This window comes from Pseudopodoces humilis, chromosome 26, assembly GCF_049639895.1.
Source record: "Pseudopodoces humilis isolate 2021_Gansu_Grassland_sample_001 chromosome 26, ASM4963989v1, whole genome shotgun sequence".
Lineage (NCBI taxonomy): Eukaryota > Metazoa > Chordata > Aves > Passeriformes > Paridae > Pseudopodoces > Pseudopodoces humilis.
In genome coordinates this window covers 6,132,687-6,275,606 of record NC_142225.1, presented here as the reverse complement: position 1 = coordinate 6,275,606, position 142,920 = coordinate 6,132,687, and the positions used below count along the sequence as shown (strand labels likewise).

The following is a 142,920-nucleotide window of genomic DNA, read 5'->3' as shown; positions in this document are numbered from 1 at the left end:
TTCAGTATGGAATTCAGCATGGAATTCAATATGGAATTCAGTATGGAATTCAGCATGGAATTCAGCATGGAATTCAGCATGGAATTCAGCATGGAATTCAATATGGAATTCAGTATGGAATTCAGCATGGAATTCAATATGGAATTCAGTATGGAATTCAGCATGGAATTCAGCATGGAATTCAATATGGAATTCAGTATGGAATTCAGCATGGAATTCAGTATGGAATTCAATATGGAATTCAGCATGGAATTCAGTATGGAATTCAGCATGGAATTCAGTATCGAATTCAGCATGGAATTCAGCATGGAATTCAGCATGGAATTCAGTATGGAATTCAGCATGGAATTCAGTATGGAATTCAGCATGGAATTCAGCATGGAATTCAATATGGAATTCAGCATGGAATTCAGCATGGAATTCAGTATGGAATTCAGTATGGAATTCAATATGGAATTCAATATGGAATTCAGCACGGAATTCAGCATGGAATTCAGCATGGAATTCAGTATGGAATTCAATATGGAATTCAATATGGAATTCAGCACGGAATTCAGCATGGAATTCAGCATGGAATTCAGTATGGAATTCAGCATGGAATTCAGTATGGAATTCAGCATGGAATTCAGCATGGAATTCAGCATGGAATTCAGCATGGAATTCAATATGGAATTCAACATGGAATTCAGCATGGAATTCAATATGGAATTCAGCATGGAATTCAGTATGGAATTCAATATGGAATTCAATATGGAATTCAGCATGGAATTCAGCATGGAATTCAGCATGGAATTCAATATGGAATTCAATATGGAATTCAGCATGGAATTCAGTATGGAATTCAGCATGGAATTCAGCATGGAATTCAGCATGGAATTCAGCATGGAATTCAGTATGGAATTCAGTATGGAATTCAGCATGGAATTCAGCATGGAATTCAGCATGGAATTCAGCATGGAATTCAATATGGAATTCAATATGGAATTCAGCATGGAATTCAGTATGGAATTCAATATGGAATTCAATATGGAATTCAATATGGAATTCAGCACGGAATTCAGCATGGAATTCAGCATGGAATTCAGCATGGGATTCAATATGGAATTCAGTATGGAATTCAATATGGAATTCAATATGGAATTCAGCATGGAATTCAGTATGGAATTCAATATGGAATTCAATATGGAATTCAATATGGAATTCAGCACGGAATTCAGCATGGAATTCAGTATGGAATTCAGTATGGAATTCAGCATGGAATTCAGCATGGAATTCAGTATGGAATTCAGCATGGAATTCAGCATGGAATTCAGTATGGAATTCAGTATGGAATTCAGCATGGAATTCAGCATGGAATTCAATATGGAATTCAGTATGGAATTCAATATGGAATTCAATATGGAATTCAGCATGCAATTCAGCATGGAATTCAGCATGGGATTCAGCATGGAATTCAGTATGGAATTCAATATGGAATTCAATATGGAATTCAGTATGGAATTCAATATGGAATTCAGCATGGGATTCAGGATGTTCTTACCAAGCCCCTGGCAGGTCACACACCAGAGGAGGAGGCAGATCCCTGTCACAGTGCTTGGGAAACTGCAGCAGGGACTGCTTCCAGGGTTCCTTCAGAATGAACAGAAACTGGGCCTGAGTCAGGTGTGCCAGGCAGTCTGCTGGGATCTCTGCACACCACAGTTATTGATTTACGGATTTCTTTGCAGTGTGGAAGTCAGCAAGTCTAAAAATCCTTCCTCCTGATGTTTGATAGCCAGCACCAGTTAACACTTAAAATTCTCATTTCATTTTTAAAAACTGGTTCCTTTACATATGGCAGTGACAACGACAGTGCCATTTGTCATATCATTGACCCTTTCACTTGACTCATTTATAATTTAATTGTCAGTTCAATTTGATCAAATATGTCTGAATTGCATTTGCATTAAAAATAACACATCCTTTTCCTTTTATTCCCTGTATTGTGGCAGGTATTGCTTGAAAATTCAATTGGTGCCAGCCAAAAGCTGCTATTTAATTAATAAGAAAATAGCTAATAAGGGAAGAAACCTTGGACCTGGATGAAAATCCCTGATAAAAATGGATCTCGGTAAGGACCATGAAATTCAGCCATTCTCATTTTTATTTTTGCTGGGTTGAGAGCTGGAGCTTCATGAGGAGGGTGGTAAAGGCACAGCCACTGCCATGGGATGGGATCCACATTCCCCAATCTCCAAGTGATGCACACATATATAATACAGATATATGAGTGAGGAACAGGACTTTTCCCTGATTAATATATTGTCATTAATTCTCAGAAGAATCCTCGCTTAGGAACTTTATTAAATCCCATTAAGACTAATGAATTGTTGTTGTTTCCTAATTATATAGTTGTTTCTAGTTTAATGAACTGTATATGAATTGACATATAGAACAGAGATTTTACTTTCAGGATGGAAATACATTAAACAAGAGATATATATTCTTTCTAATGGCATCAGTTGTCAATTACCATCTCTTTTAATGAATCTGTTGGAAAATCCTGTCCTTTCCAATACAGATTTTTCTTGTTTTGTTAGCTAAAGTGGCAACAAAAGGCCCAGAATTAAATGTGTTCCTATGTTTTACATATAGCTGATATTTTTCCTCCTAATAATTCAATTTCTCAGTGCAAAACAAGATCTCCAGTTCTCTGCAAGCAGCTGAATGCTTCTGACTGGAGCAATAGCAGGAAGGAAAAGCAGAACAGAGCAGGATGGGAGCCCCATGGGAGGTTTGATCTTAGGATAAATCAGGGATGCTTCTGCAGCTGAAAACCCCCTTGGAAGGAGACACCTGAGCTGCCAGATCCACCTGGGAGCAAATCCTCCTCAGGACAGGGTGGGTGAGCCCCAGTGTGACACCAGCAGCTGCTTTGTCCTGTCCCTGTCCCTGTCCTGTCCCTGTCCCTGTCCCTGTCCCTGTCCCTGTCCTGTCCTGTCCCTGTCCCTGTCCTGTCCTGTCCCTGTCCCTGTCCCTGTCCCTGTCCCTGTCCTGTCCTGTCCCTGTCCCTGTCCCTGTCCCTGTCCCTGTCCTGTCCTGTCCCTGTCCCTGTCCCTGTCCTGTCCTGTCCTGTCCTGTCCCTGTCCCTGTCCCTGTCCTGTCCTGTCCTGTCCCTGTCCCTGTCCCTGTCCTGTCCCTGTCCTGTCCCTGTCCTGTCCCTGTCCCTGTCCCTGTCCTGTCCCTGTCCTGTCCTGTCCCTGTCCCTGTCCCTGTCCTGTCCCTGTCCCTGTCCCTGTCCTGTCCCTGTCCCTGTCCCTGTCCCTGTCCCTGTCCTGTCCCTGTCCTGTCCCTGTCCCTGTCCCTGTCCCTGTCCCTGTCCCTGTCCCTGTCCTGTCCCTGTCCTGTCCTGTCCCTGTCCTGTTCCTGTCCCTGTCCCTGTCCCTGTCCTGTCCTGTCCTGTCCCTGTCCTGTCCCTGTCCCTGTCCCTGTCCCTGTCCCTGTCCTGTCCTGTCCTGTCCCTGTCCTGTCCTGTCCTGTCCTGTCCCTGTCCTGTCCCTGTCCCTGTCCCTGTCCCTGTCCCTGTCCCTGTCCCTGTCCCTGTCCCTGTCCCTGTCCTGGCAGACCACAGCCACCCACGGGTCCAGGAGCGCTGACTGTGCCCTCCTCACTCAAACCTCACTAGAACCACTCTTGCAGGAGGATTTGCAGTGCAGCAGCCGTGCAGGTGACAGCTCACCTGTGGTGTCCCAGGTCCCTCCTCAGCCCCAGCTCCCACCTGAGCTCACACGGAACCTCCACCAGCTCAGGAGTGTCCCTGCAGGGCCCAGCTTGGTGCCAGGGCTGGAATAAAGGACAGAAGGGTCAGAAATCCTGCCCTTGCCCATCTGTTCCCCATGAACTGACCCAGCAGTTCAGCAGCTGCACAGTCACACCTACAGCTGATTTAATCCAAAGAAATAAACCCAGTTTCTCTGCCAGCATCTCCTAAACTTTTCCTGAGCATATTTTGTAGAGCAAAATAGATACAGTCCTAAAATAGGAGCTGCTTGAAAAGTAAGAACTGCTACTGCTTAAAAAAGTCATCATCCTGAATGCTAATACATATAATCTTCAACAGACTGCAGCCACACCACAGATTAATTTCAGTACAGAGATTATGTTAATACACAGCAAAGAAGTTGTGATATTGAGTTAGATCAAAGATTTTTCATTTCAGTCAGTGTCTCTGGCACCAGGCAGCAATGCCTGTTTCAAAGTAAAGTCAAAGGCCTCTATAAAGCACTGAGCTGAACAGAAATTATTACAGGGAAAGGCAGAAAGTTTAGACCAGAGTGTTGCTTGATCTTGACCTGACATTAGTTGTTTAAGTAATGGGTGTCTTATGAGGAATGACAAACTTGTGGAGAACTCCTGGAAAGTCCCAGGAAATGCATTTTGCAGGGAAGGGGATCTGAAGGTGTTGGCAGGGGGTGATGTACTTCCCTGCCTTTGGAAAAATCCTCATCCCCTCCCCTGAGGCTGCAAACCAGACTTTAAAAACAGACATCCAACACCTCAGACTGGCAGCTGAGTGCTTGGAGCTGCCACAACGTAAACCCTGAGTACTTCCTAGCTGGAGGAGGGTAATGGCATTAGTAAAGCAGAGGGATGGAGCTGCAGTAGCTGCAGCAGAGACAGGGCTGCACACAGCTCCAGGCAGATGGAAAAGCAGTTTGAGAAGGGTTTGAGGAGCAGCTCTGTCCTCCTGTTCCACTTTGGAAAGCTCTGAATCACACAGGCACAGATGCCTCCTTCCCCCAGGAAGTGCTGGGGGAACCCTGGACTCGATCTCAAAGAGTTTCCCAAGCTGAACAATTCAGGGATCTCCACCCCCAGCTGAAGTGAGGCACAGGACAGCAGCCAGAGCCTGCTCATCAGCCCCAGGAGCTGAAGGGTCCCGGAGCTGCAGCAGCGCTGGCACCTGCCTGGGACACGGAGCAGGGCTGGGATCACTCGGGAGGGACCATACGGAGCTTTTCATCAGTAGAACAGAGCAGGAGCTTGTGTGATTCATCAGCCCCTCTCTGGAAAGCTTGCAGAGTACAGAAAGAGCACAAAAACAGCTCCAGCAGCAACGAAACACCGTGCCTTTGCACATTAGCTTTGCAGGGCAGTCATAATCATCTCCATTTATTTCATTTAATCTTTTAAGTGCACAAATGTGAAATGGTTCTGTAAGTACTGAGAGGATAAATGAGGTTAAAACATTCATGGGCCGTGGAATCAAGTGAGGCTTACGCTGGTGTTTTGTACATTCAGCCCTCTGTCATTCTTGCTGGAACCATCACTGAGCAATCAGATATAACATTTCAGACCTTGGTGGCAGAGCTTCTGTGTAAAATGTCTCTGCTTTAAGAGAAATCCTACCCTTCATTATAAAAGAGCTGCACAGCAAAGATAAAATGGAATAAACACCCCTCACTTTAGGACAATTGCACTGGAATTAGGAGGAAACTGCAGGGTTTTTTGAAGAGAGACTGATTTTAGCAGAAGCCTGGGAAAGCAGGTGGGCTCTGGGCTGCTGGATGCTGCAGCTCTTGTGGAGCAGGGATGTGCACACAGAACAGCTCAGGGAGCTGAAAGGGAAGAGGGGCTGGGGCAGGGCTGGGGTCAGCAGGAGCAGAGGGACCCAGGCTCCAGCTCCTCTTCCTCAGCCACAGCTGCTGCCAGACCTCCACAAGTCTTTAAGCTCAGATACTTTAATTCATTCCATTTGCCAACTTAATGGAAATTCCAAGTATGAAAACTAGGAATAATTTAACACTAGGAAAGGAAAAGATGAAACAAAAGCCTGGAAGTCTTGGAAGTCTCTTTGAAGGCAAAGGAAATGTCACAACTCTCTTTTAACAGCATCTTTGTTTTGCAGGCAAATTACAAGTCCAGGTTCAGAAGTGTTTTTGTTCTGCCATTCTGCTGTGACAGCGTCTGCTGGCAGCCTCTAATTCATTCAGGAAAATCCACAACAGCAGTGAAGAGGAGGAAATGACAACAGCTTTGTGCAGCTCCTCTTCCCTCTCTGCCAGGCAGCAGCAAACGCTGACTTTCAGTGGAAAGGGGTTTTAGGAGTTTTTAAGCCCTTCCTGACACTCCTCAGGCTCCTGTCTGTGCTCTGGATTTTTAACTCCAGATGATCTACAGCCAAATCACCCAAAGTCCCTGCTCCACCTCCCTGCTCCTTCCACCTGACCAGCTCCTGGGCCTTACCAGACCAGATATAAAAGGCAAATAAGATGCACAATAATTAACACAGATGATCTGGGCTGCTCCTGTAGCCAAGATTAATTCAATACATTTTCAGAGCCCTTGGGGATACAGATTCAGGGAGTCTGATCTATGGTTATTATTCTTTTAAAGGAAAATAGATTTACCTAATTTACAATCAGTTCTGATGGTGGGAGGAGGAATTTAATTCTTTTCTTCTTTTGATAAATATACTGCAACTTTTCTATAATCCCTATTAATCTGATCTCCTAGGGAAAATTTTGCTGATCCATCATCTCTTGGCAGTCTTAATTCCCTTGGTGCCTGCAGGCAGGAGAAATGGATTTCCTCAGACTAACCCCCAGTGCCTGTGAACAGTGAAATCTCTCTGGGAGCTGTGCCCGTGTCCAGGGAAGGGAATGGGGCTGTGCAGGGGCCGTGGGGAGGCTCTGCAGCCCTTCCCAAAGCAGCTCCATGGGAAAGCTGCGATCCTGCAGACACAGACACATCCAGCACCGCCGTCCCGACCCACAGCGACACAACAGCTGCTCACACAGAAATGCAGGACTAATTATATATGATTGAGGATTTGAAACTGCTATTTTTAGGTTTGCCTTAAAAAGATGTGATGAATCAAAGGTTTGTGCTCAGCATTTTGAGCTGGAAGAGGAGCGGGCTGCAGCCAAAAACCATCCCAAGAGCAAAAGCTCCGGCTGTCCTGTCAGGACAGGCTGGAGGAGGTGAACATCAGGGCTCTTTTCATGGTCAGGTTTGCTCGGCTCGTCCTGCGGGAGATCAAGCGGGGCATTGGCACAGCCGAGCCGAGCATCGCAGGGCCCCGAGCATCGCAGGGCCCCGAGCATCGCAGGGCCCCGAGCATCGCAGGGCCCCGAGCATCCTCCGCAGGGCCCCGAGCATCGCAGGGCCCCGAGCATCGCAGGGCCCCGAGCATCGCAGGGCCCCGAGCATCGCAGGGCCCCGAGCATCCTCCGCAGGGTCCGAGCATCCTCCGCAGGGCAGGGATCCCTCGGGAGCAGCAGCTCCGGTCCCGCCCTGATGTCACCGGCAGAGAATCACAGGAAAATCCTGACACAATCCGTTCTCGCCTGCTGCATTAAACAGTAAATGGAGCCCGTGGAGATGTTTGAGAGGGGCCATAAATAGAGGGAGGGCGAAGGAGTGGCGAGAGCCCGGCAGGCTGGATGCCCTCTCCAGGAAATTCTGTGTTTAAAGAGCAATATGGGGACATAAAAGGAAGATGGACTCAGCCCTGGTGGCTGCCAAGAGAGCCGTAAATGCCCAGAGCACACATATTTGTTCAAGTGATGGGATCGCTCCCAGCGCCAGCCCCCGAGCCGGGGGAGCTGCTCTGTGCCCGGAGAGCTGCTCTGTGCCAGGGGCTGTGCCCGGGCTGGGGCTGCAGGAACTGCAGGGGCTGCAGGGGCTGCAGGGGCTGCAGAGGGTGCAGGAGCTGCAGGAGCTGCAGGGGCTGCAGGGGATACAGGGGATGCAGGGGATGCAGGAGCTGAAGGGGATGCAGGGGCTGCAGGGGCTGCAGGGGATACAGGGGCTGCAGGGGATACAGGGGATGCAGGGGCTGCAGGGGCTGCAGAGGGTGCAGGAGCTGCAGGAGCTGCAGGGGCTGCAGGAGCTGCAGGGGCTGCAGAGGGTGCAGGAGCTGCAGGAGCTGCAGGGGCTGCAGGGGATGCAGGGGATGCAGGAGCTGCAGGGGCTGCAGGAGCTGAAGGGGCTGCAGGGGCTGCAGGGGATACAGGGGATGCAGGGGATACAGGAGCTGAAGGGGCTGCAGGGGCTGCAGGAGCTGCAGGGGCTGCAGGAGCTGCAGGGGCTGCAGGAGCTGAAGGGGCTGCAGGAGCTGCAGGAACAGCAGGAGGTGCAAGACACGGCTCCGGGGGCTGGGAGGAGCCCCCAGGGCACAGCCGGGGGTCCCGGGGCAGCAGCAGCCTGTGCTCCCCACATCACCCAGCGCTGGGAAGGCAAAGGGAGCTCTGCTCTTCCTGCTGGATACCCGGGAGCTGCTCCGGAGCCCAGGGAAGAGCGAGCCACGTGCAGGCAGAAGAAAAGCTGTTTTTCACACTTATTGCCCTTGAATTGGCAGAGGGAGACATCATGTTTTATATTAACTTCATAATAATTACAGTTATTACTGAATTCATGTATACCAAAGAGGTTGCAGCTCCCTAGGAAAGCTCATAATATTATTAAGAGAGATGCCAGTCCATTGGCAGTATCGTGTAACAAGCTAATTCCAACATTTTGATATTAGACAGCACACCTCCAAAAATGCATGGATTTGTGCCTGGTCTCTGGGATCAATGGCAGTGACACATCTGGCACGCAAAGAACTGTCCTTTGTAAAGAAATGCTTTATAAAGCACAAGTAGCACAGCCCAAGAACAGCAATAAGTGCTGCCTTTAAAGTTTAAAGCGGTGAAAATAAATCTAAAGATTTTTAATACAGGGCAGTGCTGTGAGAAATGGAGGAATTGCAGCTAGCTGTGGAAAACCAATGGAAAGGAAGATTTTGTCTGTAAGAGAAATTAAGGAATTCACCCAGCCTCTTCCTTTCCACACGATTAATTGCAGAGATTTAATTTCTCTGGGCATGTGTTCACATCGGCAAACAAACTTTTCCATCAGATTAGAAGAGGTGACCCATCCCCAGAGCAGCTGTTGCTGTTGCTTAAAGTTCTGCAGAGTGGCTAAAGGAGTCAGAAAAGGTCAACTTTGCACCAGAAGGCTGCAAAGGGGGACAGCAGCTGCTGGCAGCATCCAGGGAAATCCTGGCACAAGGAAAATGCATTTGTCCTGGAGATGTCAGAGATTGGGGCAGCTCCATCCCATCCCATCAATCCCATCCCATCCCATCAATCCCATCCCATCCCATCCCATCCCATCCCATCCCATCCCATCCCATCCCATCCCATCCCATCCCATCCCATCCCATCAATCCCATCCCATCCCAGGATAACAGAGCAGGGTTTCAGTCTCGTGTGGTGTCCAGGTGACACAAACTCAGCCTGGGCCAGTAACCTCACATTGATTTTTACTGTAAATCTAATACTTGAAGTCTGCCATCAAATGAATTGTTGCACACAAAACCCAACCCATGTCCAATGTCAGGAGGAAGATCAGACAGCAGCCTGATTCCAGGACTGTTGCAATTTCCTCCGTGATGTCAGGCCATAGCAACACACACATCTTTCACAAAAATTAAATTGCTATTAAACTTTCTGCCCATCTTTGTAAATTAACCTCTCTTTCATCTCAGCTTTTGATTTAGCAGGAACTAATTTTTGGAGCACTTTCCAGACTTCTTCCATTAGGCATTTGGGCTGTGGTCAATAAGGCTGAGTTAATTACCTGCCTAAACCAGATCATGCTGCTGTGCAAACTGGGGCCTCATCTCTGCTGCAGGTGCTGCATTCCTTTCCTCTTAAAGGTAAATCCAAAGCCCCAGGACAGCCCCTCTCAAGCTCCAGCCACAATTTGTTGTACATTTTTCCAGTGAAGAGCTTGGGAAGCTGGTACCCAGGGCCTGGGAGAGCAGCTGGGAACGTTGGATTTGCCTGAGCTGGAGAACCTTTGCATCCCTGGCCTGGGGGGTACCACAGGCTGTGCTCAGCACTTGTCCCCACCCTGCAGCTCCAGCCCCAAACCAGCAGCCCAGCCTGTATCACCAAGGGTGGAAAAACAACACCCAAACTCTTTCTTTCCTTTTTAAGGTGTTTTTCACGTGCAGGTCCTGGCCCACAGTCAGACAAGGCTGTGTCCAAGCCAGGTGAACCCTCATTTATCCAATGCCAACAAAGCCCTAATTGAGAGATCAATTGGGAACCTGCCTCTTCATGCACCATTTGGAGAGCTGACAAAGGCACCTGTAGGGGCTGGAAAATAAGTTCTGCCTCATTACAAAAGAAATTGCATCTAAATGAAAAGCAACATATAATAAAAGCTCTAAAGCGGCTGTGAGCGCTGCCAAGCAGACAGGGAATGCAGCAGCACACAGCGTGCCTGGGACAGGGGTCACCCCTAATTATTCAGCAACTGAAGGAGCTGAACTCATTTCCCCAAAGGCTTAAACGTTTTTTATGATGATCTGTAAATTCTAGGGCAGAGAATTAGCTGTCCAGACCTTAAGAATTGCTTCTCTTTGATAGATTAGAACCTAAAGAATCACATGTATAGCAATGCATGGCCACATTTTTCCACTGATACTGGGAAAAGTCAGGATACCCTTCAAACATTCTCCTCCCCTTCTGTTTGGCTGTGGCTGTTTCTAAAATTTTAATGGCCTGAACTGCAAAATATTTAATAAATCTGGGAAAGGCTGTGTTAGCACATCTTCAGCTTTATCTTGTTTAGCTGAAAAATGTGCACTTATAATTACTTACATAATTACTCATGTATTACTCGGAGGTTGGACTTGGAGGCAATTTCCAGCATTAATGGAAATCTATTCTTCCACAAGTGAATTTGATCCCATCTACTTTGTGTGTGATTCAGGTTTTTCTAATTATTATTTGCTATTATTTTTTTTGTTTTAAAGCATCTCCCCCAGCTGTGTGCACACAGGAGCAAGTCCAGCTCCAAGGAGACCTGGATTTCTCCAGTGCATTTGCTGGGGAGCTTTGGGTTTGGGACCGGTGCTGAGAAGAAAAGCTCTTCCCTCTTGCCGCAGTCTTTCATAAACCTGAGGGAATAGAGCCAACCCTGTGCCACTTTCTGGGCTGCAAAATGAAATCAGGATAATAAAAGACATCCTGGAAATAGACAATAATGGTAAAATGATATTTTGACACGGAGGCCATATATGTTTGATGGGAAAAAATGAACAAAGTAGATGATGGAGGAGGTGCTGGAAGAAATAGTCTCCATCAGCTGCTGAGGCTCCTGTTCAGCAGATCCCAGACAAACGTGATGGATTTCACGGAATAAATCCCTGGCTGTCTTGGTTTATCTCCACACTTCTCCACTTTCTCTCCTTTAGGGTTACATAATCCCTTTTTCCCTTTCCCCCTTTGGAGAGCCGTTTCCACGGGTCCCTCCGGTGTGAAGTGCCAGCGCTGGGCTGGGCACGGAGCAGGAGCTGGCCCTGGCAGCTGGGCTGGCTTCCCTGGCTGTGTGGGAGCACAGAGCTCCCTGCCCATCCCTGGGGACCCTGGTGACAGCAGCACCCTCGGGCTGTGACCACAGGGCACCCCAGGGCTGGGTACAGCCCCATCCTGCCCTGCCCAGCCCATCCCAGGGCACAGCCAGCCCATCCTGGGGAGCTGTTCCCTGCCCATCCTGGGGAGCTGTTCCCTGCCATCCTGGGGAGCTTTTCCCTGCCATCCTGGGGATTTTTTCCCTGCCATCCTGGGGAGCTGTTCCCTGCCCATCCTGGGGAGCTGTTCCCTGCCCATCCTGGGGAGCTGTTCCCTGCCCATCCTGGGGAGCTGTTCCCTGCCCATCCTGAGGAGCTTTTCCCTGCCCATCCTGGGGAGCTTTTCCCTGCCCAGCCTGGGGATTTTTTCCCTGCCCATCCTGGGGAGCTGTTCCCTGCCCAGCCTGGGGATTTTTTCCCTGCCCATCCTGGGGAGCTGTTCCCTGCCCAGCCTGGGGATTTTTTCCCTGCCATCCTGGGGAGCTGTTCCCTGCCCATCCTGGGGAGCTGTTCCCTGCCCATCCTGGGGAGCTGTTCCCTGCCCATCCTGGGGAGCTTTTCCCTGCCCAGCCTGGGGATTTTTTCCCTGCCCATCCTGAGGAGCTGTTCCCTGCCATCCTGGGGAGCTGTTCCCTGCCCAGCCATCCCTGGGGATGAGCAGGAGCTCTGCTGGCGTTGGCAGCCTCCAGCCCTCTGCAGAACAACACCTCAATGCAAGATTAATGAACAGAGGGGAACATCGTCAGCGATTAAAAATAAAAGGTACAAGATGCTACTGGCGCAGGCAGGAGCCCCAGCAGCTGCATCGGGATCTATATTGTTTAATAATGCACATTAAATTATTTCAGACTTTTTTAAAAGCTGACTCTGCTCTGTGTGGCACCAATGTAAATCTATTGCCAATGCGGGATAATCCTCCAACACTTTTAAAATGTTTTTTTATCCTTCCCACACATTTCTCTGTAGCCCCGACACACTCAGCACAGCACCCCAAATCCTGCTGCTCACTTCTGTTGTTGGATCACTTGGGAAAAGCTTGGAAAAGCGAGCACCAGACAAGCCCAGAGACAGAAGATTGCCCTGAGGCCAGCAGGGCACCCACAGGGCTCGTGTCTGCAATCAGGGGGCACAAACACCCTGCTCTGGGCCAAAACTCTCATGGCCTAAGCCAAAAGAAGGGGGAAACACTTTGAATAGACCTGGAAAATGTTGTGTTTTCTTTCCAAACTGAAGTCACCTAATATTGGTTTATAATTTTTGTGTTTTGTTGATTTTTACCCTTAGCAAAATACTGGTTGTTTTTTCAGGGTTTAGTATTAGTTTCAAAGTAAATCCTATTAATATTTAAAATGAAAAGCTATTTCAGACCTTAAAATGTAGATGTTGCATTTAATAAACATCAGTGGTAAATGTTTTGATTTTCTGAAGAATGTTTTATGTACTGAAACCCTTTGACAAATGTGACATGAATTTACAAGCGCTTGCAACTGATTCAAACCTGCATTTTTTCACCAAATAAAACATTCAGCTGTAATGTTTTTCCCAACTCTAATGTTTGTCCTGTGCCTAGGGGTGAATTTCGCTCAGTGTGAATAACAATGCGGCACAGACAAGATCAATAAATCTCATATTTCATTTGCTTCAGTGTCGTGTTGTGGCTGGGCTGGGCACAGCTGTGGCATCAGCACCCAGCGCTGCCAGCGTGCCTGAAACGCCACTGGCACAGGAGAAACGCCTTTTATCCATGGATGGAGGCTGCAGCCAGGGTCTGCAGGGAGCCAGGGTCTGCAGGGAGCCAGGGTCTGCAGGGAGCCAGGGTCTGCAGGGAGCCAGGGTCTGCAGGGAGCCAGGGTCTGCAGGGAGCCAAATTCTGCAGGGAGCCAAATTCTGCAGAGACCCAAATTCTGCAGGGACCCAAATTCTGCAGGGACCCAAATTCTGCAGAGACCCAGAGTGTGCAGGGAGCCAGAGGAGGGGTGGGGGCTCACCGGGGACTGGGGACAGGGCTGGGCCAGCACTGCCCTTCCCTCCAGCTGAGCCAGGCAGGCGGGCAGAGCTGTGCCCTGCTCATCCTTCATCCTCAGGGAGAGCCCAGGCAGCTCCCCAGGGTGGGACACCCAGCTGGGGACAGCTGGGACAGGGATAGGGACAGGGACAGGGACAGGGACAGGACAGGGACAGGGACAGGGACAGGACAGGGACAGGGACAGGACAGGGACAGGGACAGGGACAGGACAGGGACAGGGACAGGGACAGGGACAGGGACAGGGACAGGACAGGGACAGGGACAGGGACAGGGACAGGGACAGGGACAGGGACAGGGACAGGGACAGGACAGGGACAGGACAGGGACAGGACAGGGACAGGGACAGGGACAGGGACAGGGACAGGGACAGGACAGGGACAGGGACAGGGACAGGGACAGGACAGGGACAGGGACAGGGACAGGGACAGGGACAGGGACAGGGACAGGGACAGGACAGGGACAGGGACAGGGACAGGGACAGGACAGGGACAGGGACAGGGACAGGGACAGGGACAGGGACAGGGACAGGGACAGGACAGGGACAGGGACAGGGACAGGGACAGGGACAGGGACAGGGACAGGACAGGGACAGGGACAGGACAGGACAGGGACAGGGACAGGGACAGGGACAGGGACAGGGGCAGGACAGGACAGGGACAGGGGCAGGGACAGGGACAGGACAGGGACAGGACAGGACAGGGACAGGACAGGGACAGGGACAGGGACAGGGACAGGGACAGGGACAGGGACAGGGACAGGGACAGGGACAGGGACAGGGACAGGGCAGGACAGGACAGGACAGGACAGGACAGGGACAGAACCCAGCTGCCCCCATGCCATGTGCTGGGGCTGGCACAGGCACCAGGGCACTGCAGATCCCCTCCTGCCCAGTGCAAGAGCTGCCCCAGGGGCACAGAATCATTGAGGCTGGAAATGATCTCCAAGATCCTCCCCCAGCCTTTGGCCAGCACCCACTAATGAAGTGTCACATCAAGCCTGTTTTTTACATCTTGCACCTCACTCCTCTGCTGCCTTGCTGCCCCGTGCCCTCGGACCCAGCACAATCCCAGCACTTTTATTTGTCTTAATGTGAAGCAGGAAGGGATTTCATAAATCGGTGGATTTGGCATGTCTCATTTGGAGAACACTGCAGAACAAACAGATGTGAAGGGGGAGCTGCCCAGAGGTTACAGCAATAACAATTACAGGGTCAGAAAGTGATTTCTGTCCGTGCCTTGTGGTGCCTGAGCCCAGCAGGGAGATGCTGGTGGCACCAGGGGACGCAGTCCCAGCACTGTGACTGCAGTGGGAACAGGTTCACAGAACTGTGCAATCAGAAAGGTTGGAAAAGACCCACAAAATCATCAGCCCCAGCCTTTGACTGAATCCCACCGTGCCAAATAAAGCATCAGCATCGCCCTGAGGAAAAGGGAGATGCCAAACACCAACTTTTGCTTCACCACAGAAAGGTTTTAGGATGATAAAATGCTGTTAGAGAATTCCGAGGAACTCGTAAGACTTTGGCCACGTTACAAAAGCGTTTGGGTGATGAGCTCCTGAAAGGAGACATTAATCCACTGGAGTGAGATAATTGTGGGTTCACTCTGGTACGTGCTCCTTCTGCATCTGATGACTAATTATCAGCATCTAATAGGAGAATGTTATCTTTAAATCATGGAAAGGGTGAATGCTTTTACGTGATGCTGAAGACTGCCCACATGCAAAGGCTGAACATTTCTTTTATTGCCATGTTTATCTGTTTTTATCTGTGTTGAGTAGAAAATACTCTGCTTTAAAAATACATTGTGGCTTCTTTTATTTCCTAAATAGATTTATAATTATCTCCAAATTGAACACACTCAGCTTCTGTCCAAGTAATTGCCAGGCACTGTCCTTCACAGGAAGTGCAGCCCTTGGCAGATTTTCACTGGGCTCTTTGGATGCAGGAAATGAGGGGGAATGAGATAAATCAGTGCAGCTCTGGGGTGAGGGCACACACATGGGCAGGCACTCACAGAACTGGCTCGGGTGTTTCTGCCTCAGACCTGACCCCAGGAAAATCTAGGACTGCTCTGGACAAGGCTGGAGCAAGGGCTGGAGACAAACTTCAGCTCCTCAGGGTGCACCTGCACTGGCTTTTCTCTCCCACGTCACTGAAAGCTCCACAAGATCCTGATCCCGCAGAAACTCTTTCCCTGAGGTGTTGCTATGCCAAGAATAATTACAAAACCTCTCTCACTTTGCTGAATACCCTTTTATACTTCTAATAATGTCCTTGTACAGCAGAAGTTACCTCCTAAAAACCCTTTTCCGAAAAGACACTCAATATTAGTCAGACACACAAAGAAGTAGAAGAAAGAACAGAAAGTTATTTGGTCTCACCATAAAATTCTGAGCATTTGAGTCTTTCTGTAATTTTGGGTCAGGGCTGTGTCTCCCATCCCATCCCATCCCATCCCATCCCATCCCATCCCATCCCATCCCATCCCATCCCATCCCATCCCATCCCATCCCATCAATCCCATCCCATCAATCCCATCCCATGGATCCCATCCCATCCCATCCCATCCCATCCCACCCCACCCCATCCCATCCCATCCCATCCCATCCCATCCCATCGCATCCCATCGCATCCCATCCCATCCCATCCCATCCCATCCCATCCCATCCCATCCCATCCCATCCCATCCCATCCCATCCCATCCCATCCCATCATTCCCATCATTCCCATCAATCCCATCCCATCCCATCCCATCCCATCCCATCCCATCCCATCCCATCCCATCCCACCCCATCCCATCCCATCCCATCAATCCCATCCCATCCCATCAATCCCATCCCATCCCATCCCATCCCATCCCATCCCATCCCATCCCATCCCATCCCATCCCATCCCATCCCATCCCATCCCATCCCATCAATCCCATCCCATCGGGAGCAGCCTCTGGCACACCAAGCCTGAACCTCTGCTGAGAATGAACAAAATTCAAAGCCAGACCAGCTCACTCTCCATCCTCTGCCCGTGCCAACCTTCCCACCCAGCTCATTCAGAGCTCAGTCTGCACTTCACCCCAGCAGCCATCCCACTATCCCAAAAATTCCTCCTTCTGAGAGCTGCAACTGATGCAAGCCTCCTCTGCAGCCTGTGGGCACCTCCAGAGCAGCAGGAAAAGGACAAAGCCAAAGATTTGGGATCCTGCTGTGCTCACCATCCCAGAGAGCCCGGGGGTGTGGTGGGGACAGGCAGATGCCAGAGCTGGCAGGGTAAATCTGTGTCTGCAGTGGGGAATTTCCTGAGCCTCCAGCAGGATCCTGCCCTTGAAGCTTCCCACACAGGTCAGCCTGGATGGGAAATGCTCCATTCACAACAACAAAGGGGCAGGAAAAGTGAAGTTCTGGGGGGAGAAAAGCCAGAATTGCTCCCAGGTAATTCTGGCCCTTGTTGGGAAGGGAAGAGCTTCCTGGGAGAGATCCCTCCTTCACATGATCACATCAGTGTCACAGCCCAGCTTCAGCTGATCTCCCTGTGCTTTTCTGAACTTTCCCCAAATTATATAGATATAGATATAGATATAGATATAGATATAGATATAGATATAGATATAGATTAGATATAGATATAGATATAGATATAGATATAGATATAGATATAGATATAGATATAGATATAGATATAGATTAGATATAGATATAGATATAGATATAGATATAGATATAGATATAGATATAGATATAGATTAGATATAGATATAGATATAGATATAGATATAGATATAGATATAGATATAGATATAGATATAGATATAGATATAGATATAGATATAGATTAGATATAGATATAGATATAGATATAGATATAGATATAGATATAGATATAGATATAGATATAGATATAGATATAGATATAGATATAGATATAGATATAGATATAGATATAGATATAGATATAGATATAGATATAGATGTAGATATAGATATAGATATAGATATAGATATAGATATAGATATAGATATAGATATAGATATAGATATAGATATAGATATAGATATAGATATAGATATAGATATATAGATGTAGATATAGATATAGATATAGATATAGATATAGATGTAGATATAGATATAGATATAGATATAGATGTAGATATAGATGTAGATATAGATGTAGATGTAGATATAGATATAGATATAGATATAGATATAGATATAGATATAGATATAGATATAGATATAGATGTAGATATAGATGTAGATGTAGATATAGATATAGATATATAGATATAGATATATTGTGATCTGAGGTTTAATCCTTCAGTGCAAATGGCTCACAGCCAGCTGTTCCCATGCCAAGTTTAGGAATAATTTGTGTAATTTTCATAACTTGTGAGAATGTTGTTATCTTGTCCTCAAAAGAAATAAAGCAAAATAACTACAAGGTAGAACAAAATAATATAAGCAGGCTTTAATTCTGCAAAAGGTAGGGAATTAAAGCTCCTCTGTTTAAATAGCACTCAGTGCTGTTAAATGGAACACACTGCCAAAGGAAAGGTTTTCTGAGAACACAGAAGAAAAGAATCACATCTAAAACAAATGTGTTTGTTTCAGGGCTGTTGCAGAGCCCCAGTGCTCCAGTGGCACCCTTCAGCAGTGACATTTCTGGAGCCAGCAGTCGGCCAGCAGAGATGGCAACAGCCAATTTGTGGTTTGGTGGAGTTTACACTTGTTTACTGCCATGGAAGTAGAGCAGACACTGATCTAAGAAATTGGGAGGGAAATTGAGCCAAGTGTGTCCTTGTCAAGAAAATGGTTTGACTCTGGTCTTTGTGCCTCTGTTGTGGGCAGGCTGGCAGTGCTGAGACTGAGCTGGGAATGTGGAGGATCAGCAGCTCCTGCAGCACAGCCTCGCTCCAGCGTTAATTTAAAGCTCACACTGGACATCTAAGTGCCTTTTATCACAGAATATTTTAAAAGGAACAACATTTTCTGACATAAATGTCTCTGCTAATGACAAAGACCAGAAGTAGCTTGTGGCCAAAGAATAAATGTTTTTCTAAAGCTTAGCAACAGCTCACGCTCTGAATGTCATCATCCTCTGGGAAGCCTGTTGCTGTATTCTCAGGATCAGGTGAAATTATCCCGAGCCCTGTTTGCAGGTTTTGTGGCTGGGCATCTTATCCTGAGCCCTGTTTGCAGGTTTTGTGGCTGTGCATCTTATCCTGAGCCCTGTTTGCAGGTTTTGTGGCTGTGCATCTTATCCTGTCTGAAGGTCAGATGAGAATCCTCCACCCCTACTTTTGTTCCTGAAGAGAAGCAATGAGTGGAGGTGAGGAAGTGGTTATTACTTACTCCTAATAGCACATTTTGTTACTGTAGCACTTGTGAAAACTCGTGGAATTTAAGTTGGTGCAGAGAAAAAGGCTCTGTGCCTGTGGGCAGGGCTGTCAGCAGCACTGATCAGTCCCGGAGCCAGATTCTCTTCTCTTCTGCTCTGATATTCCCTGCAAGAACTGCTAATGCCACATCTGGATTTCCATGGAATTGGGCTCCGGAGGGGAGATCTGCACCAAGCCTCACCCTTGCAAGGCTCTGTGTTCACGAAACAATTGTTGGAAGTGTTGGAAGTGTGATCCCAGCCCCTGGAGCAGCCAGGGGCTCAGAGAAGCGATGCACACTCTGCTTTACGCAACATTCCAGCACTAATTACAGCCTAAAGTCCTGCTTATTGCCTGATTTCATTTTGTTGCTCAGAATTATAAATGTTTTTCCTGCCAGCAGAGTTTTCAGAGCTGTTCTCCTGCAGGGTCCCTCAGGACGAACCAAGGGAAAGGTCTCAAGGGCATGCAAGGATCGGGCCTCCCCTGCTCTGTGAACCACCAGCAACTGGAAATGAACATTTGTGATGTGTCTACTCCCTCTGGATTAATTAGTAAATAATCATGACCCCTCTCTTCTCCTCGGTGGGGCTGCCATGCCAAGGGAGGGCTGTGGCTGGTTCCACCCAGCTGCCAAGGAGCCCAGGGCACAGAACCTGCTGGGCAGCAGCCGGTCTGAGTGCCCTGTGCCACCTTCCATCCCCAGCTGGGTGTCAAATGCACTCTGGAATAGAGACTGGGATCCCAGAGAGCCAGCCCTGGCTCAGCCCAGCACTCAGTGCCTGCTCAGCCCATGTGCATTAGCAGCCCCTCGACTGCCTGGGCCTTCAGGATGCTCCTTTTAGACTCGGGCTGGAGGATTTCTGAGCGCCCCAAGAGCCAGCACCTGGCAGGGCTGAGTGCTCAGAGCCAGCTCTGCCACTGCACAGCCCTGTCCTGCATCCTCTGCCATGGGCTGAGTGCTCAGAGCCAGCTCTGCCACTGCACAGCTCTGTCCCATGTCCCCTGCCATGGGCTGAGTGCTCAGGGTCAGTTCTGCCCCTGCACAGCCCTGTCCTGCATCCCCTGCCATGGGCTGAGTGCTCAGAGCCAGCTCTGTCCCGTGTCCCCTGCCATGGGCTGAGTGCTCAGAGCCAGCTCTGTCCCGTGTCCCCTGCCATGGGCTGAGTGCTCAGGGTCAGTTCTGTCCCGTGTCCTCTGCCATGGGCTGAGTGCCCCCAGCCTCTCACCCCAAACCAGCCTCAGGAAGGACTCCTGGAAATCAGCAATCACAGGAACTCAGCGAGCCGATTTCCCCCTGCCTTGGCCTGCATGTTTGAGTGCTTTAGATGATTTATCTGCTCAGAGGATTATTTTTGAGCCTCCCTTTGCCAAAACACGTAAGCCTTATCAAATGGAAATCAGAATCTATTCTTCAGATCAGCAGCCTGGATCACAGCTCAGGTGGAAAGCAGGTCACACAAAATCAGACCTTTCATGAATATTTATCTTGCTTTTCGTTAAGCTTTACACCTGAGGGTCTGATCCTGGGCCCACTGAGTGCCTGCACAGAGTGCTGCTTGTTTCCAGCCCCTAACACAGCCAGGAAATAAGGTACAGGATTATTTGGATCTATAGTATATGGATAATAGATAAGAAATTAATTTCTTTCATTCTGCTGCCATCTGCAATAGCAATAAAGGAATTGTCAGATCCAAATTCCTGATTACCTGTGTCGTTCCCCCAGGGTGATTTAATCCTCTTTCTCAGCTTCCTCATGTAGATGAAGGTTGTAACCCAACCAAATTCGTTGCCTTTGCAACAAATAAACTGTGGGGAAAGGTTCTTCAACACTTTGAAAACTGAGAAAATGAGGAATTTAATCTGTCTCCATTTCTGCCATCAATAGAAATTAAGAGTTGCTTCTCTCGGTCTGAGAAACTGAACAATGTCTGCAAACTCAGGAGATCTCCAAACAAAAAGTGGCATAAATTGAGCCATTCCATCAAGAGCAAAGCCATCATTTGGATGGAACCCCATTCAAACGTTATTACATGGACTCATTGCTGGCCATTTCAGCATTTGCTGTATTCCTATTGTGTTGTCCTGCTCTACCATCCCAGCCTGTGCTGGGTTTTGCACGTTCTTCCTTGTACACAGGGTTGGGAAATGCATTATCTGAGCACTCAGCTACAACAATAAAGGTTTTCTCATCTAATTGAAAAAAGGAGCTGGTGTATCTCCTTCCTTGGTGAGCAATATGAGTTTTCATTACAGAGGATTTCCTGGTCAGAAACATGAGCACAGTGATTTGGACAAATCCCATTCTTTTGATCTGCCAGCTTCTCCCCTAACACAAACCCAGCATTACCAATCATTTGGGCCTGAAGTTTGCTATGAGCAAAGCCAGTTGTATTTAACAAGATGTGCCAATATGTCCTGATTAACCTCCTGTCTCCCTGCAATAAAGGTAACATCATTCAACACCGGAAAATCTTGCATTTTGGGTGATGTGACACATTTTCCTAACAAGCCTGCCAGTTGTGTCTTTTTACATGAAGAGCAAGAGCACCTCCTGCTCAGATAGATGTTTGCATAAATATCCCTTTTGAGCTCCTTGAGAGGCTTAGATGAGAGATTTTCCATTCATGAAGAGCTTCCTTTAGCTCTGGACTATCCAAAAATACTGACTGAATTTACTTTCAAGCTATCAGCTACTGCTGCTGCTGTGAGCAAGTTTAAATTAATGCATTAACAAAAGCTTCCTTTCTCTCTCAAAGGTCTGTACTGAGGATTAAGATCTGAATTCCAGGTTAGCCCTTAATGACACACAGATGCACCTTCCCTTTAGCTGGGAGACTACATCCTGCTGGAGCAAGGCAGAAATAATGATCTTACTAGATTCAATATTAAGAAAAATCAGATTAAGTTTGAATTCTAGTTATAGAATTTGTCTGCAGGTAAAGTTATTTTTAATCTGTTCCAAGATAAAGGAATAAATTTATTTCTGCCTATTAGAATTCTCATATATAGAGAGGAGTTTGGTATGACAAATTGGTTTGGGGCTAAATCCACCTCTTGGGGGTTTTTTCCTCAGCAATGAGTGGGGACCATCCACTCCTGACTGGCAGGAAATACTGGGAAAAGCCTGTCCATGTCTGGAGGTCCAGGCTCACCTGGTGGATGAACATGGACAATCTCACTCCCAAATTTCTTCTCCCTTCCCCCATATATAATAGCAATAAAAAGGAATGATGATAGTACAGGACTCATTCTCCAGACAATAGCTAGGCAGGCTGTGTATTGCTTTATAGCTGTTGACTTGATTTAAAATGCACCCTTAAAAATGAAAGAACAGCTCCTTAAATTTGCAGTAAATGTATGGTTCCCCTGACCTGATTTACTGCTTATGAGCCACCAAAAAACTGCAATTCCAATTTATCGTGTTGTTTACTGTGGCAGCAAAACCCTCAGTGTCACTCGAGCTCTGGTGATCATTCCAAAGCTGATAATTTAACATTGATCATTTATCTGGCCTTGGTTGGGGTTGGTGTTGCTGTTCTTTAGCTGGGCTCTGCCCTTGCAGCATTGCTCTGGTGGTGATGGGTTAACCACGAGTGTGAGATCAAAGCAGGGCTCTTGCCTTGTGCTCTGCTCACTTTGGAGCTTTTAGCCCGGGTTGGCTCATAATTCCAAGAATTCCCAAGTGGCTGGAAGCAGATCCTGCACCAGGAACTTGCTGCAGAGCTTTGGATCAAGAGCAATGTGGAAATCCTGCCCGGCTGTCAGACATGGAAAGGGGCCTGGGCCGTGGAGTGCTCTGGGAAGGGACAGGGACAGAGGACAATCAGTCACAGCCCTCATTTGGTGCCACTCCTGCCCTTTGAGGGTCTTTTCCCTCCACTGTCCTGTGTCACCCTTTCCTTTTTCATTGCCATCAGCTGAGCAGCAAACATTGGAGCTGCTGGGTGAGTCCCAGTGCTGCTGGACCCCATCCACGGCTCTTCCCTCTCTCCTTTAGGAAGGAGTAGAAAATGCAGCTGCCCATGAGCTTTATTTGGGGCTGGAAAATCTCCAAGGGGAAAAGACAGAGCACAGTGTAAATCAGAGATGGCCTCAAAGCCAAGCCCTTGGTTTCCAAAGCCCACGGGCAGGGCAAGGCTGCAGAGCAAAGCTGGGGTGGGGACTGTCCATGGGAATCAGCACCTTGGGATGAGGGACGGCTCTGGGAACCTCACAGGGACCCCTGGACATCCTGCTCTACTCCCCAGTGATCCCAAATACATCCCCCAGCCCTTCACGTCTCCCTCTCTGCCTCAAAAGGGGCCTGACAGTGACTCGTTTCCCTTGGAGGGTTTTTGAAGCCAAGGTCCCCTTAAAAACTCCTGAGGGATGCTGAGAGAATCTGGGATATAATTGCTCACACATCTCTATCAAATATTCCCAGTGTTGGTCCAAGAAAATTAAAGCAGAACCTTATTATGAGAGGCCATTTCTTAGGGACACTTCCACGATTCAATATTCTGGTTTTCCTTATAAGGAAGCCAAAATAACCCAAAAGTTGTTCAAAGTTTTACTAAAAGGTATTATTGAGGCAGTAGAACTGAAGGACTTTTCCTAGAAGAGAGAAAGGAAAAGGCAGAATGAGAGAGCAAAAGGGAAAGAGGGAAGGAAGAGAGAGTTAAAGAGAAAAGAGAGAGAAAGAAACAGAGAAAATACATAGATAAAAAAAACAAGACAGAAGAAGGAATATTTTCGCTTCAGACTATCTGCAGCAAGCTTGCTTTTGACTTTCATACTCTATTTAAAAATACAAAATTGGGAGCATTGAAAAAGAGCTCCCAAATTAGCTTTTTAATAGAGATGGGAAGTTAAAAGGGGCCGAGTCATGGGGGAAAAGCGATTCAGAATCACAGCCAGGGCAGCCCCGGCAGAGAGTGAGGCCAGAGCACGCCCCAGAGAGAGAGGAGTCAGGAAGTTTTATGAAGTGGTGACACTGTAAATCACAGAAAAATCTCTTATACCAGCAAAAGCCAAATGACATTTCTGGTTCTGCTTTCTTCTGAGCATCTGCAGAGGGAAAGAGCAAGTGGAGATATAGGGAGGGTTTAAAAGTGGGAAGCAGTTCTAAGGACATCTAATAAAGATGGATTCAGGATGCTTTGATATGTTCAAATTCTTACAGCCACTGCAAGTTTCTCACCAAAGTTTTAGGATTCACTTTGCACACAACTGTTCAGTCCAGCATACAACTCTTAATATTCAAAATCTAAAGATTATGTTACACTCTGGGAACCTGTTAGCTCCTCTGCAGACACTGTAATGCAGATTACAAATGTTATTGGGGGAGGCTGGCTTTGGGGAGGGCTACTCAGGGCCTGACATTCAGAGATTAGTGTTGTTTTTTAATAAATGCATTGAATTGTAGGAAATTAGACCCTGAATTGGATGGATCTGCTTGAGGTTCAGTTGTACCTTAAGACAAATTTCACCACTGATCGTGTGGTTAAGCATTGGAACAGGCTGCCCAGGGAAGTGGTGGAGTCACCACCCCTGGAAGTGTTCCAAAAATGAGTAGATGTGGCACTTTGTGATATGATTTAGAAGGCGTGGTGGGATTTGGTCACAGGCTGGACTTCATGATCTTGGAGTTCTTTTCCAACCTCAATAATTCTGTGATAGGGTCCTGGTTTCAGAGTTTCCAGAACCAGATCGTTGATTTGTTGAAATGTTGAGGATTTGGAGATCTTTCCCTATTTTTATTAGTTTGGGTTTTTTTTCTCTCTAAGAAGGTCTTGGATTTAGAGCTCTGGAAAAACGACCCCTGGTCACTGCTGGCTGTACCAAGTCCCTGTTTCCCTTATTTAAGGTACCAGAGGCACCTCAAACCCCCCAACACACAGCCCATGCTCCCAGTGATGCATCTGAAGAAGCATCTCCTGCCCCTGACAGTGCAACCCCTGCAGCCCCTGGACCCCTCCTTACACCCCCCTCTTCCCCAGCTCCCCAGGGAGTCGGATCTGGGCCCCCATTGCGGGGGTGCCGTGGCCACCAGCCACCCCCAGCCTGTGCTGCCCTGCCCATCGCTCCATCCATGGATTCCATCCATCCATCCATCCATCCATCATCCATCCATCATCCATCATCCATCCATCCATCCTCCATCCTCCATCCTCCATCCTCCATCCTCCATCCATCATCCATCCATCATCCATCCATCATCCATCCATCATCCATCCATCCATCCATCATCCATCCATCATCCATCCATCCATCATCCATGGATTCCATCCATCCATCCATCCATCCATCATCCATCCATCCATCCATCATCCTCCATCCATCCATCCATCATCCATCCATCATCCATCCATCCATCATCCATCCATCCATCCATCATCCATCATCCATCCATCATCCATCCATCATCCATCCATCCATCCATCATCCATCCATCCATCCATCATCCATCATCCATCCATCATCCATCCATCATCCATCCATCCATCCATCCATCCATCCATCCATCCATCCATCCATCCATCCATCCATCCATCCATCCATCCATCCATCCATCATCCATCCATCCATCCATCCATCATCCATCCATCCATCCATCCATTCATCATCCATCCATCATCCATCCATCCATCCATCCATCCATCATCCATCCATCATCCATCATCCATCCATCCATCCATCCATCCATCCATCCATCCATCATCCATCCATCATCCATCCATCATCCATCCATCCATCCATCCATCCATCCATCCATCCATCCATCCATCCATCCATCCATCCATCCATCATCCATCCATCATCCATCCATCCATCCATCCATCCATCATCCATCCATCCATCCATCCATCATCCATCCATCATCCATCCATCCATCCATCCATCCATCCATCCATCATCCATCCATCCATCATCCATCCATCCATCCATCATCCATCCATCCATCCATCATCCATCCATCCATCCATCCATCCATCCATCCATCCATCCATCCATCCATCATCCATCCATCATCCATCCATCCATCCATCCATCCATCCATCCATCCATCCATCCATCCATCCATCCATCCATCATCCATCCATCCATCCATCCATCCATCCATCCATCCATCCATCCATCCATCCATCCATCCATCCATCCATCCATCATCCATCCATCCATCATCCATCCATCATCCATCCATCATCCATCCATCCATCATCCATCCATCCATCCATCCATCCATCCATCCATCCATCCATCCATCCATCCATCATCCATCCATCCATCCATCCATCCATCCCGGGGGTCCCACACCCCCTGCCCTGCCCAGCGCTCCATGCCGAGCTCCGCGCCCGGCGCCGCTCGCTCCGGGTGACACCTGCCGGCGGCTCTGCGGGCGGGCGGCGGGCGGGGATGCGCCCGTGGGCGGGGCCCCCCCGCCCCCCCCCGCCCCGCGCCGCCGCCCCTCCGCGCCGCGCTGTCCCCGGCCCCGCCGGTCGCCGCCGCTCGCCAGCCCCGTGCCCATCGCCGCTCTCCGCCGCTCCCCATCGCTCCCCATCGCTCCCCATCGCTCTCCGCCGCCGCCCCGCGCCCGCGCACTCGGCGCAGCCCCGCGCTCCGCTCCCGGCAGCCGCATGGCCGCGGAGGCACCGGGCGGGCGGCCGCGGCCGGGAGCGCCCTGCGGAGGTGAGGGGGTCCGCGGGGAGGGCGGGGGGCGGAAAGGGAGCGGCCCCGGGGGGTGCGGGGGACGCCGGCCCCGGGAGGTGCGGGGGACACCGGCCCCAAAGCTTCACCTGCGGGCGGGGCGGGGGCAGCGGGTGCCCCCGGCCGCTCCCACTCATGCTGCCCTCCCGCCCCTGGCCGCTACCGGCTCCGCACATCCCTGATAGCCCGGAACAGCCCTGCCAGCCCCGCACAGCCCGTTCCAGCCCCGCACCGGCCCCGCACAGCCCTGATAGCCCGGAACAGCCCTGCCAGCCCCGCACCGGCCCCGCACAGCCCTGATAGCCCGGAACAGCCCTGCCAGCCCCGCACAGCCCGTTCCAGCCCCGCACCGGCCCCGCACAGCCCTGATAGCCCGGAACAGCCCGTTCCAGCCCCGCACCGGCCCCGCACAGCCCTGATAGCCCGGAACAGCCCTGCCAGCCCCGCACAGCCCGTTCCAGCCCCGCACCGGCCCCGCACAGCCCTGCCAGCCCCTCGCTGCCGGCGGTAAGCTCGGGGCTGAGCCGCCCAGGAGCCGAGGCGATGGCGAGGCAGGCGAGCCCCGCTCGCCCGTGTGCGTTCTGCTCTGACTTTATGGAAAGCATCAACTATCGCTGCGGCGCGTCAGTCAGAGCCGGGAGCTGCCCGGCAGAGCAGGGCAAGGCTGGCTCGCTCTGATTTGGGCTTATGGTTATTTACTTAATGGAAACTCGACAGCAAACAGATAAATGAGAGAGGCTGCCGGGTCTCTGAGCGTGCCGAGTCCAACTTCTGACCGTGGATGAAAGAGGGATGCTGAGGTGGTGTGGAGACAGGACTGGTAAGAGCTGCCAAGGAGCAGGGCAAGCCAGAACAGCAGGACGAGGGGCAAAGGGAAAGGTGGTGGGAAGGAAGAGAGGAGAAGAAGATAGGGGAAAGATCGGTTTAAATCCGAACGATTTCTTTTTATTCCTGAATGTAGCCTCCCGCCCTGGCCAAGGTGTTGGGTGTAGGTTTGTGATGCTGGAGGAATCGCTCGTTTTCTTGCCCAGAATGAATCCCTCCTGCCTTGTCCCCGCCTGACCGGGAGCCAGCAGGGACACGCGGGGAGCTCCGGGATAGAGCCGTGAAGTTCATCCCATACTTTCCCCCCTTCATCTCCCCCTTGGCACATTAGCATGCAGGGTAGGCTCTGGTGTGTATTTAACGACTCCATTTGCCGGCGCTGTCAGCTCACACCGCCCTTCTCCAGCCGCCTCCCCGGAGCAGCCGGCTCCAGCCCCGGCCGCGGCCGCCCCGGGGATCTCCGGGGCCCGGGGCCGCTCCCAGCGGGGCTGGGCAGCGAGGGCAGAGCGGCGAGCGGGGCTGGAACGGGAGGGGGCAGCGCCAAGCGAGCTCAGCGAGAGACGCGGAGAGAGCCTCCGTCTCGGCAGCAATGAGCGAGAAGCTGTTTAGTCATCTCTCTATATATACTTTCACAATGATGATCGCATTTACTGATTGCTTCTGACTGCAATTTAGAGAGGGAGGCAAGAGGCAGGCAGCACAGTTCACCTTTTATCCTGAGGAGTGACTGCTCCCCCTTCCTTCCCGTTCCCCAGATTTAGCCCTGCTTTGGGCGCCGGGTGTCTTTCCTCTCCAGGTAAGGCAGCGCTGCGAGCCGGCAAGATGGGGCTCTCCGGGCTCGCTGGGAGGGAGGGAGGGGAGAACTTTGCATGCATTTATCCTACGCCTGTTGCTTTTGCTCCTAAATCTCCCCAACAGACGGAGGGAGTGAGTGTTTTGCAGAAAGTTTTATTTTCTGGTGTTGCTGCGGAGGGGAAGGAAATGTGTGACTGACAGAAGACACCGAGGCTTTGGCTGACATATTTTGCTTTAAAGCAAAGGTCCCTTTGCTGCCTGAGCCTGGCCCAACAAGGACAGGAGAGGGAAGAAGGAATGATCTCCAGGCTCCTCACTCCCATTAGCAGTGTCTTCTCAAGAAACTCGCAGTATGTTTATCGGTCCGATTTCAGAACAGCCCTGTCTGATTCTAGAAAGGGACACACTGAGACTTTTGGTTTGTCTCTGCTCTCTTGAGATGATGAAGGGACATTGATCAGTGTGGTATTGCCGTGGGAGCTGAAGTGGTAAGAATCCATCCTTTATTTCTGGACTGTCTAGGTGAACAGTCCTTACTGTTCTCTACCAAGTTTTCCTCCTGAGCTTTCCTGAGCCAGCCTTGGCTCTCAGGGTTTTGCTCCAAACCGGGTGAGACCTGGGTGCCCCCGGAGCGGCTGCGGCGGAGCCAGCGCTGGTCGGGAGGGACCCCGAGGAGCCCTGGGAGGGGACAGGGGGCTCGTGCTCAGCCTTTTCTATCAAATTTCCTTGACTGTTTCATTGTCCCCATAGTTATCTAAAGAAAACAGATTCTTTTCTCTACAGATACTTTTTTAAATCAGGAAGAAAATGATTCTATTTTGTGTACCAGGTCTTCTAAATGTCATCAGCAGGGTGCCGGTCTGCTGTGAACCAGTTCCTTTTAAATTACACGCAGAAATGATGGTAATTAAAATTAGAAATATGGGTATAGCTAAATATATGCTTGTTAGAATTAGAGTGTGTCTGTTTTCTATGAGAGCTCCAGAGACTGTCAACAGTACATTAGATTTTGAGTCCAGCCAATTGCTTTCCAGCCTAAACAGACTGGTTAGCAGTCACCAAAATCCAAGCAGGCAGAAGAGGAGGATTCTTTCTACATTCTGGAATTCTGCATTCTAGATAAATGAGTTACTTCATCTTTTTTTGACTCAGCTTAGGTTGTGCAGGTCAGAATTATAAATCCAGTCCTCTCTCTCTCTCTCCCAATTTTCTTTCACTTCCTTCAGGGAGTAGTAGAGTTCCAAGGACTCATGGACAAGAAAAAGCAAAACCTCTGCAACAGGGAATTTCACTTCTCTTCTCACTCTGGGTCCTTCAGATAATTTACAGCTGAAAAAGCCTCCTCTTCTGTGTATTTTGAGGATCAAATGGGACAGATTCAATGTAACTCTGAGAATGAAGCTGGCTGTGCTCTGTTGTTCTAACCAGCTGCATCTCTTGGACCCAGAGAAATGGGAACTAAATTTCCACACAAGAATTCCCCTTTCTTTCTCTTTTGCTTTAATCTCCTGTCCCTTTCATAGCTGAGATATTTATAGTTTCCCCACATATACTGCCAGCATGAAAGGACCCATTTTATCTTTTAAAAATTGATTTAAAAATGTGTAAGTCACTTATGAGTTACCAGTGCTTTATTGGAACAATTATATGTGAAGTATTTATAGTGCCTCAGCAGCTAATGTAGGTAACCTGGAATCTACAACCAAAGTTATCAAAGTACAGAAGAGGTTTCTAACGTGCTTCCCCTGAGAAATCAGGGGAGATGAGGATCCAATGAGCTGAAACTGGTCAGGTCACCTGTCAGTCCTGGCAGAAGGACTCTGGTGATGGTGCTAAGGGAAATTAAAACCCAGGGAAGACAGTTTGCCAGCAGGGAAAGCAGGAACAAGATGCCTTTTCTTGGTTTCTCAATTATTTGCCTGTACATATTTGGTGACTAACGGATGAAACGGTTCTTATTTTGCTGCCTCCTGTTCTTAAGTGTTTCATGGGAGTTAAAAGATCCACCACTGGTGGTAGAAGGCTGCAGTGTGAGCCCACGGAGCCCCTGGAGATGCCCTTTCAGCTGAGGGCTGGGGGAACTGCTCAAAGTCACGCAGAGAGAGTTTCTGGTCCCCAGGGCGGCCGGGCCGGCGCGATCCGCGCAGGAAATTCCTCCTTGGGGGGGAGAGAAAAAGTGCTGCTTTAACACTGAACGATTCTTCAGGGGGAAACACTGTGGGATGTTTGCTCCAGTGCCATGTAGATAAGCAAAGTGTCTCCTTGGGATAAGCATCGCTCTGGGTTATTACATGTTCCGTAATTGCCAAGGCTCTTCAGCAGCAGTTAGACACTCGCACGAGGGATTTCAATTGTACTTTAGACAGTAAAATTGCACAGGAAGATGCTCCACATTAAGGTGATGAATGTTAATTTGCCCCAAAGAGGAAGAGCATTTCTCTGAGCACTTCAGGCATTTTCACCACGGACTGATTCCATCATTTTTTATTCAGTGTTTTGATGGCCCATTGGAATCAATAATGCTGCAGCCTTACCGGCTGGAATGGCAGCTTTCATATAAGTTCAAAACTTGAGAGTAAAACTGCCTACAAAGATACAATTAGGCTTTGAGGCAGTGGAATCAATGGAATTGATAAATTGGCTTTTGATAGGGCTCCTAATGCACCTTGTATGACCTTTCTTCAGATAATTTCATGGTAGAATTAGAAAAGCAGTAGGGAAGTGAAAGTAAAAACAAGTTAAAACAAAAGTTAAAGACTGTAAGAACTCTGACCAAAGATCAAAAAGATAAATTCATGGCTAGATCAGAATGCAAAAACTACTCAAACTTCAAGAGAATGTTGGCCTCTGGTGGCTGAGGATCTGGACAACTTGGGATATTCCTCACTAAAAATCCAAGCGTACAGTGAACATGTTTTGTTTCAACCTAGGAGTCCTTCAGTTCTTCAGCTGAAGGATTCTTCCCCTGCAAGCCAGGAAAAAGCAAAGCAACTTCCTGCTGGGAAGAAATTCTCCAGCTTTGGAGCCTTCCTTCATTCCAGTGTTCTTGGTATTTGTTAGCTTAATCCATCAGCCTTCACACCTGGGATTGAAGCTTACGGGTGCTCAGGTATTCTGAACAATGTTTCCCCAAAATCAGAATTTTCCTCTGGTCCAGTGGAGGCTGCAGTGTTTGCCAAGAGGAAACTCCACCTCTCAATGAAGGAGAGCAGCAGAAAACTGCTGCTGAGGCCAGGCCTTGAATTAAAGATGGAAGATAGCTGGTGAAAACCAGAGAAATATTTCCATTTCTTTCAACTAAAGATGTTCTTAGCGCAAGATTCAGAACATACTGAACTTGTTTAGGACTGGAAATGCAGCTAAGCCCAGTCATGGGTTTTGGTGGTGTACGATTCCACTGCAGGCTGATTTCACTGGAGTTCCCAGCTCTTTCTTGACAGCTGTAGTTAAACTGATGAGCACAGGAGGCTTACACCTGGGGAATTATGGATTAGTCTTGTTTGTGAGGAAGCAAATATAAATTACTGTGTTTATGCTACTTTTAAAATGCTTTTAATGAGGAATCATTTGCTATTCAAAATTTCAATCTATAATAATGCCATAACCCCGCTGAGCTGATTATCATATGCCTTGTTCAACATCATTCTTCACCTGGGAGGTGAGGGTGAGGCAGTGGTGTGAAACTCTCGTGTCTGTGCTCATCCTGGGCTCTTCCAGCCAGCGGGGCAGGCCCCGTGTGACTGTGTGCTGTGTTCTCTTCTGTGTTCTAGATGGAACTGCTCTGACTCCCAGCAGGTCCCAGGAGCATCCCAAGCCTCATCTCCAGTAACACGGCCCGGGCTCACCATGGCAGCAGGAGTGGCAGCGTGGTTGCCCTTCGCCAGGGCGGCTGCCATAGGATGGATGCCGGTGGCCAACTGTCCCATGCCACTGGCTCCAACGGAGAAGAACAAGAGGCAGGATGAGCTGATCATCCTCAATGTGAGTGGCAGGCGTTTCCAGACCTGGAGGACTACACTGGAGAGGTACCCGGACACTCTCCTGGGCAGCACGGAGAAGGAGTTCTTCTTCAATGAAGACACCAAGGAGTATTTCTTTGACCGGGACCCCGAGGTCTTCAGGTGCATCCTCAATTTTTATAGAACTGGCAAGCTGCACTACCCCAGGTACGAGTGCATCTCTGCCTACGACGAAGAGCTCGCCTTCTACGGGATCCTTCCCGAGATCATCGGGGACTGCTGCTACGAAGAGTACAAGGACAGGAAGCGGGAGAACGCGGAGCGGCTGATGGATGACAATGACTCGGAGAACAACCAGGAGGGCTCCATGCCCTCGCTGAGCTTCCGGCAGACCATGTGGCGAGCCTTCGAGAACCCCCACACCAGCACCTTAGCCTTAGTCTTTTACTACGTCACCGGGTTCTTTATCGCCGTCTCTGTGATCACCAACGTGGTGGAGACCGTGCCCTGCGGCACCGTGCCGGGTAACAAGGAGCTGCCCTGCGGGGAGCGCTACGCCGTGGCTTTCTTTTGCCTGGACACGGCGTGCGTGATGATCTTCACCGTCGAGTACCTGCTGAGACTCTTCGCGGCGCCCAGCCGCTACCGCTTCATCCGCAGCGTGATGAGCATCATCGACGTGGTGGCCATCATGCCCTACTACATCGGCCTGGTGATGACCAACAACGAGGACGTCAGCGGAGCCTTTGTCACGCTAAGGGTTTTTAGGGTTTTCAGGATTTTCAAGTTCTCCCGCCATTCCCAAGGCCTGAGGATCTTGGGCTACACTTTGAAGAGCTGTGCCTCCGAGCTTGGCTTTCTCCTCTTTTCCCTCACTATGGCAATCATCATCTTTGCAACTGTGATGTTTTATGCAGAGAAAGGGTCCTCGGCAAGCAAATTCACCAGTATTCCTGCTTCCTTTTGGTACACTATTGTAACCATGACAACACTGGGGTGAGTATTACTTTTCCTTTTCCTGAGCAGCAGGCAAGCATGTACTGGGAGCTTGACTTCAGCTTCTCCTCAGCGTTTTCCTGGGTGCATGTTCGAGAAGGGGCTGGAAGTGTTGAGGGCTTGATTATTCTTTGCCTTACAACTTGTGCAATTTGTGTGCAGTTGTATAAACCAGAAAAAGCACTTACACCCACTTGACAAATGCTCGGCACCACGGTAAATGAGTGCAGGGGGAGCAGAGTGGTGGAGTAGCAGGTTGTGATTCATTCCTGCAGGAGGGAAAAGCTGACCCGACTGCAAGGGGCTGGGAGAGAGAGCTCTGTTCTCTCTGACATTGCCCCAGCCGTGCGTTCACACAAAGCTGCTGATGTATCTGTTGTGTCTCGTTGCAATGTCACTCGTTGTTTCTCCCCTTGGCTTGCCAGCAACTACAGATTTGCTGAATTCAAGTGGATGTTGTGGGTCACTGTACTGGAATGCTCAGTGATGGCCAGGACATGATCTGGTTTTTACTTAATCCAGCCGGATTGGGGTTTCTCGTCTGTGTTTAGCTGTGAGTCTGAGAACCGGCCGTGCTGTGGTGGTTTCAGTAGAATTTCAAACGTTCCCATGGACAGGTACAAAGATAATGAAATCAAAGCAAGGGGAATGTAGCCTGGAGGGCACTTTTCCCCCTTGGATTTCATTTCTGTCTCACAGATATTGCAACTAAGATTACAGATTTGTGCTTCTGCTGCTCTGAACTAAAACCTCTGCGAGCAGAATGGCCAAACCCTCACCCTGACAAGGTTATGTAGAGGAAAGTGGGCATTGCAGGCTGCTGCTTCAGGCACACATAAAGCCAGGAGCGAGTGCAATCTCCTCTTCCCACACATCAGAACAGTACAGGAAGTTTAGAGTTACTTTGCAAAGAGTTTTCTCACTGGAGATTTCACCCAGTTTAATATTCAGATGTAGACAATTCTCCTCCTTGTAACACAGTGACCACTTTTTCTCTAAACTGCTTCTGATTTTAAACACTTCTCTGTGCCTATTATACAGGAACAGGCTCACAGTATCACTTTTTAATTATTAAAATCATAATTCAGCTGTCAGAAAGGCGCCGAATCTGGGAACATGACAACCGAAAGCCTGAATTTCTTAAGTGCAAATGTAGAACCTGTTAGTCATAGTCACCTACAGATCTCCTATTCTTCCTTTTTAATAGCTAAGCAAAGTTTGCAAGTTTATGGAAAAAGCTGTTCCTTACTCTGGGAAAGGCAGCGCTTGGAAATCAAAGCTGGGCTTTGCATCCCAGCACTGCCCCACGCTGTGGCTCAGCTTTCCATATTCTGACTGGTCCAAACTGGTCAGTTCCCCGCTCCTGACCCCACCACTGTATCTGATCAGCTTCAGAGGGACCCCTGCCTTGGGTGGCTCCTTCCCGTGTCTCTGCACAAGGGGAGATGTGTGAAAATCCAGTTCTATTTTCAGATCCCCGTTTAATACTGGTCCCATCCAGCCCTGCACGGACACAGCCTGCACCCGTCCATGCCTGTGCTGCCACATCTCTGACAGGAGCCTCGCGGCCAGGGGCCATCCTGGGTGGGTTGGGAAGGGCTCCAGTACGTGCAGAATGTGCAGGAGAGCAGCTGGGGCTCTGTTCCTGCCTCAGTTTGGGTCCCTTTCCCTCCCTTCCTGAGCACAGGGACAAACCCAGCGCTCCCAAGGACCTCAGAGTGTTCCCAACTTGTAATCACAGAAATCATAGAGGAACAAGTGCTGGGAAGGAGTTGACATGGATTTAAGAAATCAGACATTTAAACATGGCTTTGTCAGGGTTCATTGGGAAGGGACCTATAAAATGCTGTCAGTCTTAAAACTGAGACTCCTGGTATTACTGGTTTGGGTTGTTTGACTGATTTTTGGGTTGTTTCCACCTTCCTGACTCCCCCTGTGTGGGGTGGGGGTTAACCTCCTGGAGGAGTTCACCATCCAGGGCTAACCCTCCTGTCCCCTTCATCTCCCCAAAAATCCTTCCAGTTCTGACAAACTGGCACTTTCAGACAATATTTCATATACATCTTTCTTCAGAAGTCTTTTCAATCTGTTTGGAAGGATCTTGTTACTAATGAGAGTCCTGGCAATTCCAGCTGCACAGGTGCTGCCAGAAATGCAGCCAAGGTCTCCAATGTGCTCCTCAAGCCATCAGATCCCCTCCTCTGGCCACTTCACTGCTTGGATTTCAGCAGCACTCAGAGCTTTCACAGAGATCTTAAATATGTCCTGCCTTTTGCCCTTAATAGTTCAGCCAGCATCTAAAACAAGAAGCTATGAAGCACAACAGTTTTTAACTCAAAACCATAGATATATATCTATATGTAGTTTGTTTTCACCACCAATGTGTTTAAATCTGGGTAAGTGAAGGTTTCCCCGAGGCTGGAATGCCACCATTGCTTTGACAGAGAGCCTTGGAGGAGTGGTCTGGAATGTGCAGGAAAACTTTTTCCCTGATCCTAGGATTAACTCCATTTGTGTAGAGCAGAAGTTTACTTACAACAAGCAAGCAAACAAAGCCAAGAGTAGGAGACCTTGGGAGAGTAACCCTCCCACTGTCCTGTGCATCAGCTGCTCTCCCAAATTCCTGAGTATCTTTGGGATACAATAACACTTCCAGACTGACCCGTAAATAAAAGGCAATGCAAATGCATTTCTTCTTGAAGGTGAAGCCCAGCATCAATAAACGACCACTGGTTTTGGTGGGGTTACCATGCAAATCAGTTTAGAGAAATTTAGGATGACTGGCAGGCTCCTTAGGCAGTTAACAGGGAGCCAGGTACAGCAGCTTTTCTGGAGTGGGAAACAAAGCAAAGGAATTAAATTATACTGACCCTGCATCTCCAATCCCTCTGCTGTGCTCATCAGCCCTGGTTTAACAGAGACTGTTTTTAATTTAACACAATTTAAATTTTGCTCAGGAGGCTTTCTAATGAAAGCATTATTCTTGGGTGCATCTTAAATCAATCTGAATTACTGAAACAACTATTCAAAATTAATTCAAAATCATCTCTCCTATTCATGCAGAAACATTTTTCTCAAGAGGCCAACAGCTCCCCATCTCCTCTCGACAGCCCCAGTGCCACGAGCTCTGCCTTTGCCAGCCCCTTCCTGTGTCCTGCAGGAGCTTCTGACCCCTGGCCCCCACCTCAGGGGTGCAAGTGCTGCCAAGAGCAGCAGAGGAGCGGTGCCAGGCCCATCCATGGCCCTGTCCTGGCTTTTAGCTAATTCAGTATGCAATCCCTGGGTTTACATCTCTATGGAAATGTGTTAATGAGAGTGAATTTGGTTCCCTTGGTACCAGTGCATTGGTTTTCATGGAATCACAGAACAGTGAGGGTTGGAAGGGACCTTAAAGCCCAGCTCATTCCAACCCCCAGCCATGGGCAGGGACACTTTCCACTAGCCCAGGCTGCTCCAAGCCCCACCCAGTACTCGGTTTAATTCACTTTTAGGGAGCGATACGGATGGGGAAGCCTCAGGTTCTGCTGCTGCCCCTCATGTGCAGCACAAACACAAAACCTCTGTCACCCCACTAAACCCCATGCCAGTTTTGCCCAGAGAAAGTGTTTTCTAAGCTTTTTACAGCTGTTTTCATTTCATCTGACAGCAGCAGTATGTTTCAGACTCCTAGGCAGTGTCTATGACCTGCAGCAGAGGCATCAAACTGTAGCTGTGAAAACCTGAGTGCCACATCTTCCTACAGCCCTGCCGGGCATCCCCGAGAGGGGAAGGGAGACCTGGGATGGTTTGGGTTGGAGGGACCTTAAAGCCCATCCAGTGCTGCCCCTGCCATGGCAGGGACACCTCCCACTGCCCCAGGCTGCTCCAGCCCCATCCAGCCTGGCCTTGGGCACTGCCAGGGATCCAGGGGCTGCTCTGGGCACCCTGTGCCAGGGCCTGCCCACGCTCATATTGCTTCCCAATATCCCATCCAGCCCTCTGGATGCCATTGTGGGAAGACATTTCCCCTTGTCCTGTCAGTCCATGCCCATGTAAAATGTTCTACATTTAAATTCTAGCTCATTTAAATGAGCTCTCCTTTAGGCACTGGAAGGTGCCGTAAGCAAGGGATATTACTGGGGGGAATTGTCACCGAGACATTTGGGCCATTTTTGTCAAGAAAGCAGCAGTAGCACAGCCTGAGCACTCAGTGAGTGCCACAGAGGCTGGTGCTGGCTTTGGCTTGTCCTGAGGGATACACTGTACAGCTTTCTCTCGCTTACAAAAGCTGAGCTCCCACAGCTCAGCGCCCTCAGGGTGCTCGTCAGAGAATCTCTCTGGCTGACTGTCGCCTTTACAATTTGCAAAGGCTTTTAGAGCCCTATCCCTCTTTCAGGTTGGGCTGCATTGCTCCATGGCTTTCAAAGACACAGCTCAGTGCACTTGGACAACACAGGCCCATCTGTATAATTCATTTAAGGAACCAGGTTAATGCTGGGAAGTCGATAAAACAGCCCTGCTGGCCTGGTTATGTCAACAGCCTGATCTGGAGCAAGAGCTGGAATTTCTTAGAAGGTTTATTAGCTGAGTGTGTAGAGAGCAGGGGTTTGAGGGTAGGGTCTGTTTGGTTTGTCCTGGCTCAGTGTTGCCTCTGCCAAATGTGGATCAGAGCGAACATGAGCGAGCGGGCGCCCTGAGAGAGCATCAGTCTCTGTTTTGTTTATTTCTTGGTTTTTCTCCTCTTTGCTGGTGCTCAGTCATGGCCAGGAGAGGGGACAGAGTGTGAGTGGTGCTGTGGCACGTGGGGGCCGTGGTGCTGCCAGCTGGGCTGAGCCCCGAGCACGTTCCAGCGTTCGCTGCCAGCACCGTGAGAGCAGAGCGAGCTCTGATTTCTGCACAGCAGAACCACTCAGGCTGATAGTAACCTTCATTCACCCTCCTTCACACAGACTGAGAGCACTGTGCAAAGTAAGGAAAATAATAAATCATCTCTGGAGCGCTGCCACTCCCGGCTCCTCGGGAAAGATTGTTGTTTGGGCCAGGAGTCACGTTGTGCGTGTCAGGACTTTGGGAGCCTCCATTAAACTGGATCAGGAAAAACTTCTCGAATAGGAACGCCACTTTGCATATTTAACATCACCAATGGGAAGATGGATGAGATGTGGGGTGTTTCCTTTGTGAAGGAAGGTGCTGGGATTTCATCACTCACCATTTCCCACACAGTCAACAATTCCTTACATCCACGGGCCAGAGAACTGCCGGAATTTAATACACAGAAAGTCCAATCAAGCCATGAATTGATGGAGCTACACAAAGAGGCCATTTCCTTGAGCTTTCATTCTCTTCACTCCAGCTTCATCTTATACACAACGTGTATCAATTTTCTTCTCCTAATGGATTTACAGATATTGTGTGTGAAATGTCTTTGTATCAGAAACTACAGGTGGAACCCTTTCCCTTCACTATCTTGATATAAATCTCAGGCAAGCATCTCATTTTTAAGCTATTTGTATTCACCAGAACCCCAGAAGTATTAAAATACCTTTATTCATTCTTAGAGCAAGTGGAATACACTGGATGCTTTTTTTTCTTCTCCTAAAAAAAATTATCCATCCTTACGCTTTTTGTGGCTTTGGATATTTGTAACAGTTGCACGTATGTGCAAACGCACCATTTTTAATGTGCAAGACAAAATAACTTGCCTTCAGGGTAACTCATTGTGTGAGAAGTGAATTATTTTGAATAAGGCTAAGAAATGGTGCTGACTAAAATTGTAACGTGACTGCTAAATTTACCAGTGGAAGCCTTGGCAGGGATGCATCTATAGCAACTGATTTACAGATTTTTTTTCTGATCTCCTCTTTCTTTCCCCCCACCCTTTTCTTTCTAACCTGCCTCACAGTAAGTGCCTGAGAAATAGAGATTAAAGGTAACATTGCATTTTCATTGGAGATGAAGGGAAGTGATTGGCGTGCTGACTGGATCTGGGCTATTTTTAGTCTCATAAAACGATAATTTCATAACAGAGCTGACCCAGTAAAAGTAATCAGTTTACAGACATCAGCTGGAAATAAGGGACAGAGTAGCCACTGTCAGTCTGAGAGCAGGGAGAGGGGAAGGGAAGTTAAAGGCCCTGGAACAAATTAGCCCAAATGAATCAGGTTCCTCAGCTGATTACAGCCCACGGGTGTGTACAGGGAGAGGAGCACAGGGAGCAGCACCATCCTCATCCTCACAGGCACATCTGGCCACCATATCCTCACCCAGCCCTGCTCCCTTGGCACAGGTTTAGCACGGGGCTCCCAGCCTGAGATAAACCCCAACTTGTTTTAATGTCAGGAAAATAACAGGAGAAGTTTTTTCTGCACTTTCTTCAGGGATCTGTGCTTTCAAGAGCTTGGAGCAACAGGACAAGGGGGAATGGCTTCAAAATGCAGGAGAGAAGAGAGGCTGGGGAGGATTGGCCCAGGGTGCCCAGAGCAGCTGTGGCTGCCCCTGGACCCCTGCAAGTGCCCAAGGCCAGGCTGGAAGGGCCTTGGAGCAGCCTGGGGCAGTGGAAGGGGTCCTTGCCCATGGCAGGAGGATTAAATCAAGATGATCTTTAAAGTCTTTTCCACCCCAAACCAATGTGTGTTTCTGGGGATGGGGACAGCAGTGACCAGACACAGCCTGTTCCCAGGTGTGTCCCAGGCACTGTAATGGAATCACCTCATCAAAAAATAAAAAAAGAAAAAAGAAAAAAAATACAAAAAGTGTACGATAAAGAAAGAAACCTTTCCTGAGCATGAGCCAGCACTGCTCCCTGGCAACTGCCCCACGCCCAGCTCAGTGCCACGGTGCTCCTGACCCGGGGAACTGCTCTGCTTTCAGGGGAAGAATGAACCATTTACACCGGCCCCGGCTCCCTGCCCTGGTCCTGGGCTCTGCAGGGCCGGAGCTGCCCCAGCTGGCACAGCACAAGGCAGGTTTCCTTCTCCCCAGCTGGCACAGCACAAGGCAGGTTTCCTTCTCCCCAGCTGGCACAGCACAAGGCAGGTTTCCTCCTCTCCTGCGGCCAGAGCAGGCGGTGCTGGCACTGCCCGTGGCCAAAGGGCAGCCACAGGAGCAGGGCCAGCCCCAGGCAGCTCCCGAGGCTCAGGCCAGGCTGCTGGCAGCGCTGTCCCACCCTGAGCTGCTCTGTAGAAGGTGAAGAAGAAAAGAGCTGCAATTTGGTCATTTACCGATTGCCTCCCACTCTCACTGCTTCACCACCTAGCACAGAAATTCTTTTCTGTCAAATCCCACCACATCCATTGTGAACTGGTTAATATTTTCCTCCAGTGAAGGCAGACAGATGAATGTTTTTCCTGCAGACCAGAAGATAGGCAGCGTTCAGCCAAGCTCTGCCTTCTCCTGGACAGACAACCCCTGCAGAAACAGATTGTGTCTATTTAACTATTTACCACTGCTACATTAGAACACACTCAAGGGCTGTAATTCACCTCTTAAAGTTACAAGTAAGTGCGGAAGAGTTATTTTAAAATCAATATCTAACAGAATGCCATTGTTCCAACATTTAAACCTGCTGGGAAATTACTAGGAGGCATGTGGCAAGTCAAATCACTGCCTGCCAGAGGAGGAAACAATTCATTACTCCTTCTAAAGGTGCCAGCCTTTCCTGGCTTTTCATCCTGCTTCGCAGCCTCAGAGTGACGCTGGAACATCTGGCTCTTTCTTTCCCTCATTCCTCCCCGATTTTGTGCTTTTCTTCTGCCTTTCCATCGTGGACTTTTTCTGTCCCACGCGGGGCCGTGCGGGTTTGGGGCTGCCAGGGCACTGTCCCTGCTGTCCCTGCTGTCCTTGCTGTCCCCGCTGTCCCCGCTGTCCCCGCTGTCCCCGCTGTCCCCGCTGTCCCTGCAGATGCCGAGAGGCAGAGCTGAGGCTGAATCTCCTCTCCCCTCTGAAATCACCAGCGAGGAGCAGAGCAGACCCGGGCTGGGCTCTCGGAGTCACCTCCCCAGCCCTTCCTGCCCCGTTCCGGAGCGCTGCAGCAGCATCGCCTGGGGAAGCTCTGCTCTCATCTCCCCCTGCCATCTGCAGCAAAATTAAAGCACAGATCAGCTTTGGCTTTTTGCCCTCAGGACTTTGTGAAATTTGGCCGATGTACATGCCCAGAAAGCCCTTGAGAAGGGTTGTTTGGAGTCCCGTGCGATGAGGGCCCTGGAAGCTGAGCCGTGCTGTGGAGCCTCCTCAGAAAAAGGCCGAATAATTCAAATAACGAGTCCTGAACACACGGAGGGAGGCAGCTGCTGGTGCTGCTGGATGTGCACCACGCTGGGGTTTGCTGCACTCCTGCCAGTGACAGCCTGGCACCCCAAAGCTCCCCAGCCTTGTCCGGCTGCCGGGGTCACTTGGAGCAGCTCCTGGTGACCAAATCTCACCCCCAGCGCCGCGAGGAGCCCTGGGTTTGTGTCCTGGCTTTGTGTCCCTGCCAAGCACCCTGCACATGCTCCCTGCTGTATTCCCGGTGTCCCTGGGGCTCCCTTTGCCATCCAAAAGTCACAAACTGCTGCTGCTTTTCCCTTCCTGCCTGCAGATACAGGGCTCCATATCAGATGTGAAAACAGCAGATGATAAAATCTTGAGTCATTTTCAGCCTTTAATATGCAAATGTGAAGCCTTGATAACAAGATTGCACCCCACCACTAGGCAGCCCTTTTTTTCCTTTTTTACACCAAGGAAAACACTTCTTACTATTATTTAATTTTGCTTATTTTATCATGTAGTTAGAATAATGGAATCCCTGAATGGTTTGGGTTGGAAAAATCTCATCAATTCCCACCCCCTGCCATGGGCAGGGACACCTTCCACTATCCCAGGTTTCTCAGAGCCCCATCCAACCTGGCCTTGCACACTTCCTCAATTCCATGTCTGTATGGTCCACATCCAGTTTTGGGGTGTAATTTGGAGACAACATGTGCACAGTTTCCTCTATATTTGTATAATCTGGAGCACAAGGAAGCCATCCTCCTCAGATATTAATTACAGTCACTGTGGTAAGAACAAACACAGCACCTTATTTTTCAATGGAAAAGGATTGTGCAAGCCAGCTCTTCTCAGCCTGGGCAGAAATAAGCTGTCTTCAAAGGGAAAGCTAAAGCAAGAGAAAGCTGCTCTGAGCTTCTTCCTCCTGAGTCCATCGACTTTGGGGCCTTAGTTTGGGTCAGGGATGCTCTGTGGGAGCAAGCCCAGCCCTGCGTCCCTGCTGCAGTTTGGCTCCCAGTGCAGGGCATGAGGACTGATCCCTTCTGGATGAAACACCCGTGGCAGGGGCACTCCAGGACCCCCAGTGTGCTCCCACTGCTGCAGACCCCAGTGCCCCCCTGCAGTGAATCCTCCCTGGTGTGAGCAGGGGCTGCTGCTCTGCTCCTGCCCCTGCTGACCTGCACAGGGCGGGTGGCAACTGATCCTGTCCCTGCCAGCCAGCTCAAAACTCATTCTCAATCATAATCCTGTTTCAGTGGGGCTTTTTTGATGTTTACATCATTTCTTGGGCTGTGTCATCAATATTAATGTGAGAAGAGCTCCGCTTGCGTCTTTCTGCCTCTTGTGAGGGAAGATGGGAACAGGCTCTGACACCTCCGTTACTCCACTGCAGCAGAGCCTTTTTCTAGTAATCAGTGTCTGAAATGAGTAGAAACAGCACCTAAATTTACCACATTGAGCACGAATCAATGAAGCATTATTGCCAACACACATTCTTCACTGTCACACATCTCGGTTGTGCTGCTGGTTCAGGAAGATTTAAAACCCTGTCTCCCACCCCGCTTTGCACCTGCACCTTTTTACCAACCTCACTCTCGTATCTCTGCATAATTAACCAAAATATGAAATTCCCAGCTTCTGCCATGCCCGTGTGTGCTTCAGAACTTCCCCCAAGACCACAGGATTGTGTGCAGATGGGCAATCACGGGCAGCTCGCAGGAGGCAATCACAACTTTTACTTGGTGCCTCTTTCGTTTTCCTGCCTACTTACATCTGCCCAACCGTCTGTTCATCAATCCTGGGTGCATCCATCACGGCACAGGATGAGTCCTACTGAGTCAGACACTCTGCTTCAGTTCATGAAATGAGCTGGCAAGATATTCTAGCCTTGGCACACTCGATACAGAAGATTTCAGCCCTCTTAGATATTTTTCTGCTAGAGAGGAATAGCAGGACAGATTAAATAATAGAAAGAGTCAATCAGCAAAGCAGCTGCCGAATGAAAACACGGGAAATGGATGAAATTGGGTAAAAGTCATCCCTCTAGCTAAGGGTCAGGACGAGTAGTAAGCTGGGCTGAAGGGATACAAGAAGTTGGGCTGCAGAGGGCTGAGCAGAATGAATTCCACCACTAATGAGCTTAGTGAATAAGCTCATTACCTAATGAGCTCTATTGAACAAGCTTGAATTCCTGCCTGGGGAAAGCCCTGCCGTAGATCAAACATAGGTAAACAGCTCCATCAGTTTACACACACAGGCATCTGAAGCTCAGCAGAAAACTCAGGCCACTGGCAGAGCCTTTCCCGAAGGTGTAGATGTCAGGAAGGATCAGAAAAGCAGCAAAGAGCAGAGGCTCTTTTCCAGTTCTGTCCTTTCTGCACAGTTTGTGATCTGGACAAGGAGGCACCGACACGACTCGATCCCACACACACGTCCTGGCAGCTTTCCTTCACCTTTTACCCCACACCTGCCCACCCTCCTCCTAAGGCACTGCAGAGCTGGACTAGGAAGCCTCCAGAGGACCAAAACAGTATCAAAAAAAGCTCCTGAAATGGTTAATCTCCATGAAACTCCATCTAACACCCCGGCCTTGCTTTGGTGCCTGGGGAGATCTGTCAGAGCAGATGCCAGTTCCGAGGGTTTGGAAAAGACCCAAAGGAAATCTCACATCCACACTGCCTCATGGACAATTGATTACCCGGAAAGGCAGGAGTCATGGAATGCCTGTAAGGAATGGCCCATCATCCCCACCCGCTGCTCAGGGCAGCTTTCATTTCTCCTGACTTGGAAGTGAAAAGGGAAAATGAGATTTCAGAAAAGGAGATCTACAGATGAAATCTTCATTTTGACTTCATAGAACAACATTTGTATTTATTTTTACCATTTCTTCTTAGATTTTCAGCACATACAGAAATATTGTCTAAAGTACTCATTTCCTATAGATATGCCACTCCAAAACCCTGGCACTGTCCATCATTTGTCTGTTACCATCTGAGCAGGGCTAAAAAATTTTGGAGGAAGAAAAGGGAAGGAAAACACATGAACTTTCCAGTAAAATACAGTGGCTAGTTTGGTGGGAGACAAAGATTTTGAGTAGAAAATCGGTGTTCAGGCTTTAAAAATATAAATCTTTAAATCTGTGCACGCATGCCCTGAAGTGCACAGCCCAGGGTAAACAAATGCAGGCAGCTCGCTGTACGTGTCAGGATATATTCACATGATTGCAGCAGGAAAGTCTGGCACCAAATGTACTGTGAACTGAAAATGAATTTCAGCAGCTTTTATGATTCATTTTTTGTCAGAAACAAAGGCTGTGGCTGGAGCTGCTCATGTGCCATGTCCAGGGGTTCCTGCAGCACAAACCCTGCGCTCAGGAAAGGCTGTGCCTGTGTGTCCTTCCAGGGGGATTCTGGCAGCTCGGACACCCCCTTGGAATGTCATCTGTGGGATTCTCCTGGTGCTGCCTGCTCTGATCCCGGGGCACAGGGGAGTCACACAGGGACAGCGAGGGCTGCTGACAGGAAAAGCACCCTGGAACGGGCCAGGTGAGCTTGGGAAACTTTGGGAAAGCACCGTGGCAGGAGCTGCCTCCCGGGACAGCCCCATCCCATCACTCCTGTTTGCCAGGCTTCCCTGGGGGCCCGGGCCAGGTGTCCATCCCCAGCTCCCAGCATCACTGCTCTGCTGCTGAGGCACTTCAGAAAACTGCTGGGTAGAATTTCTGTGCCATTAATAACTGCTTCCTTGGCAATACCACAACAGAGTGGGCAGCCAGCATATCCAGCACCTATAGCACTTGAGTGTACAGCAAATTAAATCCACCCGTTAAATCACCACAAACCCAGAGAAATGGCATTTATCTGAACATCCCTGGAAGCTGAGTGCTCTGTTTGCAAGGTGAAATACTCAGGATGAAAACCACTGGTGACCAAAAGCAAGGGAGACAAGGATTTCACAGAATCAGAGTATCCTGAGCTGGAAGGGACCCATGAGGAACATCGAGTCCTGCACCCATGGCAGGAGAGCTACAATGAGAGGAGTTTTGAGATATCCCTTCCAACCCAAAGGGTTCCATGACTGTGTGAATTCCCAGCTCTCTGGAATGAATCAGGGAGTACTCTTAGATATGTTGCTCTATGTTAAAATTGGATTTTTAGCAAAAATATAGCCCAAATGCTCAGCATAACAAATTGTAATCACAGTCAGTTTGCCATCTAAGATGCAATGCATCCTCTAGATCTTTTTTTTCCACTTATCTTTTAAATACAATTTTCTGTCCCACTCTGTTGAAGACCGGGTTAAATCAATGAAATAGAAATAGTGTTTTAATATTATATCCTGTGGCAAAAGACTAACGTTGCCTCTAGTCAGGAGCTGTAAGTGATAAACCGGATTTCATGGAACTCTGCAGCTCTTTGGGTGTTTTTCTCTCTGCTTGTCAGTGGAACAAGGCACTGGACCCCTCTGACACCACCCCTGACTTCCATCTACACGTACAGGATAATGACTTCAAGGCTTTTTAATTGCATTTGCTTCCATTTCAGAAGAGTTTCTTGGTTTTCTTAAACAATCTGACCTTTCACAGGACAGAGTGCCTGCCTGCCTTCAGCTGCCACCCAGGTATTCCCAGGGCCAGGTGAACAGAGAACAGGCCCTTGAAAACAGGGATTCATAGCAACCCTTAATATGCAGTCCTGAGGTCCCATGAACAGAGTGTGTATCCATGGCCCTACAGGGATTCACTTGGGACTAAATCAGATCGAGAGGATATGAAAAGGCTTCTTGAGGATTATGTGGAAGATGTGAAAAGCAATCACACCGCCAGATATGGTAAAACATAGCCATAAAATGAAGCACTGAAAGCCTGAATGATTTGGCATTGAAGCACAGGGATTTTTAAATGCTATCATTCAGATATGGTGGAAAATTATATCCCTCTTGCAAACAGCCCTCCAGTACTGAGTGGTGGGAAATAAAACACAGATCTGGGGAAAGACACAGCAGAGGGACAGGTCTCCTCTGCCCTGCCCATCTTTTCCAAGTTCTTTTCCTTTCCTGGTATTCAAACTTGTACGTAATTCAAGAGGAGCTCAGTCTGTGCTGCCCAGACTGGGAAAACAACAGGACCTGTCTGTATTTTGCTCATAATTAGGTTCTGAAAAGTATCACATATGGGAACTTTACAACTAAATCATCATCAGTTCTTAGTACAGACAAAAAGTTGCTTCTGATGTGCTGAAACACTTCAAGTTTGATCTGAGAGTGATCAGCTCTCAAGAGGAATTTGGTCTCTCCTGGAGGCACCTGCGCTGGGTCAGACCCGTCAGGGCTGCTGTGAAGGGAAGGGTCTGAATCCTGCTCTGAGGAGACACATCAAACCCCACCAGGACAGGCAGGAAATGAAGCCTGATTTTCCAGAGATTTGGCTGATGAAGAGATTGCGTTCAGCCGTCAGAGAAAGGCCTTTTCCTTCTTCCCACATGCCCCCCGTGGTCACAGATCACTCAGCAGCGTGGCAGGAGGGCTCTCTGAACTAAAGGGATATTGGCTTTTTGCCCACTGTGAGTAATGGGCTTTGTCAGGAATGATCTATTTAAAAACCAAGCCCTGCTCAGGGTTGTCTTTCTGACAGACACAACCGTTCTTGAGGCATCACTGCAGGGCTGGAGCTCCCAGCAGGGCCCTGGAGCCCCAGAGGGGCCCTGGAGCTCCCAAAGGGGCCCTGGAGCTCCCAGTGAGGTCCTGGAACTCCCAGAGGGATCCTGGAGCTCCCAAAGGTGCCCTGGGGCTCCCAGAGGGGCCTTGAAGCTCCCAGAGGGACCCTGGAGCTCCCAGAGGGGCCCTGGAGCTCTCAGAGTCCTCACCCGCCTGTGCTTAGCTCAGAACTGGGAGCTGCCCAGCATGGAGGGGCAGTGGAGCACAGCTCAAACCATTTTCTTCTGTCCCACTTTGCTGTTTGTGCCAGTGCAAACTCAGGGGTTAATTCCTAATCCTAAAAGACTAATTTTTAGGGAGTTAGGGAAGAAAAGAGCAGCTACAGAGAAGAGCTTTCAAGGGCTGGTTATTTCTCCTGTTGCTTCTTTGCATGAGATGCATCCTCCCAAATGCTGTTTTTTCCCTCCAAGCCACACAGTGATTTTGTGGTGCTGTTTTGGGGCTGGTTTTGAGGGCAAGTGTCTGTGCTGAGTGTGGTGGGGGACCTGAGCATGGAGCTGGCTCCAGCAGCTGCCAAGGCCGTGCTCTGGGACAGCTGCACTGAGATGATTTCAGAGACTGATGTTCCCCCAGCTCACTGTTGACACATGGGATGGGGAAATGAGATTTGCTTTGGCACCTCATTCACTTCTCAATGCATCTTCTCTAGTGCTTTTCTCCCCTCCAGCCTGTACATGGAAAGGTCAATAAGTTTAATTACAGATGTGGGACACATCAGCACCATTTGCAACCCAAAGTGTGCTCATGCAGCTCGAACTCTTGCCCACTCCCACTCACTTTTGCACCAGATACAACAGCAACAGGTTCTTTTGCAGTCAGGAAACCTCTCCACGTATCACTGGACTGATAACAAAAGGAATAAATAACTCCAGAGAAGTGAATTTTAATGACATTTCTGTACCAAGTCTGTCAGAGTACGCTACAACCATTTATTCAAGTTCACTGCCTTCCTAGATAAACACTGACATCTCTATTTTGCAGGTGTAAAATCCAAGTCAGAGAAAGACTGAACTTCTCCTACACAACCCACACAACAGAGAGTTCCCTGCTGCCGCTTTGGGGCAGCAGCACGTTTCTCAGTGGAGCAGGGGAACCTGTGCACTCCCTCAGCCCAGCAGCTGCACCAGAACCACGGCCTGGCAGCTCTCATCAAAGCATCCCCTGTTTCTGTAAAGACCTTGATGTCCACAGAAGGTGACCAGAACGGGTCACCTCCTGCAGACAGGCAAGGGGTGGCACTGAGATTTTCTGATGTGTGTTCAGAGAGTCAGTCTGGCACCTTTCCACCTGTAATTTTCTTGCTCATCTCTGGAACATCTGTAAATTCTGCTGCCCAGGTGGGTCATTTTGATACCGCTCGTTTCGGTTCTGTTCTCACACATTCATGACCCTTTGAAGAGCAGAGGCACAAATCCATTAAGGATTTATTTATCGGGGTCGACTGAGACTGGTGTGTTGATTCTATCCCTTTGGAGAAACCCACAAAATTCTACAGGGGTCAAAAAAAACACAAATACACAACCAGCAGCTGCATCAGCCTTCCAAAAGGATTTTGTAGCATTCCAGGAACTTGCACTGCAGTATAAACTTCACTTTGAAATAAAGGACACTTTGTGATTTTTAATTGCCTCCTAACCTTTCATTAATTGGGCTTTATGCAGTGAGCAGCATCACAATAATACATCTGCAACCTCTGTGCAGAATGCAAATGGGCCACAATGAGGAGAGAGCACCTGGGTGTGCCAAGCCCCAGCCACAGCAGGAGCTCATGGTCTCACCCACCACAACAGAGACTTCTTAATTATCCAGTGGCCTTTGTTTCACTGGAATTACTTGCAGAACAAGCAACATCTGAAAAGCGTTCCCGACGCCACAGTTTCTGGCATTTTCTCATCGGAGAGGCACAGAGCAGCTCTACAAAGTGATGTGTTTCGGCAGCTCTGAAAAGTCACATTTGAAATTTATTTCCATAATAATGAATCTAGTGGACAATTTTATCAGAAATACTTACTTGCATACTTCACATTTATGTTTTCATGTAGTTTCTGAGCTTCCCATGAACAGCTCTCTGTGGTGGTAAAAGCAATAATCCCAAGGGCAGGGATTTGTTTCTGGCCTTGGCTCCATCTGTGCCATGACACCCGAGGGGCTGATCCTGCCGGGGCTCAGCACGGCCCTGGCCCAGCCTGGAGCTCCAGGAGCACTTGGACACTCTTGCAGGGGTGCACAGGGTGGGACTGTTGGGGTGTCTGTGCAGGGCCAAGACTGGGACTTTGATGATCCTTGCAGGTCCCTTCAGGACATTCTGTGCCTCTGATTCCATGAACCCCAGCTACAGGAACACAAATCCTCTTCCTTCTTGGCCATCCCATCCTGCCCTTCCCGTGCCTCCCTGGAGCAGCTGCCAGAGCCCCTTGGGACCGGGATTCCCTGGGATTGGGGTACCCTCGGGTTTGGGATCCCCTCAGGACCGAGATCCCCTCAGGACTGAGATCCCCTTGGGATCAGGATCCCCTCGGGACCAGGTTCCCCTCAGGACCGGGATCCCCTCAGGATCAGGATCCCCTCAGGACTGAGATCCCCTCAGGACTGAGATCCCCTCAGGATCAGGATCCCCTCAGGACCGGGACCCCCTCAGGACCGGGATCCCCTCAGGATCAGGATCCCCTCAGGATCATGATGCCCTCAGGATCAGGATCCCCTCAGGATCAGGATCCCCTCAGGACTGAGATCCCCTCAGGACTGAGATCCCCTCAGGATCAGGATGCCCTCGGGTCCGGGATCCCCTCAGGATCAGGATCCCCTCAGGACCGGGATCCCCTCAGGATCAGGATCCCCTCGGGATCGGGATCCCCTCAGGATCAGGATCCCCTCAGGACTGAGATCCCCTCAGGACTGGGATCCCCTCAGGACCGAGATCCCCTCAGGATCAGGATGCCCTCGGGACCGGGATCCCCTCAGGATCAGGATGCCCTCAGGACCGGGATCCCCTCAGGATTGGGATCCCCTCGGGACCGGGATCCCCTCAGGACTGAGATCCCCTCAGGATCGGGATCCCCTCGGGACTGGGATCCCCTCGGGACCGGGATCCCCTCGGGACCGAGATCCCCTCGGGACTGGGATCCCCTCGGGACCGGGATCCCCTCGGGACCGGGATCCCCTCCGGACCGAGATCCCCTCGGGATCGGGATCCCCTCAGGACCGGGATCCCCTCGGGACCGGGGCCCGGGAGCAGCCGGGCCCTGCCAGCCCCACCAGCCCCGCTCTGCAGAGGGAACAGCCGGCCCCTGCCCCTCCTGTGCACAGCAGCAGGCTCAGCTGGGCACTTTTAGGGGTGAGGGTCCCCAAACCCCCGCAGAGCCCAGGTGAAGCTCCCAGGAAGGGGCTCTGGGCAGTGCCGGGCTCTGGCTCCGAGAGCAGCACCTGAGACCTCTCCCTCCTCTCCCCGCAGTGCCTGGCTGGAAACATTTCCCTGCAGAAACCCGGTGTCTCTTGGGCCTCACACTGCCATTTGCTCTAATTCTTGTTGACATTTCGTTTCACACACTATTAAATGACCCCCTTCAGAAGGATGAAACAGAAATTTGCTTTAGAAGAGGGAAAAAATAATGTGTGCTTTAGGACAAAACAAGCTCCTGATTTATTTTCCTGATAAAGTTAACACATCTGGTGCAGAGCAGCCAGCCAGCCTTACCCAGTGCTGCTGTCTTGGCCATAATTCTGTGTTTGGGGACTGTGACAGCAAAGTCTCTAATGTCACAGCACTTGCTTCTGTGATTATTGGCATTTTCACGCCATCAAACTGTTCCTACCCAAAGCAATGTCTCCCTTTGTTTGTGAGCAGAGTTGAAAAGCTCTCTGTAAACAGCTGGGGTGGTACCTGCAATTACACATGCTGGATAATGGAAGGGCAAGTGGAAGAGAACTCCTATGAATCATTTTTTATGTGAACGATTTAGCAGTGACACTCTATCCATCACCTCTGCCGGCTCCGGGGATGGGCAGGTCTCCTGATGTGCTTCACACCTTTCTTTGGGCGCTATAAAATGACCTCAGGAGATGGAACAAGGCCCTCAGGGCGGCTGTGAATCTTTCCAGGGGGAGTCAGTGGGGTCCTGGCAGTCTGGGGACACGTGGAGGGGACGAGGGCTCCGAGGGCACCGCACACAGAACACCCCACAAACAGATGTGAGCAGAGCTGGAACACGGTGAGAAGGGCTCCTGGAAAAACACAGCTTCCTCTGGCTTTCCATGGGCTTTAGCTCCCTACGTGCTACATTTATCTTTTATGGTGATTAAAGCTCAGCAAAGTCATTAATGCTGAGACTTCCCTCACTACATCACATTCAAAAATAGACTTTTTTACTTGTTTAAAGAAAATAACCCCCTCTTCCCCCTCCAAAGTGCTTTTCCTAGGGGAAATGCAATACTGAAAGCCTTGGGAAGGAGTCCATTTGTTTATGGCAAATCAACAATTTAATGAGTGCTGGAAGAATACAATTTATAGGGATAAACGAAGATCACTATTGGCAGAAATCCCCCAAGATCATGATGGGATGCGCAGGAGCAGCTGGCAGGGGATGTCCCACAGCATCAGCCTGGGGCTGCAAAGGTGGGGATGGAGGGGGTGCTGCTGTCCCCACCCACACCTGAGCAGAGGGACAGAAGGACACAGGGACAGCCCCATGGCCAAGCTGCACTCTCACTCCTCCAACTGCAAAAAACCCTAAAAATTAGCCCTGGGGAAAATTGTTTTGAAAAACAGAAGAATTTTGAGGATGGTGTGAACTTTGACTTTCTCAGTTTTTAAACTAGGATTATCTCATATAATATCCTTAAAGATATTCCCCAAGGCCAGTCACTTTTACAGTGAATAATATCGAATCACCCATTTCTTCCCATATAATATACTACTGCCTTCTAAATTTGCCAATCTAATTAGCCCTTTCCCCTAACACTCAGTATGATTAAATCTGTATCAAAACTTTCTGTGCAGCACAGGAGGTGATACACCTGAGCATTTTCTAAATTTAGCAGGGGACAATATTTAATGGGTTATTTATGGATGCTGGAGTTGCTGCATAAATGAGTTCAGATTTGATTTCTTCAGCCTCCTTATTTTTTCCTCAACTCCCTCAAATTCTGTATCAAGCAGATTAGAAAGAAGAATGGAGAAACCTACCTGGAACCATCTATCAAGGATCTTTCAGAACTAAGTTAACAATGAGCACTTTATGCAAAAAGAGGAGGAAAAACTGGGTTTCTTTATACTTCAGCTTCATCATTTTCTGAGCTGTGTCAGACCAGAGACATTTGGACTCATCTCAGTCTCCATGTGTTTTAGAAAGGGACAGCTTAAGAGCTGGAAGCAATTCCTGAGGATTTTCATTACTTGCACATAACTTTGATGTGAGTTTTAGGAAGATTTGCAATATTTGGGGTGGTCAGAAGGTTGTTTGTGTGCTGTGGAGCAACAGCTGGTCCCCAGGAGCAGAACTCAGGGATTACCTGAGGGCTGCAGGAGCACAGGACAGGAGGAGAACAGCAGCAGCTCGGAGCTGCCTCCTGAGCTTAGCAGGGAATTTAAACTGGCCAGGCAAAGCAGGAAGGATGGGAGACCTGACAACATCAGCTCCAAGGGCAAAAATCTGTAATGGGCTCCCTTCCAAATCCCTTCAGTGTCATTCCTCAGGCAGGTAGCCAGGAAACCTTCCCGTGCTGCCTTCAGAGCACTCCACAAAAGCCTTTGTGTGCCTCTAATGGGAATATTTCATTGCCAGTGCAGGAATTTACCTGAATCGTGTTGTAAGGGTTGCAAGTCGGCTCTTGGCCCATTTAACTGCACAGCCCCTCTTCCCCTGGAGTCCCCTGGCAGAAGGATGAACAGATAACCAGTGCATCTCCAGAAGGACAAAGCATCCCCAGCAGGAGACAATGAGGTTGTTTCTTACAAGGATTTGAATTACTTCAATTACCCATTCCCATTCAGGGGAGGGTGAGGTTTGGGATTACTTCGGAGCAATCAATTGTGCCTGATTGGTTTTATTCAATAAAAAGAGATGGGAGAATCTATTTTTGTTCCCTTCAGGCAATACAAGCTCACAGACTTGTAAAATCTCTGTGCCCCCTTCAGGGCTGTTGCTTGAACAAAGCCAGGGCACGAGCTGGAGAAAGGAGAAGCCAGTGCTGGGAGTATTTTGGCTGCTTGCTCGTGACAGAGCGGTTTGTCCTTGCTGAATTCAGGGGCTGTGCCAGGGGGGTCAGGGCTGGCACCTCCCTGTGCAGGTGAGGAAATGGAGGCAGGCAGTGGGAACCATTCCTGCTCCTCCCCTAAAGGCAAAGACAGAGATGCTCCAGGCCAGCCTGGGACAGTGGGAGGTGGCCCTGGCAGGGCAGGGGAGGCACTGGAGGGGCTTTGAGGTCCCTCCCAGCCCCTGACCCTGTGGCTGGCTGACCCATTCCCAAAGCAGAGTCACTGCAAAACCCAGCCAAGCTCAGGTTTGACCTCCAGACAAATGAAGTTGTCAGGACTAATTAAAATGCTCTTTTTCTTTCTCTTCTGTCTGCTGGTCAATAAGATAAACACAGGCCAGAGGAACACAAAGAACAGGCTCTGTGCACTCTGGACTCTCAAAGATGCTTTACAGCATTAGACAGCAAACACAAAAGCTGAGCTGATGTTTCTTATTTCTGGGTCAATGTGTGTCCTTCTGGTGCTACTTTTGGCATGGAAGAAAATAAATGCTTCTGCCTAAACACTTCAGAATGGCCACAGGACTTAAAGCAGGTCCTCATTAAAAGCTTTGTAGTCCTGTGACTGGAAGACATGCCCTAGAAACCCTTTTGGGGAGGTAGGGGAGTTGTTCTGGAGTGAAACACGGAATGTTGGAAGCTGTGGTTGCCCTCTCATGAGAACAAAGTGCCAGCTCTCTCCATGCTGGATCCACCTGGTGCTCCAGCACATCCCCTTGGGTGGGTTTCAATCCTGCTGCCCTCAGCAGAGCCCCTCTCCAGCAGGCTGTGGGACAGAGCAGCTCTGCTCAGCTCTGGCTCCAGCCCTGCCCTGGGTCCTGCCCAGGCATCACCACGGAGCCAGGCAGAGGAAGCTGCTCAAAGCCCTCCCCAAGGAAATCAAAGTGCTCTTGTTGGAACCAGTTTCTGCAATGGAGAATGAGAGATGCTGCATTATCGGTGAAGTGTAAGACATTGTGAAATATGGATGTGCTTTTGCAGCTCCTGCCCAAGCTGAAGCTCTCTCTTAGCTCAGGGTAACCTCCCAGTCTGCTCCTACATTGGCTTTGCAAAGAAAAGGAGGGCATAAAAAAAAAAAAAAATATGAAAAAGGCCCTTTTCCCCCTTTACTTAAGTATCACCTGAAGGTTTAAATGTAGTAATTAAAAGTCCCTCTATGCTTCTGCATTAATTTTTAAATATAGTCATTAAAAATAAAATAAACCTTAAGCATGATCTGTCTTACATAACTTCCTCCACAATTTAAAAATAACTTGTACAACTTTCTAGTACTCAGTGTGCATCACAGCAATTAGAGAGAGGCAGGTAACAGTGAGCTCCAGCCCTCACCCAGATCTGCCTTCACCGGAGCTTCACCCCAGGAGAACAGGACCCCACAGGGAAGGGCTGGGGCAGCTTTGTGGAGAGACCCCAGAGCCCCGAGCTGCCCCCTGCCCCAGCCAGGCACATGGAGCTGGCTGCTCCTGGTGCCGTGCTCTGGCAGGTCCCAGGACTCTGGGGCTGGCCAGCTGCAGCTGCACATCTGGACTGGAGGATCCCCTCCTTCCTGCAAGCACAGCTTGGAAGAGCTGCTTCTGTCTGGGGCTGAGAGAGCAGAGCTCTGCATCACAGCCTGGCCCCTGCCCTGCTGACTCACCAGGGAACCCAAAATCAGGGTCATTCTGGTCCAACAGGTATTAAAGTCAGGGGGAAAGCTGGTTAAAATCCCCAAGAGTGCAAATACAAAACTGAGCTCCCTCTGTTTGTGCTGGAATCACACAACACAACACAGCACTCTGTAAAACCTCCCTGCCTCGGCCCATCCAGCTCTGAATCCTCTGCTCTGAACCAGGCCAGGACACAGTCTGAAGGCTCTTCTGTTCCAGATAAAGTTCCTGAGAAATTCTCAGGAGCAGCCAAAAAGCTGGAAGCCACTAAGAATTGCAGAGTGGAAAGGAATGACCATGTGAGAGTGATAAATGCGCTGGAAAATAAGGAGAGCGAGGATATAGATCAACACGGGTCCATAAATCATGGCTCACATGATGAATTTGTTATGCCAGCTCTGCCTGTTGAACTGTTAAAGCAATGCTAAAATATGATCGAGGCACATGTGAGAAACTCTAGGCAAGTCTCCCAGGCCTTCGTCCCTGTAAATTATTACAGCTGTACTCACCTAAGTTTACATTAAATTAGGATCCAGCCAGTTTTAGCTACAGAGAGAATTATTAGTGAGCATACATCAGGCAGGGCATCATCAGGGACTCAGGCACGCAGTTCTCTATTTCCCAGCTGAATCCCATCCCAAGTTCACCCGGTACCTCAAGCTTTCCTCTCCCAAACACACACACACCTGCCCAGGTGAGCTCCATTGGTGGCCACAGAGCGTGGCAGGGCACGAGGGGATGCTGAGATCACCCCAGGGGTGGAACAGCCTCCCTGGGCAGCCCCCAGCCCCGTCCCAGCTGCTGGAGGGGGTCCAGGGATGTTCTGGATGTTGTCCCCAGGCCAGTTTGCTGTGTCACTGCAGGGCTATTTATAGAGCCAGGCTGCATCCAGGGAACTGGGGGATGTTGACTAGTATTCGTCCATGAATAAAACATGGCTATTTCCCTGGCTGCAGGAGCTAAGAGCTGCTTTACATTTAATGTTTCACTCTCTGATCCGACTCAGCTGCTCAGGCAGTTACTTGTGCTTCAGACACTAAGTGGGATTTGAAACTTGGACTGAGAGAAAACCTCACAGAAAACAAACACTTTTGTCAGGCAGCATCAGGCCTGGCAGACACTGCATTCTTGCAGATTTAAATCAGAGATTAGGAAGGAAATCCTGGCTGGCAGGGTGGGCAGGAGCAGCCTGGGGCAGGGGAAGGGGTCCCTGCCATGGCAGGGGTGGGATGAGCTGAGCTTTAGGGTCCCACCAACCCCAAAGCAGTCTGGGATTCTCTAGAGTTAAAGGTATTAAAGCAATAATTTATCGAGGACCTCCTAGACCAGCTCCATGGGCAGGCAGAGGGAACAGGCAGGGGATTCACCAGCCTGGGCACAACATCTCTTCCTGCTGCTCAGTACAAACACACTCCTGTCACCTGCAGAGCTCCACGCCTGACCCAAGATCTCTCTCTCCCATCAAAAATTAATGCCAAGTTTCCCACAGTGACATCTGAGACCTGAAATGGCAAAAGGAAGGTCAACGTGGTGGCCACGTTTCTCAGTGCAGCTTTGAAGTAGGTCAGGTAATATAGGACTTGGCATCGCTCTCAGAGTAATCATAACTGGAATTAAATTTAGATTTCAATAATGAAGGTGCTTGAAAAAGTCAAAACCTCAGGCCTGTTTTTGTGGCCCCCCTTTCCCTCCTGCAGGAGCCACCTGTGGCTCTGGAGTCCCCTCAAAGGACCAGTAACACACAGATGGTGCCAATTCACCCGGGAGGCTTTTTAACATTTTGCCAGTATTTTTGTCAGCTTCCCTGGACAAATCGTCCCGTGCTTATGTAGAACACTTCCATGGCAACTTTCACTGTCAAATTTCAGATTATTTATAACAAACACAACCTTCCAAGTGCCTCTGCAGGATGAATAAACACCAGCAGCCTCTACTGCTGCAGCTTGGGAAGGGAGAGAACTGCCCAGCTCTGCTCCAGAGCGGCACAACAACCCAGAGAAAGCTGAGGTTCTCCTGGTATTTAGATCTTCATTACTCAGAAAATCTCATTCTCAGGTTCAGAAAGGCTTAGGTTTAATGTATGCTTGTCATGGCTCATGAAATTGCTTGGTTTCAGTTGGACTCACTAGAAAAAAAAATAACAAAACAGCGGAGGAAGTTCATTTCCCAGTGTTTCAACCCATCCCACATCAGAAAATCTGAGAGCAGAAAGCCTGGCCTAATGAGATTACCCAGGTTACTATTTCAGGGCCAACTGCACTTGGGAAGAACAGAAAGAAAAACCCATTACTGACCGATAAATAAAATAAAACTCATTTTCCACTGTATTCTGTAAATCAAAACACTCAAAGAACCTCTGAGGCTATATTAAAGCCAAGAAAAACGTAACATGAAATCAATGTTAAAGGCCATCTCAACATCCTTTTATCTAACCAAAATTGTAAACACACTGCTCCATTCCCAAAGCACAAAATCCATTTACACTTTGCATACTTGAAAAGAAGTCTAATGCATTTTGAAAACCACAGACTTAACTGCATGTTTCTCCCATTTAATACAACGCAGCTTAATAAGATTTGCAGGAGGCACAAAAGGCAAATTGAGCCCTGGAGTTGAACACACAACCTCAGGTTCCCAGCAGAGAGGCAAACCTGGTGATGGGGAAAATGTAACACCAGTAGGGATCAAAGCAGGATAAAGAACCATCAGAAAAAGGAGGGAAAAGTCAGGAAATACAGATTTAACTTCTGGAAATACTTCTCTGGACACTTAGCAGATGATTTGTAGCAATGACAGAGAGTCTGTTTCAGAAGCAGTTCCCAGAAGGACTTTATTTCTGGTGGATAACTGCATCCCAGAGCTACCCAGGTCAGTTTAGCTGTGGGTAACACAAGCAGGCAGAAAACTCCAGGAGAAGGCGGCTTTGGCTGCACAGCTCAGCGCTGCTCTCCCCAGCTGGCCCATCCTCAGGGAGATTCCCATCTCTCCCTCCTGCTCTGGCCACTGTCCAGCAGCACTTCTACCCAAGTATTGCAGGCTTAAATTTCTGAATGTGATAAGAGAAAAAACCACCCGGGCATGAGCTTAGAAAGACAGGTCAGGAAACATCCAAGCCTCGTAGCTGTTTGAAGTCATCCCTGGAACTGGCCATCCATGGACATATCCCTCACAATTATCCAGTGGCTTTTGATCTCTTCACTGGCATCTGCGTGTCCTGCAAGGGCTGCAGAAGCGCTGAAGAGTGAATTTCTCATCTTAAAATCCTCCTGAAACTCTGCCCTGTTCCCAGCACTCACACAGGCTCTGTGGAGCCCCTGATGCTGAAGCACCAACTCAGGTAACGTTTTTCCCTCTGCTCAGAATTAGAGGCAGACATTAAGCTTGGTTTAAAGTGGTGTGTACACAGCAGAAAGCTGAGAGCTTATCCACAAGTGGTCTGAGGCCTGGCACAAACTCAAATGACTCAACACAACAGATGCTCTTTATACCTGTCTGACTCTCTGCACAACGAGTGCTTTGATCCAAAGCTTTTATGGCAAAGCTCGAGCCAAAGCTCGCTGGGGAAAACAGAGTCCTGTGGACTCGAGAAAGGCTGGATCAGGCTGTCAGATGGAGGAGCTGAGCATTGCTTTTGGGGTCAGGAATGCAAAATGTGCAGGCTTAAAATTAAAAATATCCCTCCTGTGCAGTCACTGTGATAACTTCTGTTAATTCCCCTCCCAAAACACCTCCTAGCACTGGGCTGGGAGCAGAGAACCCCCCGGGAAATCTCTGCACGTGGCTCTGGCCCTCTCAGGACATCCTGTGCTGCCAAGACAATCCCCAAGGAATGAGCCCTGCTCTGGCTGCACAGAGCATCAGTGCCCAAGGAAAGGGGAAAGGGTGGAGCGGGCTGGGAACAGATTTCCATGAGAAAAACCAGCCAGTGACTTTGGAGGAGGCAAGGAAATGACCAGGGATAACTTTTGTCCTTTTCTCCATTACTGCAGTGTGCCCACTCCTTGGCTCTGACACAAACATCTGAACTGTGCAAATAAATCCACAGAAAACTGGGATCCCTGCTGAGGAAAGAAACCTGGTGGGGCTCCTGCACTTTGGCTTTTCAGTCTCCCGAGCATTTCCTTCTCTCACCCATCTCCATCCCGTACCCAGCAGGTGTTTCCATGGCAACACCATGTAAAGCCATCCTTCCCTCTGACACGGGAGAAATGTTGAATGGCTGAAAAGAACTGGCTTGGGAAAACCTGGAAATTCAACTAAAAATAGGAAAGGCAATAATGGAAGGTGAAGGTGGAAAACTGCCCGAGGGCTCCAAAGCCTTGTGGGGCTCTCGGTGCAGCCAAGTGCAATTTGCTGCTTCTCCTTCCCTCTGCTGAGAGGGAAGAAGGAGCTTTGTTTATTAGTGAGCACACATCAGATGTGGAGCATCCCTGGCAGCTCTGTCCCTTCATTCAAGCCTCCTCTTAGCAGAAATTCTCCTACTTCTGTTTTATCACATGGAAATTGTTCTAAGGGACCCAGAGAGCAAGGAATGAGCAGCAGAGCCCCAGATTCCCCCCTAAGGAATGGCTGCACTTGAAAGCTTATAACTCTTCCAGTAAATCAGTGTAATTTGTGCTCTGATGTCCTGCACGGCTGTACAAGTGACAAATCAATCATTATCCAAACACCCTTTGATAATCAGTGTGGTTCCATTAATTATGATAAATGCTTTCAGCAGCTACAGTATGTGGATGCAATGTGTAATTGCTTGGGAATTGTATTACCCTACTTTTCTACTCTCATCCTCAAGTACAAAGTCTCTGAGAAAGTGCCACACTCCAGCAGCTGAACGCAGAGTTTACACAATCCACCCTTCCAAGTGTTTAATTGGAGCAAATGCACAGCCCATTAGTATTACTGTTATTAAGTATTAAGTAATATTCCTTGGAAAAGACCCATTACAGCTTTACAAACTACAAATATGCAGGAGGAGTGTCTGAGTCTCCTGACCCTGGGGATTAATTGCAGCAGTTGTTGCACAGCAACGCAGCGCAGGCGATTAGGACCTCACCTAATGAGGAACACTGCATCCAATTGGAATTGCAGGGAAATTTAGCCTGGCAGAAGGCAATGACCCAATTCCAGACCTGGCTGGGCTGCAGGGCTGCTTGTGCTTAGAAAGAGCATCTGGAGTGAGTGGGAAAGGGCAATGGATGAGGAACGTGAAATTCCCATGGGCCTTAAAGACACGAGAGGGGAGGGGGCTAAGAGGCTTCCAATCAAAGTGACAAATTCAACAAACAGATCCATGGGTGCATCCCCACAGGACAAACCTGGGGATTCAGTGCCACAGCACCTCGCTGGGAGCACGAGTTCAGCTGTCTTTTCCCAAAGAACCAACATTTCTATCAAAACCAGGAGCTCTTGTCAAAATAAGGCAACACAAATCTAGAAAAGGCTCTAATTCTTTTGAATTCATAGAGAAATGGCCCTGCTGGCAGGTTTTCCACTTGCTCAGGGTCTCTTTTTTAGGAGCAATTCCCATTTGTCACTGTGAGTGACAGGATGCTGAACTGGGCAGATTTTTGGAGCGGCTGCTGACGAGGGCACCTGTGCCTGTGTTTACATTCCCCCCATCCTAATGATCACAACGAGTTGGATCTTGGATTTACAAGCTTTAAGGGAGTTTTTCCAGGGAATTTGGTAAAGCAAAACAGCAACAAATTGTCTGGGAAACCAAAAGTACATGTTTGAGTGCTTGTACAGCATCTGTGCTATTCCTGCAGGAACTGTTGCAGGGGAAAGGATCTGAAGGCCAGGTTTAAGCTGGAAAGGTCTTGTTTCTTGGAAGAGTGAAAAAAAGTGGGCATGGAATAAATATTTGGACAGACTAAAGCAGCACGGAGGAAGGGAGGGAGGAAGGGAGGGAGGTGTGCAGGAGCAGTGCCTGGGCAGCTCCTCACTGCTCCTCACCAGGCACGGACAGGGAGCAGAGAGGATGGAGCAGCTCCACAGGAACCTGGAGATTGCAGCACCACGGGAAATCAAAGCAAAAACAGTGCAGGAAGGGGAGGAATTGGGATCCAGAGCACACCACCAGCCACAAGGAAACTCCTGCTGTGCTCGGTCCAGATGGGAGCAGCAAAACAACAGCCCCGGGGCATCCTGAGACCCCGGCTGGAAACACAACCAGGAACACCGAAAGAGCAATCTTGAAAGCATCAAGATAAGCAACAGTTCTGCCTAAATGATTGCTTAGAGAGGATTTTCCCCCAGAATTTGACTTCTAAAGACACGACTTTCATTAAAATAATGAGGGCTGTTTAAATTCTGAGTCTAAACATCCTATTCCCAATGCTTAGTACTTCAAGACATCCATTTTGCAGGGTAAAAGATCCTTATTTGATGCACACAAGAGAGGGTTTTGCAGGGGGATATAGAAACATTCATATTTATATTTGCAGAAGGAAACAAACCACTTCAGGATAAAGGAGCCTGAGTAGACTCGAGCCTGAGGAGGCTCCTGAGGCACCTCCATGACATTCTTTCACTTTATCCTTCAGGCTCTGACCAGAGCCTTTTCTTTCCTTCTTTACACAAGATCCCCCGAGGAATTTGTGCACTCAGGTCCCCAGTGATCCACCAGTCCCCGTGGTCTGTCCCCACCTTTCCCTTTCCTGCCTACAAGGAGTTTACCTCAGCACAGTTCTAGGAGTTACATCGCTTTTTTAGCAAAGAGGGGTTTAACCCTGTATTTTCATCATTTTTTCCTAAACCTCCTGGCATTAAAAGATCTGAAAATAAACCCCCCTTTATATTTGGTGTGGTTTTCGAGTCTAATTTAGAAATGGTTAGAGAGGAGCTTTTATTTCCTTTGTAGCCTTTATATCAGTCATTTTATCTGATATATGATAAGCTCAGATGAGTTTAAACTGATTCATCCTATTTTGTAATGTTTAAATGTACTTTGCTGAAGCTCCATCATAATGTCACACACTTTTAAAATGAATAATTCATCCTGCCCACCTTTTCTGAAATGCCAAAAGGATACTGTGCCTTTCCAGAGAGAAGCAAATACCTTCACTAAAGAGTACACAAGGAAACAAAATAATTTAAGAGCAAATAGCAGGTGCAGCACTGTGAATCTGGATAGTGTGAGTGCTGTGGGATGGCAGCGAGAGCCCAGCAGGGAGGGGAAGGAGCTTTGCAGGGAGGGCTCAGCCCTGCACGGGCACTGCTGGCTCTGGGCTGCCCTAGGGGAGCCAGGCAGTGTCTGAGGCACAGAGCAGGCTCTCCAGCACAGGGCAAGGAATGGCACTGATTTCATCCCCTGCTGCCTCTGCCTCAGGGAGAGCTGTGGCACTTCTGGGTTTAGCTGTGGATTGTGTACCTCACTAACAGGCAGGTAGAGCTGTGTCAGGACCCAGCAGGGATCAGGGCAGGGCTCTGCAGGGAATGGAGCTGTGTGGGGAGCCTGTGTTTGCCAAGCACAACAAAACCCAGCAAAGGAAACCCGGAGAACGAGCAGGGAGCTGAGCTGGTCCCAGCTGGAGAGCAGAGATTGCTGCTGCCAGGAGCCACCCCAGCCTGGGCTCAGGGGTGCTCACCTGGACAGGACGAGGCTCCAGGGACACCTTAAAGCTCCAAGAGAGCTGGGGAGGGACCTGGGACAAGGCATGGAGGGACAGGACACCGGGCTGCAGCCCCTGCGTTGGTCACAGCCGCTCATCGGCCCAGCAGGAACACAGGAGGTTCTCCTGAAAATGTCAAATTAATGGTTTTGCCCTGGGGTAGCAGTGAGGGAAAGGCAAGAGGAGGGAGCAGGGCCGTGTGCCAGGACTGCCTGGCTCCAGCAGCCCCGGGTGCCTCACAGGAGCAGAGTCCAGCACCACAGAACCCTCCTCAACACCACAAACACAGAGCTGAGTGCCTAAATCTTCATTTGTGTTTCATAAATGTTTGATGGAAGGGTATTTTTACTGAACCACGGAGAAGGCAGGAGATGAACCCTGCACTGGAGATACTGAAGGCATCTGATTGCTTTGCTGAGCACTCACAGCACCCCTGGGAGCGCTGGGTGCCATCACTCAGAGCCAGGAGCAGCAAGGCAGGGACAGGTCTGTGTCCCACAGCCCTGCTCGTGGGGAGGCTGGCAGCAGAATCAGCTCTCCAAACACCTGATGAGTCTGGAAGAAATAAAAATCAAAGCAAACTAAAAACCCCCATAACACGCTGGAGTAATTTTCCAGCAAGAGGCCCATGCTGCTCATCAAACATTGAAGAGCAGTCTGTGAATATCTGTAAAAATGACCTCATTGTCATTCTTCAAATCTTCCCTTCGAGCCTGGGAGCTCAGTGGTGTTTGCAAAAGAACACCAGATGAGTCTGGAGCCCTGTGGCCACGTTTGCACCTCCACACCCTGGTTTGGTGTGGCCAAGGACGGCGCTGGCAGAGCCCATTCCCCTTCAAAGGCTCCTTCAAAGCAACCTGTGCAGGGAGAGGGAACAAAGAGCCCCAGCCTGCTCACCCACAGGGGATTGTGCTGTTTCTGGCACCAGCAGGGGCACTTCCACTGTCCCAGGGTGCTCCAAGTCCTGTCCAAGCCTCCTTGGACACTCCCAGGATGAAATATTAAATGTCCACAGCCTCTCTGGGCAGTGAAGGCACAGCCCTTTCCAGCAGTGAGGTCTTGTAAATGAGGGAGGCAGAAATTCCTGTGCATCCCAGGAGTTCCCAGTGCTCTGCATCCCACTGTTCCAGGTGGCAGGGCTGCTCTAGCCCTGCTCTAAGTGAAAAATGAGCTGTCTCATTTCTCTGAGGGCCGAGACACCCTTGGGAGGAAAATGAAATCTCCTGCAGCTCCTTTGGGAACACAGCCCTGCTCCACAGCATCCTGTCGTCTCCATGCTTGTCTGGTCCACTTAGGAGGGAAGTGCTGGGGACCTGACTTCTGTCCAGAAGTCAAATCTAAAAGGAACCATATGGTGGAGATTTAAGCATTTGGCTTCTGGTTAAGCTTAGGAGGAAGAGACAGCAGCGAAGTTTTGGATGCCAGTGAAAGCTGAAGGTCCAGCCACAGAAAATCCATTCCTGGGGAATAAGACTTATTTAATGTAACGAAATTACCCTTCCCTGGCTTCACATTCATTGGAGGAAATTGCTTGTGCTGTTTATCTCTATGTCCAGGATGGCACAGTGCTGTTCTGAACCTGAGCAGCTGATCAATGGGGAGATGTCCCATTCCTGTAAGGCCCATCCCTCACACCCAGAGCCTTATTCACGAGAGAAATCATTCAATTATTCAATTATTCAAGAGAAATTTATTAATTTTGGATGTCTTGCCAAAGCCTGGGCACCCAAATGCCCTGTGGGAGCAGCGAGGCAGAATGCACCGGTAAACAAACAGAAGGTGGCCATGGGAGATCAGGAATTCATTAACAGCTTTTAGGGCCAGAAGGGAAATTGTGATCACCCTGGGGCTGGCAGCAAGAGCCAAACACCCACGTACTGCAGGTATGTCATAGCCAGGATGAGCTCATGATTCCTCTGCTTGCTTTTGAAAATCAGTCATGTTTTCCATCGAGTTCAGCCCCCATTGCACCATCATTATTTTCTGGGTGACTCAAGTGACTCCTTTTCTCCATACAAGGCTTCTAGGGATCTTCTCCTTAGCTTCTAAGAGATATTCTGTGCTTCAAAAGCCCAAGGTGCGGGAGGAGAGGATTTAGGAGTGGAAAGGCCCCTCTGGGCAGATGAAAACAGGAGCCCAAGGTCTGCTGAACTGCCCTGAGCTCTGCTCCTGATGCAGCACAGCACTGATTTAACAGTGCTTACAGGAAAGGAGGCACTTAAGTACTCTCCTGGATGATGGCTGGGACACTGAGGGCCTTGATGGATCCAGCCCAGCACCTCCCTCTGGCACTTAAGTCACTTTTGTTACATTTTGTTATAATTCTGTCACTTTATGAAGAATGTCAGGCTTTATCTCTTACTGGCTGTCTCCAAAACGAAGCCAAATGAAACTCCTTAACGAGGTCTCAGTGCAGAAATCTTCTCCCAGTCCCCGTTTTGGGCCCCTTTGACCTCACATGCCCATAAAAATGACCCTTCCCACACCTCAGGGCTGTGCTCTGGTAACACAAGAGTTTTACATTGCGTTCTTGTTCCCTGGAACATGACTGAGAGCTGAACCAAGACGAGGGCAAAAGGTCTGAAAAAATCCAGTTACAGCTTCTTTGTAAGTGATGATTCCATTTAAGAAAGTCCTGTTCACGAGGGAATAAAAGATCCCCTCCATAGGAACACATAAATTTAGAAAGGGGGACGCAGTTTTCCTGACTCATGGGAGGATTTACTGTCTCTGTGGTCTCTTGTCACACCAGTTTAAAGCTCATCTGTCGCTGATGGTTTCAAAGTCAATTTTTGGGGTACAAATATGCAGCAAATGAGCCCCAGTGCCAAAGCAGGGCTGTGGCTGTGAGCTCCAGGCTCTCCTGCTCTGAGCCCACGAGAGCAGGGATCTCTGTGCCTCAGTGAAGGTTGTGAGTCACCCAGCTGCTGCTGAAGTAAGTTAATAAAAGAGAGAGGGAAAACATCCTGTTTTGTTCCTAATTCCTATCATTGACTAAGATGCAGCTTAATTAACCATCCCTCTCTCCCTGTGGGACAGTCCATCACCAGTTCCAGTGCAAAACACAAAGAATGTCCTGAGAGGGACCCCAGGGATCGCCCAGTGCAGCCCCTGGCCCTGCACTGACACCCCAAAATCCCACCCTGGGCATCCCTCCTGGAGCCTGGGGGCTGTGCCCATTCCCTGGGGAGCCTGGGCAGTGCCAGCACCTCTGGGGGAAGAATTTTCCAGAAACATCCAACCTAACCCTCCCCTGACACAGCTCCAGCCATTCTCTGGGTCCTGTCCCAGAGAGCAGAGATCAGTGCCTGCCCCTCAGTTCCCCAGTGCCCCTGAATTCTGCTCTTTATCCTGAAACACAATGACATTTTTACACTGTCACCACAAGAGCTGACCCTGCTGCCAGTGCTCTGGACAGACTTGGCACAGATGTGGTGGAGCAAAGTCTGAAACACCCCTCATCTCTGCAGCTGCTGCCTCCCTCCCTCCCTCAGCCATTCGTGGTACCCAGGCCCCGTGTGGAGCAGAGCTAATTCTTGCTGAATCATTCCAAGGCCTTTTTCCTGCTTCTAAATTCTCCTGCAGCCAGCTGCTGTGCTGCCACAAGCATCAGCACACGGCATTTCCCAACCAAAACATGGAGCAGGCAGCTCCTCCCCTGTGAGGAGCTGTCAGCTCTGCCCTGGTGCCCTCCTGAGCTGGGACAGCTGCGAGGGAACAGCTCTGAGCACCCCTTGAGCACTCACAGAACCCCAGAATGGTTTGGGTTGGACCCTGAAAGCCCCTCCAGTGCCACCCCTGCCCCGGGCAGGGGCATCTCCACTGCCCCAGGCTGTCCTGTCCCATCCGCTGCCAGGGATGGGCATTCCCAATCTCTGCAAACATTTACAAAAACCTCTCCCAAACACTCCCCTCAGCAGCCTGGGTGCAGGTGGGAGCACCTGGAGAGGTGCTGCAGTCCAGGAGAACATCTCAGCTGCCACAGCACCGTGCCAAAAGCTTCATCTGCTGCCCTCACCTTCTCCAAGTGGTGCTGGGGACCGGCACCTGCCAGCCCCACCCTGCCAGTGACACGAGGGAAAATGGGGAGAGAAGGAAAAAAAGCCTCACAGTAACCAAAGCAAGAGAGAAGAGGAGATTTTTGTGCTTGACAACTAATGAATAATCATCCCAAATTCCCTGCTTCGCCCTAATCCCTGCTGAGTCACCGGGTCCCTGTTGATACCCGGACTGGGTGACTCCTCTCTCAAAGCCTGCCAGGGAATTTTGCCATATGGCAGCAAGATTTGATTAGTTGACTGTTTCCTATTTGTTTTAATTAGTAGTTTATTAGCCATATGTTAAACTGCACATTTCAACCACTCAGCAGTGCTGTTGGAAGCCAGGATGGATCTGGATGGGGTTTCTGGTGTCTCCTGAGCCACGTGGGGATTTGCTTTGGGTGTGAAGTCACCTGGTGGCAGCGCAGGACTCTCTCCCTTGTCTCACCCTGCCTCATATCATCTGATTTCATCTCCCTGCTCGTGGCTGCTCTCAGCTGCCACCCCTGCCAGCCCCAGCAGGTCCAGAGGCATTCCCAGGCTCTGCTGGGAGGGAAGCAGGAGCCTCACAGGGCCCTGCTCTGTCGGAGTGGCGGATTAACAGGAGCTTGAAACCTCGGTGCTAATCACACTGCGGTGCTTGCACCTCTTTGTTCCTGCATTGCCATCAATCAGCCATATAAAACTTAATGGGAAATAGATAAAGAAGGTCATAAACAGCAACAGCAGAGATTCATTTTAAACCTCACTACAATATCCACAAGGACCTGAGAGCAATTTTCCCCCAGCACAGGCTTTTATTGCAGATTCTGGCACCAAGGGCTGCTGCTGCTGTGTGTTCCACCAGCACACAGCTCCTTCTAAGAACAGCTACATTCCAAACCACCATCCCACCCCTTGACTGGAAGCCACTGGAAAGGTACCTGCAGCAGTGACTAAAAACACTGTCAGAAAGTGCTGGGCAGCTCTGGAAACATCCCAGAGCCCTTCACCACCATCAGGTGTCAAAGCAATTGCACTGAAACACCTTTACCCAGCTCAGCCCAGACTCAGCTCAGCCCAGACCCAGCTCAGCCCAGACCCAGCTCAGCCCAGACCCAGACCCAGCTCAGCTCAGACCCAGACCCAGCTCAGCCCAGCCCAGACTCAGCCCAGCCCCAGCTCAGCCCAGCCCAGACTCAGCCCAGCCCCAGCTCAGCTCAGCCCAGACCCAGACCCAGCTCAGCTCAGCCCAGCCCCAGCTCAGCCCAGCCCAGACTCAGCCCAGCCCCAGCTCAGCCCAGACTCAGCCCAGACTCAGCTCAGCCCAGCCCCAGCTCAGCTCAGCCCAGCCCCAGCTCAGCTCCTGTGTGCCCCCCTGCCCTGCCCCAGCTCTCCTGAGGCACTGCAGAGCCAGGCTGGGGCAGGACAGGGGCACCCACGGCTGCAGCACCCCTGGGACAGCACAGCACCCTCTGCACACTGAAATGCTCAGGATTTGGAGACACAGGCTCCCCAAACCCCGCTCTGCTCAGGCTCTCTCCCCACACAATGAGTGCCTCCCATCCCACACATCTGCTTGGCAGTGCAGAGCAGTCAGTGACGCTCCTGCAGCTCGAGCTGTGCACAGGCAGAGAGAGAACACTCCCTCCAAGAGGGGATGAGGAGCTTCATGTTTACTCAGGCTGGTGTATGAGAGATGATAATGTCACTGGTCGTTAGTAAACACTGACAAATGTGACAGAACGTGGAGCTAATCCTTGGAGCCTGCTGGAACCAAATCCTCTGTCTGATTTGGTAACAAGTGCAGATAGAAACATGCTCCCTGGCCTCCGTGTAGTCATATTAAATATTTAAAGTTACTTACTGAATACACACAGCCTCTGAGCTTCCAGCTGATCACTGGAACAGGCAGGTTCTGGGGGAGAATATGGAAAGGCAGCCACGCCAGCAGCTCCAGCTGGGTGTGAGAGACTGGGAGCTCCCCTTCCGCTGGAAAGTGAGACAAATGAGACTGCATTAGAGCATCAGATAAGAAAAGATGTTCCCTTTATTAAAAAATAGCGGTACATTCTTTACATTTAGCATAAAACCTGCTGTAATTACCTAGCAGTTGGAAAGCAATTTGCAACAGGCTTTATTGTTCAGCATCTGTACCAAATTCTCAGGGAAACATCCACCAGGGAATAAAGGAAAATGAGATGTGCCACAGTAACTACAACATTCAAACGCTTGCACAGTGGAAATTTCAGGGAGGCTTAAACGAGCTCCAGTGCAATTCTACTTCTGTGCTTCTGTTTTTGTTTTGTTACTTAAAGGGCTCTGGGTTTGACTCCAGCTTTTTCTGCCCTGGGTACACACACCCACCAGGACTGCTAGAATCCACACAGAACCAGTGGGGTTACGTTACAAAAGAAATACAATTGTCAAAAGAAAAAACAAGTCTTTTGAAGCCACAGAACAAGAAACTTTCTGGCAGTACCACCAGGACTTCAGTATCGATCAAGCACGCAGCTCTCTGGGTTAAATCTCTACATTAAAGGGAAAGGTAACAACTGATGGCCCAAAAATTCCCCATCCCAGAGTAACTGTTGGGCCAGGGGACAGAACTGGAGCTCACACAAGGGTTTGGGGTGAAGGAAGGGAATTTTACTCCTGCTCAGCCTGAAATCCAGCCTCACTTCCCCACAGGTGAGACAGTCAGGAGAGCTGTGATGGGAATAAATCACTTCAGGTTTGTACCAGTGTTATTTAAAAAGGCAAAGGTTTTAGTTCTGCATGTCCCTGAGGCAGGAGTGCCCAGTCTGGAGCTGTGGCTCAGAGCTCTGCTCAATCCTGGGCTGTGCAGGGAGCCCGATGCTCTCCAAGGCACTTCCCAAGGACCTCCCTCCTCACACAGGGAGAACCAGGAATTTACCAATTCCTGATTATTCCTTCTTTCTTTCCTTTCTCCCTGATTAAATAACATCCCTCCTGATTTACTTCTGGACATTCAATTAAGGCAGGAACGTGTCTTTGAGAGGAAATGTATATTCTGTTCTGCTCCAGCCCGAAGCTGATCAGCAACACCAACCCCAGCCCTTTTGGTTTTGAGGAGTAGCCAGAGCTCGGAATCAGGAGAATCAACAACTTCCCTAAGTTCTGCTCCCATGGAGAGTTCCAGAGCTGTGCCCTGCTGGCTGCCCTGCCCACGGGCTGTGAGCCCTGGAGCCCCAGGCAGGTTTTTATTGCCTCCATGGCCAGGATTAGCTGTGCAGGTGTCTGAGCTGCACAGACCCAGCTGGGACCGTGGATCCCAGTGAGATCAGGGCTGCTCAGGACCCAAAAAATTGTTTTTTTCATGCTGCCTTCTGATGGGAGGCGGTTCCAGACCCAGGAGGTTCATGGCTGTGTCCTCTCTCATCAGAGCAAAGCACACTCCAACAGGGAAATCAAAGCAAAATCATTCCCTGGTTCAAGAGCAACAAGGAACAGTTAAAGTGATGCTGAAAGCAATGGAATGATCTGTGAGTGAAAGGAGGCAGTGTCCATGTGATGGCAGAGGGATGAGCTCTGTGCTCTGTGGGTCGGAACAGAAGCCAGGAATAATAAAGAGCAAGGAGAATCAGACAGACATTTACAGAAATCCTAGACTTTATTGAATGAATTATTTAAAATCTATTTCTGATCTGGCACAGGAGGCCACTCCATCTCTGGAAGGGAGCAACGGGAGCCCCATCACTTCTGCCATCCAAAACTCTGATGAGCAGAGTCAGGAAACACAGGGCCACGGTCTCACACAGAATTCCAGTGGTGATTGGGAACACGGGTGTCCCAACCCAGCTCTACAGCCCCAAGATCATCCTTCTTAATTAAGGGAAGGCACATCTCCCCCCACAGGCCCTGAGAGCTTCCCAAACCCCACAGCCCCAGCAAGGGCCCAGTTCCCAGCACCTGAGGGAGGGCAGTGCACCTGCAGGAAACACAAAGTGCATTTCAGGAGCAAGGTTAACACCTGCAGCCCAGCTTTCCTGGTCCACTGGGGGAGGAGGGATTGTCCCCCACCTTTCCTGAAGTCATGGAGCTGTTTATTCATTCCCTGTTCATCCTCTCTTTGCATCCCTGCCCTACAAACACCCTTGATCACGGAGCTGGTTGTCAGGGAGGGATGCAAACACTGACACCTGCTGTGCCTTGTTCAGCACATTCCCCGTGCCTGGGAACAGCCAAAGTGCCTGAGGTGATCCTGGGCACTGGGAGATGTGGACACAGCCAGGGACTGGGCACAGCTCAGGAGCAGAGCTTCTCCCTCTCGTTCAATGGCAGCAGTTTCACCTCTCTGGGAAGAAGGGAAAAGCTTCAAGCATGAGATTATTACATTTTGTACATTACACCCTGATAGAAGCTAAAAATAGCCTCTGACGGTTGCTAAGTGCGTTTCAAATGGTTTTCCTTAGAGGTAAAAATGGGATTTGTTTGAAAAAGAGAGAGGTGGGGTTTGCAACATCACTTCTTGGGAAAGAGCTGAACAGAAAATCACCAGCTGTGGGAACGCAGGGAGCAGAGGCTTTGCCATTCCCTTCCTCCGGGAGAGAGGGCAGGAGGGGCTGACAGAGTGTCCAGGGCTCCCGTGATCTCCATGGAGAACACACCTGGAAGCTCCTGGCACTCCTCATCCCCTCCCTTTACACAAAACCCCAGAGCTCCTGCTGGTCCTGCCGTGCCCCAGGACAAAGTGAAAACTCCTGTAGTGGCTCCAGGAGCTTCTCTTAGGCCAGGGGGAGCACAGAGCCCCACATGAGCCACTTTTCCTACACCTGGCTGGAGGGGTCGGGGCTCTGGGACAGGAAAATCTCAATTTTAGCAATAATGGGGCCAGGTGCAGCCAGCAGAGCCAGGGTGGAGCAGCTCCAGCCCCGAGTCCCCTCCTGGAATCCCTGGGCAGCAAAGCCAGGCTGGGCAGGTGAAGCCTCCTTGCCTTTCTCAGGGTCTGAAATACTGAACTGTTTCACAACACTGCCATTCTCATTACAGCTCTGTGGTTATCATTTTCTAATTAAGAAAATGAACTGTTATTATAAAGATTAAGAGTTGTAATTGAAAGACATCTGATGTCAGAACAATTTTTGAGACACACTCCAGGTATTAAGAGAGCCATTTCCTGCAGCAGGACCGAGCACTTGCTAACAAACCCACTTGGAGGAAAATAGCCTCGAGATAATTAGAATTACAGCCCTGCAAGCAGCACCAACACGCTGCTGCAAAGGTTTGGATGCTGCTAAAGCTCGTGCAGAAACAGCCACAGGGAGAGAAGAGGTGGGGAAGGACAACGACCAAAAGCTTGAGCATCAGATTTCTCTGAGACCTCACTGCTCTAAAAATGAGAATTACTATCCAAGGGGGATTAAAATGTGCAGAAAAGTAAAACAATGGTTCAAAGAAAACAGGTGTTAAATTAATAGTTCCTTATGCATTGATGTGGGAGCACATGTGCTGAAGGAAGAAGGAAAAGATTAGCAACCTCATTTCTTTTCCTGAATAACTTTTCCATTACAAACTCACTGTGTCCTTATCAAGACAATTTAAAAAAAAAAAAAAATAAGCCCATGATCACGGCTGAGGAAGAAAGACAATTTTTAATCAATTCTGTTAAGGGAGAAAAACTTTATTTTGCACAGCCCAGAGCTGTGGAGTGGACAGCAAAGGCAGCAGGGAGGTGAGTGTCCCTCTCCATCCCAGCAGTGGCAGTGCTGGCACTCAGAGTGGCTCCTGTGGCCACCAGGACAGCGCTTCCCACCCTGCAGGAATCCAGTGCACACGGGAAAGAGCAGCAGGAAGGGATCTGGGGAGGGATCTGGGTACCCAAACCCCCCAGCCTGTGTGCAGGGCTCTCTTTGCTTGTTCTAACCATGAGTGATGGACTTGGAGAGTGCAGGGGGGGATTTTTCTGTCCAGGAACTTGTCCTGTGCCAGAGTCAGAGCAGAACATTCCCTTCTCAGTTCCCCACACCCTCACTGGGACTTCATTTCAACCCCACTGGATCCAAAACACAATGGGAAAAGATAGAGAAAAACCTACTGCAGCAAAATGAATTTACCTCTAAACCTTCCATTATCAGATCAGATTTATAAAAGAAAAGCAGACAATTAAACCCAACCGAATGTTTCACAAACAAAATCACCCAGGCTCAGAATTTGCTTTAAAATGACAAAACCCAGGAAATTACAAACTTGTGAGAGACAATTTATCCCAAGCACCTCTGCACAAAGGCCTCGCAGCATTATTAATGACCCACTTTGGCAGCAGCTTCCTTAACTTTAACACACTTTTCCCCTCTTGCTGTAGAATTTGGGACATTTTCTATCAAGCAGCAGATAAATCTCAGTCACGAGGAAGGTCAGAACGTTTAGGGGGAAGGCAGTGATGTTTCTGTGACGTGCTGGGTAATAACCTGTGACAGGTCCTGCTCCACTGGGCTCCAAAGGCACCAGGAAAACCTCATTACAGCAGAGCCCAGGTAGCCTGAGAAATGTCTGCTGATATTTATTTCTTTTATTTAAAATGAAAAGCACCGTGACTTTTCATTCCTGACAGAATTCTCCATTTCCTATGCAAGTCAGCAAATGATAAAATAGCAGAATATTCACCAGTGTCAAACAGAGGATTTCAGCAATAAGCTTCAGTGCAATGTGAAATATTGTAACAATTATTCCTTGTGATCAGGGTGTTAATCTTCCTTTTTCAAATCAAATCTGAGGTTATCCAGCATGATCTTGCCATATCTTCTCAAAAAATTCCCATTTTGTGAGTCCCTGTGTTCACTGTGATCCAAAATCAGTGACATCATTTAGCTCAGAGCCTCCCATTTCCACTCTGTGCAGCTTTCTGACTAAACAAAATCTAAATTTGTGGGCGTCTAAAGATGCCTCAGCAATATCCATGCATACATATAAGTAAATAAATGTATTTGTGTCTATATGAATATATGCAGGCTTACATCTAGAATCACACATTTGGGTTGGAAGGGACCTTAAAGCTCATCTCATTCCACCCCCTGCCACAGCAGAAACACCTTCTAAATCGACAATAAATGCAAACTTCATTTCAAACACATCCCCAGCTCTAGTTCCTTAAAGTGCAGGTACCTGGGGACACTGAAGACTCCTGCATAAGCCCAAAGCAACAAGAAAAATAGAAATGTTTAAAACATGTCCAGAAATAAATACAGACGAAGGGTATTTTTACTTCTAATACCTCGTGCATCTGGATTTAAGAGTCTGGGTAATGTGATGAATTATTAACATGCTAATGTAAATGTAATCAAATCTCCTGACTCGAGTGTACAGAGATCACCACAGGGAAATAAATAATGAAATGTTTCATCTCCTTTGCTCTCAAGTAGCTGTTCTGCTGGTGGGAGTGTGGATCAGGGGGTGGGATGGAGAGAAACAGAGAGAGAAACAGAGAGAAACAGAGAGAGAAACAGAGAGAGAAACAGAGAGAAACAGAGAGAGAAATAGAGAGAGAAACAGAGAAACAGAGAGAGAAACAGAGAGAAACAGAGAGAGAAACAGAGAGAGAAACAGAGAGAGAAACAGAGAGAGAAATAGAGAAACAGAGAGAAACAGAGAGAAACAGAGAGAAACAGAGAAATAGAGAGAGAAACAGAGACAAACAGAGAGAAACAGAGAGAGAAACAGAGAAACAGAGAGAAACAGAGAGACAGAGAGAGAAACAGAGAGAGAAACAGAGAGAGAAATAGAGAAACAGAGAGAAACAGAGAGAAACAGAGAAACAGAGAGACAAACAGAGAGAAACAGAGAGAGAAACAGAGAGAGAAACAGAGAGAGAAACAGAGAGAGAAACAGAGAGAGAAATAGAGAAACAGAGACAAACAGAGAGAAACAGAGAGAGAAACAGAGAAACAGAGAGAAACAGAGAGACAGAGAGAGAAACAGAGAGAGAAACAGAGAGAGAAATAGAGAAACAGAGAGAAACAGAGAGAAACAGAGAAACAGAGAGACAAACAGAGAGAAACAGAGAGAGAAACAGAGAGAAACAGAGAGAAACAGAGAGAGAAACAGAGAGAAACAGAGAGAGAAACAGAGAGAAACAGAGAGAAACAGAGAGAGAAATAGAGAGAGAAACAGAGAGAGAAATAGAGAGAGAAACAGAGAGAGAAACAGAGAAACAGAGAGAAACAGAGAAACAGAGAGAAACAGAGAGAAACAGAGAGAAACAGAGAGAAACAGAGAGAGAAACAGAGAGAGAAACAGAGAGAGAAACAGAGAAACAGAGAGACAAACAGAGAGAAACAGAGAGAGAAACAGAGAGAAACAGAGAGAAACAGAGAGAGAAACAGAGAGAAACAGAGAGAGAAATAGAGAGAGAAACAGAGAGAGAAATAGAGAGAGAAACAGAGAGAGAAACAGAGAAACAGAGAGAAACAGAGAAACAGAGAGAAACAGAGAGAAACAGAGAGAAACAGAGAGAGAAACAGAGAGAGAAACAGAGAGAGAAACAGAGAAACAGAGAGAAACAGAGAGAAACCAACGTGCTCAGAGTGCAAACACTGCCCAGTCCTCCAGAGAGCACAGAATGACAATGGTGTGCCCAGAGCCTGGAGCCACCCCTCTGCCCCCATCCCATCCATCCATCATCCATCCATCATCCATCCATCATCCATCCATCATCCATCCATCCCATCCCATCCCACCCCTGCTAACAGCACCAGCAATTTGTGTGTCCTCATCTGTACCTGACACCACCTGCACCCACTTCAGGTCATTTCAGCTCCTTTCAACTGCTACAAAAACCAGCAAGTATTTGCTTTTATGACCCATTTCACTCTGCTTCGGGAGTTTTGGCACAGAAGGAGCATTAAAGAGCTCAGTAGAACTTGTTACTCATAATAATCCTTTAATTCCATCACCAGTGTGGGGCAGATCCCCATGCTGGCCGTGCTGGGACAGGGATGTCAGGGCCAGCCCACAGGGAAAGGATGCTGGGCCAGCAGCTCCTGTGGCACAGAGCCTTTCCCGAGGTGACAGGACCCCACAGGAACCCTTGTCAGAGCACTGTGCACATCCTGAGAGCCACCCCAAGCACAGAAACCCTGCTCTGTGCAGGAAAGACGAGGAAAGCTCTATTTCTGGCAGAGCTGTGGAGATGTTTCCCCCTGAACTCTGAGCACTGCCAGACACCGGTGACTCTCATTGCACAGACACTGAGTGGAGGAAGGAGGGAGTTGGAGAGAGCCCAAAAGATTTCACATCTCTCAGTAAGTCCCTGCATGAAGTGGCAACATCCGACTCCTGTCAGTCTCCGTCGGGCTGAGCCCGTTCTGGGCTGGGGAGCAGAGCTGGGCTGCTCCTGCTGCCCTCCCAGCACGGCTCAGCCTCTGCTGCTGCTGCTGGAGCAGCCCCTGGCAGCCAGGCAGGCCCAGGGCTGCGGGAGCTGTGTCTGCACGGAGCTGGGAGCTGGCACTGCTGGCACTGGGATGAGCTCCAGGGGCTCCTGTGGCTCACAGAGAGCCACAGCACGGAGCCAGAGCTGCATCACGGGGATCTGTGTGGGGTGGGAGCAGCAGCTCCTGCCCCCCAGCCTGGCCTGCAGTTCTGCTCTGGGACACCCCCAGCTCCTGATGCCTTCCACGGGAAGCTGAAGGACAGGAGAAGTCTCCTCTGCTCTGCTCTCTGGCAGAGGGAAGATGTGGATTTGCCCAAGGTCACACAAGAACTGAGAGCATCAAATAAAACACAGGAACACAGGTACCAGCCTGACCCCCCTGTGCCCCCCAGGACTGACCCTCAGCACTCAGAGCAGAGTCCCTGCTCTCAATGTGCCCCTCTGAAGGCACAAAGTGACTCCAGGATGGGCTGCTCAGTCACAGAGGGATCTCCAGTGATGGGAAACTCTTCCCTCAGAATAATCTTTTACACTAAGCTGCCAGCCCTCCTCTGACACCAAGCAAAATGCATTTCACGTGCTGGCACTCAACCCTCTTCAGGCAAGAATGCAGAACGTGCAGACTGTGACTTGGAAGTCTGGGTTTGTGTTTTTGGGGGTTGGTTTGTTTGTTTAATTAAAATGTTCAAGGCCAGGCTGAGCTGAGCCAAGTGATCTGTGAGTGGCACCCCTGCCTGGGCAGGGATTGGAACTAGAGGAGTGTAAGGTCACACACAAACCACAAACAAACCTTCCAACACAAACCACTCTGTGATTCTGTGCTGGGAGAGATTAATTTTATTCAATCCACCTCTCTGGCTGAGAAACAGCTTTTCCACAACCACCCCCGTGGTCACAGGTCCTGCTGCCTCTGTGTGCGCCCTTCACGGCAAAATCAAACTGCAGCGATCAGAAAGATTAGAAGATGATGAAAACACACACAGAGACAGAAATACAGCGTTTGCAACATCCCCAAGTAATCCCCCAGTCCTGCCTGGCTGCAGACTCAGTGAAACGTAGCCAGGACACACATTCTCATCAGCACTGCCTCCCTCCAAGGGAGGACAGAGATTTGGTACACCTCGCAAGGGAGCTGCAGCAGAGCTTTAAATAACCTCTTACAAACTTTCCTTCCAAAGAAAATTACAAGTCAGTTAATGCCAGGCTAAGATTGATAAAATAGGACTGCCTTCTGCACTTGTGTGAAAGGAATTAAGGAGTCGTGAAAGTTTTTGGCAGCCAGGAGGAGAGGGAATTCTCACTTCTGCTTTTACTGAAACTGTTCCCAAAGCAAGAGCTGGGTCCTGGTCACATCCATGTGCAATAGGAAGAATTCAGCACAGGAACTCTAGCCAAAGGCTTCACCTGAAGTCCTGTGGGAAGTGAATTTTCCTGATGAGTTACAGCAGGACGTCAGGGTTCAAATCAGGTACCCACAGCCTGGTGAGACATTTCACCTCTCTTTGGCCAGTTAATTTAAAACAGGATTAATAATTCCAGCATGATTAGAATTTTATGAAGCTTAATTAATTAAAGGTCATAAAACACAATGAGAGCAGCATATGTCAGAGCCCAGACAAATTCAGACTCCTAGTGTGGAAGTCCTGCTGGGTTTGAGATGTACAAGCAGCTCTGCAGAGGGGCTGGGGGCAGCTGGGAACTCCCAAAATCATCCAGAGGGGAGAGGAGGAAACCCACAAAGCTGAAGTGTGGATTCCCAGTGGGAATGAGCAGAGAACAGGGAGCAGTGTGATACCTGAGGAAGCACCCAGCACCACGGGTGGGTGTTCAGTGGTGAACAGGGTGGATTTCAGGTGCTGGGATTCCAGGATTTTACAGGGCTTTTCCAGCCCTACTGAGTCCAGGATTGTGTGGGCACAAGGAGCTGTGCACACCCCGGCCCGAGCAGGCACACACAAAGGAACTCACTGTTCTCCAGGACCTTAAATTACTAAAAAATGCACCAAATCCCCTTAAATATTCCAAATTAGGGTGGGCAGAAGGGGCTGTTCAGGATTGAAGGAGGATAAAGAGAATAAAATGCAAATCTCCCTGCAGTTTATCCTTATGACTAATACCTATCACAACAGATTCGTTTGGGAACACGCCTGTGACGTTAAACTCGTCAATCCTCCCCACCTCTCCAAGCCTCTGCAGCTTCTCCAGCTCTGGATCCTGCTGTTGGGAGCCAGGGAATCATGGAATTGTTTAGGCTGGAATAGACCTTTGAGGTGACCCAGTCCAACCCTCAGGCCGGTGCCACCACCACGGTCACCACGAAACCGTGTCCCCGAGTGCCACATCCACACGTTTTGTGAACACTTCCAGGGGTGGTGACCCCAGCAGTGCCCAGAGCAGACTGTTCCAGTGCTTGGCACCCCCTCCTCTGAGGACATTTCCCTTCATTTCCAGTTTAAACTGGTCCTGGTGCAGCTTGAGGCACGAGGTGCTGCTCTGCTCCGTAGAGGAGCCCCGGCTCCGGCTCAGCCCAGCTCCTGTTTAAAGAAGCTCGTTGGTTGGGAAAGGCTCCAAACCTCTTAACAGACCACTTGTGTCTCAGCAAAATCATCAGGAGGGATAAGAGTGCAATTTAGAACTATAAAAACCAGCCTGCATTTGAATAAAGCCAAGCCAAATCCACGGATGTCTGGATTCCCTTCCCCAGGCCAGGTACAGTGGTCATTTGGGCATCTGCTTCACTACCAACCCCCCAAAAACAGCTTCAATCCTGTGAATCTCTCTAAGTACATTAGACAGAGAATGAAAACCGCATTGAGATTAGATTTCCATCTCTCCACATCTACGCACACGACAGCTGGGATTAGTAAATGAACAGAGCACTGAAGGAAGGAGGAGGATTAACAATGGAAAATAAAAAAGGTCGATAATCAGTGGCAGCTCTTTGGAAAAGAGACTTAGGACAAATGGCACAGGCAGCTTCAATTTACTGACCTGGGCGAATGAGAGCTGCAGAAGAGGAAAATGAAAGGACAATCTTCCCCTAAACCGAGGGGCTGGGCAGGACATCACCCCCTGACGAGGGGAGCTCTCTGCAGCAGCCCCTGGCAGCTCCCATCAGCCCAGGGCCCCCCAGGCTTAGCATCCAGTTCCAGCTCTTATTGCAGAAGTTTTAATCTCCATTCTTATGCAAACAATTGGAGGGAATGATGGATAGATAAATAAAGGAACAAATGAATAAAAGTCAGGCGCAGGAAGGTTTCTGGTTGGGATGAGCAGCACAGACCTGTCAGAGGCAGTCGTGGGGAGATGAACATGACAGAGGTCACCCCCTGCTCTGCCGGGCTGCAGAGCAGCTCCAAATTGGATATTCCAGACACAGCAACACAGGCAGTGACTGCTCTAACAGTCAGCACAAATGGAGAGGGAAAAACATTAAAAAGGAGCTGTTCTTCATTTATGTCCAGACAAAGGAGATCTGACCTATGAAGTCAAAATTTATGAGTGAGATAAATACGCTGGCAGTGGCTGGTTTGAGCAGACCCAGGCAATGCAATATAAAAATTCACTCACTGTACAGAATCCCAGGATCACTGGGTTGGAAAATCCCTCCAGGACCATCGAGTCCAACCCGGGAGCCACCCCCACCTTGTCCCCAGCCCAGAGCAGCCACATCCAGGTGCTCCCCAGGGATGGGGCTCCGCTCCTCCTCGGGCAGCCCCAATGCCTGACCACCCTTCCCAGGAAGAAATTCCTCCAGAAATTCACCCAGGCACCTGTTTGGACTCCAGCACCGAGCTACAAGAGATGTTTAGAGACGTTTTAATTGTTTTTAATTCACGTTTCTGGGTTTGTGGATGCTCAGTTCCTGCAGCATTTTTATGTGCTACAGAACCAAGCACTGCTTGCAGTCCGAGGTTGTTGGGTGAAGCAAAAGCAATTTAGAGACTCGCTGGTCTGAGGACCCCTTGTCTGGGGAGATTTTGAGAGGGAAGGAGATTCCCAGCACAGCTCCTGCACTGGAGGGAGAGGCCAGGAGGAGGGAGAAGTTCACCTCACCCCGAAGTCACCGAGGAGGGATTAAAATCCAATGTCCATGTTCAGTCTCCCACCTCCCAAGCTGTGTTTAGGAGAGAATAACTCCTGCTCCAACCTGAATTCTGTTGGAAGGAGATCCATCTTCCCCCACTCCCTAAATTCCCACTAAAGGTCTCTTTTGGAAGCCCCCCACAACACTGACAGAACAGAAATTGCTTGGTTTGCTCAGCTCATGGAAGGTGCCTCCAGCCTGTCAGACTGGTACCTTTACTCATATTAAATCATTTCCTTGCACCAAAAGGAAATTAAAGATTATTTTATGCTATTAGCTTTTAGTCCATTTACAACTTTCTGCATTAATATTAAGATACACAATCTCATTTTTGTTCAGGCTGTAAAAACTACATGAATACAAGATATTTGAAAATTATCTAAGAACTCTGCTCTCCGAGCAGCTCCCGGAGAAGGTGAACTATGAGGTCTTGGCCTCCCATTTGGAGCCTACTCGAAAACACATTCGCTTCTTGTTAGCAGATTAACAGATGAGACAGAGGGGAGTTAAACATAGCCAAGGTGTGAAAACTAATTATAGGCTGCTGCATCAGGCTGGGAGCAAGAAAAGGCAGCGTTAAGTGACTGCCCTAAGAGGTGATATCCATCTACTGGAGGAGAACCAAGGCAGAGCTGAACCCGGTTTTATCTGAAGGAATTCATCTGGAGCTCGTTCCGTGTCTCCACTGAGCATTGCTCACTGGGTCTGCACTCGGACAAACTTCCCTGCCCCAGGTTTTGGAGGCAAACCCTGCAGCCAGGGTTGCAAATTCCAGTTCAAAGAACAAACAACCCCCACCAAGTTACAGTCCAGAGTGAAGTTCCCCACTCTTCAGGCGTATGAAGCAAAAACCCCTTTTTATCTGAAGCCTTGAGCCTTTTGAGCAGTGATGGGCAAGAGGAGAGAGCTCTGCCCGTGGCTGCTGCACACCCAGGAACAGCCTGGCAGGATTTCCTTGGGAATCAGGGAAAAAACATGGGTGGGAAACAGGTTCCAACTGTCCCCGAGCTGCTCCTTGCTTCTCCTCCTGTAGCTCCTGTTGTGTTTCGCCTGTGCTTGGCTGAGGCAGCAGCTGGGGCTTTGTCTGAGTGAAATCCAGACAAAGGATGAGGTGCCAGCAGCCAGGGGGATTTGTCACATCCTCAGAGGCAGCTTCTCCTCACCTGTGTCTCACTCCTTGTCCATCTCAGGATCCCAGCACTGCCCTTGCACAGATAACAGTCAGTGATGGGATATTATGGGCACAATACTGAGTTCTTTCTTCATTATTTTCCGACTGGGACAAAGTTTTGTTGTTGTGAACCTGGTGCATGGTGGTACAAACGCACCCCAGGAATGGGAGTGTCTGTATCACAGTGACACTGCACAGAAATTCTTCATCTATTTTAAACCTGCATAAATAACTGCACAAACTGCAGAGCAATGGGAGATCATTCCCTCCGGGGCTGTGTTTCTTTCCCTCAGCCACTCCTCTGGTTCCTCAGAGACAAAGCTCCAGTGTAGGAACTGTGCACCAAAGGAGATCAGAAATAGAAGAAATGAAAGGATTTTTCTTTCTTTTGAGCACCCCAACCTCAGCAGAGTTTCAGTGACAAGAACAGCACTTCTGCCGTGGAGGTGCAGTAGTTTAGCAGCAGTAATTCCATCAGTCAGAGGTCAGGACTTGTACATTTCTGGAGTTCAGGGCTGATTCTTTATGCATGCACAAGAGCTAATTGCATCCAAGAGAGCTCTGTGCCGGTTGGTCTGGAGGTGTATTGCCATATGTTTGGTGTATACTTAATTAACACGGTGCAGCTGCACTGCTTCCATCTGTATTATAGATCACACTCCTATTACCGATCCAGGCAGGAGTCCCACAGTTCATATTTATTAAAGTAATTGCCCCAAGATTTAGGTGGTTGGAAATACTCAGCCAAGCAGCCCAGCATTGCTTTGCAGAAGGAAAATTATCCAGCCAGGAATCCAAAGGGAGTGGGATGAGGACTTCAGGGGCTGCCACGTGCAGACAGAGGTTAAAACTGAGCATTTCTTCCAGGGGCTGCTTCTCCAGCTCTGCAGTTTATTGAAGTGTGACTTGCTGGTATATTCATATTCACCATCAGATTTGGGGCTTTTTTTAGCTCCCTGCAATCTTTTTCTCTAGGCACTGGAAATTTAATTTTAAAATTCGATTTGTGTAACTCATGCCCTGGTCTGGAGCATCTGTTTCTGAAACACCTGTGGTTAAAATTCATCTGCCTGTGGAAATCATTCCAGGTGTAGGAGCTGAGTAAAGGTGCAAAGTGCACACATGGATTTCAGTCAAGTTTCAGTGCCAGGATCTCTTTCCCTGCTGTACAAAACCAGCTTGCAGCAAAACACACCAAAAATACACCGAGGTACAAGAGCAGAGTGAATGCAGAACACAAATACACAAATTAAACGTGACCTAAAGGCAATCTTTAGATCCAGGACCTAATTAAAGTCTTTCAGGAGACAAACACAAGGACCCAGAGGTGTGGGCTGGGTTTGATAAGGAGAGGACATTCAGCTTTTTATGTGAATGTTCTTGTCTTGTCCAGCCCTGCTCCGAGGAAGCAATCTGACTAATTAAAGTCCAAATCTGTGCAATTATAGACAGCAACGCATGGCTGAGAAATAATCAAATTTACTTTTCTTATCCATTCATAAAGTCATCAATGTAATTGTGCAGAGCTGGCTCAAAGCTGCTCGTGGGAAGGTGAAGGTTTCCAGTGACCTGTTGAGCACAAAGGGAGGGTCCAGAGGCGCTGGCACACCCTGGTGAGGGTCAGCCTGTCCCTGCCTGTCCCCAGACAGGGCCATGCCCAGGGCTGGGCTCTGCTGGGAGCAGAACTGGCATTCCCAACCTCTCCTGGCAGGCTGGAGCAGCCCAGCAGCCAGCCCTGGGGAGCTGAGCTGCCCAAAGGGGGATCAGGATGGATTCACCATTCCAGCAGCCAGCCCTGGGGAGCTGAGCTGCCCAAAGGGGGATCAGGATGGATTCAGCAGCCCTGGGGAGCTGAGCTGCCCAAAGGGGGATCAGGATGGATTCAGCAGCCCTGGGGAGCTGAGCTTTCCAAGGGGGATCAGGATGGATTCAGCAGCCCTGGGGAGCTGAGCTGCCCAAAGGGGGATCAGGATGGATTCACCATTCCAGCAGCCAGCCCTGGGGAGCTGAGCTGCCCAAAGGGGGATCAGGATGGATTCAGCAGCCCTGGGGAGCTGAGCTGCCCAAAGGGGGATCAGGATGGATTCAGCAGCCCTGGGGAACTGAGCTGCCCAAAGGGGGATCAGGATGGATTCAGCAGCCCTGGGGAGCTGAGCTGCCCAAAGGGGGATCAGGATGGATTCACCACCCAAAGCACGCCAGGGCTCTCGGGCAGCAGCATCCCAAAGGCCTGGGTTGTGGGAAATGTGGGCTCTGTGCTCTGTGCCACTGCCTGGATTGCCCAAGGAAGAGCAGCCAACGACCATTCCCAGATTTCCCGTGTGCCGTGAGGACTCCACAGACCCGATAAAACATTCCCAGTGGTGAGGCCTCCAAAAACTGCAGCAGGTGCCCAGAGGGGAAGGTGTTGGTGTCCAGAGCAGGCTCTCAGCAGATCCAGAAGATGCAGGAGCTCCATGGGATCCACTGCTGTGCCCAGGACACACAAATGTCCCTCTTGGCTGGGGCAGAGCCTGCAGGGAGCCAATTCCTGGGGCTTGGTGTGAGCAGCAGCAGCAGCTGGAGGGAAGCAAAGCCAGGCAGGGGTGCAGGGCCAAATGTCAGCAGAGATGTAAATCTGGGGGTGCTGGGGGTGCTGCTGGGGAACTGGGGGTCCCTTGGAACCCGCTGCAGCCACAGCCCTGCTGCTCTTACTGGCACAGACACTTCAAACTTCCCAGCTGAAAAACTTGTTCCACGTCTAGGTTTGAATTATAACAGCCTTGCTATAACCGGAGGGCAGAGAGAGGTCTTGGAAATGTGCTTAAAGAGCTCATGGCTCTTTCTTCTTAGGGATTTTTTGCCTGTTTTAAGGGGGCTGCTGTTGGAAAACAACAGTGAGCACAGCAACAATATTATCAAACATCAAACAGAAACTGCAGGAGAGGATGCAAGAGAAGGAACATGGCAGGTTTTGGCTGAGAAGTTAAATGCAGTTGCATTGATCCATCCAGCAGCCACAGCTCAGAGGCTGCTTTGTGCATTTGGGCTTTGCAGAAATCTCCAAATCCGCAGGAGCAGGCTTAAGGGGCTTGATCCATGTGTCAAATCCCCGAATTGAAGCAGCACCCTGATAGGTCTCAGTTATCCTGAACAGCACAGAAGGTGGTTACTGTCACCCCAGAGGGCTGAAGCAGATTTTTGAAGGAATAACTTTATCTTTTTTCTCTTGTTTTGCATTCCCTCCTCTGCTCTGTGCAATGGCATCAGACACAGCAGCAGAAGCATCACGATTTTTGGGCACGGGAGGGATTGCTGCTCTCTGGGCCAGGGGTGTGGCAAAGGCTCTGCTGGGAGCATCCAAAGCAGGAACTTCAGCCCAGGCTGGGACAGCCAGAGCCCTCTCCCCTCTCACACCAGAGAGCTCCTGGGCCCCTCTCACAGCCCCTTGCTCCTCCCTGGGAAGCAGCTGGCTGGGGTTTTGGGGTGGATTTCTTCAGTTTTCTATTTGTTTTCAGGTAATTCAATGCACATCAGCAGTGTGAAGTAGAAGCACAAGCCTGGCGTGCCCAAGGAACTCAAGTAATTTAAAGTGCAAACCAAGCCCCCCCCTTTGGTGCAGGTCGCTGCTCTCGGGTGTCCCACAGACAAACAAACAGAACAAACTGGTTTACACTTGTCTTTCCCCTCTTTAACTTGCCATTTTAATTAACTTTTCAGTCTTTAACCATCCTAGTGCTTGTACTTGTGCACTGACAGGAGAAATGGAATCACAGCTCGCAGCACATGGACACATTTTCAGTGGTTTGTTTTTATACCTGAATTCTCAGGCAACTCAGAGTCATGGTAGGAAATTTCATGCTGCACAAAGCTGCTTATCAGCATCAAAAGAACTGAATTAAGATGGTTGGGAGAGGGAAAGAAAGAAAAAAAAAGATTTTTCAAGTAATGCTTATGTTCCAGTAAAGGAGCATAGGAGGTGGGTTTGCTTTGCAGCTTCAGGAGAAGCTGTTCCCCCTTTCCTGGGCCCTTGAAGTGCACCCGAGTCTCAAAAGCTGTGCAGGAATAACTTGGCTGTTTGTACACAAAGAATGCCAGGGAAAGTTTATAGCAGCAATCACCAGCTCCTGCAGGATCCTCAGCACAGGAACATTAATAAACATTAAAGAGGAGCGAAAGCTCGGCATCTTTCTAATTAAGAGTGGAAGAGCCTGGCAGATGAGGTCAGTCCCCAGATGGGGTTGAAGGGCAGTGTAAGCATGAGAGAATAAATTCAACATAAAGGTCATCTATATGGATTAAATGATCTGAACAGACAATTCCAGAGCCATCTTCTGCAATTAATATTTAATTAAAAATAGAAACACTATAAAGTTTAGCTTTTAACCAGCAAAATTATTTCATGTCCCATAAAACCTTTAAATACAAGACCATGCATCCTCTGTCCCCTCCACAGAGCAGGCTGCTGTGGCTGAGCACCCTGAGAAAGGGCATCCCAAGGGCAGGCAGCCTGTGCACCTTTAAAACACTTGGAATCTGTTCCTAGTGACCAGAGACAGCATTTGACAGCTGAAGGGTTCTTTCCTTTTCATTCAATTGAGAATTAAATGCAGCTTCTGATCAGATATTCATCCAAAGTGATCCAAAGCCTCAGTGAATTTGATGACTGGGCTGACCCTGGTGGGCAGCAGGTGCAGGTTCAGAGGGGAAGGGGCTGGAGAAGAGCCCTGGGGGTGGTTCCTGCTGATCCCCAGCCCCAGCCTGACCCTCCAGGAGCTGCAGGAGAGCCCAGAACCAGCAGCTCCTACAGAACCAGTGGTGGCTTTTCCCTTTGCACCTCTGGACCTCTCCTCAAAGTGCCCCCAGCACCTGCTCAGTGTGATTTCAAATGTTCTGTCTCCTCTGACTTTGCTGCCCCAGAACTAGGCCACCAAGAAGTCACCAGAGGAATATTTGTTCTTCAGCACTCGAGTCCTTTGTAACCTACTTCTGAGTGTTTAACCTACACCACCAGAAAGAAGCTGGAAAAGGAGGTTCAGGCTCATCATGTGAATTTTCACCTTTGGAGAACACAAGAAAAAGTCACTTTGTTTCTACAAAGTCCTTTCACTTGGGCTAAGGCTGGTGAAATTTAGATCTGGTTCCCAGCTCTGTCACCCATTTCCTGCTTGATTTTCCAAAGGCTCACACTCTCCAAGCTTCAGTGCCCTGGAAGTGGAGATAACACCGACTTGTTCTCATATGAGCTGGAGATATTTCCTACAGTGCTGTGAAAATAAAACTAATCCAGTTCAAAGACTTGTTTTTGCTTCCCTCAAAGTCAACCATAAAATTCCCTCCACTTCAGTAGCGCAGGATCAGTGGGCTTTTCTCTAAATGTCTGATAGAGCTCCCTCCCTTCATTCCTGGCACTTGGGGTCCTACTGTTTATTTGTGCTTAGTACAGAGCTCTGTCGTTGTTTCCAAGGGTGCAGAGGTGCAGGTGAAAACCCCACGGGTCTGATTGCCTGGAGCTCTTTGCCTCCCTCCTGCTTTTGAACAACATTGCTGCGAGCCCTGACCTTCCCCAGCCAGATTTTCTGCTTCACCACAGCTTTGCTCAGGGACACTTCTCAGAGGAGCCCTTGCCACTCCAGTGGTTATTCCCTGGCTTTGGGAAGCTGCTGCTAAACCTCTCTGAACCTGCAGCAGCAGCCTGGGTAATCCTCTGTGGAAGGAGGCAGAATCCTCAACATTCACAGGAGCATCCATCCGTCCATCAGGAAGTGAGAGCAGGCAGGGAAAGGCAATCAGCTTTCCTGAGATTCTAATAAGGCAGCACAATTAATCTCTTCACTTCTTACCCAACCCCTGCTGCATATATAAATTAAATTAGCAGCCATATAGATATATATATATTTATATATACACATGCAGGTATATGAAATACCCCCTGACTTGAATGGCTCTTCTGACTTGGAGATAGAAGGCAAGAGGTTGAAAATCTCAGAAAACAACACATTCTCCATCATTCCCCCTGTGACCCAGGGATGATTCTCAAGCAATCACATGCATGTAAAAAAAAAACCCTTTTGAAGTATCTCATATTTTTGTTTCTAATTCTGGTTTGCAAACAACTGCCCGGTGTTAGTGTTGAAATATGTCAGAGCTGTTAAATGCTTCTATCAATAATAAATGGGAGGGCTTGTGCTAGGACTAAGGTCTGTCTGCATCAAGACATAGACAGGACTATGTTTTATTAATAACAATTTGAAAACCACAGTGAAGTAGGAAAATGGCTCCTGTGCCAGGATTTTAAACCCCTGCTTCACAAGCAGCACAGCCCAGAGTGTTCTCTGCAGGATCTTTACACCTGAACCCTTCCCTGAGGCTCTGTCCTTGGGGACAAGCTGCAATCCCTCCCTGGGAAGTGGCACCAAGACGATGCCACCCTCAGTGGGGCTGTGCCACCCTCTCTGGGGCTGTGTCACCCTCAGTGGGGCTGTGCCACCCTGTGCTGGGGCTGTGCTACCCTCTCTGGGGCTGTGCCACCCTCTCTGGGGCTGTGCCACCCTGTGCTGGGGCTGTGCCACCCTCACTGGGGCTGTGCCACCCTCAGTGGGGCTGTGCCACCCTCTCTGGGGCTGTGCCACCCTCTCTGGGGCTGTGCCACCCTCAGTGGGGCTGTGCCACCCTCTCTGGGGCTGTGCCACCCTCTCTGGGGCTGTGCCACCCTCTCTGGGGCTGTGCCACCCTCAGTGGGGCTGTGCCACCCTCAGTGGGGCTGTGCCACCCTCAGTGGGGCTGTGCCACCCTCACTGGGGCTGTGCCACCCTCAGTGGGGCTGTGCCACCCTCTCTGGGGCTGTGCCACCCTCTCTGGGGCTGTGCCACCCTCTCTGGGGCTGTGCCACCCTCTCTGGGGCTCTGGCCTGAGCTGACACCCCTGTTCCACCTCAGCACTCAGATTGTGCAGAGCTGAGCGAGGCTCCTGCCTCTAAAACACCAACTTTGCCGTGGGGTCTCTAGGACAGCTGCAAGAATCATCCTCTGATTTCCATCCGTGGGTAATTGTGCTACAATTGTGGGAAAAAATATTGTGTCATGGAAGTGCATATGGTGGTTATTTCAGCAGAAATAGCCTCGTGCATTGCTAAAAAAGCATTTTCCAGCCCCTCTGTGTACAATAGGCAGTGACAGACTGAGCCTGATTTACATAAAATGACACAAGCATCAAGTTCTTCTCAAGGCAGTGAAAGATTCCAGAATAGAGTTTTGGAAAGTGCTCAGCCTGGGGAGCTGAGTGTTCCACTCCTGCCCTGGGAGCACACAGCCCTGCCCAGGCAGGCTCCAACAACAACAAGCAGACTGAAACACGAGCTGCAGCGTGAGCACCCAAAGCACCAGCACTTGGGGACAACTTTTTCCTTTTTTTTTTTCAGTTCAGAATTCAAAGAGTCCCTCCCCATACAACAGATGTGCAGCAGAGCAGGTGAAAGAGCAGATTTCACAGCTCAGGAAGGTTCTGGGGATTGTCCTGCCCTGCACACACTCACACATGCCCTGCACCCATGGCCACACGGATGGAGCTGCAGCAGAGCACAAAAGATATATATATATATATATTTTAACACCTTTAATCTGAATTCCTGCTGGTGCTGCACATTTTCCCAGTAGAATGCTTACAGGTGATGAGGTTACCCTGCAATTTTTTACAGATGACACCCCAGACTCAATGAGATACAGGAGACAGATATATAGATATATATGGACGGATAAAAAGTTCCAGATAAACACAAAACGTGAAGCTCAGCCCTGATCCCTCTGCACTTTCAGAGTGCAAATGTTGTGTATCATGGGCAGGGCACAGATTTATGGCAGGCTGAAGAGAGGGGCCCAGCTTCCAGCGGCATTGATCACTCGACATCCTTGCTCTGACTCTACATTTGGCAGGGTACAAGGAGGTGTCGTTTCCAGCAGGACTGGGAATAGAATCCAGGCTCTGTCCCTGACCCAGCTCTGCCAGGAGAGGAAGTTCTGTTCCCAACAGGGAATTGCTGTCACCTTGAGCCGAGGGGGCTGGGGAGGAGCAGCCCCTCCTGGGGCTGGAGCCCCTCACCTGCAGCTTCTGCTTTAAATCCGAACAGGAATTCACCGAAATCTTGGTGCAGACTAAAAGTCACCCTCTCCTGACAGGAACTGGTTGTGTGAGAAACACGTCTCAGGATTCTGTGCGAGCCATGAGCAGCCAGGTAACCACAGCAGCTGATATCAGCACTGATAAATATAGACACTTCTTATATAAGAAGGGACATTCAGGTCACTGATTTTTTAGGAAGATGTTCTCATTGATTTCCAATAGGAAATTCTGATCTTAAACATTGTATAAAATGGCATTTTGATATTATTAATGCCATGTACTGAATAATATGAATGCTTAATCTAAGTGTAAATAATGATTATGGAAATGGTGACTGGACAGTGTCAGTGCAAAGGGCAGAGTCCCTTAGACAAAGAGCAGGAGGAAACACTGGGATCAGGGGAGGAGAGGATTTCACTCTCAGGAGAGACAGGAGGAGGAAGGAGCTGCCCAAGGTCACATAAAGAGCACAAGTCCCGTCCCTCAGAGCCTCTCACTTCACCCTGCAGGTGACACCCCCAGGGCTCCTGTGCCCATAGAGCTCCAGGAGGGAATGGGAAGCTGCCTTTGGGCTAAATCCCCTGCTAGAAATTACAACTGAAGGACAAACATGTCAAGTTTATCAACTAAATATATCTTAAAATAAAAGGATTTGGGAGCACTGTCATGATCTCAGTGCTTACATCAAGCACAAGCTGTGCATATCTTCATATTACAGTTGCTGGTAGGAAAACAAACTGGATTAGCAGGGTTTAGTGCTTAAGCAGTCTGTTCCACCAGCAAGGCAAGGAACTTTGGCTGTTCTGGTATTACAGATGAGATTTAGACAGGACAGAGAAAAGACAAGGATCAGACTGTTTTCCTGTTCAGAGCACAACGATTATACAAAATAAATAAAATTAAAATCACAAAACCTTCCCAGCTCATGCTCATAAATGCCAGCAAGGCTGGGGGTACGTGAGCTCTGTGAAGTCATCCCGACTCAAACCTGCCACTCTCACTGAGAGCAGGGGAGTTTCACCTCTCTTCTCAGGGGACAGAGTCAGCACATGAGATAAAATTAATAAGCACAATCATGGCAATAAAGCTCATTTTACTGGGAGAACTCTGGTTCCATTAAAACCTAAACCCACCCATTCATTTTAACAGGAAATTATTTCATTTTATGAATAAAAACAGCAAGAAATCTTCCCTCCCAGCAGAGCAGCAGTGGCTCAGTGGGGATGCACTGGGCAGCAGCCAGAACCAAGCACAGGGGATCAGAAAGGTTGGAAAAGACCTCAAAATCCAACCCTTTAGGAGCAAACAGCCACAGCTGCACAAATGTTTGATCCAAGCCTCCTGTATGGGATGATTTCTAAGGCCCCTTCCAGCCCAAACCATTCTGGGATTCTGGGATTATATCCTGAACTTCAGCAGCTCCACAGGCTGGGGAAGGACATCTTCCCTTCCCTTCTCCTGCCTGTCCTCCTCAAAATGAGGAAAAGGTGATTCCCCCAAGAGCTGCTCAAATGTGAGATATTTTTAGAAGGCATTTTTGATCTAGCCCTGGATAAAAGAGGGTTTGGACTTGCAAGGGCTTAACTGCCCCCGGGATACAAAAGGCACAAAATGTGCCAAAATCAGAGGAAATCCATGTTCTGAATCCAGCAGCTTAAAGCTCAGCCACTGATTTTCCTAAATCAGGGAGAGGTAGAAATCGGCTTTGCTTCCCCTCTGTTCCCACCAGCCTCTTCTCCCAGGTAAGAAGCCACAGGACAAGAGGAAACAGCCTCAGGTTTTGCCAGGGGAGGTTCAGGTTGGATATGAGGAAGAAATTCATTCATGGGAAGGGTTGCCAAGCCCAGGGCAGGGCAGGGTCACCATCCCTGGAAGGTTTAGCAGGGGTGGGCACGGGGCTGCTGGCTGATCTTCCCAGCCTCAGCCATTCCCTGACTGCTCAACACCTCCCATAAAAACCCCAAACACCCAAAGAAACAAATCCCTGGAGCTCAGCTCTCCCTGCCCTGATTCCCTGGGCAGCCTGAGGGGCTGTCCGTGGCTCGTGTCCGTCTGTCCCAGTCCTGCAGGCACAGGGACAGTGCAGGACACACTGCCTGGATCCCAGCATCCCTCCCTTCTCCACACCAAAGGCAAGAAGGAAAAATCCTGCTGCAGACCTGCGCTCCTGCCTCTTTCTTCTGGGGGTTTTATGTTTTGCTTTGACTTGGGTTTTGTTGGCTTGTTTATTCTAAAATCACCTTGGGAGATGAGGCTGCTGCACATCACTGCCATAGATAAATTCCAATAAAGGTGTCTGTGGTGGCTGGTACCTGCAGGGAGGATGGGGAATCAGTAATTGCCAGAGAATGAATTCACAGACAAGTGAATTCACAGACAAGTGTTTTATGGAGGCAGGCTCAGCATCCCGAGTGTGGGATCTGCAGGGAAAACTCAACTTCCCAAGGTGCATAAATAGCACCAGGAAGGAAAGGACATCTCAGGAATGCTCACCTTCCTCTGGGAGATCTGAGGGAAAATAAAGGCTGAGGGGGGAAAGGGGAAATTCTTCACAGCAGACACGGGACTGAAGTAACAGATGATGGTTTAAATCTCAGATTGTGCAAGTAATGATGAAAAATCTTCTAGGACAGGAAGGGAATTAGAAAATAAAACCTGCTGACGGGGAAGCTGTGAATTTCCCAACTGCACGAGCCGTGATGGGAAGGGCCAGGCAGGGGATTTAGGACTAGACAAAAGATTCACTGGTGGAAACTGCAAAATGGTGATTTCACTGTGTAGTGGTGGTAGCAGAAAGCAAACCAGACATTTCTTGTGAAATACTTATGAATGTGCATAAAAATCTGGCTGCTCGAATGCAAAAGTACAAGGAAAAGGGCCTGGGGTATCCAGAGAGACAAGAAGCATCGCTCAGCTCGGTCCCGACATGCAGAGCTCAAGTGATTTATTCTCATAATCTGCTCCTGTTCTCACACACTTGGAGAAACAAAGCAAGGTTTGATTTTGGTGATTGTCCCTTCGTGTACTAATTATTTTTATTAGCAAGTTAACATTCAGCTCAAGCTGTCTGCTCTCCCATCCAGGAGGAACACATTGGCAAAAGTTCAACATCAACTTTGTGATTGCCACCCCAGGAAAGGAACCTCGGGCAGGAGAGTGCAGTGACCAGGAGCACACAGGGCCTGGGGACACAGGGGGACACAGGGGGACATCACAGGGGGACACACAGGGCCTGGGGACACAGGGGGACATCACAGGGGGACACAAGGGGACACAGGGGGACACAGGGGGACATCACAGGGGGACACACAGGGACACAGGACACCCTCTGTGACACTCACACCCCCTGTGTGACATTGGGAGCACACAGGGAGCACACAGGACACTCTGTGACCCTGACACCCCCTGTGTGACACTGACACACCCTGAGTGACACTGACACACCCTGAGTGACACTGACACGCTCTCTGTGACACTGACACCCCCTGTGTGACACTGACACACCCTGAGTGACACTGACACACTCTCTGTGACACTGACACCCCCTGTGTGACACTGACACACCCTGAGTGACACTGACACCCCCTGTGTGACACTGACACCCCCTGTGTGACACTGACACGCTCTCTGTGACACTGACACCCCCTGTGTGACACTGACACCCCCTGTGTGACACTGACACGCTCTCTGTGACACTGACACCCCCTGAGTGACACTGACACCCCCTGTGTGACACTGACACCCCCTGAGTGACACTGACACCCCCTGTGTGACACTGACACCCCCTGAGTGACACTGACACACTCTCTGTGACACTGACACCCCCTGTGTGACACTGACACACCCTGAGTGACACTGACACCCCCTGAGTGACACTGACACACTCTCTGTGACACTGACACCCCCTGTGTGACACTGACACGCTCTCTGTGACACTGACACACTCTCTGTGACACTGACACCCCCTGAGTGACACTGACACCCCCTGTGTGACACTGACACACTCTCTGTGACCCTGACACCCCCTGTGTGACCCTGGGGACAGCAGCTCTGCACTGAGGGAGCCCAGGCAGGTTCAGGAGCCCCAGGCTGGCCCAGCAGGGTGACTGATGGCCGGGGTGGCCCCGGGGCCCTGCCCTGATCCCCCCGAGGCCGCAGGGATGCTCTGGGATACCCAGGCTGTGCCTGCTCTGAGAACAGCCAGAGCTGCTCCAGCTGCACAAAAGGGAATTTTACACCCTGGCAAACTGCCCACCTTCCTCCTGCAGGAGGGAAGGAGCAGAAAACAACTTTGGAGTGGTAACATTTAAGGTGACACTATCCATCACCGGCAAACTTCAACAACTCCGCCTAATTTTTGCTGAGAATGATAAAACACTCCAACGAATAAGAAAATAACAGGGACTTTCAGGCAGGGCTATTTTTCTTCTTGATTTTCTTTCTATTTGAAAGAAAAATCCAGTTAAATCTGAGGTGGTTTTAATCAAATACAGACAAAGGAAATTGAACTATTCACAAACCAGCCTCTATTTTTGATTGGCTTTTGTTACTTTCACTTAAAAAGTTTGTGGATTCAATTGTTTTGTTTTCTAACAAAAATCCAAAAGCTTTCAAGTGAAACTGGCACGTGTGAGCATAGTCCTTTAGTCCATCTTTGAAAAAAACTCTGAAATAGAATAAAACATTCACCCAGCTCTAGACTCAGAACACTTCCCTGGAGGCGTGATCTGGCAGCGTGTAGGTGAATTTTATTTCTTACCAGAACAATTATCTGTGTGTTACTAAACCTGCTCAGAAGAACAAATGGAGAAGATGCTCTAAAATCAAGACAAAGGTGAACCCCAAAGCCTGAAGTGCCGGCAGCCCCGAGTGCTGTGGCTCCTCACGTCCCCCCCTGCACCCCCAGGTCTGCTCCATCCCAGGAAATCCCTCAGTGCTTGGGCTGGAAGGGACCTGCAGGATCATCCCATCCCATCCCATCCCATCCCATCCCATCAATCCCATCCCATCCCATCCCATCCCATCCCATCCCATCCCATCCCATCCCATCCCATCCCATCCCATCCCATCCCATCCCCTCCCATCCCCTCCCATCCCATCCCACCCCATCCCATCCCATGGATCCCATCCCATCCCATCCCATCAATCCCATCCCATCCCATCAATCCCATCCCATCCCATCCCATCCCATCCCATCCCATCCCACCCCATCCCATCCCATCCATCCCATCCCATCCATCCCATCCCATCAATCCCATCCCATCCCATCCCATCCCATCCCATCCCACCCCATCCCATCCCATCCATCCCATCCCATCCATCCCATCCCATCAATCCCATCCCATCCCATCCCATCCCATCCCATCCCATCCCATCCCATCCCAGGATCTCCCTCTGTCCCTCTGCTCCAGCCTGGCCTGGGCTGTGCCAGGGACCAGGGACATTTCCCCCCGGAGCCCCAAACCCTGCCCTGGCACTGGGAGCCCACCCCGAGCGAGCAAAGGCTCTGCTCATCCTCCTGCTGCTCTCAGGGATAAAATCAGGGGATGGTTCAGAGCACTTGGCTTCCACCTGAACAAAAAGATTCTCTGATTTGGCTGCCACACATTTATTAGAATAAACTTCCTATGGCAGTGCGGTGCTTAAAGCTCACCTTTTTGTAATAAAGAAGATAAAAGAGATAAAAGATGAAAGAGTGGAGAGCATAAGAAACATCTCTTTGTTTTCACTGTCTTCTGTGACAGCCTCTGCTGCCCTGCACTAAGTGATTTTGCAGAGGGCACCTGGATTGCTCAGGGATTTATTATTTATTTTTGTATTCTGCTCTAAATGAAATAAGGGGGGAAAAATCGATTTCAAGGCTTCCAAAAATTCAAATTTTATTCATAGAAAAGAAAGCAGAAGGAGCAGAACTATGAGAAAGGAATGCTGAAGTCACCTGGCTCTTAGTAAAGCCTGTAGCTAACCAGGCACACGTGATTCCACCCCAGGAAGAGAGGAGAGAGGGACTGGGAGGGATGGTTCTGCACCCATCACCAGCCCTTGGGCAGCACAGGTCTAGAGGAACATTAATATTTATTTAAATGAGCCCATTAAGGAGCAGTCATTAAGCTCCTCTCCCGAGGAAGAACAAAGGCTGCATTGCAGAGGGAACACCTGGGTGAGATCTCAGCTCTGGCACTCCCTGGGTGCCCCCTCCCAGATTTCCTGGGGTCTGGTGCCTCTGCTGAGCCCAGCCCGGGCTTGGCTGGCGTGAGCCAAAACCAGAGCGGCTTTTGGAACCTACAGAGTATCTGTGGCCAGATTTGCAGAATTCAATAGGTGTATAAAGATGCAAATAGCATTAGGTCTGCACCAGTGCTTCAGTGATCCCTCTGAGGAGCTCAATTAACTCTGGGAACCCAGCCCTGCCCGCTGTGAGAGCGCTCACACCGAGCAGGGAGCTGGGGGACACAGTCCAGCAGCACGTGCCCAAAGGACAAACTGGAGAGGGGATTTTCACACCAGGGACAGGACACAGGGAATGGCTTCCCAGTGCCAGGGGCAGGGATGGATGGGATGTGGGAAGGGATTGTTCCCTGGCAGGGGGGGCAGGTGTTTCCAAGGGTGTCCCTGGATCCCTGGCAGTGCCCAAGGCCAGGCTGGACCCTGGGGCTGGAGCACCTGGGACAGTGGGAGCTGGCCCTGCCATGGCTGGGGGGCTCTGGATGGGGTTTAAGGTCCCTCCCAACCCAAAGCATTCCAGGATTCTGTGAAATCCTTGAAGCACAACACGACCTGTCCTCGCTTCCCCCGGTTCTGCTCTGCCTGAAGAAAAGGCTCAGGCACTGCACAAAACCCTCCCTGCCCTGGAAGAGAGATCCAGAACCCCGAGCTGCTTCCCCAGCATGCCTTGGCAACATTTGCAATATTATTTGGGATTTTACTGAAGGGCAACGAAGCCAACTCCTTCCAAATCTTCCTGATCTCAGTAATATCCTGGGCACACAGAGCCAGCCCACAAGGACCAGCCCTGTGTTTGAATTTCTGGATTGACATTTGGCCCATTATTAATGGGATTTGTCCCTTACATTTCCAGTCTGCACTCGAAGTTCCTGCAGAGCTTAACTGCAGGGTGAGCGTTCAGATGCTCCTGCAACCCCTCCTATCACTGGAAAATGGCTTTGATTTGCAGTGCAGGCCAAGTAAATGCTCAGTTCCCTTTATCTGGTACTGTCTGATGACAAATGTCACGTTATGGGGATCACTTTCCCCTGGAAGGGACAGAAGTAAATAATCAGGGAACATGAAGAGCTTGGATTGAATTTTACATCTCGGGAAAGGGAAACTTCAATCAGCTCTATCCCAAACTAACTGGAATCTTCTTGACCCTGGAATGCAGTGAGTTTTTCAATACATTGGAAAATTCCATTGGAAATTCCACTGGAGGAATCCTGGTGGAGGGACAGAGGGACAGGCATTACATGGCTTTTCTCTGCATAACCATTGCATTTCTTGTCTATACTATCTATTATCTATTCATGTATTCTATATTATCTATTATCTATTATCTATTATCTATTATCTATTATCTATTATCTATTATCTATTATCTATTATCTATTATCTATTATCTATTATCTATTATCTATTATCTATTATCTATTATCTATTCATGTATTCTATATTATCTATTATCTATTATCTATTCCAGTGCATCTTCTGTCCTGTACAGAGGTGATGTGCAATCCCTGCTACAAATACTCCATTACAACTCACTCCCTTTGCTTCCAGTCACCCCTTCAACTTCTCTGAAACTGATTCCAAGTTCAACTTTCCCAGAGTCTGAAGCTTTCAAAAAGCCAATTCTTAAAAAGCTAATTAGTTCCCCATAGGCTTTTCTTTTTTTTTTTTTTTCCTCAGTAAATATTTCTGAGATTGCTTTTTGTATAATCAGTGTTAGCAACTCATTAAAATGCACAGTATGTGGATCATTTGGAATGTGACATGGCTCAGCATGGACACTCAAGCTGCTCAAAAAGACAGAAAAGCAAAAGATGAGGATAAAATGAAAGCAAAAACCCAGCATTTCCTTTAAGCTGACACCAGAGTTAAGGATTTAAGACAGGGCAGGGAGCCTTCAGCCCTGCTATTAGGAGAAAAGTCTAATTGCTCAATGCACTGCCTGCCCTCTCCAGCCTGTCTGTTCTCCAGAAAGATTCATTTTAGAGAGTTAAGAAGAAAAAAAAAAAATAAATAAAAAATGGATTCTCTGAGCAGGTAATTGTGTAAGGTTTTCACTCTGAGTAATATAAGGATTCTTCTTGAATTAATAATGAATGAAGTAATTTAAAAGGCCTTTAGTGTGTGCAGCCAGAAATAAATAATGCCTTAATCTGGGATATTTTATTTTCCATTAAAACAAACACTTTTTAAAAAGTGGGCATTACTGAGCAGCACTCAGTTGCTCTCATGCCAGATGCCTGAATCAGATGGACAATAATACTCAGGACGTTTTCCTCGTATTTCAAGCATGTTCTTGATGCCTGATGGCTGTGGAAAACAGGGAGGTTGGAAGGATCACTTTGGGTCACCAGGGGAAATTCCAGCTGAAGGAATGCCAAGCTGTTCCAGAGCCTGTGCATCCCTGTGCATCCCCTGTTTCCAAAGGCACAGCTTTGCTTTGTTCCCTCTCCTGCTGCCCCTTCAGCTCCATTCCCTACCGAGGGAACACTGAACCCCAGACTGATTCACTCTACACACAACATGAACTTCACATAAATGCCTAAACAGGCATACTAGGGGGAAAAAATCAGAAAATGACTTTAAAGTGGTCACTCTTTAGACTAGAAAACACTGCATGCAGAACTTCAACTTTTACGATTTTATTTCTCGTGTGACTTTTGTGTTCTTTGGCTAGAAAAGGGGTCGTGTGTCACTCAGCCTAATTAGCAGCTATTAGTCTTGACAACACAATGTGCTGTTGTTTTTCCCCTGCCAACAGAGAAGTGCTGTCAAGCAGAGGTCGCTGGTTTTGGCCACGGAGGTGTCTGGGCACTGCTCAGGTCCCCAGCTGCAGACAGCAATAAAATAAGGTGCTGGAGAGCTCATCAAATGAGTCACTCTCAAAATAGCCCCTCCAGCATCTCTGGTGATGCTGCATCTCCCTGCAGCACCCACAGCCTGGAAACAGGCAGCTGGAGGAGAACGGCTGGAAGACCTTATGGCACAGGGACATCAGAAGGCAGGGGACAGCTCTGTGGTGACAATGAAATGGCTTTGCAGAGGCTGCTCTTTTCCACCAGCCTTTTTATTGTGCCGACTTTTCGTCCTGGGTGGGGCACAGAGCTGGGGAGGGGCTGCTGGCTCTAAATCTCCACCAGCAAGGAGCTGGTGGCTCCATGGGTTTCTTTAGGCAGGAGAGGGGGCTCTGAGACCCCTGGAGCCTTCTCTCCCCCAGGTGAGCACTGCCAGCTCTCCCAGCCCGATTCCATGGGATGGGTGACCAGCTCCTGTGGCCTCCTCTGGATTCATTCCAGCAGCTCTGGGGTCCCCCAGGAGCAGCACAGGGGGACAGCACCTTCCTTGTCACCAGCAGAGCTGTCCTGGGGCAGACACCAGCTCCAGCCCTCCTGCCCTGCCCCAGGGGAGTGTTCAGACCCCTCGGAGCAGCCCCCACAGAGCCCAGGGGTCTCTGCTGGGTCTGGGGCCAGCACAGGAACGAGGGGATGGTGGATGCTTCATCCCATGGTCAGGCTGTGCTGCTCCTTGTCAAGGTGTTGAAGTGGGCAGGGGACATTGGCTGCCCAGAAGTGCAAATCCGTGTGGGTTTCCCAGCCAGGGAAAGCTGAAATACCTCCTGGAGCTGGGACAGAACCAATGCTCTGCCCAGTTCAGTATTTCTGCCTCACACGGCATTAACAGCTCCTTGGGAGCTGCTTTATCTCTCTGACCTTTTGCCCGGTACAGGAGAGACAAAAGAAGATTCTGCTCCAGCCTATAAACGTCTGCTTTTAGGACAATAGGGACAGAATAATATCATTATGTACTGTACAATGGACCATGATTTTGAAAGCCTTTTGCATGAAAGAGCTGGAATAAAGCATGGAATTAGCATGTAGCTCTCCAGGTGCAGGAGATCCCTCTTTATACTCCAAGCAATTCACTTGGCAATGTTGTGATTCACACCAAGGAGAGGAAAATGGTTCAAATTCAGCTGGAAGGTTTCAGTGGCATTGCCAGACTGGGGATAATGCAGGTGACAGCTCCTGTCCCTCATTTCATAGGTGCAAGTCCAAGGAAATCTTGCTAGTATTGCTTTGAACCCCCAGTGAAATAATGGCTGTGTCACTTCCAATGATCCAACAGAAAAGCAAACGTTGCTTGTTCCTCTCTGGGTTCTGTGTGTGCTGGACGAGCAGGAAATTAACAGCTGGCAAGAGGGGCTGGGGTTCTTGGATCTTTGGTTTTGGGTTTAATTCACCATTCCTCATCCCCCCTGCTGGAACGGGCCCCCACAGCTCACCTGTGCTGCCAGGCCAATGCTTTGGGTTGGAAGGCACCTTTCAAAAGCCATTTATTCCACCCCCTGCAGCGAGCCAGGGACATTTTCATCTGCTCAGAGCCCTGTCCTCTTGGCCTCACATCTCCAGGGGTGTCCAGCTGTGTTTTACAGAGTCCCAGGAGCACAGACTGCTTTGGGCTGGGACCTGGGGGGCTCCTGGTGCTTCCTGCAAGGCTGAGCTGTAAAGCTTTGGAGCAAGAGGATCTGCAAACAGGCTGTCAAACGAGAGCCTTGAACAGTAAATCAGCCGTGGCCAGGGAAGTACAGAGCCTATTTCATGCTAGGATTCTTTTACATTAAATATACTTATTTCTGCCTTGTTTGGAGCTGGGCAGCTCCCCAGCTGGGTATTCAACTGCGAGATCTGGCATGGTTTCACACTACTGTTTTCTTTTTCCCTGGCATAATTCATTTGGTAATGTTTTCATGGATGCTCTAGAAATTCTGCTGCAATTCCATCCCCCAGCCAAGCTGTGAGGGATGAGGGCTGGAGATGCCTATCAGCTTATCTTCAGCACTTGGATTCACTTTGATTTTCACTAAAGCTGTGGTCAGCAGTTGCTTAGTAGGGATTTTCCAGGTAAAGTTGCCTTTTTAATATTGTTCTGGCTTATAAATTCATAATTCCTACTGAGTTTAAATGATAAAAGGACACAGATATAGTCAAAATCGTCTTCCTCTGAGGAGAAACAAGTACTGGTGCTTCTGTAATGGTGAGAATTAGGAAGAGAGGAGGATTATTCCCTGATGGATTTCCCAGGGCAGCCTGTACCAACACTCACCAAAGCCAAATCAAGGGATAAGGTGAACTCAGAGTCAGTTGTAGGCTGCTCCTTCCTCCAGCTGCACGGAAAAGGTGACCTGAGAGCAACTGGTGGCAGGAATATTCCTTACAACAACAGCAGGCCCTGCCCAAGGAAACAGGAATGTTTGTGTGGCCTCAGGAACACGCTAAGTAGGTTATTTAATATGCAAAGGGTGGAGAATACTTAATATATTAACACACTGGTTCCATTTATTCCTCCTGGCTTGGATCAACTTCTCAGCCTGTAGGCAGTTAAAACAGATGGGCTGAATTTGGGTAACATTCAGACCTTGAGTTGGAGCTAAAAATGGAATTTCATTGGCAAGAAAAGTAGGTCAGAAAGCTAAAGCCCCTAGTCCTAAAATGATGAAAGGCTTCTAATCAAGTGCTCCCTATTACCATTCATTAAAGGGAGAAGGGGAAGAAAGATCTTTGGAGCCCTTTGCAGTGGGGTTTCAGTGAGGATCCTGCTCCCTGCAAGATCTGTTTTGGTGGGAGATGGGATGGGCAGCGATTGCCAGAGTCCTGCAGGATGGGAATGCTTTTCTTCATGGGCACGTAACAATTTACCCCGTGCTCCAGTCTCGGGAGGGCAGAGAGGATCTGCCAACCCTCAGTTCACGTCCCCACGCTGTCTCTGTCCTGCTGCCTCAGGTTCTGGGCTCTGGGGGCTCTGCAGGCTGGGACTCACACAGGGCCGAGTCTTTACAGGGCTTGCTTTGCTCTCCATCCCTCGCAGCGTGTCCAGCTGCTGCAGCCTGGCTTTGCTGGCACTGGCAGGGATGGTTCTGAGCAAATGGGGAGCCTGTCCCAGTGCTCCCAGTGCTCCCAGTGCTCCCAGTGCTCCCAGTGCTCCCCGGGCTCCCAGTGCTCCCAGTGCTCCCCAGTGCTCCCAGTGCTCCCAGGGCTCCCAGGGCTCCCAGTGCTCCCCAGTGCTCCCAGTGCTCCCAGTGCTCCCAGTGCTCCCAGTGCTCCCAGTGCTCCCCGGGCTCCCAGTGCTCCCAGTGCTCCCCAGTGCTCCCAGTGCTCCCAGGGCTCCCAGGGCTCCCAGTGCTCCCCAGTGCTCCCAGGGCTCCCAGGGCTCCCAGTGCTCCCAGTGCTCCCAGTGCCTCCAGTGCCTTCAGTGCTCCCAGTGCTCCCCAGTGCTCCCAGTGCTGCTCAGGGCTCTCGTCCCAGCTCCTGCTGCCGGGAGGATGGCGATGTGCTGGCTCAGAGGTGCTTCTGGAAGGTTCCAGGTGCTCTCTGCTCTGGCACAGCCTGGCTGGGGTATTGCTGCATTTCAGCCCTGCCAACACTTCCAGAGAGGCTCAGAATGTCCTGCCTGCCCTCCTGGGCTGGGTGTTCCCACCAACACCCCCAAACTGCAGCTTACTGCCTCATACCCATCTCCCTGGAGGAAAACAGATGTTGCCTCTTTTTATGATAGCTCGAGTTTTTCCATCAAACTTGTTAAAACACTGGATAATTTCTAACAGGAAAAAAGGGAATTCTAAACTGTTCATCTAAGTTATTCAGAGAAAAAGTGGAATTTACTTCAATGTAGAACCAATACAAGAAAAGCTGAATTTCACTTCGGAGAAAATACCTCCAGTCTTAAAAGGCAGTTAAGTGTGGAGGTTATTCATGATGTTTATAAATTCAGCTTTTCAGAGGAAGCTCTATTCCCTTTAGTTCTTGCCAAGCTGATAGATCTGGCAAAAAGTAATCTCAGGGTTTTTTTGCTTTATGTCATCTTAGATTCTGATCCTCAGATCTCAGTTTCAGCAGTGATAGATGTATCAGAAGAAGCTCTCTAAGACTGTTTTGTTTGGCTGAATTTAACAGCATTCTTGGCTGGGCAGGTCTTTCCTTGACCTGAGCTCAGGGCACTGTGAGCACCTCCGGGGGGCTCTGGGGAATCCACTGCCAGCAAAACTGAAAAATGCAGAAATGTTCACAGGGGACTGTTCAGCTCCTCAGCTCACCATTATCCCTGCAGAAAAAGCTCCCTCGTTTATCATAACAGTGGGGATTTATTGTCATACATGAGCTACAAAAGTCTCTTTGGCTCTTTCTTTCTGTGCTGACAAAAGCCCACCCTGCCCACGTCTGGGGTTTTTCCCAGTAAGGGTGAGGGTGTGATACAGTTTTCAAAAGCTCCTGTTTCCTTGGTAATTGGAGCTTTTCACCCTGAACCTGACAGCAAGTTCTTCTTGGTCAATATTTAATTTAATTTAAATTCTGATGTGGGCACTAATACTCCAATCCAGTTATGGGAATTAGGTCTGAGCAGTCCAGGGCACTCAGAGCCAGGGCTGGGCAGGGCTGTGAGGAGGCACCAGGGTTGATTTTGAGTTTATTTCTCTGTTTTACCCAGGTCAGTGAGGGCTGATTTTGAGTTTATTTCTCTGTTTTACCCAGGTCAGTGAGGGCTGATTTTGGGTTTGTGTTTTACCCAGGTCAGTGAGGGCTGATTTTGGGTTTGTGTTTTACCCAGGTCAGTGAGGGCTGATTTTGGGTTTGTGTGCCCAGCACGAGGGGTTACTGCTGGGGCTGCTCCTGCTCTGATGGACCCTGCACCCCTTAACCACACAAAGAGCGAGGAGCTAATTACCCCTTCCTCAGTGGGGAGCCAAGCTACAGAAAGCTACAAAGATTTACTGGAGGTCACATTAAATCCCACGAACTCGCAGCCTCCTGTTGTGTTCGTGCAGCTCAAACACCCCCTTAGACCCTCTGAATGTTAATTATTACCCAATTCCTCCATCCTCTCGCTGCTCTAATGAGATTATTGATGAATTGCTTAAAATGCACTTTCTAGAGAAGTTTTTTAGATGACAAGTTGCCTTTTATTAAACAAATTAATGGGAAAGTTGAGTTCTCTCATTCCAGTCTGGGGAAAAGAAGTTTTGGGTTTGAAATGCCTAATTAGTACTAACTGAAATCCAATAGCTGAGTTTATTTGGCACTGTACCTGATATAAATATGCCACAGGGCCATTAGTACCTTGTGGTAGCATCAGGACAGAAATAGTCTCTCTGGCAATTAATATTGCAGGAGCTGTGGATGTCAAGAGAGGAGCAGAACAATTGCAGCTCCAGAGGCTCGTTCCTGTCAAAGTCAGAGAGAGGCTTCCCCATCAGTGCCAGGGGATGGACACGGAGCTCCAGCTGGGTTTGCCTCTGATGAACAAAGCTGAGATATTCCAAACTCAGGGCTGACATTTCCACGTCACAGGTCAGCCCAGAGACGTTCCCAAGTGCCTGCTGTCCCAGGCAGCAGATCCCCAGAGGGAGGATCCAGGAGAATCCTCCATGGAGAGCTGCAGTGGACACGGTGTCCCCAGTGCCAGGTCCTGTCCCTCAGCCACCACTGAGCTCTTCTTCTCAGGAGCTTTGCAAATGAACTTCTCCATCTCCCCACAAAATCCTTGCTGCTCCCAGGGTTTCATCTCTCCTGGAGGTGTTTTAAAGCACCTTCTCTGAAGTCCCAACTAAGGAGCTAACTCTCAGTCTGCATGTAAGAACAAAACTCCCTGAGACAGACTGTGTGCCAGACACTTCTTATTATACTCTCTGCAAATGCACAGAAGGGCTTTTTCTCCCTGCTCCAGGTCACTGAGATCATGTTTGAGGCATATGATTAATTTTCAGCCTTATTGTGTTAAGGGCCAGCAGGAGAAAAGTGAGATTTTTTTTTTTAGACCAGTGTTAAATGAGGTAGAAGAACTTGTCACTTAGCAAGAGCTTTGAAATGATCTTTGCATAAAGCAGCAGCCAAAAAGTTAACAGACATGAAGAGCAATCTATTGATTTGAGGTGTTCTGAGGGGTTTTGATGCGGGTGAGGACAGGAGAAGGATTCTGGTCAGGATAAATAAGCCTTGGCTAATGGTGCCTGAAGCAGTTAACGTGCAAGGAGTGAGTCCTGCTCTTACTCAGCCCCTCATGCCAACAAGTTCTTGCACGGGGACAAGAAGTTCAGCTGATAAAAAGGTGGTTTGAAATGTTTGTTTTTCCTCTTGGATGTAAATTATTCTTAGCTGAACTCTATTCCCCTCAAAGCTCTTTGCTGGTCATGGACTGACATCAAATGTAAAAATAAAGTTTCAATTGTGATAAATCATTTCTCTTTAAAACATTTGTTGCAGTGAGCACCAGAACATCTCAAAGATAACCACAGGAATCCCAAATACCATCTGATAGCAACCAGGGGCTTCTCTAGATTGCAGTTTTCATCTTTTCTCCACGGCAGAGGGGCTCCAGCCCTCAGAGCATCTCCATGGCCTCCTCTGCACTCGCTCCAGAAGCTCCACACGCTCTTTATGCAACACAAATTACAGCACAAGATTGTTGGGTCCAACCCAATGCAGAGCTTTGTATGAATATTTTACAGCTGGTCTCACGTCCCTGAGAATTCACCTTTTACCAAATGCAGACTTTGAACAACCCCCAAATTTCTGACTGTGCAGATGGCAGGGAAGCTGCTGGGGTTTGAAATGGAAGTGTAAATCCGTCCTCATTTGCACCTGGATACCAGGGAATGAAAATACATGAACCTGCTCCCCAGCAGACGCAGGGTTTGAAGTCTGCTGAGCTCATCTGCACGGAGAGGTGGGTGCAGAAGGAGCGAGGATGTGAATTTCAACACCCAGCAGCTGCCTGCAGCAGCACCTCTGTTTTGTGCCACAGAAGTGCCTTTCTTTGGCGAGCCCAGCTGGAGCGGGGGCCCAGCACCGCGAGCTGTCCCCCGCTGCTGCCCAGGGCCCTGCCGAGCTCCCCCTCTCTGTTTGTGCCCTGCAGTTATGGTGACATGGTGCCCAAGACCATCGCTGGCAAGATCTTCGGCTCCATCTGCTCGCTGAGCGGGGTGCTGGTCATCGCGCTGCCCGTGCCCGTCATCGTGTCCAACTTCAGCCGCATCTACCACCAGAACCAGCGCGCAGACAAGCGCCGGGCACAGAAGGTGAGTGACCCCAGCCCTGCCCGGGCACTGTGGGACAGACACCGGGCCCTGAGGGACAGACACCGGGCCCTGAGGGACAGACACCGGGCACTGTGGGACAGACACCGGGACACCGGGCCCTGAGGGACAGACACCGGGCACTGAGGGACAGACACCGGGCCTTGTGGGACAGACACCGGGCCCTGAGGGACAGACACCGGGCACTGTGGGACAGACACCGGGCACTGTGGGACAGACACCGGGCCCTGAGGGACAGACACCGGGCCCTGAGGGACAGACACCGGGCACTGTGGCACACCGGGCCCTGTGGCACAGACCTGTGGGACACCAGCCCTGTGGGACACTGAGCCCTGTGGGACACCGAGCCCTGTGGGACACTGAGCCCTGTGGGACAGACACCAGGACAGCTGGCACTGTGGGACAGACACTGGGACACCGGGCCCTTTGGGACAGACACCAGGACACTGGGCACTGTGGGACAGACACCGGGCCCTTTGGGACAGACACCAGGACACTGGGCACTGTGGGACAGACACCGGGACACTGGGCACTGTGGGACAGACACCAGGACACTGGGCACTGTGGGACAGACACCGGGACACCAGGCACTGTGGGACAGACACCGGGACACCGGGCACTGTGGGACAGACACCGGGACACTGGGCACTGTGGGACAGACACCGGGACACCGGGCACTGTGGGACAGACACCGGGCACTGTGGGACAGACACCGGGCACTGTGGGACAGACACCAGGACACCGGGCACTGTGGGACAGACACTGGGCACTGTGGGACAGACACCGGGACAGCTGGCACTGTGGGACAGACACCGGGACACTGGGCACTGTGGGACAGACACCGGGCACTGTGGGACAGACACCGGGCCCTGTGGGACACCGGGCCCTGCCGGGTGAGCTGGGAGCTCCCTGTTCTGGCACTGCTCGGGCTCTGCTCAGGTCATCCCCTCTAAACCATTCCCAAATTGTTCCCACACCGTGGCCAAAACCTGCAGGGCCCCCAAAGGTTCTGGAAAGGGGACACAGAACAGACAAAACTCCCCAGCACCAAACACAGCAGAAACAATGCAAAGGAAGTGCCTGAACTCACACCCTGCAACAGGCACTGATGGAAACCCCAGAACAACTGCCAGTCCCCCCCTCAAAACACAACACACAGCCCAAAACAGAACAAAATACGCCACGGTAGTTCCTGCTTGGCTCTTCCCCAGGACTTGTGGTCTGAAAAACCATTGTCATCAAATTTCAGCTGCAGAACCCCCCACCACGTGTTTTAATGTTCCAGTGGCATCCAACTCTGAGCCACATTTCACAACAGGTTAATGTGGAAACCTCGCACACAACTGGATGGACTCTTGTACAAAGTTCTCCTATTATATGGCATAAAATTGCACCCAGGTAATGACTCCTCTAACCACATTTTTAGCTCAAGGAAAATAAACTCATATGATCCCACAAAATTTCAATGCTGGCTGACCCAAAGTCCGACCAGGACAATTTATACATCCCACTTTGGAAGGAGAAGCTCCCATCAAATATGCACCACCTAAGGTCCTCATTCCTGCACATGCTGTACCGCTGGATTTTTGGCATCAGGAGCAACAAGGCTGTTATTATTCACCTTTCCTGCATATTGTCTGAAACAAATATATAGCTGTGTGCACATGCACCCTTAAATCATCCCCAGGAGCTGTTTGTCCTTCTGGCTGCTTTGCTCCTTGCTGTCTCTGGAATTTCAAATACACCCATCCAGCAACATGGGCTTATCAGCACACAGCCCCTCAAAGCTGTGACTGGAACACTGGGAATACACAAAAGCCCCTGGAAATGTGAAGGGATTACTGAATATTCCAAATTCCGAACAGTTTTTGCCAGTGGAAGCTCACTGAGTCACTAAGAGAGTATAACAGATTTACTATATCTCTATTTCAATCTGCTAAATTACACCACAGCCAGAATCAGGTTTCTACAACAACTGCAAACCAAAGGCCTGAGGTTCTTTTTCTCCCTGTGGAATGCTGTCTGCCAGAAATCCAAGACTCAGGGGACCTGATGGAGAACAGTAGTAGGAAAATGTGTTATTTCTGCTTCAGGCAAGCATCTGGGCTGTGCCTGCTTCTTGCATCTCAGGGAGCTGACAGCAGAGAGCTCAGATACAAGACCTACAAAACCACAAAATTTGGCAGTCAAAACACAAAAGGGGAGTAGCAGAGAGACAGAACTGTGCAGGAATGAGCTGCAGCTGCAGCAAGTCACCACTGGATCTTACAAACCCCTGCCTGAGGTTTGACGTGGCACACGTGAAAGGGTTTTGGAGGGAGAGTTGTTTGCTCAGTCACACGACACAAGAGAGATAAAAGGAGGGTAAAGGTATCCTAAAGCCCACCCTGGGGATCATTTGGTCAGTGAATTTCAGTCATTGCAGAGTGAATTGTCAAGAGTGAGGCTGCACCCAGACACGAGGCTTTGGGATTTCACCTGTGACAGGAACAGGTGAGGTGTCAAAGCGTGGGAAGGACAAGGATGATCAGGGAGAGATTTATGGGGACAATGTTCAACAGCCAATTTCAAGAACTGAAGACTTTGAGAGGAAGCTCTTGTTCTGCTGAAAGAGCACCAAAACAGAGACAGAACCTGCTCCACAGCCCAGCCCAGGCACAAAGCCATGGGCCAGACAAGACCTGGGGCACAGAGAGGCTCCAGAACTGACTGCAGGTCTGTGCTCCTGGGCCCTCTCTCTGGGCAGCAAACCAAGGCTTCTTCCTCTGAATCAGCTTTTCCCTTTATTCTTTGGCCTGTGATCCACTTGCTAACAGGGAAAAGTCCCACCACCTTTGATGCCAATATGATTGATTGCAGCTTTTATAAAGGTTTGCTGTATTGACACACACAGTGTATAATTTCCCCCCATTTGAATTTCTAATTCCCTTGATATTGGTGGAATTTCTCAGTTAAGGAACTTTTCTCGAGTCAGAAGTGTGAGTAATTTTCACATGATCAGCACTGCATGAATACTAAAAAGCAGGAAAGAGAGAGAATCACGTTAATGACAGTCCCTCTGGAGATGGTCAGGATGTACAGAGGGACATTAAGGATCTGCTTTGATACCACACTTGTTCCAGCATCATCCCACACTGAACTGAACCCCATCTTCAGAAACAGTTAAAACTCTGCCCCCATCTCATTAAAGTTACAAAGATATTTGCATGGCTTTTTCAAGAAGGTTGGGAAAACCTCTTTGCTCTCAGTCCTTGAATATGAAGAACTCACCAGCAGAAGCTCCTTATAACAGAATTTAGGAGACAGCTCTGAATCAACAGTGTCTTCCTTTAGCACACCAGGAACTTAGTGAGTTCCTGATCTCTTTGAATTGAAGTTTCTTGGGCATGCATTAGGATAAATGCTTTGAAAGTTCTGTTTAGTTTGAGAATCATAACTTCTATGATCTACTGGTAGATTTCAAGATAAAGCTACAGACTTGATTTATGTTTTTCTATGAACTCAGACTGAGGTTTTCCAGTGACAAAGGCAGAAATACTGTGCAAGCATCAGATTGGCTGGACTGGCATTCCCAGGTTGGAAAGGAGGGGTGTGAGAGAAGCTGGACTCTGCAGCACCAGGAGAACACAGCCCAGCCCTGGTGTCCCCTGGTTCTGATGTGCTCAGTCCTAACTTTGCCTCTCAACTCTTGAGGGGGCTCTGGTCTAGCAGGAAGAGGTATTTAAGTAATGTGAATAAAATACCAGGAGGTGGCTGTTACTCATCAGCAGCTATTCTTCAACTATCTGAGGAGAAATGTTCCTTAAAAAGAAAAAAACCCCCACCAAATACAAAACCCAACTACCAGTGATCTAATCACTTTAAAGATAAATTATTCTTTGCCAAACCTGTACTGTGAGACAATTAATTATACAGAGATCTGGCAAATCTTAATTCATTGTGCTGTGGCATCAAATTCTGTCCTCTGGCATGCAGCAAGGAGCGGGTCAGTGTGAATGGAGGAGGAATTGATCATTTGTGACAAGGTTCATTTTGGTAAAATTGTTGTGTTTTTCTCCTTCCTCAACGACTTTTTTTTCCCCCTTTTTTGACTGATGTGCTAAGAATAGACCTTCCTGACTTTGAAATGATGCTGTTCTTTAGTGAATGTCACAGCCTTGGATTTAAAAGGGAACGTGACACTTAAAAGGCTTGACAATAGAATAACTTTGTAATTCAGATGATGCTGGAGGAGCCCCTCTCGCTGTGCTCAGTTTGCAGCAAAGATGCTCCACGGAGGAGGAGGAGACGGAGCTGGTGCTGGGTGGAGGACAACACCTCCCACTTGCCCACCCTGGCAAGGAGAGGCAGAGGCAGCTGCTGACAGCTCCTGCAACGCTGCTCCTTTAGCAGCAGCGGGGAAGGAGAGCAGGCCATTGTTTGTGAGCTGGAGAAGGGGTGAGCACAGAGCCCAGGCACAGTTATTGTCCCCAGCAGGGACAGGCAGGGCTGGGGCTGACACGGGGGACAGCAGAGCCACAAGGGCTAAAAGTCAGCAGGGTTGCTCTGGATCAGAGGTTCAAAGGGTGGCCTCTCACAAAATGAGGTACCACAGCATCAGGAAAAATGTAAACGTTCAGATGTTGGGGGAAAAAAGAAAAACCCAGCCCTGCCTGAAGTGCATTTATCATTGAATAGTGAGATTTGCTAAATGAGCTGGGATAGCTGATAATCTCAGGGGGATTGGCATGGCCTCGGTGCTGCATTTCACACGGGCCACACCGAAGCTGCCAACAAATCCAGAGGCTGGGTAATCACAGTGCTTGGTTTCAAGTCTGCAGTAAATGTGCTTTTGACGACTACAGCCTCTCAGGGTGTTCAATTCATTTCATTTATTATCTGGTGCCCTTTGGCTCCCTGAGAACAAGCAATGTACTGCCAAAGCCTTGAGACAGACTTCTCATTCCCTCCTGCAGGCTGCAAGCTTCCAGGAGAGAACCAAACACAGATTCAGACAAGGCAAGGACTACCCAGGACAGAATCGTTTTGCAGAGCTACTCCCACGTAAAACTCTAATATCGAGCTGAAAACTGTGTCCCAGGCTGTGAGAGAGCAGAGGGGATAAACTGGGCGGGGGAAGTGGACACATTGTCTGGGGGATGAATGAAAGCATCAAGCACAGAGCAATTCCAGCAGCAGGGAGAAGCTGATGAGAGGAAGAGGACAGAGGGAGGGGATTCCATCTCCTCGGGAGATGGTGGCACACAGGCAGCTCAGGAAGAGGTAACTATGGAGATGCTTAAAAGGGGCTCCAGCCAAAAGGAAGGGAGAGCAGGGACACAAATGTCTGATTGCTCCTCAAGAGGATGTAGGAGCAGCCTGTTCCAGACCCTGGGAAGCTGCAGCAGTAGAGCTGGGAGAGGGGAGAGGTGCTGGGAAAGGCTGAGCTCTGGGTTTGTGTCATCCCCACACCCTTGAGGAAGACGTCCCACACACCTGTCAATAACCAGGCCATTATAATAATTGATTTGTTACAGAGCAGGGGAGTCAGTTTTGAAATGTTCTGTTTTTCAGCTGACACCCTAAATTTTGGAGGTGGGTTACTGAACTTCAGAGCGTGGAAAAGAACGGCCAGAAAAAGTGACTGGAGCTGTCTAAGGAGAGCTCAGCAACAGAACATGACTCAGTTCCAGCAGGGGATGGGGTTGGGAACTTAGGGGGAGAGAGAAACAGTAAGGTTAAAACTGGAGCTGGCTGACATTTAAAGAACATGTTTTTTTCAACCAGAATGAATCTGTGTGGAATATGTTTTTGTTGTTGTTGATATTTAACAGTCTTTGACAGGAGGAAAAAAGCTTTTTATTCTTTTTTTTTTTAAAAGATATTTCATTTTTGCCAGGCTAGGTACCTCTTTCTCTGTCACATCCCTTAATAGAGTTCAGGGGAAAAAGAAACCCAAACAAACAAGCCAACCAGGAATCCTGCCTCTTTTCTTTCATATCAACGAGGAAAGCAAAATAACATTTTCCATTAGTTCAGCTATTCCAAATTCCCCGAGTCCCAAATTGTGTAAGACAAGGAGCTGTCTCCTCTGAGAGGAAGGGCTGAAATCAGTGAGCTCCAGTTTATGGGTTCAGCCTCCAAAGCAAGCCCACACATCCAAATATTAAAGCCTGCTGTCAGCAGTGGCCCAGTGCCCAGCTGGAATGCCTTCCACACACATCCAGAAGCTGCTCCACATTTATTTCCAGTTTCACATCATGTCTCAGTCATAGCCCAGGATGTACAGGAACCCACCTGGTCCATCCCCAGGGCTGTCCTGGGTCACCTCAGCACTGTCAGGCTGTCCCTGTTGGGTGCCCAGGTTTGTGGCAGCCTCTGGCTCTGTTCTGTAGCACAGCTGGGAGGATTTGTAATGGCTCATGCTGCCCTCTCCATCCCAGATGTCAGAGTAAATGCAGGCTGAAATCGCCTCGTCAAGGAGTCCTGGATCAAAGCATTCAGCCAGAAAATGTTGGGAAGCCCTCTCTTCCTTTGGAATTGGCTGCTGGTGATCAGATTCTTTGCTGTTGCCTTCATCACCCAGTTAATGCCGAAATAACCGGCCTGGGCTGGGCACAGCAGCTCCCACCCTGGGGATTCCGAATTCACCGACACCCCTGGGGCAGCCTGCCCTCCCTGCTGTCCCTGTCCCCTCTCCAGCAGGACCACAGCCAGGATCTGGGCTGGTTTTCCCCCGGTGCAGGAGCTTTGTCAGCACACATCTCGGGAGCAGGCAGGGGCAGTTTCAGTAGGAAGAGCACCCCTGACACGGCTCTGGGTGATTCCAGTTCCCAGCAGGGAACGCTTTGCTCAGTGCTGAGAGCTCACACAGGGAGAAGGGGGAGAGCTGGGATCAGCCCCTCGCTCCTGTCCCACAGAGTGAACATCCCTGAGCCATTCCCTTCCTCTCTGCAGGCTCCACACCATTAATTAGTGCTCATGCAGCAGGGCCAGGACCTTGGCATGTGACACCAGATCAAACTCTGTTAATTCCTCCATCCCCTGAATACTTCATAGCTATTAATTAGGGGTGTGAGCTGTATGAAAGATGTTATAGAAGTGAGCTCTGGAAACACAGATCAGAAAGGACAGACAGATAAATCACAGGCAGACAGCTGCTCATCACATTTGGCTTCCCGTGAAGCACTGAGCCTTATTTTGGACTAATGGAGAACAGCAGCATCTCTGATAATGATGCAGAAAAACATGAGGGTCTTTTCTTGCCACTTTTTTTTAAGTAATAAGTTTCTAGACAAGCTCTGACACACCCTGATGTACACCTCACAACAATTCCAGTTATTCTAGATTATTCCCACTACAGTTGGGCACCTCTTTAGCACATCCTTGGAGCAATTCTGATCCAAGCTCTAAAAATCTGTTCCAGCATTAATGCTATAAAAAAAGTATTAATGTATGAAGGAATTTCTTTTGCTATTATTTCAAGAAGGGAGGGAGAAGGGAAGAGATGTGGTTTTGTCACTCAGCTGGGCTGGTAGTGTGGGAACTCCAGCAGAGAAGAAGATTTGCATTTCAGCCAAGTTGCAGCAACCATGTAAAACATAATTCAAACAAGGGAAAACTGTCCATAAGTCAGTCCTTACACGGAACAAGGTCTGGCTGGAACCCTTACCGGGTGGATGAATACACAGACAACACACAGGCTGGAAATGAGAAGGAATTTCCTAAACCGAAGAAAGAATTTCTGAAACAAATGTCCTGTAGGGGTAAGAGCTTCACTAAGTCTGAGGCAGAGCTTGTTAAGCTCAAGATGAGAACGTACAAAAAGGAATTTACAACAGGAGGGACCAGGCCCAGGGCTCCAGGGGCTGCCTGACCATCCTGCCAGTTTTGCATATTGTGACCCTTTGAAAATCCCCTCTTTAATCACTCAGGATATCTGTGACTGGTGGAGGTCCAGATCCATTAAACTCCATATTCTGTGCATTGTTCCACAAATAGCCTGAACACGATGTTCCTCAGTGTTGGAAAAGATTAAACGATAAAGTTCATTGGAAATGATGTTCTGTTGCTTTAATGGTGCCAAGGGTAAGGTAGCATTAAAAGGAGAGGCTCAGAGGAGGAGAGGGGAATCTTTCATCTCTGGAAAGTAATGAAGAGGCCCAAAATAAGATCGAGGTCTGACTGTAAGTGGTGCCATCAAATTATATAGGAATATAATGAGTTCTACACCACCTAATTTCCATATGCAGCTCTATAACATTTCCCCCAAAGCAAAAGTGACAGAGCATTTAAACTTGGCTCAGAAGCTGTTTAATGTAAAGGTTTGAGAGGAAGTAAAATCCAAATGTGCATACTTTGTTTCTTAGGGAGAAAAAGAGAGGTTAAAAGGAGAAGAAAGTGTTGCTCTTAGATCCTGTAGCAGTGCTGTGCTCTGTTTAACTCTACAACCTGCTTGTCACCTTTCCATCTTCCAGAACCAACCACATCCTTTCCAGATAGAACTTTAAGTCCAAACCCCAAACAAGCATCAGATGCAGGCAAAAGCAAGAAAATCAAGCACTTGCTGAATGACTGTGATATTTCACCCTGAGAATAAAAACCAGATCCAAAACACTCACTGATGACTCAGGAGAGCAGCTTCATCTCAGCCTTAAAGGCCCAGCAGTGCTCACCTACTACAGCAACCACCAATAACATTCAAACTATCAAATATTGAGGGAGAAGCATTAAAACATGATTAATTACCTTGTGTAGCTACACTATCTGCAGGTTTAAAACTCCTCGAGGTTTAGCAGTAAAGGGAGACAGGACATGGACAGAGCAGCCCTCACCTGAGGAAAGGCTGAGGAGGGCTGTGGTCTCCAGAAGGGGCAGCTGCTTAATGCATGAGTTGTGCACATGTGGAGACAGCCAAAAACCACATGGAAAACGGGTGGAGGTGGCTCAAAATCCGTTGATCTCATTAATATTTAAATACCTTCAGGTGTGTGTGGTTTGGAACTCTCCAAGAACCAGCTGGACAAACGGTAGGGGTGGATGTACCTTCAGGTGTGCATGGTTTGGAGCTGCCCAAAAACCACATGGACAAAGGGTGGAGGTGGAGCTAAGTCCGTTGATCTCATTAATATTTAAATACCTTCAGGTGTGCATGGTTTGGAGCTGCCCAAAAACCACATGGACAAAGGGTGGAGGTGGAGCTAAGTCAGTTGATCTCATTAATATTTAAACACCTTCAGGTGTTTGGAGCTGTTCAGAACCAGCTGGATCAGGGTGGAGGTGGCTCAAGATCCATTGACCTCATTAATAATTAAACACCTTCAGGTGTGTGTGGTTTGGAGCTGTTAAGAACCAGCTGGATCTAAATCAGTTGACCTCATTAATATTTAAATACCTTCAGGTGTGCATGGTTTGGAGCTGTTCAGAACCAGCTGGATCAGGGTGGAGGTGACTCAAGATCCACTGACCTCATTAATATTTAAACACCTTCAGGTGTTTGGAGCTGTTCAGAACCAGCTGGATCAGGGTGGAGGTGACTCAAGATCCACTGACCTCATTAATATTTAAACACCTTCAGGTGTGTGTGGTTTGGAGCTGTTCAGAACCAGCTGGACCCAGGCTGGAGGTGGCTCTGCAGAGTTAGACCAGGGGAGCCAGGATTTGATTCCTGAGGTCCTTTCCAACCTCATCCTGAGAGTGATAATGCTGAAACCAGCTCTGGTGCACAGAGGGAGAAGGGGCTGCAGGGCCTGCAGAGAGTTCCTGACTTACAGGTTCTCCACTCCCTGCTTGCTCAGGAACAGAAGATCTGGAAAGCTGAAGTTTTCTGGCAAATATGGAACTGTGTCATAGGTTGTTACTGAATAGGTTTTTTCTCCCACATAAATCAAGAGTGAGTGTTATCTCCATAAGAACTGGATGAAAATCATTAATAAATAATAATTAGGTGTTTCCTGAGCCTGCCATCTGGTAAGCATTTCTCCCAGCCAGCAGCTCCTGCTCCCTGCACTTCTCCAAAAAGCAACAAGATGAACTCAGGCTCTTCCCTCTCCTCTGCCAGCCTCTTTGGGAAGTGCAGACACCAAGACACTGCACCCTCCCCACCTGGGCAGGTCTTCACTGCCCTTCCTGCTTATTTTGAACCTCCAGTTTCTTAAAAACCAGCAAAGCCCAGAAGTTACTGAGCCCTGCCTCCCATCCTGCTCAGAGAAACACGTGGGCTCCAAGATAACCAAATTAATCATTCTAACCTGTAAGTGGCTGTCATTAGTATTATTATTTTCATCATATAAATTATCTTCCAGATTAGGTCATATGCATTTTGAGATCCTGTGGTTTCCTAGCAACTCCTCTCCCCATCTCCATGCAGACACAGTGTGCCGTTTGCTTTTCCTTTTTTAGCCTCCTGTGCAGGGGTTATTTCAGTAACAGTGATCTCAGGCCTGGCCCTGGTGACCTTTAGTCTGTCACATTTTGGGGAGAAGATGCAAAAGACAATCATCCCCCCCAAAATGACATTTGCAGCAGAAGGCCAGAGAGCCACAGGCTTCCACCTGCCCATCTTCTGTGCCCAGACCAGCAGCGCTGAGCTCTGCAGGACAGGGATGACAAAAACATGCCCACATGTGGCAAAAACTGGCAGAATTTGGAAGAAAATAAACCCTTCTTTACTGTCAGAATTGATCAAAGTGCCAGACCCCACAGAGACACAGGACAGGACCCCAAACACCAGGCAGAGCTTGTGTCCCTGACAGAGACACTTTCCAAAGAATTCACATTTGTACACAGACATTCACAGAAAAACCTGAGCTGTTGTTTTCGAGTTGTTTCTAGTCCAATGAAGGAAACTGTCTGGAGGGCCAAACCAATTTTAGGCACCAATTTTAATTAACTTCTCTAGCTGAGTTAATCAAGATATCTACCAAATTTAATCACGATGGGGACCCGGAGTTGGGCTCTGTGACGATCCCAGCCAATCCTTTGTGTAAGGAGAACAGGATTAACTTCTGTCCTGCCCCATTGACATTTTTTAAAATAACAACGTCTGTTCTAAACTACAAAAGCTGTGGGGCTTAATTATTTAGATAGCAAGTGGCCCTGTTTCAAAAGGGAAAGGGAACAGACCTCAGAACCGTCTCCACTCCACATGGAGTACAGCTATTAATATTTGATCCCCTGCCAGCCTGGAGACAAAGGGAATAATGTTCATTACAACAGCCTGAGACTGAATCCACTTTCACAATTGGCTGAAGATGAGGGTGAGCCTTTCCTGCCAGAGGTGGGGTAAGTTGGGCACTGGCAGTTCCTCCAGCAGAGGAGCTGGTGTTTTATCAAGCACAGAGAGAAATGGGAATCTTCAGTGGTGACCATCAGAGCTTCCCTGGAAAATCCACCACTGCATCCACTCCTGATTAGAGGGGAGAGATCGCTGTGAGAAGTAAGGAACAGACACACAAAGGCACATACTTGCATTTAGAATAAACAATTTAATGGAGATGTAATTATCAGGAACAGAGGGACCATGCCATGTACCTGCAAAATGAAATATTGCTCATCCCCTATCCTGGCTCTCTCCCACGGCTCCCATTCCATAGCAGCAGTCCCCATGGATTTTGTTCCAGGCCACAGCCTAAGGCCAGTCCTTTCCAGGGCCTAGAGTGACACAGCAGCTCGGGAAAGTCTCCAGAAAAAGTGAAGATCCAATTTCACTTCCTCGTTGTGTTCTCAGCCCATGCCTTGGTACCTTGGCCCAGCACAGAGATCTCACTCTCACACTGATCAGGAGGCTCGGTGTTAAAATGGGACAAGGGAATTTAGGTGAGGTATAGAAAATAAAGCCAATTTCAGATGTCCCCATTTTGGGGGGGCCAAAAGAAAACCTATTTTTCATACTGGTCATTGTCTGTGTCACCCAGTTAAAGCTGCAGACTTTACCCTGTGCATGTCTTCTCCTGAGAAACTGTCTGCTTGAGCACAAAGTCCTGAGGTTAAACAAATATTTTGAGTATTTCCAATACTGAAGGTCAGAGTGGCTCACACCTGGGCAGGGAGAGAGCTCCTGAAATGGCTCCACTCTCTGGACCCACTGTAGATATTTGCCTCCTGCCTTTCCTCTTCCTACAGCGTTTACCCGTTAGCACCTCTAATTAGAAGGGAAAATCACGAGCTCCATGTTATTTAAGGGATTATGCAGCATTTTAAACTACAGCACAATGTAATTATTTTTTAATAGCTGCAGCTATTTCATGTATTTACTTTTAATGGTGTTTGAGTCATAAATTAACAGTAGAAAAGAAAAAAGGCAAATCACTCGACAGAGAAGCAGGCAGCAACTGAAAAGAAAAACTAAAATGCTAAAAAGAATTATCCAAAATAATCAAAAAGGAAGAGGTAGGGTCTTAGTTTTTCTTACTGGCATTATTCTGGACTGCTTCTTATCACCTAACTTGTCCCCCTGGAGATGTGTATTTTTGGACAGTTATTTTATCAAGTGCCACAGTTAATGAAGTCCCAGTGCCACTGCAGGGACACAGGTCCGGGCTCAGCACGAGCAGAGCAGGGGACAGAGACTGCCAAGGACAGAGCTGAGAGAGAAAGAGGGGCTTGAGGATGCTGGGGGAAGGGGAGAAATGGAGAACACCCAAACCCTGAACAGCACCCACAGCCCCTGTGCCCCGAGCACGGCCAGGACGAGGCTGCAGCGCTCTGCATCTCACCCAGTGACCTTTGGGGAGCACAAAGGGGCCTGCAGCGCCCCATTGCAGCACCCCACTGTTTCCCCAGCCCTAACTCGGTTCTGTTCTGTTCTCCCCACTCTGTTTCCCCAGCCCTAACTCGGTTCTGTTCTGTTCTCCCCATTCTGTTTCCCCAGCCCTAACTCGGTTCTGTTCTGTTCTCCCCACTCTGTTTCCCCAGCCCTAACTCTGTTCTGTTCTGTTCTCCCCACTCTGTTTACTCAGCCCTAACTCGGTTCTGTTCTGTTCTCCCCACTCTGTTTCCCCAGCCCTAACTCTGTTCTGTTCTGTTCTCCCCACTCTGTTTACTCAGCCCTAACTCGGTTCTGTTCTGTTCTCCCCACTCTGTTTACTCAGCCCTAACTCGGTTCTGTTCTGTTCTCCCCACTGTTTCCCCTACTCTGTTCCCTCATCCCTAACCCCAATGTCCCCAGCCCTAACCCCAGTGTCCCCAATCTCTCTCTGTCCCTAACACTGCTGCTGTCCCCAATGTCACTCTGTGTCCCTAACACTGCTGCTGTCCCCAATGTCACTCTGTGTCCCTAACACTGCTGCTGTCCCCAGTGTCACTCTGTGTCCCTAACACTGCTGCTGTCCCCAGTGTCACTCTGTCCCTAACACTGCTGCTGTCCCCAGTGTCACTCTGTCCCTAACACGGCTGCTGTCCCCAGTGTCACTGTGTCCCTAACACTGCTGCTGTCCCCAGTGTCACTCTGTCCCTAACACGGCTGCTGTCCCCAGTGTCACTCTGTCCCTAACACTGCTGCTGTCCCCAGTGTCACTCTGTCCCTAACACTGCTGCTGTCCCCAGTGTCACTCTGTCCCTAACACGGCTGCTGTCCCCAGTGTCACTCTGTCCCTAACACTGCTGCTGTCCCCAGTGTCACTCTGTCCCTAACACTGCTGCTGTCCCCAATGTCACTCTGTCCCTAACACTGCTGCTGTCCCCAGTGTCTCTCTGTGTCCCTAACACTGCTGCTGTCCCCAGTGTCACTCTGTCCCTAACACTGCTGCTGTCCCCAGTGTCTCTCTGTGTCCCTAACACGGCTGCTGTCCCCACAGAAGGCACGCCTGGCGCGGATCAGGGTGGCCAAGACTGGCAGCTCCAACGCGTACCTGCACAGCAAACGCAACGGGCTCCTGAACGAGGCCCTGGAGCTGACGGTGAGTGCTGGGCCCGGCCGCGCTCCCTCCCTGCCCGCTCCTCTCCCCTCGCTGCCCCACATCCCGGGATGTGCTGCCACAGCTGGAATCCATGCACAGCAGGGCAGGGCAAAGCTCCCCCAGCTGCTCCTGGAGCCGGGAGAGGCTCCGGGGTTCCAGCAAGGAGCAGCCCCTCAGCCCCTCTGAGCCCCGGCTGTGCCGGAGCTGCTGGAGCTGCACTGATCTACTCAGCCCATGCTGTAAATACCCACTGCCTCCCGGTCAGTTTTTAGGAGTCTAATATCGACTATCTGATCCTCTCCAGCAGGACAGGAAAATATTCCCTGGCCCCTGTTTCAGTCACTCTGAGGGTGGGGTTGTTTTCAAAGGCCTCCAAAGGCCTCTGGCTGCTCAGGAGGAGGAAAGTTTGAAGTGCTCGGGTTGCTCAGCAGAACCAGCAAACGCGAGCTGAGGTTATTGCATTAAGCCTGATCAACACCAGAGCAGGTATTAGCACATTTCACGGATTTCATTTCAAATAAATCAGCCTTTCATGCACGTGGGGAGCAAAGAGAGAGAGATGAAGAATGATTGAGCCCCAGAGCCCCCTAGAACTGATTTGTGCAGCCTCACTTGGGATCTAATCCTCAATTTCACTCTCCCTGGGACACATCCCTGCTTTTGTGCCCAGGGAGGAACAACAGAGCTGGGGGAGAGTCTGGAGAACAAGTTCTCTGAGGAGCAGCTGAGGGAGCTGGGGGCGCTTTTCCAGCCTCAATGACTCTGTAAAATCAAGCTGAGAAAGCCTTGCAGCCCCTGTGAGAGCTGAGAGCTGCTCCCCAGGCTGTGAGCTCCGTGCAGCACCCGGTTCTGGCACCTGGGGTGTGCTCAGGGCAGCCTGGCACAGACAAACCTGACCCTTCACACCTGGAGTGTCTCTGAACTGCTCCACAGAAACACTTCACACCAAGTCCAGGTTTGGAAGCTGGGGGCCCAGAGCAGTTCTGTTCTTCCAAAACAAGTTGGATCCCTCTGACTACACATCCAACGTTGTCTCCTGCTCTGGCAATGGCAGCCTCGCTCAGGAAATCTGTTCCTTGGACCATCTGGCACTGCTGAACAGCTCCGGAGAAGTTTCTGTATCAAGGAGAGGCCTGGACTGCTCACACCTATCCCAGAGCTTTATCCCCACACAGGGAAGGCTCAGGACTGGGAAGTCAGCTCTGCTGGGATTCTGCTATTTCATTACCCAGAAACATGCAAAAATTTGACTACAAATTTTAAATCTCCTTCTCAACTTTAGGTTTCTGGTCTTTAAAATTGCCAGGAGAGCTTAGCAGGATCACTCAGTTTGCTCTTGATCTTCCAGCCTGTCATCCCAACAAGGATCTCCTCACTTCTCTTGTCAGCCAGAGCTCCCTGCCAAGAGCACTCAGGGAAGAGCAGCTGACACACCAATGCTTAAGCCCAAAATGCACGAGGCTGAGAGAAGTATTTGGCTGAATGGGTTCATTTTCTGGCACTTGCCCAAAAATAAGTGGGAAAAGGATCATTTTGGCTACAAAGCTACTGTAGACACAGGAAGGAAAACAGAAACGTTTCTAAAGAGGTTCTAGAGGGGTTTTTTTTTACCCATTAATAACTAAATTTAGGTCTATAGGAGCTCTTGCAGCAGATTTTCACAAGGTTTTCTGGCTGTAACTTCCTTCCTGGTGGGCTTATAGCCCTAAATCATAGAATCCCAGAAGGGTTTGGGCCAGAATCAAAACCCAACACGTCTCTCCCTCCCCCAGTAGAGACACTAAATAATTACAGAACTGCAGAGAGTTCTTCCCTACAGGTGAACATGACCAGCTTAACTCCATAAGACAAGATTTTATGTCCTTTCATTTCATGGCTGAGCAGCAAACTCTTCTAAAGAGTACAAAATGTGAATGACAGCAAGTCCAGACAGCCAAATTTTTTAAGCTGTAAAAACATAAAGGAACACGGCTCGTGTAGCTGCCATAATAGGCACAAAAATATTATCTCCATACTGTGCATATTTGTCAGTGAAATTAGTGTCAAACTGCTTCCCTGCTCAGGTCCAAGGCCTGTTTTGACACCTTGCCCAGGATCTGTGTGAACAGGAACGGGCTGCACGTGGCCAGGCTGCCACAGAGCTGCCTCATCCCCCAGCAGCAGCTCCAGCTGCAGCTCCTCCATCACCAGCAGATGTTCTCTGCCATCCCCAGGGATCCCACAGCTCGGGGCTCACGGTGCCACGGGCTGACAAGGCCCAGCAGGTCGTGTGGCACTGGTCACCGAGCAGTGACAGCCCCACGCCGTCCCTGGCTGGGCTCTGCAGCCAAACCAACAGCCTGGAAAGGCAGGAGAGCTCAGGATTCTGGAAGGTGTGCTTCCACCAGCACCAGGATGGACACACTGACACCACCTTCCAAGGGTCTCCAGCCTGGAGCCTCCCATCAGAGGGAAGAGAAGGCAAAGAAAAGGATTCATCCGAGGACAGCAGCAGGAAGGAGATTCCAGCGACAGAGCGGACTCGTGCTCCACAAACGTGTGGATTTGTGGCATTTGCCATCTAGACACGAAGTACTCAGACTGTTTTTGTCTCATTTAGAGATTTTTTTAGTGGGCTTTATGTCAAAAGTGCTCAAGGGATGGTGAGATTCTTCCCATGGCAGCAGCCTACATATCCTCTTAGCACTAATCTCCTTGTACAGCTGAAATTCCCTTTTAGCTGCAGTGCCAGGAGGTGAATATCCCAGGAACAGGAGGCCGGGAGCTCTGGAGCTTTTTCACAAGCCCCAGATAAGCACTGGGCAGGGCCAGCCCAGCCCCTGGAGCAGCTCAGCAGGCCCCACTGATGGAGCACCAAAATCCAGGTAAAGTGGAAGAATTTTGGATTTCAGAACTGACACCTCAGTGTGCTGCAGCCTCCCCCGAAGCGACCAGCAGTTCACTGAACGTCTTCCAAGAGCGAACTGAACGGTAACTGGCATCAGATCCTGGCAAAACTGGCATCCCTGCCTCTCCTTCCCCCACCAGCTCTTCCACTGCAGCCAGACCCTTCTGCTGAAGACCCAGATTTTGTTTGCCTGCAGTAATACAGGAACCACTGATGCGCAACCTACGTCTGTAGGATCCCTTTCCTCAGCACCACTCCCAAAATGCCAAGTGCCTGGGATGTTGGCCCTGGCCCAGGGCAGCTGTTCCTGCAGATCTTGTGCCTCCTTCCCACCTGGGATGGCCTCGGAGGTTCTGCTCTTTGCTTCTGCAGACACTGAGCTGACTGAAAAGAATCCCAAAGAAGATAAGGTCCAAGTCCCAGTCCCTGACACTTGAGGTCATCCCTGGTCACTGCTGTCCCCTGAGCCCTTCCCCCAGGGCCAAGCCCAGCGTGTGATGGGAGGCAGAGCTGGGCTGTGCTGCCAACTCCTCACAACTGCCTTGGCTCTCCTGCCAGAGCTGCGGAAGCTCTGTCTTGGCTTTCAGCTCCCATTTCCATTTCCTCTCAGGCAAATCCTCATAAAAAGATACTGTTTGCAATATGTGCTCTTGCTCTCTCTTTTCCCAGTGTTTTAGTGCAGCATCATCTCTGCTTTAGGGCTTCCAAGGAGCTCCATGGGAAATATTCCAACCCAGACTCCAGTGGAGTCAGTCTTCCCAGCAGGAGCCAGCAGAACCTGCTGGATGTGTTACCTCACCAGGAGGATTGTTAATAAGAAAAATGGAACTGATTTTTGTTTTTAGGCCACTTCTAAAAATACATCTGGGAATGTTCATCTTCCAAAACGACAGCAACAAAAAATCCATAACCTGCCTAAGATGCATTCCCACAGGAATTTATTAATTCTGTGTTCAGGAAGTCGGCTTCCTTAATGTACCACTTCAGCTGTGTTTTGGCACCTGTCAGAGTTATTCCTTCACTTAAGGATCCCAGCAGCAGCCAGGACCAGAGCAGGCCCTTGCAGGGAGCAGTGGCACACAGGGGCGTGTTTAGGTGCAATGCTTTAACCACAGCTGAATTTGATCCTCTTGAGAGCAACAAGCAATGTCCTGGCAAGATGTTCTGCCAAGATTTCCTCCCCTGAGCAGCGTTCAAACCATGCACATCCATCTTTTACTCCAGATTTAGCCACAAGGGAGGACACCCCTTACTTCTGAGGCACTGGGAACATCTGACACCACCCAACTGCTGCTTTAACGCACCTCATGGTCTGTGAAAGCATTCATCCTCAGAGACACACCACAGATTAACCTTGGTGGAGTCACAGGCAGTTTAGAGACTGGAAATTCAAGCAGCACTGAGAGAATACCCTTCTGGCTGGAGCTGGAGTGTGCTGTCCTGCTGCCCTGAGCACCAGGGCCAGCCCAGGCAGAGCCAGGGGAGCAGCACAGCTTTGCCTGGCCTCCAGCGCAGGCTCCAGGTCAGGGCACATCTGCTGCCCTTCAAAGGTCATGGCAAGATCAGTCTTAATGGCTTTTGGAAAAGTACAGCAGCACAAAGGCTTTTCCTCTTTGCTCTCTGATTCCTGAGCTTGGCATCGTGAGCCAGCAGCCCTGCCCGCTCCTCCTGCCCAGCTAAAGAACACCTAGAAACACACAGGGTTTGAGTCCAGCCCGAGTCCACTGGGGTGGACAAGTGAAATCACTGAGAAAAAACCTGAGGAAACTTCCTAAGAGTCAGGAGAAAAACCCGAGAGCCGGCAGCACTGAAATTGTTGTGTTTACCCCTGTGCCAGCTCCCGCTGGTGCTGCTGGTTCTGTTTGTTTTCCTGCTTTTACACCCGCTTTGGGTTTTGCTCCCCTCCTCTCTCTGTGGCTATTCAGGGATCCACCGAAGAGGAACAGCACATGACTAAAGGCACCTCCTTAATCGAGAGCCAACACCACCATCTGCTGCACTGCCTGGAAAAAACAACCGTAAGTACCAGCACAGCTTCCCCAGCCGGGCTCCCGGGAGGAGATTCCACACGGGGGGCTCTCAGGGACCCTGCCACACTCCCTGCCAGGGCTGCTGCTCCTCCTGGGCTCCCCACAACAGTCTGCAGTGGGTTGTGTGCTTCTGCTTCATTGTCTTGAAAAGAATAATTCCTGTGCAGAGGGATAAAGATGGGATTAGCTGCTCCCCTCAGTCCCTACGCCTTGTACTTCATCTGAACACACAGAAATTCCAGAGAGAGGTTAGGCAGATCCTAGAGAGAGGATGTTTCATTTCTTCAGTGCTCCTGAAAGAGACCCAAAGTGCATTTCCCTTGTGCTGTGGGTCACACATCTCTCCCCCATCCCTGGTGCTGGGCAGCACTGAGGGACAGCTCTGCTGCCTTGGGAGGAAGATGCTGCTGGGGACTCCAAACCACGGCCTGCGAAAAATAACCTTTAGCCCTGGGGATGGCTCAGAGGGGATGAACTCTGTTCAAGGGTTTAAAGGTTGCACACATCTTTTCTCATCTCTGTCTGGCTGCAAGGGCAGGTGATTTATCTCAAAGCCAGTTTGTACAGCATGACTTTTCTGTTTGCATCCTGCAAGGTGTTGGGAGCCAGAGTTTCACTTTGCTGTACTGACTGATTGTGTATGCAGAAGTCTTTGGGAACATTTCAGATATTTATTTGATACATATGTTTTGCTTCCAGGTTTATATAAAAGGTTCTGCAGTAAAGGAACACATTATCTAGACCATGATTCATTCTAGGGAGAATGAAGGGAGGTTAACACTTGAAATATTCATGCATTTTTCTATCTGCATCCATCATCAAATGTACTTTTGATTTCTGACTTGCAAGGGTTTCTTTTAGACAAATCACCTTCACTTCCATAGTTTGGCTTGTGCTGGAATAGCACCACTTAGGCCTCAGAGATACACTGGAAGAAGCTGAGTAATTAATTACAGTGACCTGAGCCCAACGAGCTCTAAAGGTCCCTGTGCCAAGGGCAGTGGACTGATTCTTCCTGTATCAATGAATTTGTTTTATACAACTCATGCTGCCTTTATTTCAATGTTACATTACCAGCAGATATTTCACAACCTGACTCTTCAGTTTAAAACTTTCTGCCTAAAACCTTCAGCACCATGACCCACATTTCACAAAAACACTTTCATTTGGAAACGTGAACAAAAAAGCTGCAGGGTCTGCTCCTGTAGAAAGGCTCACTGAAATTCTGAGCTGTGCCTGGGCAGGTGAACATCTCTGGGGCTGCACAAGTTGCTCCATCACTCATGAGCTGAAGGAGCTGGCCAAAGTGTGCCCTAATTTGGGGCATGGTGCCCTAATTAGTGGTGTGATGCCCTAATTAGTGGTGTGGTGCCCTGTCTGTGTCAGCCCACCTCACCAACAAAGGCTGATGGCTTCCAGCTCACAAAGCTGCTCAGACAGAGTCACAGGAATTGACAGTGTTCCAAATGTTCCTCTTTTTCAGCAAACAGCGGCAATAACAGTGATACTTGAATTTTGGTTAAAACTCAGCAGGAGAATCTGCACAGTGGGGTTTTCCCTCCTGTTTCTCAGCCAGTTATTGCCATGGTGTAGCACCAAATCAAGCAGCAGGTTTGGATTCTGGTCTGGAATTATCAGAAAGTTTGATGGGTTTGTGTGGAGATCTGTACTTCATGAAATCTGTTCAAGGACTGTGCAACAGAAAATTTAAATCACAGTAAAAACATTTTTAAACACTGAAGAGTCATTTTGTGAGCAAGTTGCAGGAATGGAATGAGGAATGTACCATGGTTGCAAGCTTGTTTCAATGGGCAATTCACCTTTCCTGAAAGTAGGCAGAGGATTCTCAAAGTCCATTATTTATTGGCCTGGTCTCTGGGTTGTCACTGGCACGCACTTCCAGCTGAGAGGCTGTGAATGGTCACAGATCTGCTGTGTCAGATGACAAAGTGGCCCTGGAGCACTTGTAGCTGCCACAACAGAGATTACTTTGTCATATTCCCACAGCAGATGGAGTTTGTTCAAACAAAAGGAGGATTCTTCCCCTCTCATTCCAGCTCCCAGATTGAGTCTGGACATTCACATGCTGTGTTTTCTCCAAGTGCTGAGTGCCTTGAACCCAGTCCTTCAACCCCAACCCTTCTTCTGTGTTTTCACAGAGTTTGATCAAACCCCACAGTCCATTGGTGACACAACAGCAAAACAATCCCAATCTGGGATTTGTGAATCAGCAGCTGAAACCTTCTTTGTCTTTGCCTTTGGCTCTCAAAAGATCAAAGTGATAAAGTTGTTCTGGGTTTTGTTGTGCTTCCATGAACGGAACACTCAAAAGCTGAATTGTCAGAAGGATTCTGGTTGAGGGGCCTGAGAGGAGGTTCTGTTGCCCATTCAAACTCGAGCTGGAATGCTGAGGCGAGAGATGCAGTGCTGGGACTAAACTTCTGAATGCTGGAATGGACAATGAATTGTGTTTTTATCTTCTGTTGGCATGTTGTCCCGTAGGGATTGTCCTATCTTGTGGATGATCCCCTGTTATCTGTACGAACTTCCACCATCAAGGTATTTCCTTTTCAATTCGATCTGTTTTCTCTGTGGTCTCTGTGACATGTCTGGACAGTGTTTGCTCACTTCTCGTTCTGCTCTTGTCCTGGGGTGTTTGTGCACGTGGCTCCCTTTGGCTTCCCAGTGCTCTTGTTCCCTGTGAGAGTTGTTTCTTGTTCCAGTGATCTGGTGGCTGCCTTCAGCATGGTTGCTTTTGTTTCCCATCTCTTCTGAAGCTGACAGGGACCAGATGAAGTCTGTTCACTCTACCTGGGTGTTCACAGCCACACATATGAGTTCTTTCTTTCAGGATTTCTTGTTCCTTAGCACAAAAGCTCTTTACAGATTTCTGAATTTCCTTCCCCCTGAACACTTCCCCCTCTTCACTGCCGTGTTTATTCCTCCCAGCTCGTGCACTGCAGGGATGCTTTGAACCCAGCAGCCAAAGCAAGCACTAAGTTCCATGGCCAGGTGATCATCCAAATAAAATGCAATCCTGTCCCTGGGCACAAAGGAAAAGGAGAGTGAACTCCTTTTGGGTTTAATAACCATGTGGCATTCCAGACTTTCTGAGACCATTCTGGAATCCAGACAAAAAAATGAACAGAAATTCAAGCCCTATGGATTTGACCCCAGCAGATTGACCATCTCAGACTGTGTGAGCAAGGCAGCAGTGGGGCCCTCCCGCTTTGCTCAGTGCAGCAGCTCCTCTCGTTTCCCTGCTGACACAGGAGAGCAAAATCTTCCCTGGCTGCAGTGAGGGCAGAGCAATTTCTTTTTGAGACCTGCCCGGTGCGGCCCTGTCCGGGCACAGGGGCAGAGAGCATCTCCCCCAGCGAGCGCAGGGGCTGCCCCCAGGCACTGACAGCTCTGCTTCTCCCTGCCAGAACCACGAGTTCATCGACGAGCAGCTGTTCGAGCAGAACTGCATGGAGAGCTCGATGCAGAACTACCCCTCATCCCGCAGCCCCTCGCTGTCCAGCCACCCCGGGCTGGCCACGTCCTGCTGCTCCCGGCGCAGCAAGAAAACCACGCACCTGCCCAACTCCAGCGTGCCGGCCACGCGGCTGCGGAGCATGCAGGAGCTCAGCACCATCCACATCCAGTGCAGCGAGCAGCCCTCCCTCACCACCAGGTACGGGCAGGGGTCGTGCTCAGCGGGGCTGGCAGGGCTGTGTCCAGCTGCAGGGCTGTGTCCAGCTGCAGGGCTGTGCCCAGCTGTGTCCAGCTGTGTCCAGCTGCAGGGCTGTGCCCAGCTGTGTCCAGCTGTGTCCAGCTGCAGGCCTGTGTCCAGCTGTGTCCAGCTGCAGGGCTGGCAGGGCTGTTCTGCAGCTGGGGGCAGGGGATGGTGGCAGCATCTTTGTCCCTCCCAGTGAGGAGCCAGGGGAAGCGGCTCCTGGCTGTCCTGGGAAGAAGCAGGTTAAAGCCAGACTCAGGATATGAGGAGAAGGTGGATATCAGGAGAAGGTGGATATCAGGAGAAGGTGGATATCAGGAGAAGGTGGATATCAGGAGAAGGTGGATATCAGGAGAAGGTGGATATCAGGAGAAGGTGGATATCAGGAGAAGGTGGATATCAGGAGAAGGTGGATATCAGGAGAAGGAAGGTGGATATCAAGAGAAGGTGGATATCAGGAGAAGGAAGGTGGATATCAGGAGAAGGTGGATATCAAGAGAAGGTGGATATCAGGAGAAGGTGGATATCAAGAGAAGGTGGATATCAGGAGAAGGAAGGTGGATATCAGGAGAAGGTGGATATCAGGAGAAGGAAGGTGGATATCAGGAGAAGGTGGATATCAGGAGAAGGAAGGTGGATATCAGGAGAAGGTGGATATCAGGAGAAGGTGGATATCAGGAGAAGGTGGATATCAGGAGAAGGTGGATATCAGGAGAAGGTGGATATCAGGAGAAGGTTCTTCCCCCCGAGGGTGGTAGCACACGGAACAGGCTCCCCTGGGAATGGGCACGTTGGTAAAACCAGTGTCTGCTGGCCAGAGCTGTGGGAGAGCTGACGTGTTCCCCCTGGGACACTCCACTGATTTTCAGTGTCCAGAAGTCTAAATTGCCACTCTAAGCATCACTGGGAAGCAAATAAGAGTGATTTCACAATGGTGTCTTAGTAGCTGTGACCTAAAAAAGCCATAAAGGACACAGGTGAAGTGTCCCTTAATAGAAAATGTTTAAAATTTCATGTTATACATAAATTGCTGAAAAAGAATCATTTATTCACCATATAATTCCTGCAAATAGTAAATTATTTGCTAAATCCCCCTCAGCCCAATAAGTTTTTTGTGCAGCAGGGCTGGTTCTGAATGTCCCATTCCTCTTCTCCCCACTCCTATCAAAGGGATGTAGAAACAAAGCTGCCTTTAGGGCAGCAAGTGATTACTTCATGCCAGAAGGGCACTTCAGAGCATGAATTATGAATGAATAAGCATAAAACAAGTCTCCAGCTATTTCAGTTCCAATGTGACAATAATTTAAACCAGCACCTGAAGCAGTAATTCAGGGGAATGTCAACTGTTCTGGGTGCTAAATCGGATGCTGGTGATATTTTAAATGTCAACACTTATTTCACTTGCTTACCAAACTGGGCAAGGATGGAGACAGAAAAAAAAAAAAGCTTTTCAGATATTTTTTGTGTGGAATTCAATCAGCTGGGTGTGCTGGTTCCCACTGGCAGGAGCAGCCAGGCCCTGGGGCTGCCCCACGCTCAGGCTGTGCCCGAGGCATCGGAGCAGGTTCTGTTCCTGGGTGTTTGAGGATCAGAAACCATCCTCTGGTGAGTCACTCCGAGATAACAACAGCAACAGCTTCCCCACTGCCAGCTTTACATTTTGAAAGGACGGGCCTTGTGTTGAAAATGAACATGTTGGGCTGGTAATAGCAGACTCCTGGAGCTGTGCAGATGCACAGAAATCAACCTATCATTTTCCCTCCGTAATTAATTATAGGATGCAATTGATGCAGATCTAATAAGAATGCTCCCAGCTGTCAGATCCTTGAAACTGCTGCAGAGAGAAATAAAATAGAAAAGATCAAGGGACGGTGAATATGAAAGAGGTATTTGAAATGCAAGAAAACATTCTCAGAAAGAGCTACCTGTGCTCTGAAAAGATGCACTACACAGGACAGCGTATTTAGACGTCCTTTTAAATAAACTAGAATTATGCAAGAAGGAAATGGAAACAGAGCAATTTGCCCCGTGAAAAGCTGTCTCCTACCCGGGGGAACATTGCCAAACTCGGTGTAACGTGTGTAGACGTAAACGGTGCCTTGCAGGAACGGGAGGGGCGTTTGAATGGAGTCTTTGATCATTTCAGCTGAATAAGATCCTGATTAAGAGCCACAACCGTTCCCATCCCTTCTCCCGCCTCACGTCGAGAAACGAGCCGAGCACTAAATTTGTTTTCTAGTCGTTCCAGCCTCAACATGAAATCAGACGACGGGCTGAGAGCGAACTGCAAATCCGCGCAGATCACCACGGCCATCATCAGCATCCCCACGCCGCCGGCGCTCACCCCCGAGGGCGAGAGCCGGCCCGGCCCGGGCAGCCCCGGCACCAACGCTCCGAGCATCGTCAAGGTGTCGGCGCTGTGAGCGGCCCTGGGGACCGGGACAGCGCGGGGACAGCCGGGGACAGCGCTGGGACAACGTGGGGACACGGCCCGGACAGCCGGGGACAGCCGGGGACAGCCGGGGACAGCCGGGGACAGCCGGGCCCGCGGGGCCAGCAGCGCTGGGTGAGCCAGCACGGCCGGAGGAACGAGCGGAATATAACACTGTGTATCGCAGCACCTTTTTAAAGGTTTTTAATGGATAATATTTATTCATGAGGAAATGACTGAAAAGGTGAAAAAAAAAAAAAACAATGGATTTTGTGAATTTTTGTTCGGGTTTTTTTTTTTTTTTCCTTCATGGAGCAGAACCTTTAAACCAACCAAAATTTCACTTGTTTTGGTTTTTTTTGGTTTTTTTCTTTTATAGGAAGAGATTTAGACAAAAGAAGCCACCTGTCACAGCAGTCCCCTGCATGGCTGTGTGTGTGTGAGTGTGCAGAGCTGCTCCAGGGCAGGGCCAGCACCCCCTGTGCACACACCCCACACACACCTCCCACCCTGGAAAACATCCCCATTTAGACTATTTTGTATCCGCCTTTCAAGTCAATACAGTGCAATTGCAAACAGTGTGTTTGTCTGCTAATTATTGTCTGTGGAAACATATTTGTGGAGAAAAACAAAAACAACAACAACAAAAAAAGAAGACAGGCTTTAGTAGAGTTTTAGTCCCACCTGGGTATCTGCTTTCTATTTTTGTTATCACTTACTTGTAAGAGTGTGACTAGACTACAGTTCTGTATTTTTAAAAAGGAAAAAAAAAAAAAAGGTAGGATTCTTTTTTAATACTGTACACACAAATGGCAAAGAATGAAAGCACTGAACTCAACTGCATCAAGTGTTCATGAGTCCAACAGAGGTTCCTTGTAATGTATGCCCATGCTTTTTACCTTTTGGTTTCTCTATAGAAATTCCTTTGCTAGCACTGGACGTATAACCCATTGTAAATAGTAGCCAAATACTGTCTGGATTTATACTTGATAATTAACCCCAGAGCCAAATATCTTGCATGGACAGAGAGGTATTTGGCTTTTTCACAGTCTTAGGGCTCCAGTTGTCCCATCCATGGCTTCTGGGCTGCATTGATTTTGGGGATAGACAAGGTCAGCAATTTCAGTTCTCCAGGCCCAGCACAGGATCCGCTTGAGAAGGGGGAGCAGGACTGGAAATGGAAAACATTTGCTAACGTGTGGTACAGACAGCATTTTCTATTCACAGTTCTACAGGTAGTTTGGGAAAAGCCTAATCATGAACTAACAGCTAACCAAAAACTGAAGAACACTGTGTGGTCCTGCCAGGTACCTCATCCTGGGACCCCTCCAGGGAGGATTCATCACAAGGAAATCCATGGACCTGAACCACAGCTGATTCCCCCTGCCAAGGGGAACTCCTTCCTGCCATTCTGCCTTCCTGGAGCCCCCTTTTCCAGGGGGATCCACGAAGGGCAGAGTGAGGAACATCCCCCACCTCCCCCTGTCTGGCTGATCCCATGCACAAACCTCGCCAAGGCCAGTGCCCTGCCCGAGGGAACAGGGAAAGGTCCCGTTCCCCTCCTGAGCAGGGATTTTACCATCACAGTTAAAAGAGTGTTTGAGGCTGCTTCAGCAAAGGGATGATTTATTTTACCATCCATCATAACCTCTCCCGATGTAATATTTATATGCACATATACACACCCATAGAACTAATTACAGACACATACATGTATAGCTAATTAATGCTGATTACACATACGAGCTGCACCCTGCTTTGGCAGCACTCCTGCTGTGAGTGAGCAATGGCTGATGCATTAATCAATACCCTCCTTAGAACCCTCCAACATCCCAGGACCAGCAGGCTGAGCCTCCAGTAGCTGCACCAGCTTCCAGTCATTTATTCCAGTGCTGTAATATGTTACCCAAAACTATGTTTAGTCCTGTTTTAAAAGATTAAAACGCTCTGCCTTTTGCTGCTTCCTGTAGGAGGTTATACTGCAGTTAATCTTACCATTACTGAGGTTTTTTTCTCGATGTTTCAATTTAATTTTTGGTTTATTTTCATTTACTGTCATCACCTGAGCATCCCTGCCCTTCTAGATCAGAGGCCTTGCTCTCCACCCCTTGCCACCCCTGCAACCTCATCTCCACTGGCACAGAGTGAGGGTGAAATTCCCCCTTGCTGACAGGGGAAAGGAATAAAAATTACAAAGAGTCAGGGATTCCACATGGATTCTTGGTGCTGCCTTTCTTATTCCTGATTTATTGTGGAGTGCTGAACAGGGCACTTCACATCTCTGTACCTGTAAATAGCCATCGTGGCAGCCCTCTCCAAAGCACTATTGGGGCTTCTAATTGCTGTCAATCAACCTTTTGGAAAAGAGAGCATAACATTCAATTTTTAGAGGTTAAAAAGAAGGAGGAAGGCCAGTTCCAGGAGTTTCTGGTTGGCTGCTTGGGCTCTGATTGCCACGGCCCCTGTTCTCTTCCACAAGACAGGAATTGTTTTCCTTGCTGGGGAAGCACGGTTTGTGCCTCTGCCATGGGCTGGGCAGGTGCTGCCCCAAGCTGTCAGCTCCTCAGCACAGGCTCTCAGGGGATAAAAACACACAGAATTAAGTCTGAGCCCAGAGGAACAGGGCTAAAAGTATTTTCAATGGAGGCATTAGCTCCCTCTATCCTCTGAAGTTGCCCAAGTAAAGCTTCTGAAAGCACCTGGAACTTTGTGTTGTGGAAAACCTGGGTGCACCCAGGAGAGCACTGTGCACCCCTGGGAGCTGCAGGGACAGGGACCCACCCCTGCAGGGACAGGGATCCATCCCTGCAGGGACAGGGATCCATCCCTGGAGGGACAGGACAGTGACCCATCCCTGGAGGGACAGGACAGTGACCCATCCCTGGAGGGACAGGACAGTGACCCATCCCTGGAGGGACAGGGATCCACCCCTGCAGGGCCAGGACAGGGATCCATCCTGGCAGGGCTGGCAGGGAGCAGCAGAGCATCCCTGGCATGGGGATGGGGAAGGGGCTGGAGGACACCCAGCAGAGCAGGGAGCCGCCCTGCAGCCCCTCATCCCTGACCTGAGCGGGGCAGAACGGCTTCCCCAAACTTCAGAATCCTCAAACAGCACCGAGAGCAGCCACTCCTGAGAGCTCTGGAGGCAGAACTTCACCTGAAGGATGTGGCTCACGCCCCCAGTGCCCCCAGTGCTCCCAGTGCCCCCAGTGCCCCCAGTGCTCCCAGTGCTGCCCTGCCTTTCCAGTACCCTGAGCCCACACAAAACCAGCACTGGCCCAGCTCCAGGGGCTGCTCCAGCTGGGCTCCTCTGCCAGGAACAGGGACAGCACCAGGAACAGGGGCAGGAACAACACCAGGAACAGCACCAGGAACAGCACCAGGAACAGGGGCAGGCTCTGACAACAGCCCCATGAGCCCAGAACATCAGTGCTGTGCTGGCACTTCAGTTCAAAGCCTTCCCCCTCCTCTCATTCCTTGTAACTTTCTATAGTTCTAGAAGAGTTCCTTTAAAAGAGATAAAAAGGGATTCTTTGTACAGAAAGCAAGTGGAAAGGCATTATTTTTTCAGATTTTCCTAAAGCAATATTAAAAATATCATTTTTCTAAGCATTTTATTTCTTTTCCAAAGCTTTTTCTGAAGGAAAAATATTTTCACTGATTTTCAGCCTATCCTATCAATAGATTTCCTCTCTTCTCACCTGGCATTGAGCTGCTAACAGGGCTCACTCCCAGCTGGCAGCAAATGATGAAAAATACCTTTCCACATAGGCTTTGATTTCCAACTACTCTTTCCAAAAGCCACCTTTTGCTTTCATTTTCCTTAAAACGACAACCTAAGTAACACACATGGCTTTAGTGTGGAATAAAGCTCATGGATAATTCAAAATACATCTTTCTTTAATTGGCCAGAAAGACCAAATTTAATCAATGCCACTTGTTTAACCTAAACCTGTTGCTAATACACTGTACTGCAACCCAGCATCCATCATTCTAGTGTAGACAGCTCAAGGTGTGTGCATGAAAATCAGATTAATACCAGCTGAAGAATGCAAATTTCCTTCAAGATTTTGCTTTATTTAAGTAAAGAGGTTGCAAACATGTTGCATCTTACATGTATTGTAAAGAAAATTTAGGAAATTAAAATTTATGTTTAATTTATGTGTTGCAACATCCCTTGGACTTTGTGATGTTTTAATTTGTTGGACTAAGGCAGTTACAAAGTCAGCACTCGTGGAGAGCTGGTGAACATCAGTAGCTTTGAACTGCAAACTTAATTCTGCTTTTAAAGCTAAGTGAATAAAACACCTTTTCCACATCACTCACCCATCCAGTCTATCTCAATGTTTTGTTTTAGAACACTTTTCTCCAACACCTGGAGCCAACTGCAGTAGATCCATGGGTTTAGAGCCCAAGCTTTTTGTATTTGCCAAAAACACTGTCCAGGGTGATTTTCTCTTTCTAAAACTGTAAGAGCAAAAGGAAGGCAGTGAACATCAGGAGCTGAGCATCAGCAGCATCACTCTGATTTCCTGAGCAATCACTGAGTGACCTGGAAGAAGTCATTCCACCTCTCTGCCAATCCTACAGCCTGTAGAGCAGTGAGCAGCTCCTCCTGCACTGAGTGGAGCTCAATCCGTGACCCCAAAACGCCACAGGGAATTCTGAGCCAGAGCTGCTGCTTCTGTCCAGGGAGAACCTGGGCCAGAAACGCTCCAGGTGGAACAAAAGAGCTTGTGAAGGTCCCTGTCCTGCTCGCAGTCAGGTCTGTCCCTGTGTGTGTCCGTGTGTCCCTCCCCTCTGGGTTAAACCAGAGCTACTCCAGAGCTCAGCTGGGGCAAGGTCCCCCCACACCCAGCGCTGCTCCAGCACCACTGGGACCACCCCAGGCTCTGAACTGGTGTGATGGTCTGTTCTTGAGAAGCCAGGATGGCATTCCAATGCAATGGTGTTTTCTTCAGTTCTGTTCTAAGAAGCTCTCAACCTTATTATTTTCTATTTTCATACTTTAAATGGGCTTTGCTTTACAAATGTCAGAGGACAGATACGAAATGTACTGGACACAACTGCAGGTAGCTTCATTTGAGAACAACTTTCTAGAAGAACCAAGTTTCCTGTTGTCTTCTTTTGGAATTGTAGTGCATATGTTGAAACTTGTATATCATTTACAGTATTGAGTCTTGTGCCACTGCTGTACCTGATGTATCCAATCCGGATTAAACAGAGTATGTGCCACAAATACCAACAGGATGCTGTAATTTCTTCTAAAAACCTTCTGGGAGGTTCTTTTGGAGAACTTTGGGTGTTGACCTAGGCCACTCCAGTTGCATTTAAATACTAATTAACTCTTCCCCAAGCAATCATTAATGAAATCAGTGAGATGTCCCAGGACAGCAATAATGCAGAAACTTCAGTGCATCTCTTACCATGTCCTCTCTGTCCATGGTAGGAATTGCAAAAATTCATCTTGGAAGCAAAATCCTGCTGCCTTGGCCTTCTCCAGCCACAGAGACAAAGGGGAAGCCCCTCCCTGGAGTCATTTGTGACACAAAGGGAGTAAGGCAGGAACAGAGCACACAAAGAACAACTTTCAAAATTAGTGCAGAGGCAACCCAGGGTCAGCACCCTGAGCCAGCCAGCACTCCCATCTTTTCCTGCCCCAGGACAGCTCTGTACAAGCCAAACAGGAAATATCAATTAGTTTTACACTAATAGGTAATTCCATTTCTAATTAAAGCTTTCCTGTAAGTGTGGGAAGTCTGATATTGTTGCACCCAGAGGGACAGACCAATTATGGCTGCTGCACATTTTTTACATAATTAAATCCTCTACCACACAGCTTGCTGCACACCTTGCTATAGAAATGTTATTTATGCAGTGTTAATTAACTGGATTTAAATTAGCAATGCAGGCATTGAGATGCTCATTTCACTCTGCCACTTCACTGGGATATAATCAGTGCCTGGTGTTTACCAAGAGAATTAGGGAAAATGGGATGATCACCAACTTTTACCAGACCATGGAGTCTCCCAGGGAATTCAGCTTCACCCAGCAGTGACAGGGAAGGGAAGGGAAGGCAGGAGGGAGGTGAGGCCCTGGCCCAGCTGGGGCTGCCCCTGGATCCCTGGCAGTGCCCAAGAGCTGGACAGGGCTGGGAGCACCTGGGACAGTGGGAGGTGGAGCAAGGTGAACTTTAAGGTCCCTTCCCACCCAAACCATTCTGGGATTCCATGAAATACAACTGGGATTGTTCTGTATTTTCTCCTTTCTGACATTTCTTATGTGGAAATGGCTGCCTTTTATCATCCTCTTTTTTACTGTGGATTGTAAAGATTCCATCTGAGCATCCAGCTGCCTTTCTTTTCCTTTTATTAACAAATTGTAACAGCTTCACTGGACCTGTGTAGAACATTCACCAGACACAGATGTTTATAAAAAGACACCATTTTTCTTCATCCAAACAACGTCTGTCTCTTGTCAGCGTCCTTTAGAGCAGCACTGCTGTCACAGACCCTGTCCGGTCCTGGTCCCATCAGCAGCATCAGGACATCAGTCCCCATCTCTCAGCAGCTCCTGGAGATAGACTGAGTTGATGTGGTAGGCACTGATGGAGCTGAACTGCCAGTAGCTCCTGCTGTAGTGAGCCAGTGCTGTGTAGTAGCTCTGCCAGGCGTCGCAGTAGCACTTCCAGTAGTGCTCGTAACTCCAGCCCTCGGCCGGAGCATCATCCCAGGGGCTGCAGCTCCGCTCCTCCTCAGTTCTGCTCGTGGCAGGACTGCAGAACCCGTGGTTGTGGCTTTTCTTGTGTTTAGCATTTTGTCTCAGGACTTTCTTCCTCACTTCATTTTGCCTTGGGACGTGGGATCGCTCCCGAGGCCGCTCTGGTGCAGGACAGACACCTGCAGGGCCCTGCTGAGCTGGGGGAACAGCATTTGGGTCCTGGCTGTCTGAAAACGCCTCAAAGCACGAGTTGTTGGCCCTGCTATTAAAGGAATCCCTGGAGCTGGCTGAGCCATCACTGTCAGCAGACTCATCCCCAACTGCTGCTGTCTCTGGGTGATGTTCCATCTCTTCCCACTCCACGTCCCCATTTCTGGGCAGCTCATGTTGCTCTCCTGGGCCTGAGAAACTTAAAACCTCCACTTCTCTCTCTGACCCTTCTTTAATGAAATAATCATAGTCCTCAACAAAATCTGAGAAGCTCCAGGGACTGGTGAGGTGGTTTTTGAAAGAAGACAAGCATGGAATTTTGGGAAGATTTTTTTTTAAGGCCTCCTCATCTGGAGCCTGAGCACTGTGCTGTCCATCCTTCCTGGAGATGGGTTTGACTCGATTCCTCTGTTCTGTGTGACTGCTGGAAGTTTTAGGGACTCTACTGTTTTTCTCTACATTTGCAGGATTTGTGCTCTTTTTTATCTGTTTTTGCTTCGGAGTCTTTTTTTGCCTTTCCACAGAAGAATTATCCCTTGGCAGATGAGAGGGAGGCTGAGGTATGGCTGAAAAGCCATTCTGGACAGGCTGCAGCACTGGTTGCTCTGGTTTAGGACATACAGTGTCACAATTCACCACAGGAGCTGTAGGTATTGCAGGTTTGACTTCTACCTCCCCATCTTCAAACTGCTGCATCATTCCGGGAGGGATTGGCTCTGCACAGAAGAGAAACAAGCAGCCCCTCAATCAAGTGCATCCTTCCCTCTGGAACTCACATGAACCCAAGTGAAGCTTCCCAAAATTGCCTATCAGACATCAAGTGAGGGCCACAAACCAATCCCTTCAACTCTTGGAAGAGTTTAAAGAGCCAGAACATTTCCTCCACAGAAGGCATCAAAGGCTGCTCAAGACAAACACTGCATGTCAGGAGCAGAGTGTGAAGAACATGGACTGAAAGCAGAGCAGCCGCAGCAGAGAAGGCACACATCAGCCCCCTGGGGCTGTCTGGAGCTGTGGCTAACAGGAATCCACCCAGCCCAGCTGCATCCCCAGCACAGAGCCCACCTGGCAGAGGAAGGAGCTGCAGGTTGCACTTCTGAGCGATTTTCATCATGGTGTTCTCCTCCTCGCCACGGCAGCAGTAGGTGACAGCCAGACCCAAGGTGCCTGTGGGACAGAGCAGAGTCAGAGAGCCCCAGGGCTGCAGAGCTGCAAGGGCTGCAGAGCTGCAGGGCTGCAGGGCTGCAGGGCTGTCCCCACCGAAGCGCCCGGCGCGGCCGATGCGGTGCATGTAGGTCTCCCAGTCCAGGGGCACGTCCAGGTTGACGACCAGGTTCACCTTCTCAGCATCAATTCCACGAGATGTCTGCAGCAAGGGAGGAGGAGAAAAGGGCAGAAAGCGAGAGCTGAGTAACTCCACAGAGCTTTAAATAAATACAGAACCACAGGGAACTGGAAGGGACCACAGTGGGGTCATGTGGGTCCCCAGTCACCCCCAGCACTCACAGCACACTGCCCATAGAGCAGCTTTTAGGTGCAGAGCAACAGATAAACTGAAAATTATTCTTGAGCCAGATCACAGAATGGACTGGGCTGGATGGGCTCTAAAAGCATCATCTCATTCCAGCCCCTGCCATGGGCAGGCAGATGAGGAATGGGGGTGATTCCACGGTGAAAAGAAGTCACAGTCCGTGGTGCTTTATCAGCACATTGATGTTCTCTCCAATTCCAAGCCAAATCTATCTAATCCCCTGAAGTAACTTTATGTGTAAAACCCCTGCATGCTGTAAAACTTGCAGGGCAGTTAATAAATTTGATATAGAATTTGAATAAAGCTTGTTTGAAAGCACTAAAAGCTCACCAAGTCTGTGGAAATCAGAACTCTGCAGTGGAATTGCTTTAATTTAGCCATGGCATCAAGTCGCTGATTTTGATTCATGTTGCCTAGGAAGATAAAAATTAGAAGCAGGTTACATTCTTAATTTTATACCCTCACATTCTAGAAAATGCTGCTTTTTATCATCAGAAGTAAGTTAGAAACTTCCTCAAACATCAGTTCCAAATGAGTAAAGAAAGAACAAACAAAACTGGAAAACTCAGTACAAAAACTCAGTACAAAAACAATTATTTTCCTTGTAGATTGAGTCTTAAAAGACCTATGAAGATTCAAATGCTGTGCTCAACCATTTAACCAGAGGCCCTGCAGGACATGACTTAAGATACATTTTCCTATTTTAGGTCTTATTTATACACAATTTCAGTGGAATGAGAAAACTGTGACTGGATTTACCTGCAATGCACTCGGCAGGGAAGCCTCTGGATGTCAGTATTTCAGCCAGGTGTTGAGCCCTGAGGGAACACACACACTGAAAACTGGAAATAAAACCCCAGGCCTAACAACACCTAGGCATTCTTGGGTTATTCTCTACAGCCAAGGACTGCAATCTGGTATTTTCAGTATTTCACACTGCATTCCTCAGGCTGTATTTCAGACCTGAAGTTTGCAGACTGCTCTGAGACCTCACAGCTCCCATGAATTTCTCCACATGCACAGAAATTTACCCATGGCTGGACATTACAACCACTGCTTTCAAACAAGCTTTGTCCAGGTGTTGTTCCAAATGTATTACCTGCTGTGCAAATTTGAGAAGACTAAGGCTTGGTTGAAAGGAATCTTGCCAAACAACTCCTGCAGGTGCTGGGTTTTTTCCTCAAAGGTTTTATGTGGGAGGGGATGGGAATTCACAATTTTGTAGTACTGCTTCAGCCCTGAGCAGGAAACCAAAACAACAGATTAGGAGTTGCCATAAAAACATGCACAGGGTTCTGTAAACATGTGATGCTGCAGCTGAAGGGAAACTGCAAACAAAGAACCTCCAGGAGGAGTTTTTCTTAAAAGACTGACATTTTTCGAATGGATAGAAAAAGCAAAGAGTTCCATTTGTCACAAGTATTTTAAAAATACACAATCACAGACTGGTTTGGGTTGGAAAGGCCTTTAAAGACCTTCTCATTCCACTTCAAGATTCACTACATCAACATTGGCAATCAACATTCCTAAACTGAACAACTCAGGGGTGAAATTACAAAAACTCACGCATTCTAAAGGCACATGTTTTGGTTTTAGTGTCCTCCTTTTAATCTACTGCTGACTGTGTCTCTCTGCTTTTATCTGTTACCAAGGAGGTATCAGATAAATATCTATTATTAGGTATCAGATAAATATCTTCTATCTGCTTACCAAGGAGGCCTGGATCCGTGGGGTTCAGCCTCACAAACGTGGGTTCCCTCATGTACCTGGTGAGAGCAGCAGCCAAGGACTCGGGGTAGGTGGCTGAAACTGCCAACATCTGCTTATTGACGGGCAGGGAGGAGTAGATCCAGCTGAGGGACAAAAGCACAGCAGTTATGTACACAAGGGTGCCAGGTGTCACCACAGAGCCTCGAGACAAGCCTTGTGCCTCACTTGATCTGCTCCTGGAAGCTGCCCTCCTCCAGCAGCTTGTCTGCCTCGTCCAGCACGAAGAGCCGGATGCTGGCTGTGCTCAGGTAGTCCAGCTCTATCAGCTGCTTGATCCGCCCTGCAGGGAGGGAAAGCACAAACACCTTCAAAAACACGAACCCAAACCTGCCAACCTTGAACTTCTGAAGTGTTCCCCAGCTACCTTTGGGGCTGTGCCCAGTTAATGACAACGAACACACTCAAGGCTTCCAACAAACACACTGAGCTTCCCTGGGGTACCGAACTGGGGAGGGTCACAGCCCAGCAAAGCTGCTCCCTACCTGGGGAGCCCACAGCTATGTGACACTTCTTCAGCCTGCTTCTGTCCTGGCCCAGAGGAGTCCCTCCAATGAACACATGGCACTCCAAGCCTTCCATTTTTATCCCAATCGTTGTGATCACGGCGTGGATCTGCACTGCGATCTCCCTCGTGGGAGCCAGGATCAGGATCTGTGCAAGGATTAAACGGGAGGATCAGAGCCGCAGGATGGCGCTGAGAGCCAAGACCCAGGGCCGCGGTGATTTAAAACTCGCTGTCTCACGGCTTTCCACGCCACATTCCCCCAAAGCAGCGGCTCTGTCCCGGTGTCTCACGGCTTTCCACGCCACATTCCCCAAAGCAGCGGCTCTGTCCCGGTGTCTCACGGCTTTCCACGCCACATTCCCCAAAGCAGCGGCTCTGTCCCGGTGTCTCACGGCTTTCCACGCCACATTCCCCCAAAGCAGCGGCTCTGTCCCGGAGCGGCTCACCTGCGTGGCGGGGCTCTCCAGCAGCACGGCGTCCAGGGCGATGGTGGCGAACACGCAGGTCTTGCCGGTGCCAGACTTGGCCTGCACGATGAGATCTGCAAAGAGAGGCCCGGGGGTGAGGGCCAGCCCCGCCGCGCCCCCCGGCCCCGCGCCCGGCCCGCCCGCTCACCCAGCCCGCAGCGCCCCAGCGGGATGGCCTTCAGCTGCACCGGCGACGGCCGATGGAAGCCGGCGGCCTCCAGCCCCGCCAGCACGGGCGGCGAAAGCAGCAGGGAGCCGAAGTCGGAGGGGCCGCCGGGCACCAGCACGTCCCGGGTGCGGAACCGGGCCCGCGCCTCCGTGGGCGCCGCCATCTTGGCGGGGCGGGAGGGGAAGTCTCGCGAGAGGTGCCGTAATCGCGCGCCGGGCGGGCGCAGTGCCGCCGCCAGGGGGCGCCGCTCAGGAGGGAGAACATGGCGGCGGCCCCGCCTCAGGGCGGGCACGGCGGGCGCGGGGAGCGGCTCCGCTCCGCACGGGCTGTGCCCTCCGAGCTCCGTACAGCCCTGGAACAGCCCGAAATCACCGCTGGGTCCAGCTCCTGGCGCTGCACAGACACCCCGAACCCCTGCCCTGTGCCTGAGAGCGCCGTCCGAACGTGCCCTGAGCTGTGGCGGTGCTGGGGCCGTGCCCAGCCCCGAGGAGAGCACACAGCTCACACAACGCATTATTTATGAGCCTACAGGAAATTCCTACCAAAAATGAACAGTGTAGTATTCACTTAGCAAAGGGCAAATGTGTTAATCTGTACGTGCGTTACTTACTACCCTCTATAGGCCATTTATTTTAAATGGTGGGTGGGTTTATGAATAACAACTTTTATCGTGGCACTTGAGAGGCTCTGGACACGCAGCTTCCATTCACTGCAAGGCGTTTGGAAAATCTCCACAGTGGCTCCCACTGTACAAGCACATACACTGTGTCATTATTCTTCCACTGCCGGGCAGCCTAAATGAATTTTAATGGCTTTGGTGTATCACAGCCTTGGTCACGCCTTTGAAATTCCTCATGTCTGTACTCCTGATGGGGGAGAAAAGTCTGTCAGACTCTATTCAGTTATTATTTTATTATGATATTTTCCTATGAATATCTGAGAACCAAACTCTTAACCCTGCAGGGCAAAGAGCAGTTCCAGTTTGGAGAGCTCGCCTCCAGCAAGGGGAGCACACCAGGTGGCTGGGACTGTGC

At 49.3% G+C, this 142,920-nt stretch overlaps 2 protein-coding genes across 5 annotated transcripts; one reads left to right on the top strand and one right to left on the bottom strand.

The window, feature by feature from the left end:
- Positions 1-26,388: 26,388 nt before the first annotated feature.
- KCND3 (potassium voltage-gated channel subfamily D member 3) lies at positions 26,389-131,093 on the top strand. Of its 4 annotated transcripts, none has more exons than XM_088067015.1 (8): positions 26,389-26,458; positions 31,867-33,051; positions 105,391-105,553; positions 119,347-119,448; positions 124,261-124,353; positions 126,868-126,924; positions 127,794-128,041; positions 130,323-131,093. In XM_088067015.1, the coding sequence occupies exons 2-8, from the start codon at positions 31,943-31,945 to the stop codon at positions 130,504-130,506; spliced, it is 1,956 nt and encodes a 651-aa protein (XP_087923141.1). In that variant the 5' UTR covers positions 26,389-26,458; positions 31,867-31,942; the 3' UTR covers positions 130,507-131,093. The 4 variants fall into 4 exon arrangements, with proteins under 4 accessions (XP_087923141.1, XP_087923142.1, XP_005529337.1 ...); XM_088067016.1 differs by lacking the exon at positions 26,389-26,458 and adding an exon at positions 27,207-27,296; XM_005529280.2 differs by lacking the exon at positions 26,389-26,458 and adding an exon at positions 27,842-28,097.
- Positions 131,094-134,570: 3,477 nt separating this feature from the next.
- On the bottom strand, positions 134,571-142,057 carry DDX20 (DEAD-box helicase 20). Its single transcript, XM_005529394.3, has 11 exons — positions 141,866-142,057; positions 141,697-141,791; positions 141,228-141,396; positions 140,911-141,025; positions 140,686-140,828; positions 140,075-140,213; positions 139,735-139,793; positions 139,306-139,388; positions 138,705-138,810; positions 138,510-138,611; positions 134,571-138,160 (listed from the first exon to the last, which is right to left on the bottom strand). The coding sequence occupies exons 1-11, from the start codon at positions 142,047-142,049 to the stop codon at positions 137,064-137,066; spliced, it is 2,292 nt and encodes a 763-aa protein (XP_005529451.2). The 5' UTR covers positions 142,050-142,057; the 3' UTR covers positions 134,571-137,063.
- Positions 142,058-142,920: the final 863 nt, after the last annotated feature.

Excerpts from the sequence above, each read along its gene's own strand:
- KCND3 (XM_088067015.1), top strand. The coding sequence starts at position 31,943 with ATGGCAGCAGGAGTGGCAGCGTGGTTGCCCTTCGCCAGGGCGGCTGCC. Across the intron at positions 105,554-119,346 it reads ACAAGCGCCGGGCACAGAAG|AAGGCACGCCTGGCGCGGAT; the intron begins GTGAGTGACCCC and ends CTGTCCCCACAG. Across the intron at positions 126,925-127,793 it reads TACGAACTTCCACCATCAAG|AACCACGAGTTCATCGACGA; the intron begins GTATTTCCTTTT and ends TCTCCCTGCCAG.
- DDX20 (XM_005529394.3), bottom strand. The coding sequence starts at position 142,049 with ATGGCGGCGCCCACGGAGGCGCGGGCCCGGTTCCGCACCCGGGACGTG. Across the intron at positions 141,397-141,696 it reads TGGAGAGCCCCGCCACGCAG|ATCCTGATCCTGGCTCCCAC; the intron begins GTGAGCCGCTCC and ends ATCCTTGCACAG. Across the intron at positions 139,389-139,734 it reads CCCTGCCGAGTGCATTGCAG|GCAACATGAATCAAAATCAG; the intron begins GTAAATCCAGTC and ends TTATCTTCCTAG.